Source organism: Larimichthys crocea, chromosome XIII, assembly GCF_000972845.2.
Source record: "Larimichthys crocea isolate SSNF chromosome XIII, L_crocea_2.0, whole genome shotgun sequence".
In the NCBI taxonomy this organism is placed as follows: domain Eukaryota; kingdom Metazoa; phylum Chordata; class Actinopteri; family Sciaenidae; genus Larimichthys; species Larimichthys crocea.
In genome coordinates, this window is record NC_040023.1 from 45,104,976 (window position 1) to 45,246,717 (window position 141,742).

General features: G+C 40.6%; 12 protein-coding genes across 19 annotated transcripts in view; 9 read left to right on the plus strand and 3 right to left on the minus strand.

Moving 5' to 3' along the window:
- The window catches only part of LOC104920432 (sodium-dependent neutral amino acid transporter B(0)AT1-like), a 5,005-nt gene extending 4,047 nt beyond the window's left edge, over positions 1-958 (minus strand). Inside the window, exon 1 of the mRNA XM_010732695.3 lies at positions 627-958. Within this exon, the coding sequence (XP_010730997.1) occupies positions 627-831 (205 nt within the window). The 5' untranslated portion in view covers positions 832-958. The remainder of the gene's footprint in view (positions 1-626) is intronic.
- A 7,590-nt stretch (positions 959-8,548) lies between these two features.
- fhod3a (formin homology 2 domain containing 3a) lies at positions 8,549-56,004 on the plus strand. 4 transcript variants are annotated; one of them, XM_027287357.1, is made up of 28 exons: positions 8,549-9,135; positions 14,343-14,452; positions 17,515-17,582; positions 32,960-33,027; positions 33,973-34,078; positions 37,129-37,223; positions 37,923-38,034; positions 38,198-38,292; positions 38,496-38,639; positions 38,824-39,059; positions 40,784-41,203; positions 42,236-42,295; positions 42,762-42,896; positions 43,095-43,145; positions 45,597-45,814; positions 47,064-47,366; positions 48,373-49,091; positions 49,535-49,675; positions 51,310-51,468; positions 51,568-51,750; positions 52,610-52,729; positions 53,052-53,213; positions 53,452-53,642; positions 53,771-53,975; positions 54,120-54,143; positions 54,390-54,597; positions 54,675-54,839; positions 55,101-56,004. In XM_027287357.1, exons 1-28 carry the CDS (start codon positions 8,971-8,973, stop codon positions 55,175-55,177), a joined length of 4,740 nt encoding a protein of 1,579 aa, XP_027143158.1. In that variant the 5' UTR covers positions 8,549-8,970; the 3' UTR covers positions 55,178-56,004. The 4 variants fall into 4 exon arrangements, with proteins under 4 accessions (XP_027143158.1, XP_027143159.1, XP_027143160.1 ...); XM_027287358.1 differs by lacking the exon at positions 54,120-54,143; XM_027287359.1 differs by lacking the exon at positions 40,784-41,203 and having other exon boundaries at positions 8,551-9,135.
- Positions 56,005-56,772: 768 nt separating this feature from the next.
- LOC104920431 (glutathione S-transferase A) lies at positions 56,773-58,352 on the plus strand. Its single transcript, XM_010732694.3, has 6 exons — positions 56,773-56,986; positions 57,204-57,269; positions 57,358-57,463; positions 57,554-57,672; positions 57,757-57,842; positions 57,928-58,352. The coding sequence occupies exons 1-6, from the start codon at positions 56,819-56,821 to the stop codon at positions 58,058-58,060; spliced, it is 678 nt and encodes a 225-aa protein (XP_010730996.1). The 5' UTR covers positions 56,773-56,818; the 3' UTR covers positions 58,061-58,352.
- A 373-nt stretch (positions 58,353-58,725) lies between these two features.
- LOC104920428 (glutathione S-transferase A) lies at positions 58,726-63,187 on the plus strand. The gene is made up of 6 exons (XM_010732692.3): positions 58,726-58,974; positions 60,372-60,437; positions 60,532-60,637; positions 61,215-61,333; positions 61,429-61,517; positions 61,639-63,187. The coding sequence occupies exons 1-6, from the start codon at positions 58,807-58,809 to the stop codon at positions 61,769-61,771; spliced, it is 681 nt and encodes a 226-aa protein (XP_010730994.2). The 5' UTR covers positions 58,726-58,806; the 3' UTR covers positions 61,772-63,187.
- Positions 63,188-64,695: 1,508 nt separating this feature from the next.
- Positions 64,696-67,148, plus strand: LOC104920430 (glutathione S-transferase A). The gene is made up of 6 exons (XM_019275407.1): positions 64,696-64,939; positions 65,048-65,113; positions 65,287-65,392; positions 66,224-66,342; positions 66,646-66,731; positions 66,827-67,148. Exons 1-6 carry the CDS (start codon positions 64,772-64,774, stop codon positions 66,957-66,959), a joined length of 678 nt encoding a protein of 225 aa, XP_019130952.1. The 5' UTR covers positions 64,696-64,771; the 3' UTR covers positions 66,960-67,148.
- Positions 67,149-68,019: 871 nt separating this feature from the next.
- Positions 68,020-71,262, plus strand: LOC104920427 (coagulation factor XI). The gene is made up of 9 exons (XM_010732691.3): positions 68,020-68,150; positions 68,253-68,409; positions 68,679-68,788; positions 68,878-69,040; positions 69,159-69,274; positions 69,356-69,488; positions 69,695-69,801; positions 70,528-70,687; positions 70,860-71,262. The coding sequence occupies exons 1-9, from the start codon at positions 68,090-68,092 to the stop codon at positions 70,990-70,992; spliced, it is 1,140 nt and encodes a 379-aa protein (XP_010730993.2). The 5' UTR covers positions 68,020-68,089; the 3' UTR covers positions 70,993-71,262.
- A 3,772-nt stretch (positions 71,263-75,034) lies between these two features.
- Positions 75,035-77,991, plus strand: LOC104920445 (coagulation factor XI). The gene is made up of 9 exons (XM_027287104.1): positions 75,035-75,154; positions 75,269-75,425; positions 75,893-76,002; positions 76,101-76,263; positions 76,346-76,467; positions 76,562-76,694; positions 77,081-77,187; positions 77,352-77,502; positions 77,664-77,991. The coding sequence occupies exons 1-9, from the start codon at positions 75,094-75,096 to the stop codon at positions 77,764-77,766; spliced, it is 1,107 nt and encodes a 368-aa protein (XP_027142905.1). The 5' UTR covers positions 75,035-75,093; the 3' UTR covers positions 77,767-77,991.
- A 3,080-nt stretch (positions 77,992-81,071) lies between these two features.
- Positions 81,072-84,444, plus strand: LOC113747205 (coagulation factor XI-like). The gene is made up of 9 exons (XM_027286017.1): positions 81,072-81,135; positions 81,269-81,422; positions 81,887-81,996; positions 82,095-82,257; positions 82,732-82,841; positions 82,904-83,075; positions 83,488-83,594; positions 83,733-83,883; positions 84,047-84,444. Exons 1-9 carry the CDS (start codon positions 81,075-81,077, stop codon positions 84,162-84,164), a joined length of 1,146 nt encoding a protein of 381 aa, XP_027141818.1. The 5' UTR covers positions 81,072-81,074; the 3' UTR covers positions 84,165-84,444.
- Positions 84,445-94,008: 9,564 nt separating this feature from the next.
- Positions 94,009-98,376, minus strand: heyl (hes related family bHLH transcription factor with YRPW motif like). Its single transcript, XM_010732690.3, has 5 exons — positions 97,811-98,376; positions 95,683-95,749; positions 95,509-95,592; positions 95,299-95,380; positions 94,009-95,116 (listed from the first exon to the last, which is right to left on the minus strand). Exons 1-5 carry the CDS (start codon positions 97,888-97,890, stop codon positions 94,431-94,433), a joined length of 999 nt encoding a protein of 332 aa, XP_010730992.1. The 5' UTR covers positions 97,891-98,376; the 3' UTR covers positions 94,009-94,430.
- A 12,325-nt stretch (positions 98,377-110,701) lies between these two features.
- Positions 110,702-119,063, plus strand: zbtb8b (zinc finger and BTB domain containing 8B). Of its 2 annotated transcripts, XM_027287309.1 has the most exons (13): positions 110,702-110,860; positions 111,565-111,756; positions 112,268-113,189; positions 113,356-113,534; positions 113,650-113,946; positions 115,321-115,357; positions 115,498-115,549; positions 115,848-115,982; positions 116,497-116,740; positions 116,907-117,107; positions 117,208-117,416; positions 117,511-117,607; positions 117,703-119,063. In XM_027287309.1, the coding sequence occupies exons 2-13, from the start codon at positions 111,583-111,585 to the stop codon at positions 117,817-117,819; spliced, it is 2,664 nt and encodes an 887-aa protein (XP_027143110.1). In that variant the 5' UTR covers positions 110,702-110,860; positions 111,565-111,582; the 3' UTR covers positions 117,820-119,063. The 2 variants fall into 2 exon arrangements, with proteins under 2 accessions (XP_027143110.1, XP_027143111.1); XM_027287310.1 differs by lacking the exons at positions 117,511-117,607; positions 117,703-119,063 and having other exon boundaries at positions 110,705-110,860; positions 116,907-117,120; positions 117,208-117,364.
- Positions 119,064-121,471: 2,408 nt separating this feature from the next.
- LOC104920424 (alpha-L-fucosidase 1) lies at positions 121,472-125,864 on the plus strand. Its single transcript, XM_010732688.3, has 8 exons — positions 121,472-121,890; positions 122,511-122,645; positions 123,566-123,703; positions 123,874-123,979; positions 124,059-124,259; positions 124,544-124,734; positions 125,153-125,252; positions 125,383-125,864. The coding sequence occupies exons 1-8, from the start codon at positions 121,526-121,528 to the stop codon at positions 125,515-125,517; spliced, it is 1,371 nt and encodes a 456-aa protein (XP_010730990.1). The 5' UTR covers positions 121,472-121,525; the 3' UTR covers positions 125,518-125,864.
- An 852-nt stretch (positions 125,865-126,716) lies between these two features.
- Positions 126,717-141,742, minus strand: part of dlgap3 (discs, large (Drosophila) homolog-associated protein 3) — a 128,981-nt gene continuing 113,955 nt past the window's right edge. For 3 of the 4 annotated variants that reach the window (XM_027287054.1, XM_019275464.2, XM_019275465.1), the window contains exons 4-13: positions 140,559-140,773; positions 139,090-139,192; positions 138,778-138,994; positions 136,819-137,357; positions 136,289-136,383; positions 135,137-135,356; positions 133,807-134,101; positions 133,617-133,708; positions 133,287-133,433; positions 126,717-132,586 (exon numbers count right to left, since the gene is read on the minus strand). In XM_027287054.1, coding sequence (XP_027142855.1) covers positions 132,272-132,586; positions 133,287-133,433; positions 133,617-133,708; positions 133,807-134,101; positions 135,137-135,356; positions 136,289-136,383; positions 136,819-137,357; positions 138,778-138,994; positions 139,090-139,192; positions 140,559-140,773 — 2,238 coding nt within the window. In that variant the 3' untranslated portion in view covers positions 126,717-132,271. Of the gene's footprint in view, positions 133,434-133,616; positions 133,709-133,806; positions 134,102-135,136; positions 135,357-136,288; positions 136,384-136,818; positions 137,358-138,777; positions 138,995-139,089; positions 139,193-140,558; positions 140,774-141,742 lie in introns of all 4 variants that reach the window. The other variant, XM_027287055.1, reaches the window with a different exon arrangement.

The window sequence follows — 141,742 nt, forward strand, 5'->3', positions numbered from 1 at the left end:
AATATAATACACATTATAATATCGGGAGTGATTCATTTTTATCAGTACTTTAATAAACATGAGATAAATACTCAGCTGTGGACTTCATTCACAAAATGGTTTCTATAAAGATATGGTAAACTGTAAAAGGATTGTAAATGTTTTATTATCTACACTAGGTACTACTTGAATGCTAATAAGACTCACACATTCACTTTAACAAAGTTAAAGAAAGTAAAAGAAAATAAAGTTTTTCCAACAGTTTTGTTGGAAAAAATTGCTTTTAGATATTATTGCAGTTAGTAGACTAATTTATATGGATTCATTGATTGATTTGAAACTTTTAAGGTCTAGGACAAACAGGCATTTCTGCCATTTTTATGCTAGTTAGAGAACAAAATTATCTCTGGAGAAAACTGGTGTGAAAGTAGTCTGACTGCGTGTAATAGTACAAATACTGCAAGCTATCTCAGTGCACAACACTTTGCAAAACACCCACAATTCTGTGAAAAGATGGTAATAGTTAGAAATTCAGTTTTAGCAAATAAATCCTTCTAAATATATAATGTTATGTCTTACAGTACAATCCATTGTATTAACTGAGGTTACATACAATGTTAGTTTACAAACAGAGCATCCCATCTTACCTCCTCCATGGCTCTGACACAGGTAAGGGAACCTCCAAACATTGCCAAGTCCTACACAAAAGCCCACACATGTTAGCAGATACTGGGCTTTGTTGTCCCATTTGGGTCTGTCCCCTGCCTCCTCCTTCTCCATCCTCTCCAGGTCCTCATGAGAGGGGATCCGGTCATCCAGTCCTGGGTTTGGAAACTTCAGCTTCAGCTTCATGGTGGCGTCTTATAAACTCAGGTACTGAAATTATAACTGTTGCAGTTGAGTCTCCCTTTTGCTACTTTTCTGCAAAGCGTCAATACTGTGTCCTTGCAACCACAATCTCCTCTGTGGACTGTCTCTCTCTGAGTCCTTTACTCCGACTGTGCTTCCTAGGAAGGGGCACTGAGATATTTACTGTGACCTATGGCACCTAACCTGCAGTTATCAGTAGCTCATTATAGTCTGTGTTGCATTATGTGATGTCAGCAAGTTTAAAACCTTCATGATAATGGTTAATACATCACATGAGGTGCCATCACTGACATTTAATCACTGAAAAAAATGTGTTTGTGAGAGAACTAATACAATGTGATTTGATGTAAACAAATTTGGCCTTTATTTACAGTATATTTAAAAGCACAATTTAAATAATAATAATAAAAAAAAATCAGCGTTGTGTTGGTTGTTGTCATGTTTTTAATGGCATTAAAAACATGACAACTACAGCTTTTGTGTTAGTTTGTTTGAGGTGTATGAAACGCTTCATGATCGGATACATCACATTTTCCATCCACTTATCTCAGCTATCAGGTCACACCTTTTATAGACCTTGAGAAATCAAATTGTTTTATTGCATAGAGATGTGCACACATATCATTTTATAAAAGCACATTTGGTCCATGCCCTCTAAAAACTTGAAATGTAAATGTTGGACCATGTTTTGTTTCATGTTAATGTGTACAGTAATCATCAAAAAGTCACAGACTAAGGTAAGTGTTTTTTTTCCCCACTCGTATCATGGCCTCTTCTTCTGCAGTGTAATTGTTAAGCAAGTCAGAGTGCATATAAACCTTATCAGTGTCCTCTGTAATACAATTATTAACTAAACAAAGACGTATAAAAGTGTTTTACAGAGTGGCATATGTTGGAAATGTATAGGAGTCCTATCTGGAGTTTCATTCAGGATGTACATAAAAATACTTGTGCTGTATGTGCATCACTTGGCCAGAAATATCTTATCTTGTAAAGATAGAGTCCTATCTAGTTCAGTAAGTATGTGCAGTCATATTTGTCATAGAGTAAGCAATACATTTAAGACATTGATGAAACTTTCTTTAGTTGTTTTCTTTACATTAAAATGAACAGATATCATATGTCATATTATAGATCCAGTATATACAGTATAAATGTTGATACACCATATGAATTTCAACAGATTCAGATACACAACAGATTTAATGAAACTGCAAATGGTATAATTTATTTATTTTCAATCAGCGTCTGTCCCTTTGGTGCCAGTGTCATTTCCACCCTTCAGAATAAATATGTATTGTGTATATATTATATGCTTCATTAACCCAAGTGGGCATGTGACATGGTAAAAGTGTCTGTAATCAGTCAAGCACTGTGTCAAATGATAATGTTAAAACAAAGTGAAAGGTGAAGGGGGCAGCCTGTGGTGACAAACCTAGAGAATTAGTTCCTATCTGTTTTACAGAGCTCAAAACACAGTATGTTAAACAATCTCAAGCTAAATCACTTCAACCAAACTTGTTTACAGAAAAATTAAAATGTTTTGATGATGAACAAAATCATCATTATGCCTCAAAAAAATATGTCACTGAGAAAATTCCTCAGGTGCTAAAGCCTGAATGACCTCTGACTCTGAGCCAGTACTGTTGAGGCTTTGCAGCATTTATCACAATTCCCCTTTGTGATGATCCCCTTAGCTGGTTGAAATGCATTCAGCAGCTTCATGATGTTTCTAAAAGAGGAAAATTAAGAACTGAGAGTGACTAAAAAACTGTCCACACTCTGACATTTGACATTTAGCCATGAGACTGAGTTTTGTCTTAATTAACTGAGATAGATCGATGTAATATTCCATGCACATAATCAATAAGGCAGTCATCAAACTGCTCTTCTGCCTGGAAGCCAAGATAACAGTTGTAGCATAGACACATTTATATCCATAAATAATGTAGATGATGATCCTGCATATAATTTTTGCTTGAAAACATTTAAAAAATATATATAATAGAATTTTATTCTACATTTTGGCAAAGTAAAACATTTTATTTTTTAGAGAAAAAAACACTAGAACAGAGCATGAAATAATATACGAAATATACACCTCATGGCACTTAAATCAGCTTATCTGGACTGACGAGATTAGATGTCTAACATGTTCAGCGATTACACAGAATGTACTTACTGAACTGGGTTGAAGCTGGAGAATGAGATGAGACCTCTAGTAGTCACGGGGAAGGAGTAGAACACTTGAACTCCTGCACCACCTCCAACCACCTTGATTGGTTCACCAATTCATCTAGCTCAACATCATATTGTCTTCAAATAACTGATATTCATATTTCTATTGCTCATGGTGAAATCTTTTGTCAGCGTAGTGTCAAAATTGCAAACATATTTCCCTAAAACTCAATTTAAAGGGTGGAGTTTCAATATTTTGGAATATCAGCCTTCTTTCTGAGAGCGAGAGAAGATCAATTTTATGTCCGTCTGGTAAGTAGCTGAGGTACAGACTCCTTTAGTGGCTATACCTTAGAACAGCTTCACATAGGAAGCAGGGGGAAACTAGACACTAGACATTCAGGTAGTGGGAAATCAAATTGTTTGACTGGATCATAAGAGGATCATGGCTCTATAGCAGGGGCTGTTGTAATACATGCCCACTAAGAATGAGACAGTCATTGAGGTAATACCTACAATAGATGGGGAAAACATGCTTTTTACCTGTCAGACTCAGATAGGTATTAATGGATGCTCGTAGTAGTGCAAAGCATTGACGAATTCTAACTACAACCAATGAGAACACTAATGAACGCTAACTAATCAGCGATGACTTAATTCAAAATGAGACAACAAGAAACAAAAAGACAAAAATCAATTCTGCATACGCTCATTAACTGCTGTCAAGTTTTAATCGCAGTCCAAACAACTTAATTTCCTTTGCTAAGGCGTTGGCGTTGATGGTAAACTCCAGGTACAGTGGGTGAGGATGAGCAGGATAAGAAAAGGGATCATAAAAGCACCTGGGAACACATTAAGATAAGCTTAGAAAACTGGAAGTTTAGTTACTAAGTATACATTTCCTCATCTTAACCTTTATGCATTATTCTGTATAAACTATCTTCCCTGTTCATTTCATACAGTTATTAATCTCTTCAAAACTTCAACGTCATGTGAAATTTAGGATCATAAAGGGTTGTTTGGATTCGTGCATTGACCTGAGGTAACGATAAGATGTCGACCTTGTTGATGTTCCTGAGTAATACCCACATATTGTCTGTCTGGTACTGTGATTATAGGTTACATGATTCTCTGTCGACACATTTGTGTTGTATTAAACTCAAGTAAGAACATCGGAGGAGTTTATCTTTTAACATCTAACATCACATATAAACAAAAGGAAGCAATAAGAGATATTTTTGTCTTCGTTATCATGCATGGCGCTGTGGGTGGATTAGTCTCGAGGCTGAAAGTTCAGTCTGCTATCAGGACTTTTCTAGATAGCAGGGATCTAAAATCGCTTCTCTGGAAAAATTGAAGCACACATTAAATTGTGAAACTTATGAATAATTTTAAATTCTTGAGGTAATTTTGACCATCTGGTTGGCCTGTTTGGAGTCGGGGTTATTGGCCCACATCAACTACAGATTGTTAGCCGCTTCACTGAAATTCTCAGTAGTAAGACAAGCTAAACATTAACCACTCAAGATTAATATATACTCTCTCCTGAAAAGCACTTGGACATCAGTAACACAAAAGGTGTTGGGAAATTCCACCAGCAAGTTCAAGACAAAGTCTCAGCTGACCCATAGTATTAGTAGTGTACAAATCAGTCCAGTTTATTTAATTTTATTCTATTTTCAATATTTTCTGTTATTTTAACTGTGCTATTTTATGTTGTCTTACATTCTCTTTTACTTATATCTCATTTACTTGTGTGATTTCTTTTTAAACATCTTGTATGAGCTTTGTTAGAGGTTTCATATGGTCAGTGACTGCCTCAGTGTGAGTCAGACTACAAGAAATTAACCTGAAATTTGAGACATTCACATCGCCTACTGGATGAATTGCTTGACACCTTGCACCATCCTCAGTCAAAATATATTTTTTAAAGTAAATATTAAAATACTAACATACAGTGATGGTTGTGAATGTTATATCAGTAAAAGATCTGCATGTTAGCATTTAGTACATCTATGCCCAAGTAGTCTCACAGATCTATCAGCTATCATGTCTGTGACTCTCGTCTTGTTTTAATGATTTATTTTATATTCATTTAAGTCAAGCTGAATTGTATTTATATACACAGCTTATTTATATACGCAGCTTTGTTGTGCCTTAGGGGGCTTTACAATCTGTACAACATTAATATGTCAAGTGTTGTCGAGTGTGACCTGAGCCATACGACCCATTCTCGTGACGTGAAACAAGGACAAGCCACAGACTAGCAAAAAGATCAGCAAAAAAATCACAATATGTACAAATTTTATTGACAAAAATACAACTTGAGGTGTCACCAGATAGCTAGAAACTGAACCGAGCAACCTTACATGGAAGCTCATTTTACTCTATGTATTAAAAGTAATAGAATACAATATTATCAATATTATATGTACTGTACTGGGATCTGTTGATTCTTAGACCATCCTATCAATAAACAGTTTACATTTAACCTGCTAATCTATAACTAAATGGAAAATTACAAACAACAAAACTTCCTACTTCAAAAATTTCTATGTGCAGTGGTTAAACGCATCAGTAGTTTGTTGCTTTAAAATGGACATTTTAGCTTTATACACCTCCAGGACTACACCTCTGTGAGTTAATATTTAACCTAAATCACTTTAAGAGTAGGTAGTGCTGTAAACTCATAATAATGCCTCATTGTTTTATACTGCCGCTTTGGATGATGGAGTGAGTTTGCTCAATACATATTTATCTCATATTAAGTAACACCAGAATCAGATAAGTCACACCATAATGCTGTGTCTGTAGCAAAAACACTGACACAGCATTTTGTTCATAATGTATCACAGAAGTGATACATTATGAACAAAATGCTTTTCTGGGAAATGTATTTACATAGTCAGTTTAATTTGGATTTTTTTTCAAAGAAAGAGACATTATTACAATGTATTATTTGCAAACAGTTTTACAGTATTTTCTGAAGATTTCACTGGAAGACACACTCATTTAATATTGTACTTTCCCCATCTCTTTGACGCAGTTGAGAACACATTCAGACATTGCCAAGTCCAACCCAGGTGAGCAGATATTGGCCTCCCCCCCTCATCTTCCCCAGGTCCACATTAGAGGGGATCTTTTCTCCGAGTCCAGGTTTGGGCTTTTCCAAACCTATTTTCATGGTGTCTGTGGTGTTAACCCAGTCTTCACATCAAAAATGTCAGAGAGCCTTTCTCTGTGGAGAGTTTCAATGCTACTTGGCCCTTGTTCCACTTTGGCACAGCTGATTAACAGTCTCAGTATGCAGTCCATTGTCTCTGTGACTGTGACATTGCGGGATCAGTCAGAATGACACAAACAGTGCATGTCCTTCCATGTAATATATCATGTTACAATTTAAAGCTACTGTTTTATTACATAAAGGGAAGATTCAGGAATCATTGAACCCTTAAGACCAGGACTACCGGAAAAAAGGGGAGGGTTTATTCAACTTCAAGATGGGGATTTATAGTTAGGGATTACCACATGCCTACATTAACTAAGGCTGGTAATGCATAATCATGCAGGAGAATGCTACAAAGCTAAAGATAAGAGAACATGCAGTGAGTGTTTCTTAGGGTGTGGGAAGAAATCTTTGTACTTTATTCTTTATTTTACAACTAGTTATTAACTTGTACACTGTGACAGTGATGTACACACTTTACAAGCACGTGCATCACTTAAGGGTAACATGTTTTTCCTCTAGATTTAACAGTGTTCAAAGAAGTGGATTTCTGCCCTCCAGTGGTAACAAAGAGCTAATCTTTTAAAAGAGTTCTTGTTCCCAGTCTACACTGATCAGCCATAACATTATGACAGGTGCCATTATAATGAGATAATCAGTGTTATTCACTGTACCTGTCAGTGGGTGGGATATATAGGTATGAAGTGAGCTTTTTCTCCTCAAAGTTGATGTTAGAAGCAGGAAAATGGGCAAGCATGAGGATTTGAGTGACTTTGACAGGGACCAAATTGTGATGGCTTGATGATTGGGTGAGAGCATTTCCAAAACTGCAGCTCTTTGGGATGTATATGTGTCACTTACCTGGGGAACACATGGAAGCAGGATGCACTATTGGGAAAAGGTAAGCTGGATGCAGTGCGATGCTTTGGGCAATGTTCTGCTGGGAAACCTTGGGTCCTGCCAAGCCTTGTTGCAGACCATGTACACTCTTTCTTGGCAGCAGTATTCCCTGATGGCAGCGGCCTCTTTCAGCAGGATAATGCTCCCTGCCACAAAGCAAAAATGGTGCAGACATGATTTGAGGAACATAACAATGATTTCATGGTGTTTACCAGATCTCGACCCAATAAAAGCATCTTAGGGATGTGTCCGATCCATGGAGGCCCCACCTTGCAACCTACAGGACATGAAGGATCTACTACTCACTTCTTGGTGCCAGAAACCACACCACACCTTTAGAGGTCTAGTGGAGTGCTTTAATGGGCAAAGGTTGTTTTGGCAGCAAAAATGGGGGACCTATAGAATATTAGGCGGGTGATCATAATGTTATGCTCAGTGTATATACACTAGAGGGATAAAGTTTGGAGACAGGGTCTACAACAAAAGAAAACGTCTTGGAGTATAATTATTTTGTTTTACAGTCTTGTGTCACAAAATTACTGTTTTCTAACCTCAGCGTTTCTTTTTATACATAACTTCTTGCAGCTGCATCCAAACTGAATTGAATGGATGTTTATACAGAAGTTGATAGTTCTTGTGGCAGTTGTATGTCGTACCGTACGGCAAATAAATATAAATGTACTCTTATATAGGAACTCCTGCACCTGCAGTATTTAACAATAATTTTGTACTGTCGAAAAGATAGGGCAGCACAAAGGTGCCCATAAGGTGTGAATGTGATTGTGAATAATTGTTTGTCTCTGCGTGTTCTGTGATGAGCTGGCAACTTGTCCATGGTTGTACCCTGCCTCACGCCCAAAGTCAGCTGGGATAGGCCCACCGTGACTCTGATAAGGATAAGTTAGAGATAATGGATGGATGTAGAAAAGTTTTATTTGTTTTTGTTTTGTCTAAGTTACAGTATTAGATTTTGTAGCACTGACGACCTGCATTTCAACATTTTGGCCACAAGATGTCACGATTGGTCAAGATTGTGTTTTAACTTCCAGCAAAACTCTTGACAGCAAATATTCAGTCCTGTATCAAGTATGTACTTGGAGTGTGTAAACTTTATATATCAACTTTGACCGCATTATTTAACAGTGTCACCCCTGATGATTTGTATTAAATACCCTAGTTATTATTATTATTATGATTGTTTCAAGGTATATTAAGCCTATGATGTCAAATTTTCTGTAATGTTCCACTGGCACTTTAGATCATTTCACATTTCATAGATTCTAAATATATTTCTTGTAGGATTAGAGTAGATCATTCTCATATAGGAAGCCACTACTAAGCTGAAGGCAGTGAGAGATGAGGCAGAGGGGGAAAATAGATATGGGGGGGAGGAGGGGTGGATTTACTGAGACTCAGACAGACAGACCGGCTGTCCCCAAGCTGCGCTGATCCTTCACACATCCGGCAGCACGCTGGAGTCCGCCTGCCTCCTCCAGTCCCTTATCACTGGCCACCTGCCTCTCCGAGAATAACACAGCGGCATCAAACATCAAGCAACCAAAAGCGAGGAGACGAGACAAGATACTACCCGGTTTCTTGTGCCACCTTTTCGGCTTCCAGCACTCTTCCCCTCCTCTCACCCTGGTCCTGCGGGAGTAGACAGGACTGCGCACAGGGCGCACTTGGCGACCCGGGTTTGTTGTCGTTACCACGGGAGGAGCGCACAGCGAGCAGAGCTATATAGCCGGTACTGGCTTCTCATTAAACCGGACTGACCGCCCCCCCACCCTCAGAGGAGCCACTTGCATGGATGCACCATGGCCACGTTTATCTGCAGGGTTCAGTTTTTAGATGACACCGATCCGTTTAACAGCACGAATTTTCCAGAACCGACGAGACCACCGCTGTACACCTTCAGGGAGGATATCCCACTAATCAACCAGTTAGCAGGCGTCCACCGGCTGCTCAAAGCTCCACACAAGGTAGGACCACCAGTGGTAAACAACGCATCCTCGACTTCACTTGTACATAGTGATTATAGGATTATTATAGTGATATATTCCACAATAAAGAATGATAAGATTATAAAAAAAAACTAAAAATAAAAGTTTTTCATGACTAGATTAAAACACCTATTATTGTGGACACATTGGTTTAGATCAGGGCTGCATGAGGTTGCTTAAGGCTGCTGTTTTTCACTTTAAGCCTACTGCAAATAAACTCACCATACCCACCATTCAGAGGCTATTTTGAGAACACATTGCAAGCACAACTGACAGCTCTGAGGACTGACACAGCTTAGGGTTGGAAAGGTTTCCCTCAAAGCCCACAGCAACATTAAATACGGGGCTAAAAATCTTGATTTAATCCCATGCTGGCATCCATTTGCTCTGCTGGAGTGCCATTGAGAAAGCTGCTGGATGGTCCAAGAAACCCTAAAGCAGACTGTAACCTGTGATCTCTCTGTCAAAGGGGGCGAGAAATCAGAATCTAGAAGTGAATAATCCTTTTCGCTGAATATGTTTTGCAGTCTCTTTAGCGCAGTGACAGGTGTGCAAAGGCATTAGTGCAACGAGATGTATTCTGAGTTGCCTCATTCATCTACAAGTGACAGTCATGAAGCTCTGGTGCCCAGCCTGAATCACAGATGATCAAGTGTCAAGTGTCAGATTACCATGGGTGTGTGAACAAGTGAAAGTGTCCATTCTTTGAGAATTTTGGTTGTTTAAAGCAACCCAGAAAAAAAAAAAAAAACACATTCCTTGCTGACAAGGTTGAGTCACACAGACACACCCACAGAGGCAATACAAATCGGACAGATATTGTGTGACCTTATTTTTATTCTACGTTTGTAAGCCGATATAACTCGAGCTGGAAGAATATAGATCAAATTGAAAACAAAAAGTAAGACACACAGAGAAAGAGAGTTCCACTGCTGGCACACAACGCTGACAAGCAAACCAGCGTTCAACAGCAAAGTGGTTTTCCAGACCAAGTAGATCTTTTGCTGCCCCATCTTTAAAAGCCACAAAACAAATGAAAAATGGCCCACAGCACAGGAAAGCTTATGATTACAACCTATACGCGGACAGATGGCACAGCCAGCGTTGGTGTTTGCAATTTTGTTCACATCAGGAGGAAGACTGTGCGCAATGGCAACTGGATATCGCGCTTAGATTATAGGGATGAAACTGAACTGTTGCAAATTTGCCCGTCAGACTGTCCAGATCTAAAAGTTGGTGCTTAAAAGCCTTGAATGGTATTATGTTAGTGGAAAACGGCAAAGCTAGCAAAAGTTTGACACTTTCCTGAGATATTTTTCTAGTCTTTCTTAGTTTAAGCAGCCATTGTCTTTCTTTTTTGTCTTAACCTTCTGTGCTCTTCTCTGAGAAAAGCCTACTGTGTTATTATGTTGTGATGGCAGAGCTCTGTATATGGCTGGCTGGCCTGCATGTAAAGTATAGGTCACTTGTCCCAGAATTCCTGTGGCCGAGGCCTGGATCCCTGTGACACTTTGTTCTCCTCACTTTGGCTGCTGCGGTTTTCCTGACCTCTTCCTCCATCTCCCCTTCCACCTCTCTGACCATGCACCAGCTCGTACACTCAAACACAAGCACGCATAAACACACACATACGGTCAGGCTAACTTGCCAAAGGGCTAAATCAGTGTATCACTGGTTTGTGTGCATGGCATGTGTCATTTTTAGATTCTTACAGAAGATAGCCTCATTTTCCTTTTCTAAGGAAAATATATAATAATAATATATAATAGGAAGCCTCATCAGTCAAACAGGCACAGTTTTTCAGGGGAAAAACTCCCATTCCCCTCAAAAACAACAAAGCCTAGACATCACAGCTCAACTTTTATTTCATTACCAAAGGGTTCCCATTAAAGCAACACTGGGAGATTTAATAGCCGCGTAGAACACACCCTCCTCCACGCTCTTCAAAGAGCCCGATCCTCTGTGGCTCTGATTTTGACACAAAAAAGTTCTTAAAAACTCATCGCCTAACTTACGTAAGGGCATTGTTAACTGTCGACCCGCCGTGATCGCCAGCAGGCTTGGTGTTGTTTTAACGTGGAAGTAATTACTCCCCTACACCCCTACTCTTTTTTTTTTTCTCCCCTCTGCTTCGTTCTTCTGGGAGAATTTGATTAAATGAGTGTAAAGTATACTAGCCACTAAGTGTTTCCCTGGCCCGTCCCGAAGCCTTGAGTGTGAAGAGCTTGCGGTTCCTTCTGGAGCCACCTCTTTGCCGGCTCCGTCAGCATGATGTGTTTTGTTATGTTATTACTACTATTATCCAAACGAAGTGTTTTAGGAAAGAGACACCATTTGGAGGGTGAGCTGTTAACGTATTGTGTTACAGATTGGTCCGTGGGCTTACTTCTCGCTGTCCAAGCAGTATTTGTATGATTGAGTAATGTGTGTAGATAAAGTGCAGCAGGGAGCTGCTGGTGGTGTTGGGACTCTGTCTTGGGACATGTGTTAGACAGAATGGAGGATTTTAAAAGAAAGCTTCACTCAAGAACAAGACATGCTGTCAAGAATAAGGGGAAAATCGATGAAAATCTCAATAATTTGAGCAGATTGGACAGAAGAAATGCTTTAGTCTTACTCCTACATACAAATCAGGGCAGTGGGACAAGGCATGATTAAAGCCCCAACTGTCACAGTACCCCGTCTATTTAATCAAACCTCAGTCAGTGATTTACCAGGCACGAAAAGTGTGAATAACAATAGCACCGCACTGCAGGGTGCCATAGCTGGTGAAATTTGGGTTAATCTACAAAGATGGCTCCATAAAATCTTCGCACCAGAATGCTTGTTGATGTTTTCTTCTTTTTTTTTTTCTTTTTTTTTAGCAGTGTTGGTGTGTTAGGTGCTCACCAGATGTTCTCCAGTTTAATCTTAATCTTTATAAACAGATATCTGCATATGAATGCAGAGTCTGTATGCAAGGGACAGTGTTCTGGTTTCTGTTTGTAGTCTGTTTAGTATTGATCAGTCATGTCTGAGTGAGTTTCAGTTGTAGGTAAACAGTCCGTGTGGAGAACAAGAGGCAGGCAAATGCAATCTCAGAACCTAATTCATCATCTCAATCATCAATCATCTGACGACAGTTTAGACTTTTATCTGTTTATAGAGATTAGTCTTTTCATTCTCATGTATCTAGTCACATTTCGGTCTGCAGAGACATCACAGACATCCTCTGGCTTCACTGGAAGCCCCAAAACACTGGCCATTGATCCCAGAGGCTAAATGGTCATCAGCTGATGATTCACAAGATTGCTTTTATTCAGACTTTAATTCTGAATTAAACCCGCCCCGCCTCTTTGCACCCTCATGAGGATGACATCTGTGATTATGAGTGAACTGTTTTGTCAGCTATTGTTAAGGGTTGCCGTGCAATTTGGCAGACACATTGTTATCTCTACAACTGTGCTGGCCCCTGAGTTTTCCAGCACTATCATCAGGACAAAAAAAAGTTTGTCCAATACCCATCAGTGTGTTAGCATGCAATCACGCAAAACTAAGATTGTGAATATAATAATCATTACACGTACTAAATATCAGCATGTTGGCATTGCCACTGTGAGTGTGCTGCTCTGCTAGAGTTAGAATTTAACTTAGTCAAGTAGAAGTTGATTCAAGGTCTATTTATTATTATTTTTTCTTAGCTGTCACTTTGACTCTATCTGCTCGTCTCTATTATTTTGGTGAACTAATGTTATCAAGGGATGAGGAGAGACCTATTCTTATGGTTCAGTATTCCTTGCTCTGGGCTTGGGATTGCTTAAAGGATTTATAATAAGTTAGCATAGTACTGCGAAGTTAATCGCAAAATGGATTACAGTCAGCTTCTCCTTTGCAACACTTTGGCTTTGGCAGTGCCCACCCCCCCTTTAACTCCCAGCCCCTGCAGACACGCCCACCCTTGAGCTACTGTGTGCATGCCCCCTCAGAGCAGAGTAAATATAGATAGGTTATATTTATGCTATGAGTCCATCCGACAGTTCGTCTCTCTGTTTCCGAGTGAGAAGGAGGAACAGACAGAGAGCAACAGCAAGCCTTGTGATCTGCAGAGTGTCGTCATGCAGCTAGACTGACCAGGGCCATTTGGCAGCACACCAGAGGCCGGGCAAGGGCACCATAGAGGTGCTAAATACATTTTAACTCAACTCATGGCTGATAATCCCAATCACCTATTCATACATCAGCAGCTTCAACAATAAGTCGCAAAGCTCTTGTTTGTAACAATAACGCAATGATGTATGTTACTTTTTATGAGCTGTAGCTGGGATGGCTGCTTGCACCTGCTATCTACTTGTGACTCTACTCATAAACATCAGTGCCAGGAGTGAACAGATATATTACTGTGCACCTGGTCTCAAACTCAGCAGGGTTTCCCATTACACAGCATAGTGGGTTAATTCTGACGTAGGTCGCTCTGCAGTGCTACCTTAGATCATGCAATCGCATATGGCATGGGTGCAAGATTGGTCTGTTCTTAAGAAGTGAAAAACAGATACAAAGCACACTCTGTCACTGCCCCTACCACAAACACACAGACTTAAGTGTACCGTAGCCTAATATTGAACAAAATTAAAACAATATTTAAGTGTGATTTTTCCTCACAGCTGTTATTTAAATGCACTAAAATCTCTCTTTCTCTCTGTTTCCCTCTGGTTTTGGTTTCATGTTCTGCAGCCTTTATTGCTACGTCTCTACTAGTTAATTCCTTTAACAGCTTTGTAATGCTCAAAGCAGAGTCACACTGCATACGGCTCTCTCACTTTTCATGGATCACTGTACACACTCGTGTTCAAATCCTTTCCCCCCGTAAACTGGCTTTATTTTACGGGCTCAAATTGTTTAAAAAAAAAAAAAAAAAAAAAGGGTGTGAAACACATGCAGAGACATAGTGAGGGGGGTATTAAAAAATAGCGGGCCCAGAGACCGATGTCATTCCTGTGGGTGGTTCATGTACGCACATCACAGCATGGCCAGGGAAATTTCACATGTTGCACATCATATTTTCCATTCCAAATTTAGCTATAAATGCCAATTTGAAGTTGGTAACCACTTTCATTTCAGTTGTTGCCCCCTTTGTTTTGTTCAGTGCAGCCCAATCCAGTATCAAAGACTTTTGTTTTAAGATGATTTTTTAAAATTCTTTTCCATAGCTTGATGACTGTGCGCTGCAGCTGTCCCACAATGGCACCTATCTGGATCTGGAGTCCTCTCTGGCTGAGCAAAGGGACGAGCTGGAGGGCTTTCAACAGGACGACACAGGGTGAGGCTGATTCACATTTATATCCTTTTGAAACTGTCAGAATGAACCACTCTCTCTCTTCACTGTCAAAACGTCTCTGTCCATTTGAGACAAATTGATGAGTCCCCTTGCCCCCTTCTCTCTCTCTCTCCCTTACTCACATACACAGACACACACACACACATACATATAATTTTCTGAGTTCCACCATTCTTATAAAATGGGAAGAATCACAAGCTGCTGGATATGGATTTCTTGGAAGCACAAGTTCACGGAAAGTATGAAGCGCTCTGGAAAGCGGGACAGATGTTCCCTCCCCTCCACAGCTACAGCTCGTCTCTCGCTGTGTTTTTACAATAATTCATATTCTGATCTACTTTGTGACAAAATTTCACAGTTCACAAAACTGTCAACTCGCGAAGAAACAGCATGATCACTTTATAACTGTCGTGAAGTATTTTCACTCTCTCAAATCTCTCTGTCACTCAACAACAGAAAGGGAAAATGGAAACTATAGAGCTCGGTATTTTCCCCAGAAAGACACAGTAAGCCATCTAGATCCTGACACACCTTGTGTGATTAATTTAGTTTTTGTTTAAGCCACAATTATCAAACATTTGGCATTTTCTATGTAACATGGCACCATATTACCAGGTGTACAATGATACTGAATGCGTTCTTTTAGGGTTGTTTTTCATAAAGTGAATGTAGCTTTCCTGCCTGATTATTCACAGGTATATGTCAGCAAACTGACCCTGGATCTTCCATAAATGATCAAATCACATTCGATATAACACACATTCAGATAATGTACAGTAGCATTATCAGTGTTGATTTAGTATGTTTCCAGTCTAAAGACACGAGATAAATTGAGCTACTCAGCTATCAAACGTGGGTGACAGAGTACTGTCACGTAGAGATCTGAGAAATATAACCAGGCGTCAGTTGTTAACTCGCTGTGAAATGTAACAGACAATGTGTGTCTGTGGAGAGTTGAGGTATGCTGATCTGTTTAAGAGACCGGGGGGACTGCAGCTTGATACGTGACGGCAGACTAACAGAGCCTGTTGTTCTCTGTGTCTGTCTGTGTCTGCTTGTTTCCATGTGTGCATTTATTTGTTTGTCCGTGTGTTTGGGTCTTCATGCTCTGCCTGGTGAGCCATTTGACAGATGATGGACAGGTGAATGAGGTTTTGTGTTTGTGTTTCTGAAGTGGTTGATATCTTGATGAACAGGTTGGATCGGACAGGCCTGTCTGTCATCACATCAAACATTTACCAAGGTCGTTCTGTACTGTTAGGAAATGAATCACACATTGAATACGTCTAAGTGAGCCTGTCCTCCCTCTGTTGGATGAACACTATTTATATAGTGTCAAAAATGAATAAACTAATCACACTCAATATCTCAGCCTCACGCCACATATTTTACTTGTGCTTTAAAGTTATCATTCTTTGACAGCTCTTGCAACATCTCAAGGGGAGAGTGATAGTGAATTCTGGAAGAGACTAGATGGTAGTTTTTGTTTTTAATTATTTGTAGCTTGTCTCATACATTTATGCATAGTGATTATTAACACATGGTTTATGGACACTGTTCACTTGTTATAGAAAGAGCCTTATTTTTAACTTTCTACTGACATATCTAAACTGGAAAAATGAAAATTGCCTTTCACTGAAAAAAAAAAAAAGCCCAGGGAGTTATAAAGAGCAGATTGGTGTAAAGTGATTTTCACCCAGAATTTATGTTCCCACACATCAAAAATGTGTTGTGATTCCAGCTGCGGCAGGACACTGCTCACCACAGTCAGACAGTAAACAAGGTCCAATGGTGGCGAGGACAGCTCAGAGTATGCTTTCACTTAAACAACGTGAAGAGATATTTTGAGAGGGAACTGCTATAGATTATAATGCAGAGTGGCCACAGTGTCTCCAAGCCATTTGAGTTGTTTTTGTATTATTCAAAATATATTGAAATTCAGATCTGAATGCTTAAAATAATCTAAGAAATCACATAAAGTTTGGGCTATTTGTGGCACATATGGGTGCACAGGCATTTCTTAAAAGAGGCATCATTTGATAAGAATGCCTGCCTATTATCCATTTCACTAGCATTCCTTTCACCCAAAACACCCCTTATTTCTCCTTGTAGCTATAAATGATAAATGATGAATCTTCTTTTATACTCCTACTGTATTTACACTCTCCCTGGGTCTTTGATTTGACTGTCTTTCTCACACAATACAGACTTTATCAGACAGTAAAAAAAAAAAGAAGAATTTACAAGAAAGGTTTTTATCAGCATCACAACAGATCGTGTTAACATTTTGCTCTATTTCCGAGCAAAGCTGATAACGCAGCTTAACAGAAGGATAAGAGGCCAGCTGGACCCTTGTTTGGGTGTATGTTATCCTTACTGCATGTTATGCGTAATGCATGTATTGCAGCGGTGTGTGTTATCAGGGCAGTGCTTTCCCTGTTTGGTTTGGATTCTCTCAGTTTGTTAGTGATGGGAGTCAGTGATTAGCTCGTACAGATTGCAGGATAACAAGCTGAAGTTAGGTGAGAGAGTTTGAGCCGCCCTCAAAATACCAGCGTACTACTATCTTTTACTCATACTTGTGTGTGTGTGTGTTCATTTTGTTTTCCCACTGGAAATATGCCATGTATGAATGTATGCTCAAGACAGCACAATAGTACGTGGAGTTGTTTATGTGTGTGTTGTGTCTGCTCTGACGTTTCTGCTGCCTGTCCTCCAGGCTCGGATCTTTATCAGTATAGGGGCTCAAATCCAATGCAGGCCACTGGTTGTTTGCACCATTCCCATCATACCAACTCCACAACATTATTAAAAAAACAGAAGGCTAACAAATTTATTTTCCTTAACGTACGATAATTGCACCACTTCTCAATAATAATCTTGCGAATAAATCATAAACAAGACAGATCGCTGCATCGGTGCCAAGAAAATTACACTTGATTCCAGAAAGAACATGAAACTAGTTCATTAGTTTTGACCGGAGGTGAAATCTAAAGAGTTTTTTTGAACTTGTAATAATTTTTTTTTGCTTCTTTCTCTGTCAGGTCCAGAGGAAAGAAGCACAGTGTTGTTCTGAGGACCCAGCTGACCGTCCGTGTGCACGCCTGCATCGGTGAGTGCTGTGTGACATGTTTATGTATATGTTTAACATGACTTTCCCACTGGACGCTCACACACACATGCACCGTCAGACACATCAGCAAGCCTAAGAACACACTGTACTGCAGGTTTAGGTTAAGATGGCTGTCCAGGGGTTTACATGTGGTAGGGGTCAGACCCCGAGACCTCCCACTCAGAAGCAAGATTGACTGGTGTGTCAAAAGTCGATCATGTCAGTGATTGCATTAAACATGTATGGTGGGAGGTTTTATGGTTAGGAGAGAGGAAAAGTGAAGGGAAGCTTTTTTATGCACATGTGGCTGGAAGTGTTATCACAGTAGCAGCGTGCAGCTCAGTTTTTCCCTTCTGGGGCTGGTGATGTCTTCATAGTGTGATGCCTTTTGACTCTTCTCAGTTAGTGGTGAAGAAGAAGAGGAGGAGGAGGAGAGTGAGAATCATTGAAAAATAGAGGATGGCACGAAAAGGAAAATATGAGGGGGAAAAAGACCTGAATTAGAGATTTAAACAGGAGGAAGGGAATCATGGGATATTGATCGAGTTAAGAGGGTGACACGCAACACACAGTCAACAAATCTTCTTTTCTATCACGGTACTGCATCATGTTTTTATCTTTATGTAGCACAGTTGTCAGAACTTGCCACTCATCAGCTACAGCTGCTATTTGATTTCATATTCTCAGAGATCATATTGCTTATGTAATGCTTGGTCGGCCTATGTTAATGATCTTGAAAACATGATTTTGGTGCCTCTGCTCTTTTACTTTAACATAAATCAGCCAACAGCCCAGTCATATAACAAGTGATCTACTCCTTTTACTTCTTTAGGGGTCTTTACCAGTCCGCACCTCAGTCTCTATGTATCCATTAAAACCGCCTCACTCCACTGTTTGTCTTTCCTCTGAGCCTGTGCTCCGCACTCCTCTCCTCCATGACTTGTCTGCATGGTCAACATTCTCCAACATTCTGCCAGCGATAGCGGTGCTAATTCTGGATCCTAGAGTCAGTGCTTCGGATTGGTCGAGAACGTGATGAGGTGAAAGGTCACTAGGAGTGGGACTGAAGGTGTTAAGGAGAGAGAGTGTGCACACACAAAAATAATCAGTTTCACAATTTGTGTTTTCTGTACATAGGTTACATGACATACATTTTTGTGGTGCATTAAATGAAAAAAACAAAATAGTTGGCTTTTTGCATTAGGCTAAATCTTTCTCTATCTCTATCTCTCACACATACACACAAACAGGCCTTTTTAAAGATCTTCCCATGCTTCATCTTGCTTTGAAGAAAACCAGCATCGGGCTATATTTGCTTGTCTCTTACAGCATAATTTGAAAAACAACTTTTTACCAGAACAGAACTTTTTACTAAAAAAATGCCGCATCATCACCATATGGCAGAGCATAAGAGAAACTTTTTTTCCCCTGCCAAGACTTGATGACAGAGTTTACTGACTATATTGACCGCAATCCAGATTTCATTCAGCATGGCACAGATGTTGGGTAACGACCAGATCCTCACTGGGGGTGGCACTCAGTGATGCTGCTTCATTAAACGGAGATAAAATCAGATAGTGTGAGTGTGTCCGAGTCATACTGACCATTTTCCACCCCCCTCTCAGAGTTGTTTCAATGGGTTGGTTCAGCTTTCCTCTCATCTGCCCATCTAACGCTCTCTAATCCCTTGATCTTCAAATCGCCCCAGTGGTAGTCAGCATGATATCCACTAAATGAAAAGTCTGTCACAATCAAGGATGCCAATTGCTTGCAGAATCAGGTATCTGTGACTCACAGTGTAGTTGGATTGCGTGCTATTAAATTAAACGCCTGGATGATTGCTGACTGTGACAATTATTTGTTTCACGTGACTGAAATGCAGGAAAGGATCAATTCTCTACAGTCTCCTAATCTTACTGGCTTCATCAGCTTTCAGTTTTTAATTGTCAAGGATCAGGTTTTTCATTGTATTCAGGTCAAATGTTAGGGAGATCTTTGTAATCTTCTTCAGTCACCCATTGAACTTCCCACAAGGTTGAAAAAAAAATTTATTTAACCATGAGAAACACAGCTCTCCTTAGCATTTCCTGGCACCACTGCAAACAGAAAGATCAAATTACATCCAGGCTCGCCAACTTTGGATTATGGATGCTCTGTGATGCGTGTGTGTGTGTGAGCGAGGGTGTGATAATGTGTGTGAGTTAATGAGTTTTTCTGTTGTATATGAGAAGGAGGGCACATTGGCATGGTCAGCAAAGCAGTGCCTTTGACTGCTGGTGTAAGCATTACTCTGCAGGCAATGTTCTCTGTACTGGAGAGGCCTTTGTGGCACTTTAATGATCCAGCTCTTCTCAGCACTCACTGCACAGCTCCCACCAGGTTATCGGGGTCAATTTTACAGGAATTTATGTTGTTTTTTTTATGTCCTGAGTGTCCTAAGCTTTGGGTTTGGTATAAGCCTCATCATTTTTTCCATCTACTTTTATCTCTCTGTGTCATTTGTTCTTTTGTCTCTCAATATCTCCTCGTGTCCCCTCTCTCCTCCCCTTAGTCTTGGTTGATCCTGTGGTCTTCAGTCCCATCACAGTGCCTATCAGAGCCCTCTTGTTTAAGGGGTTAATTTTAGCAGTCTCGGGTGGCAGCAGAGTTGTTGTGTAGCTGTAGCTGATGGGTGGAGGGGTGGGCAGAGTGGGGGGTGAAGGGGTTGGGGTGAAGTGGAGGTGTTATCTTTAGAAAGTGTTGACAGCACAGAAACACGTGAAGAAGGCAGCACGGCATTGAACCTTTACTCAGTAAATGGGAGAGTTACAGGAAGCAAGAGGAGCGACAAAGGGTTGATTGATGGAGAATTGGAAGGAATAATGTCGATGCGTGGTATGAGGACTGATACGAACATTATCTTTTGTTGTACAACATTATTTTCTTAAAACTGCACTAAGCAAGAATTTTATCTAATGAAACCAGGAAGCCTGTCGGTATCAGTGGTACCAGGAGGCATCAGTGCTCATTACATCCCCCAAAAGCGTCAACAATTATATCTAAAAATGTATCAGTTAGGACTTATGTGCAAAGCTGACATGTTGGCTTGAATGCAAAGTGCTCAGAGTAGCAAAGAAATCAATAACTTTCACTGCAATCAGTAATATTTTTTTTGTATAACATTTTCTCTATCAGTGCCTCACTAGAGGAAAGTTCAGAGGGTCAAGATATCATGATTCATCATCCAGAGCCAATAATAAAACTACAACCTGACTGTACTGGATTTCTAAGGTGGATACCAGTGTTGATATTTGAGAGTTCAGATCAGATTTTTTGTGGGTGCCCCCGATAACTCACCTGGTAGAACTTGTATCAAGGCTGAGTCCTTTGCTGCACATCAACCCTTTTCTCTCCCGTGTTTTTCCTGTCTCTCTCTAAATGTCTGAAAAATCTGGTGTGGGATATTTTACAGTAACAACTGTTTCTAAACCACCTCAAAACTAACAGATTTAATAAACTGGCTCAGCCAACTGCCATTTACTTTACCTCTTGACAATGCACCGTAAATTTCACTGACATCCTGTCATTAGTCCTGAAGGGTTAAATTTATTCTGACAGCGATAATAAAGATAATTAAGTTGAAGTAAAAGTTGTGGGATAAAAGTCGCTATTAATGTCTTGTACCAAAGCTTCTGTTTCCCATGTGGTCTCATTCCCCAGCCTTTCCCGAAGTAGAAAGGATATGCAGCCATTAAATACAGTTTAAGTGATCAAATCTAGAGAGCGTATGCTATCTGACAGGTAAAGCTCCCTGTAATGAGTGGTACAGCAGGTGAAACAAAAGAACCAGAGTGCAGAACAAAAGACCTTGCATGTGTTTTGGAGACTGTTCAATCCCCTTGGCACTTAGCTCTGGAATTTAGTGCTTTTTCAAAAAAAAAAAAAAAAAAAAAAAAAAAAAAATTGGCTTCTATACTGTTGAATTTCCGCGCGCCAATTATCCGTCTCTAATCACCCCCCGCAGTATTGTGAAGGAGAGGTAGAGGCTGGAGGCTGAGGTGGAGTGAAGGTTGGCTTGCTTTGATTTTCTCTGGTCTTGCTGTTACATAACACAGTTATTGCAGTTTGTCTAAAACAGAGTTGAAGATTGTGTTGGATCTCTCTGCCTATTATCCTCTCAACTCTCCCCTTTAGCAAAGGAGTCACTATTCCCAGAATACGCCTTTTCTCACACTGCTGTTTTTATGCCCCCCCTTATTGAACAGAAAATTAATAATAATAGGCCACAATACAAAAACAAGGGCTCATAGTAACTGGATTTATACACTGTAAAGAGATATTTTACACAAATCCAAATCTCTGTAAATATGAGCTTACTGACATGGTGGTCTCCTAGTGATAAAGCAGTAGTCAGTGTTCAGTGTTGCTTTACTGATGAAGGGTGCAGTGGTAGTGACAGCAGTCTGACCTTGAGTTGCTGCAGAAAAGGGAGACTGCAGCTGGTTCTAACAGCGATTTACTGTGTTGGTGTGTCCCCCGCTGTGGGAGATAAGGCCTGGTAATGGCGTGGTGAGACAGGGAGATAATGCTTGGTAATGGGTGAGCTGGGAGGGGGCAGTGGTGTATGACATCTGTGGCCGTGCAGTTGTAAAACTCTAGACACATTTTATGCTGACATGCTGCTCTCTTATATCTGTGTTAACCTTAGCCGACATGCCCTAACTACTTTTCAATCTGTCATAATTTCCTCTTCATCCTTTGTTTGTCTGCATTGTCCATCTGTCGCCATCCTAACTGGTTTCATTCAAACACCCTGCACTCCAGTTGTTTAACCCCTACATTTCTTTCTTTTCCTGGCCTGCCTGCTTCACTCTCTAAATCTATATTTACTCCGCTCAGCTTCACATACTGTTTGTGGCTCTTTGTTCTCACATACACCTGTGACTTTGGCTCTACGAGTTGTGTCTTATGATCTCTTCTTTGCATGCACGTGTGTGAGTCAACAAACATATTTTTGCTATTCTCATGAATAGTTAGCAAGGCAAGTTTAGACCCGTCACTCAATCTGTTTTTATCTGCGCATAGCCACGATATCGTCCATGTTTAAGCGTCCGTGTTTCCTTTCCACGATTTCACCGTTACCTAAAATCAGCAGTTGTGCATTCAGAATAGAGGACGCCCTTCTCTCTCTTTTCATCTGTGTTTCATAGAGAGAAAGAAGGAATGAGAAAATAGTCAAATAGTTTCCCCTCTACCCTCACCAGCAGCTGAGACCCCGAGGAGCGACTGAGAGCATTGCGCCCACATGAGTCATGCCTTAGTTACTGCTGTGGGAGATGGAGAGATGGGGTGATGAGGCATTAGGGATGGAGGTGTAGAGCAGTGGAAGTGGTGGAATAAAGCCTGTAACACACATCTATCCTGCAGCTGTTCTCCATTCCTACAGCGGTAGCACTCTCAAATTTTTAATTTTCTTGCTTTCTTACGGTTTAGTGGTTGATCATGTTAGAGAAGGAGACCCCGGTCTAAACAAAGTTATGTTCTCTGTTGCTGGGAGCCATGAGCAGACAGAAATAACAACTGCGTTTCACAATTCCATGTTAAACCTACAATGTGATTATTTATGGATTTTATGGTTTTGCTGCGTAATCCTGCTGTACGCTGCAGTTGTGCGTCTCTATTGTCACTGTGATTCGTTGCTGTGATGTGGTGGGTCCTCTCTGTATGTTACAGTGTTGTGCTTTCTGTGGATGTGGCAGGGTTTTCCCTGGGCTCCAGTTACGTTGACTAACACGAGCAGCCCAACTGTTGTGCTGTGGCACAACACGCCGCCGTTTGGGGTTTGGTCTCCCAACCCTCAATGCACTTACTGGAAGAAAGAAATATATCACTAGTGTGTGTGTGTGTGTGTGTGTGTGTGTGTGTATTTGGCCGTCTGAATGTTCTGTCTGGGCTTGTTCATATATGCAACCCAGTGTGCCTGCACAAACCTCTGACTGATCTGTTTTAATCATTTTGAAACTATTACATAATGCAATAAAACATTACAATTACCACAAGCTAAACATCCAGAACACACACTGGAGAATCTGCGGGCTTGGCATCTAATCCAGCCGTGGGGTTTTAGAGATGATGGGTTTAGGGGATGTGTGGAGAGAGAGACGGGGAGAGGGATGATTTCCAGGGAAATGGTAAATCACTTAGGGAAGGAAACACAAGGGAAAAACAAAGCAAGGAGGAAATGCACCTGCCAGACAAGAGCAACAGCAGTTGTCCAACAGCTTCACAAGTTATGTCATACCCTGAGGCTAACCTACAGGTGAGGAGAAGTGAAGAGAGAGAGAAAGTAAACCAAAGTGGGACATCTCTGCTATTTTATACTAAGTTTAACACACACTGTGGTTCTTCTATACTATAATATGGTTTTATGTTAGAGTTCCCCACTCAAGGAACACTTTGGCAGCTTCATTTAGAGAATAATTTGGCTTTAATGACAAGAACTTTGCCTTTAACCCCAGTATTTCTGTGCCATAAGCAGTGCAACATAAACAAATACTTTCCACGGTGTTAAACAGTATATATAGACACAGAGGTAGCTTACAATTTTGCACCCCACTCTGCAGTTATACTCTTTTATCTCTGTCATACTCTCTCACTCTCTCTCTCACACACACACACAAACTATCATCATTTATACAGTGTATACTCTAAGCCAACACCAACAGACAGAGTGTAGTGTAAAAAAGTGGATCTAATACAGCCTCTCTCCTCTCTGCCTGTAAATATGCTTAAGTATGTCATAACTCGCTTATACAGTAGATTTTGTCATATGTCATCATGCCAGCTGTATTAGGGTCACACAAGACACACACACACACACACACACACACACACACACACACACACACACACACACACACAAGCAAGGGAGGAGTATAATAACAGGCAAGTGTGGCATGAGTCAGAGCAAGATTTCATTCAGCTAATCCACTCAGCAAGCAGCACATATCCTCCTCTCTGTTTACTTGCTCAGGCTGCTGTTACTTTGGTTCCTACTCTGTTTGTCTTTCTCACTCTCTCTCTGTCTGTCTGCCTTTTCTCTCTTTTGACTCTCTTGTTTGTCAGGCTCCCCTTTTTTCTATATACTCAATCCAGCCAATTAATTTGGATGACTGTATTGTCATCAGAAGAGCAGTTAAGACAATTAAACCACCTATACATGATCATTTAGCTGGGCCATATTATTACATAGTATTACGTAATCCTCACTGCTTATCGTAAGGGGCACTTCCACAATTGAGAACGCATACAAAAACCTCCCTGCTTGTCTGCCGTTGCACATGCAGGGAGTCCAGTCAATTAACAATGACACGACACATAACAAGCGTGAGAAGTGAGAGTGGAAGGGTGAGACAGAAAGAGAGAGAGAGCGAGTGAGACAGAATGACAAAGGGTGAGGGGGTGGAGGGCAAGGGAGAACACTGGATGCTTGTTTCACACGTGCGCACTTTGTGGTTGGACAACACAATATTTCCCACAATCAGCATTTGTGTCTAGCTGCAGGAAATCAGGTCATACTTTACAATGCGCTATCACAGATAAAATGCAATTCGATATTTTGGGAAATATGCTTATTTGCATTCTTGGGAAGTGTTAGATGAGAAGATCGATATCACCCTCATTTCTGTGTCCTAAATATAAAGTGCTCAGCTAGCAGTTGGTTGTAACTCGCTTGTTTAATTTGTACCAAAAAACCGAGGTGTAAAAATGACTTGTTGAGGTTTCAACAGGGGTTATGTGTCGGACTATTTCTTGGGTTGGGAGCTATAATTTTCTGGAGCCCACGTCTGGTGGTGGTGGCAGAGACTTCAGGAAATATAACGTGTTATTTAGTGAGCTTAGTGAGCTGAGAGGTGCTGGAAGATGGTTTTTGTTACCTTTTGGAGAGAGCCAGGCTAGCAGTTTCCCTTTAGTTTTCAGTCTTTATGCTAAGCTTAACTAACCAGCCGCCTACATTTACCGTACAGACACAAGAGTGGTATCGAAAGAAAATCAGAAAGAATATGCTTTAACATTGTATGCCATATAAATGATAGAAAAAAATGAATCGGAAAGAGCCGCATAAGTCTTTTTAAAAATGTTTATTCATACAACATATTTAAATCTTTATGTGATTATATGAGTTGTCTCTGTCGCTGTGGATAAAGTGTAGTAACTAAGCTAGTCTGTTTGTGTGTGTGTGTGTTCCTGTGTGTGAGAATCTGGAGCAGTACTCGAGCTGCCTGTAGGGCTCGGTCCTGTCATCGCCGTGGTAACACAGTGTGCCCGGGTATATTTTTGTTTGTGTTGTGGGTAACTATTCCTGTGTGTTTGTGTGTGTGGACTAATTCAGAGGCGCTGGGGGCATATGAAGGGCGCAGGGCACGTTCTGGTCTCGTTGAGTGTGTTGGCTCGCACTGTATTTGTGAGCGTGCCTGTGTGTGTGTGCATGTGTGCATGTGTGTGTGTATTTTTATGTGTTTGCATATGTTTATGTGGCAGGAGGTTTCCTTCCTGAAGACATCTGCTTCTGAGCTTCTTCCACAGCTGATGTCCTTCATCAGGGTTCAGGGTTCAAGGTTACAGTCTGGAGATGTTTAACTGTGTGTGTGTGTGTATATGTGATGGTGTGTAGGTATGTTGCATGTCCTGTATATCAATATGTGAACTATAAAATACAGCAGCCACTTGTTTCCACAAGGGTGGATTTATGGCATTCATATAAAAGTTTGTTTTCATTCACTCCCAAGTGTTTCCATTCACAGTATGTTTGCATTTAGGCCTCTGTTGTTGTATCTGCCTGAGCATATGTGTACACGCTTGTGTGAGTATGTGTGTGTCATGGCTGAGCCTAGTGTAATCTCTAGTCTATGTCCGTAGCCATTCTTTAAATCTCATGAATCCCACAGTGAAACCTTGGAGGTCTCTGTCTCCCTTTTCTCTCTCTCTTTTCCTCCCACACAAACACACATGCACAAACACACACACACACACACACACACACACACACACACACTGAGCTCATGGGGCCTCTATCGTCATCTGTACCATCAGCAGCCTCCAGTACTCGTACTGTACGCCAAGACCAACAGACAAAAAATAGACAGTCGCAAAATAACCGAGTTGTCCTCCGCAGTCTGGCCTTTGCTGTCTGCCAACTTTTCCTTTTCACTTCACTTGACATGAGACTGAAATCATGCATTATTGTCCAAACTATATTCCATTATGACAGATTGATGGAGTATTTATTCTTTTGACTACAGATTAACACACGTGCACACAAGAAGGAAATACCACCCAACTGTACCTTTACATGATACAAAATGTAAAACCTTACTGGGAAACTTTAAAATGTCCCTCTGTGCATGTAAAAAAAAACAAATCTGCAAGTGGTGTGAACGTCCTTGTCTTCAATGATCAGCTGGAAACAAAAGAAATTCCTCACAAATGTGAAACTGCATTGGAAATAACTGGTGTTGTCTCGCTAGCTAGTTGACTTACTTTTTCCTTGACTCAATATGGGGCAGTCACAGTGCACTGCATGGCCTGAACAGAGATTTAACCTGGTATTAGGACCCAGGATTGTTACAGTATGTTTGATACCCAACCCACCTATATTTAGTATGATACCAGCACAGAGAGAGTAAAAGACTTCCTGGGATTAAATCAAGCTCTCTAGTGTGCCATTACACCTCATACTCCTCTCACTTCTTTATTTTAGATCCCACTGAAGACCTAGTTTGAAAGCCAACAGACTGATTGGCCCAGACAGCCGCATGGAGGCTTTTTTAGAGGGGTGCAATGAAATCCTCCAGAAACGCGAGTCAGCGGTTCTAACAGGGCTTAAATGCAGGACTACCAGCTGTGGCCCGTCCCTCTCACGCCTGACCCATAGACAGTTGTGCCTTCCTTGAAAAATATGACCCTCGGTCGACCTCAGTGTGTGCTTATCTGTAAATATCCTGTAACTCAATAAAGAGATGTCACACCAAAATAATTCCTTCTGAATATAGCACATACAGTAAAACAGGTTTACATTTAGGTTTGTGTTTGTGTTGGGGTTTGTGTTTGTACTGTCACTCCAGCATTTAATATTTTATTGCTGTATTTGTTTTATTCATCTGTATGGTTCAGTTTTTAATTATCTTAATTATACTCAACATTTAAGCTGTGGCTGGAAAGGGGATTAACAAAGGGAAATGATAAAGCAGATCTCTTAAGCTTACTTGCAGAGGGTGTAGGACAACATGATTGTAGCGTACGTGACATCGAGTTGTGGAAATGATTTTGGGTTTATCATCAACACCATGTCAGTGTTTTTTTGTTTTTTGTTTTTTTTATTTTGGCAACTGGGTTTAGCCTAGATGGAGTTGAGGTCGATAAAACAAGCAGTTACCTCATTCATTTACTCGTACATCTCAAGGGAAAAATATTTCCCTCTTTAGCTGCTGAGACCCCAACTTTCTCTGGAAAAATACACTGAATTTGTCTTGGAGAAAGAAATTGGTCTTTGTACTGTGAGCCAGCGTCTAGTGGTCATGAAAGCACAGCACAATGGCTTCAGTTTATGGGTCCATGATTAATTAATTGATCAATATTTCGTGCCAGTTGCATGATGATATGGAGAACTTGTTTACCACCATCTGATGAAAATTTAGCCTCAGGATAGCTTCAGGATTCTCTGTTGTAACCAGTGGATATCCGGAAAATGGATAATGGATGGATGGAGCCAACTCAAACATGATTAGTCAATACTAGTCGGACTGCAAACGGAAACCAGAAACACACTGTAATTCTGACACTAACAACATTTACACTAACCTCTTAAGCAGCCACCATTGTTGTTTTCAAGCAAACAAGCACTTCACCATGCCCGTAGCTCATATTGTAATTGGCAGTAGTTTGCTGATACACATAGCTACATAGCTTAAAGTCTGATGGAGTTCAGTTGCTTAGCAGCTTAGTGTGCAGCAGGTTTTTAAAACTTTTTTTGATAATGCTTATAGATGACTTAATGTCCCTTTGATTATTATGATTCTCTTGGTATCATTCCCTCACCTTTACACAACTGTTTCTTAATCAGGTTGCCTTTAGGAAACATCTGCTGAACTAGCAGCTTATTGTTAAGTCTGAGGATTAAGCATAGCAGTAGTTGTTTCTGCCCTTTGTTAACGCTAACAAAGCAGACTTTTTAAGACTTTTTTTATGCATTTGATGTATTGCAGCAGGACATAAACACACAGTGTGGTTTTTATTCTAATTGCTGTCGATTACGCCCAGCGTAGCCTGAGCTGGCCTGTGTGTTTTTCTGTTTGGAGATGTGTAGATGGTGCAGTAAATGTTGAGGGATTAGTCAAAGCTGAAGGGTCACAGCACTAATCTCATTATGGTAGGAAGGGAGGAGTGATCTGACCACTCCTGAATAACTTCAGTCTGGGCACTGGGGGAATCCCTGTTTCAGTGGAGAGGACTCTCTCGCACACTCATGCACACATGTTAATACACCTACAGGTGCATAATATGAAACATGCATAAGGTACAAATATTCATTCATTATATGTATACTGATGAACAATAGATATGATGCTATCTTTTCAGATCTGTAGGGTGGTGTTTAGGGTGTGATAAACCCTATGAGAATGTAAACCAAGCTTTAACAGTAACTCGACTCGAGTGTCAATGATTCCTTTGATAAAGGTCTAATTATAGAGCTAGTCCTACATACTGTGAAAGGTTATGGCGTATACATACAAAGCTTGCAAGTTTTATGTGTGCCGTTGAACACTATTAAAGGCTTATGGAACAAAAAGTTTTGATTGAATCATTTTAGATCAAAACAGAAAACTCTGCTGGCTGGAATTTCCCCCCCTCGCTTTAAGAACATTAAAACTTTAGGACGGAATATGGAGCTAAATGACTCGTTAAGGCTGACATATTGCAGTGCATGTGAGGTCATGGTGAAACAGTGTGGACAAGAACCTACGAGTCCTCCAAAACAAAACAGTAAAACTCCAAGCAAACCTATAAATGAAATGTGCCTTTCTGTCTTTTCTTCATCTGTCTGTCTGCACTCAGCAAACACAGGCACTGGCCTACACATGGGCGCGTGCACACGATCACACAAATGCATGAGCACACACACACACACACACGCGCGCGCGCTCAACGCAAGCCACAATGACACATCCCAGTGAGTGTCTTAGCTTTTCGTGTGACAATAATAAAACCTAGGGCCAGGAAAAAAAGGAGAATGACCAGCAAAAGACACGTGGAAAGCAAATCCTCCATTCAAAAGCTGTTTGAATTTGCTATGTTCGTCTTCACTTATCCCCACGTCTCCTGCCCTGTCTCCTGGACTGATGGAGGGCATCTAATTAAGATGCGTTATCTTCCTAGTTTGTGTTTTATTGTTATTTCAGTCTCCCCTGAGAGTGATGCAGTAACTGAAACAATGTTGTTAGGCCAAGCTGTTTGGCCCAGAGGTTGACGATGGGGAGTGATTTGTTTGAATTATTTCCAGCTTGAATGCACCATCACTCTCAGTGTTAAGACAGCTGGAGACCTTTATGCCAATGGGAAAATGGCCCATTGATTATTTAGCATGTCAAAGTCTGTTTACTCTGGAACAGAAGGATAATTATGTTGACAAGACTTTGTTAGCAACTATCAGGTGTACAGGGCATTGCTATGACGACATTAATGTCGGCATGTGAGACTGTTGGTCGAACTGCGGGCCGCAAAAACATCTTTAAAAGTTCAAGAAATTTACTACTGAATGTTTGAATCTGATGAAAACAAAGACATTGTTATGTTAAATGATAATTTGTGGATGATTAATTCTTAATTCTTAAATAATATGATATGATTCATGGACAGTATCCAATCCAATATCCTAAACATGTTACAATGTAGCTGTTAAGTTAACAGAGGCTTCTTATATTGTTAACAGCTCTGTCCAGCTAGGATAATAAATCAGTCATGTATGTTCCCAAACATTAGCCTGCAAATAGCAGGTCCCTAATGCAAAGATGATATTTTTATTTTATAGTCATTGCTCAGTAAACTAAATAAAAATAAAAATAAATCTTTGTAACTATTGAATTAAGATATTCAGCCCATGTTTTGTGATTTGGCCAGGGAGGTACCACACTAAATAAATGAGTTGAGTGAGTTGAATTACTTTCTTTCTTCAGTTCAGTGTGTGGTTATTTACAGTGCTCGTCCGTTGCTCTCTTTGTAAACTCTAGCTAATTATAACACAGCGTTCCCACCTTTTCACACCGGACTGCTTCACTAACAGTCCACCATTATGAATCAAGCCAAGTTTAAGGCTTATCACTGCCGCTGACATGCTCCTGATGGACAGCAGACGTTTTGGTAAAGGTTAACCTGACAGCCTCACTCATGGTCTGATGAAGAACATGAACACGTGACCGACAGAGTGAACCCTCAAGGGCCAGACGGAGTGTTGCACTGCATCATTAAGTGGCCACTTTTAGAAAGAGATTTAGAAAGAAAATGAGGAAACCAAACAGATTATTTAAATAGAAGAGACTGTTGTAATTATGTTAAATAGATACAATGAAAATGACTGTAGCTGTGGCAGTAACCTGACACAGTAGATGTGAAGTCAGTTGGCAAAACCAGCTGGACTAGCTGAGAAAAGGTTAAACTCTACATTTTACTCATCGGACAAATAGTTTGTGTATTTTTGGAAGGGGATTTCCATCTTTCTTTTGTCTGCCCTGCTTTGATTATCCAGAAGCAAGTGGCCATCTTTCTTCAAATCAGACCCTTTCTTTTCCTCCCATCTCTCAGTCCACTTCTTTCATGCTTGTGCATAAATGTTCTTTCCTCTCTTTCTCTCCGACCATATTCTTTGCTTTTTTTAGTCAGTTTGGAGTCACTTTTTCCCCCCAAACATTTACAGTTGCCTCTTGGCACTCATGATTTGGATGATTTGATTATCTCCGCTGTAGACTATCACAGATGTATTTTATGAATTCTGATCTCACAGGTCCAGCAGATGGAGAGCCATGAAGTCTTATAATTCTTCGTCTGTGTGCAGCATGATAATGATTTTGACCCTGGCCTTGGGTTAGCCTTGTCTCACTCAGCCACAGTTACCACTGAGCTCCAGACGGCAGGCATTTACCTTCCTACGCTTTTAACCAACCCCCCGTGCAGATGTACTGAAGGATTTGTCATCAACACTCAAACTCTGGATTTACACACACGGGTTACCAAACCCCCTGCTGACACTACGGCTCATGCTTACAATTGGACAGTATGGACACTTAAATAAACAACCTTTGAGCTCAATGCAGAACACTTGGGTATAATATTTCTGTTGTCTGATCACTGGTGCAGCAGTGGTGTGCACATGCAAATGCAAGTACTGTATAATATGCAAATACTTACAGGGGTAGACAAAATAAGAGTAATTATAGGTATGTAGGTATAATAAAGGGAACTTTGCACACACATATATAGTTACACAGATGCACAGTAACTTACAAAGAAGGGGAAATCGGAACTTGTGTTTTTTAACTAAAAAATGCCGATTTCAGATCAAATATCAACACCAAACTATAGCCATGACTGTGAATATAGTATAAATATGATTGAATATTGTAGCAGTATTAAAGAAGGACATGGTGACAGGTCAAGAATTTCAGTCGAGCCACATCGAGATTTAAAAAAAGGGTTAGTGTAATGTTAGAAATGGTCCTGTAATATCAATAGAAGTATATTAATGATCTCTTTGTGTTGAAGGATAGAAATAATAAGGCTAAATATCATTGTGGTGGTATAAGAGCTCATAGCCGTTAGTTCTGAGTGCTTTCCGTGTCGTGACCTGAATACCTCACCGTTGAAGCCCGGCCAGCAGCTCATTAACATTCCAATACAGCTCTAATCACCAGTGCAGTGTGTGTGTGTGTGTGTGTGTATGTGAGAGAGAAACCATGCACGTGTTGCCGTATATGAGTGAGGACGCGGTGAAAGTGTGTGATGAAGTGCCTGCCCCAGGTGATCAGTGCCGAGCGGTGTGATTGGTTCCATCGACTCCCAGCGTTCCTCTCGCATATCAAACTATTGTGCAGCTTTTGCACAGCTGAGACCCATTTTGCTCACGAGTTTTATTGATCTAGTCATGAAACACATGAGGATTGGTGAGAGATGAAAAGGTGCACGGGGCAAAGCAAAACAGACAAGCCTGTTTCAAGTCAGGTGGAAGCATTTTGTGTGCTTTGTGCTTTGAAATGCGTCTCTCGAATAAACCTTGTTACCGTTGTTACTGAATAAAAAAAAGAAAAATAACTACTTCTTTGTCTCTCTTTCTTTCTCTCCCTTTCCAGAAAGACTGTATAACTCCAATGGACGTGACTTGAGAAGAGCACTGTTCTCTCTGAAGCAGATTTTTCAGGTAACACACATATTTCACATGCAATTACTGTCAGTTTGTTGTTGCAGAATACAGTTGGTTATTGTGGCCACTGTGCGCTTCCATGATGACAGGGATCTCCATCAACGTGGCATTTCTCTCCCTGTGTGTGTATCTGTGTGGGTGTGTGTAGGTCTGTGTGTGTGTGTGTGTGTGTGTGTGTGTGTGTGTGTGTTTGTGTGAATCTTTATTTTAAGATGAGAGGAGTTAGCCACCTAAAATACCGAGGGCTTTTTCTGGAGCACACACACAAACACACACACACACAGAAGAAATAGAATACACACTTAGTTCAGCAAAGGAAACAGCAATGTGAGAAGTTTATGTTGTTTGTAAGTATCATTGTTACAAGTTGTTCACTCTTAAATCTGAGCATGGACCACAGCATGACATGATCAAATAAGTACCTGATGGCCAATAGAGTGGTGTAAAAGTTGAATGAAAACATCCATTACATCTCCTTTTCATCCCACTGCTACTTCATAAAACTTTCTGCAGCTTGGTTTCTACAAAAAAAACACAATTCCTACCAATGACGTGACTTCTCTTCAGGTTTTACCGAAATCGACTGAGCACAAGTAGGATGTAAGAACTTTAGTGCAACTGAAGGTAGCATTAGTTTAAGACTCTTTGTTCAGACAACTATCTCTTCCTTTAAGTTTAGTTTTTGTAATAAGAGATAACGTGTTTAAAGAAACAAATTGTGAAACTCGTGTTGACACGTGTGGTGTATGTTCTAGTTGGCCTGAATCACTGGGGGGGCGTTGGAAGTTTATGTAGTCGACTTTAATCCTAATCCTGCACATTACTGACACCGTGTGATAACAAAGGAGAATGCATTCGTGATGAAGGGGATTTTATGTGGTCCTGCATGTATACAGCCAGTGTTGTATGTATTAATACATCCTTCTCTCTGTTTAACTTCAGGATGACAAAGATCTGGTCCATGAGTTTGTGATGGCTGAAGGTCTGACGTGTCTTATCAAGGTGGGAGCAGAAGCTGATCAGAACTACCAGAACTACATACTCAGAGGTATAGTCTCTCTCACTCTCTAAATAAACTTTCACTTTCTAAATAAAAAAAATCCCTCACTCAAGAATATTTAAAAGATCCCAGTAGCAAATTTGCATGTCAGTTAATTTGATTAATTTATTCTAGAGTTGCATCATGTCGCCCTCATGGCACACTTCCATCCCATGTCAACTCATACTGCAAATCTTAGGGCCATTTCATGCACACCCAGAGAACAGCACGTAGCTCTGTTCTGAACCATGGCAAATTTCAGTTGCTTACAATAACCCCAGACTCCTGCACCTAAAGGACAGACAAAATATTTATGGACTTGTGTATAGGTTTTATAACCAAGATCCCTACATAGGTTAACCTAATTAGGGCTAGTTCCTAGTGGCCTACCTACCGGGTCTGATAAGACTTTAGATGGTCATGATAAGATGGTCATTTAAATGAAGTACCAAATATTTATAATGCTTATTGTATGTATGCTCAGCCAACATGAAATATTCTTTATCTTCTTAGATAAGTCGTATATCTATAAAAATATGATTGAATAGAAAAAAAAAGAGACCTAATGTAGATCATCATTAAAATAGAACAAAAAATAGTAATAAAGGTAAAAACCTGAGGATCGTTTGGCAGAAAAACCTAGCGTGTGATTTGAACGGCGAGGATTCGTACTGGGAAACACATTTTACATTTTATTTGAAAATTTAAACTGGTATACTCATTTTAGGAGAAGGTATTGAAACACATGAGTGAATGACTAGGCACGGCGGTACTTGTATCATCAAGACTATATCTGTTAGGGGATCAATCAGAAGTGTCAAATATATCTAAATATCAGCGAGCGGTTATAAAGGCCGGGCTGGTCACAGATTATGGAAGAGTACAGACTCTTCTGATGTTAAAAATGGATTGAATTTATGTCAGAAAACATTCCATCATGAAAACATGTTGGCTAAAATCAACAATGAAGAGGGAAACTTATATAGGACCTCTGGGACACTTTGAAGGTCTGGCACTGAATGTTTACTTTGGTTGTTTTTCAAAATGTTCATTTGTCACAGGCCTATAATAATTCAATAACAAAAATGACAAAAATGACATAAAAATGACAATTACGTTAATAAATAATAACATTAAAAATAGTAAATTAGGATGTGATCATAACAATATGAGATAGCATTTTTGATGCCATGCTTTCAAGTTTATTAAAAATATTGTGTTTTGTTTGTAAGATTTTTATGGATAAACCTTTACGAACATAGATACAAATTATATACACACACACATGGCCGTTCCTTTCCCGTCTTTCGTATAATTTCCACACCAAACATGTGTCATGGGTAATCATTTCATGAGCAGCATAATTATTATGGAGTGTTTTTGTTGCTTTTAATTGCTTAATGACTCGCTCTTTGCAGCCATGTGATAAATCTTACAGAGGCTCCTCTGAGCAGTTAGTGCAGTCGTAAGAGGAGCTGTCGTCCCTGAACAAAACCTCTCTTGCTAAACCCCTTCCTACTGTGAAAACACTGTAGCAAAGGGCATTTACTTCTCTTTATTTACATAATAATAATATATTTGAATGATTCATAACCATGTCTGTCAGGTTTAATAACTTGAGCGACTGTGAATAGGTGTGTGGACATGCAGCAGCTGGTATGATATAATTGTGGGAGGAGAAGCCGAAGAAGAAACACAGTGGATGTTTTGGTACAATAAGTCATCACTATAGTGATTGCTGTAAAAGTTGATATAACTGTAAGCGTGGACGTAAATATTTTTAAAAGCCCACAGAGTGACAGAGAATTAGACACTTTCTTGAACAACAGGTCTGGGGAATGTGATTGTTTTGCATTTGGCCATGTCATACTAACCTTTCAGGGGCTCATGAAGCTCATCATTCTCTCAAACAATATCCAATGTTCACTGTTTCTAAATCACATGATTCTATAAATACTTTGTAATCATAGCTGGGAGTTCTTAAATCACCTGAAAACTTTGATTTAATACAATATTTCTCGATAACAATAACCAGTCAAAGTACAGTTAGTTTACAGTCAGTTTCAAGACAATTCAATGCGACTCGTGGTTTGGGTGTTAATGCACTTAGCACTGTGCTTTGATGTACAGAAACAGATGGTAGCTACAACAGGGACATTATGTTGCTTTATTGGTTTAATTATAACTTAAAAAAGGGAACACATGGAAATGAAAGTGAAACTAATAAGCTCTAATGAGTGCTACCTAATTATCACCCATGATAGAAATTTCCAGATTCTTTATGTGCATACCGCATAATATAAAGTAATGAATTACATGTAATGGACTTCTTTTAAAAGTTAAATATTTGTGCTTCATATAGTAGCAGTCAAAACTCATCAGTGTCATCTAGAGTGCTTTTCCAACAGTCTTAAAGGAGTTCCCATAAATGTTGAGCACTCGTTGGCTGCTTTTCACTCTGAGGTCCAACTTATCTCAGACCTTATTTGGGTTTATATCGGGTCATCTAATGCAGCACCCTGTCACTCTCCTCCTTGATCAGATAGGAATACATAAGATGGAGGTGTGTTTTGGGTCATGCTCAGACCAGATGGGATTGCATGTCTCTGCAGAATACTATCTTAGCCATACACCATCATACCATCTTCTTCCATGCTTCATGGTGGGAACCACAAATGCAGATGCCATCCCTTCACCTTCTCTGCATCTCACAAACAGATGGTGGTTCAAACCAAAAACTCAAATATTGACTCATCATACAGCCAGTCAGTTCCATCATAGTGTCTGATGTTATTTGTGACTACACTTATAGACACATTCAAAGTTCATAGTGTTTTCCAGATTAACCTCAATATCTTAAAGTAATGATGGACTATTGTTGAGTGTTTTTTGCCATAATATGGATTACTACAGTAGTTAAATAGCTTAATAGTAAAAGGAAACCCTGAATTTCGAATGGCTGTTCCCTTATAGCTACTGTAGGTGTTCTTGGTTTGTTTGTAGTAAGTGTTAAATCGTCTTTCTATAATTGTTCTGTCTTTCTCCTCTCCCTCTCTCAGCTCTGGGGCAGATCATGCTGTATGTAGATGGGATGAATGGTGTCATCGGGCACGTTGAGACAATCCAGTGGCTGTACACTCTTGTTGGCTCAAAGGTATAGCCGAGAATATGTATAAAACTCAACATACACACAGGCAGGCTGTCATTAGTTCTGTGCTAACCATTCATTGTTTGGTCAGCATTATTTTTAGCTTTTATATCCTGAAACACACACACAAACACATCTGCTACTGATTGTATTCTGTGTCCTGACCTAAGGGTGGTGTCTTTTAATGGTTTTGCGGTATCTTCATTATTTTTTAAAGGTGCACTTCTTGCTTTGCACTGAAAGTAGCAGTCTTAATCCAAGTGCCTAAAGCCCAACATTGTTTTTTTTTCTTTTGTTTTTTAATTAGATTTATTTATTATTTCATAGGACTTCCTATAGCACATATACAACAAATACACCTGTCGTTAAACTTGTAGGGAATTGCACTAAGCCATCTGAACAAAACCACACATTAGGTGGTATACAATGTACAGGGTCTGACAGTGGTAACCTATAGTTAGAAAATAAAGACAACATATTATTCAAACACATACACATACACACAAATATACAAATAAGGTCTATATGTTTTTTCTTGGTCATTGGTACATAATACATTTTTTTTGAGGATTTAAAGATACATCATTTTTGCACAGAGAAACAAAAAATATTAGATCTCCACCACAATATATCCAATGTTTGTATTGTTCCCTGCCTCTGTGTGAGTTTATAACTCTATTATCTCCTCTTCTCTCTTCTCTCTAGTTCCGCCTGGTAGTGAAAACAGCTCTAAAGCTGTTGCTAGTGTTTGTGGAGTACTCCGAGTCCAACACCCCACTGCTGATAGAAGCCATCACCACTGTGGACACCAAGAGAGGTATAAATAACTTAACACGACAACAGCCGCTTAGAAAAATGTCCTCATTAGCCTGTGCTATTTACTGTAATTGTTTGGTGTCTTGCACAGGCTGATAAGGGGTTGGTTGGGTAGAGAGTGACAAAGTAATTTATGTTTTTATTTGTAATGGACTGATTTCCAGGTTGCAAGCCATGGTCCAATACTATGGAGATCTTACATGAGAAGGATGGAGTGGACACAGAGCTGCTCGTCTATGCCATGACCCTCATCAATAAGGTGTCGAAGTCTGTAGTGTCTATGCACTGAATGTTTATATACTCTTTATCGTTAAGTTTTAGCATTAAATACTGAATACAGGAATATGTAACTCTGATAGGACCACAGGTACTTTTCTCACCTCATTCCTTATTCATTTCAATTTTGACTAATTCAACCAAAGTGAAATTACTGAATATACAATCTGACTTTTCTTTTTGCAGACGCTTGCAGCACTGCCTGATCAGGATTCATTCTACGATATGGTGGACGGTCTGGAGGAACAGGGCATAGAAACAGTGTCCCAAAGACACCTGGGGCGGAAAGGCACTGATCTGGACTTGGTTGAACAGCTCAACATTTATGAGGTTGGAAAGTCAAAAGACCACAAGGAAAATACTGCAGTCTCTTATTAAAGAGCTATTAAGTGCTACTTAAACCCAATAAATATGACTCATGCAGTATTTATAGTACATTTGCTTAATACTGAAATTCTCTGTGTGAAGCACCCATCACCGCTACCACTTCACACCCAATCAACTTTTCCCCCAGACGACCCTACGGCATGAAGACGGTGACGATGACAGCCAGCCTCCACCAGTTGGACGTCGGGACCGCCGACGAGTCAGCCTCGGGGGCGGGGACAAAAAGCGCGGCCTGGAGAGGAGGCGGAGCCGCAGGGCATCTCTTGGCCGTTCCGGTCATGCCTCCCCCTGCAGCCCTGCATCCCCACAGAGAGCCGGCTTCCAGCCTTTCAGTGGACAAAGAACAGAGGACACGAGCGAGAGGTGAGAAAAGGGGGATGAGATGGAAGAGTATCATCACGGAGCTTCTTCTTGTCAGATCACTCCAGGGATGCTCATGTGTTAACTGAGCTCAAGAGTGAAGTTCTGACTGTCTTGTCCCAACACTTTCTGCTCCAGAGCACTGTCAGGTTTCCTTCCATCCATGTAAGTTCAAAGGTCTCAGAAAAAAAGGTCATGTGCTGACCTCTGTGGCCTTCTGCCTATGTTTTCCTGCCACTGCTCCTCACCTCCAAGCTGTAAGCTACTGGTGTGTCTCCTGTCACATGAAGCACTCTGAGTGGTGTTCTGTCGTGAAACACTGGTGCCAGCTTACACTAAAAGAAATATAAAAGCTGTAAAAGCTTGTAATTCTAATGCAAGCGTGGTTAAAACAACACAGGCTTATTTCAGTGCTCTGTGTGTGTATACACAAAAAAAGGGGAATTTGGAACCGGTTGTAGCTGTTTACCTCAGGTAAATATTTCCTCTCATCCATGTAAGTCTTGTACTCCCTTCACGTACCTCCTCCCTTATGTCCCATGCTTCGGCTAGTGTTGGTGGTGCTTATGCGTACTAGAGCATTTGTATCCTGAAACAGAAGTAAAAAAAATATACGTGATTGTGTGAGAAATCCATTAGCATATGGTTTATTGAAAGTCGCTCATGTCAGAGACTGCATCTTGATTCACATTATGCGTGCGCACACAGAAAAACAGACACCACTTTTACTACCCATTCGTCACACGCACATGGCTCTGGTCTTGTGGAACAACACCTGGCAACGCACACCGACTCGACTGCAACAAGGCTCATCTGGTTTCAGTAGTTTGGTGACACTGATCTCAAGTCAGTTGTTCGGTTCTCCTCTCAGCATTCCTTTCCCTCTTCCTTGTCATCATATTTTGTCTCCGTGTGCATGTACAACCTATCTGGAGGCATGGAGTGTGTAATGAGAAACATTCATTCTCCCTCTCTCCTACTTCATTTCTGTCTTTTCTCTTGTCTTACCCCTTCACGTCCTTCTGTCTGATGAATGTCATGTCCCTGTTTGTCGTCTTTGAGCGTCATAAATGCTTGTGTGGTGTGGCTGTGCAGCTGTAAACATTATTCAAACACATCAATCTCTTCTAATCTTCCATCTCTTTACTTCTCTGTTGTGGTGATTTCCATTTGCATGCTATTCATATGTATCGCATCATCTATCTCTCCCTCAATCCTTTCCCCTTTAAACTGTTCCACCCATACACCCCATTCATTCATTCACCCACCACCCCACCCTACCCCGCTACCTCCACAGAGAGGAGGAGTGTGAGGATGTGATAGAGGAGGAAGAGGAGGAGGAGGAGCAAGAGGAGGAGGAGGAGGAGGAGGAGGAAGAGGAAGAGGAAGAAGAGACTCCAGTGACTGAGTCTGATTCGGATGAGCAGGAGGGGGCTGACACAGTGTCTAAACAAACTCCCCCCAGGTATTTTAGGATATGGTGGTAACGTGGAAATGAAATAATATCCTTATATGTGTAGAGGGTCTATATATAACAGAGCTATTAAATGTCTCTTTTGTCACTGTTTTTGGTTGCATATATGGTTGGTCTGATCTCCTTGTGGCCTGTGTACAAGTTAATATCACTGCAATACTCTCTAGCACCCAAACACCTGGTACCACTACTTCTTCTTTGAGCACTTGTGCTTTCATCCATTTATTCCTCTCAATCGTTCCTCTCTTTCTAGCCCGGCTAGACATCCTTCATCCACAGTTCACCGAACAACCCTCCAGTCCATCACCATCACTTCCAGAAAGGAGAACATAAAAGAGGAGGAGCATAGGAATCGGACCGAACCACCTTCAGCACTCCCCCTCCGCTCCCCCTCCACCCCCACCTCCTCTCTTCCCATCTCCTCCCCTCTCAGCCCTCCAGCTGAAACCTCTCTTCTGGCCTCCCTACTGGCCAGGAAGAGGTCCATTGTCAGCGTCCCGGCTACAAAGGAGGTCGTTCCGCCATTGCGCGGCAGCTCCCGTCCCTCTCCCGACCGCCTGCCCTACCTGCCCCACTCGCCCTTCCACCTCTTCTCCTACGACCTCCATGAGGAGCCGTCACCTCCGGCTCCAGCCAAACCCAGTGAGGAGTCCCCCAAAACGACATCTCCCAGGTCAGACGGACTACAGAACTCAATCTGCAATGAGTTCAAGAAGCACAGAAAGCTTTCCTTGCATCTCCTCAGCGTTGTTGCACTTTTCCATTTTCAGTTTCCACCTTTTGTTTCTGGCTTTCTTCCTGACACCAGCTTGGATCTCTTTGCATCACTTTTGTTTTTCATCACCTCCACCTTTTCACCAGTTCCTTTCACTTCTGTGACTGCGCGCACGGCTTCACACCTTCAGTCTGTCAGCACTCTTCTTATCACCTCTTGTTCCTTCACATCCTTTTTTTCCTAAATTCTGTCAATTCGCAGATAGTCCACACTTGTTTGCAATCCTCACTTTATTTTCCCAGTGCCACAGCTTCTTCCTTCTTCTTTTCAAGAACAGTGCCGGTGCAGTAGTGTTTTCGCAGATGCTTTTTTCACTTGTATATCTGTCTTCTTGCTTCTTAACTTGATCCTTTTAATAGAACATTTTGCATACCTCATCCTTTCTTTCTCCCTTCACTGTTCACTTTGATCTTGTAAGTACATACTGTTGTTGTGTTTGATTTTTCTCTCCGGTCTTTCCATTTGACCTACATGTCGCTTGTTATGAAGCAGACATTGATTTCTACATATTGACTTATAATTACCAGTAATATTCCTAAAATATGCTTAAACAACTCCTATACAATCATTAATGTTTCACCTCTGGTACCAGTAGCTTAAAAAAGAAATTGCTGCCTGCTATTCTAACGCTGGCTAAATGACTAGTCAAGGTACATTTGTTTGAGCAAAGGGTCTTTACAGATTCACAGGGGACCTTTAAGTGAGGGGAGACACCTTGCCTGGAATTTTCCAGAAACATATGAGAACAAACACCACAGCAGTTACTAATAAATGTCACTCTAGTGCTGCACCAACAGCTCTACTCTGATGAAACAAGGTGTCACATTCGTTTCTTGCCACTGACGAGTTAGTCAGCAGGGTGTCGTGTAATGGGGGTGACTGTGGAGGTCACTCATTGTCGCCCGTTTTCTCACCCCTTCTCTCACCCAGGAATGGAGGTGTCATGTCCTATTCCTCTCACAGCACCCCAAGTACGCCTACCAGCTCCAGGTGAGAGGAGTCTGTGCCAACACGTGCCTGCACGCGTACAAGAATCCTGAAAAATACACACTTATGCACTGTGAACGCGTTTGCATGAACGAACGTGGACGCATATGTGTAAAAAGTATGGACTGTGTAGCTCCGTTGTGCATTTGTGGTGATGACATACTGAAGTGAATGTGATCTCAGCTCTCTAAGCTGCTCCTATTTCCTCCATGGAGAATAGTCATTAAGACATAATTTATGGCCTGTTTCATAACTACCTACAAATGAAATATATTGAAGGGAGCATTGTGTCGTGCTATGTTCATGAACAGTGTAGAAGAAAAATGCCTGTGAAGAGAGGTTTAATATTGCACTGTGCTGAAGAGGGTTTTACAAACCCAAATGGTATTTGAGGATCAAAGCATCACACGGACTGTGCAGGAGTGTAATCAAACTATTTTTTTTCCTTCTCACTCTGTCTCTCCTCCAGGCCTGCTTTAGGAGGTCTTCTGTCCTCCTCTTACCGACAACACCAGGAATCTCTGGCAGCCGAACGTGAGCGCCGCCGTGTGGAGAGAGAGGAGAGGCTGCAGAGGATAGAGAGAGAGGAGAGGAACAAGCACAGGTGACAGACCCCGGACTTTGTTTGGGAAATAAGTTTGAATAGAAAATTACAGAAAAAGATATAAATATTAAGGACTCATAAGAGACAGAAACCTGAAAGAGCAAAGGCAGATGTATCTATCCCTAACCCTGCAGACGATTATACCGGTGTAGGATTTGATTAATATGTTTTAAAAGACTCTGTTTATGTCTCTCACAGTCGCGACTATGTGGATAAAATGGAAGAGGCCAGGCTTGCGCGGGAGGAGAGGTAAGTGTGCACACTAAATCAAAACAACACACACTCACAGGAACAGCTGAGCCTGCAGGGAATATGTTTCAGCCTGTGGTTTGGGAAGCACGGTAATAGTGTAATTGTTTTCAGGTTAAAAAGGTGCCCTTTGCTGCCAGAGGCTGGGGGGATACTGAACCAATTTTCTTCGCTCTGTCTGCCTGTTTTCTTCTTTCTTGAGGAGCTGTATCTTAACTGCCGCGATCTGCCAAGAGCTAGATTGTTTTGGCTGCACGCTGTGAGAAAATCAGATTCCAGGATTCGTAAGGCTGTTCACACCGAACGCCCGTGCACATACGCAGACACTGTTTACTCAGGCACGTGTACGTTCAAACACACACACAAGAATAATTTTCACGAGGCTAATAAATGCATGTGTGTGTGTGTGCAAATGAGCATCACAGGGAGCAAGACGTTTACTCAGGAGGCTATGTGAGGTCACGATCATGTTCAGGACAGATCATACTTGATGCAGCCATATATTAGTAAAGACTTCTTCTCCTCCCTTTTCTTCTTCTTTTTCTTCTACTGAGAGTCTCTGTACTGTGCCAAGTGCTTTTCCTGTAGACTCAGACCTCTTTCACCCTCAATTTAAAACAGTGTCAGTACAATAACACGCTGTGTCAGAGAGCCAGACCGAAAAGAAATAGAAGTAGACAGAGTAAAAGAAAGAAAAACTTAAGAGCAGTTAATTCAAACAACAGATGGAGTAAACAAGACACATAACACTGAAGCTAGGGAGGGTGATGACCACATGGGAGATGTATTCTCAGTGGAGGCTGATGTATTTATGATGTTTTTGGGCGTCATGGTTGGGAGGGAAACATTAGTTTTGTTACCCCAGCTCACCTCCCTGAGGGACAGATCTGTCTGACAAGATACAGTACTGTAACACCTGGACAAAAAGGAAATAAATTATGATGGCCTGTGAATGGTGTGTACACACTGGAGTTAAGCCTAAAACAAAGATCCCTGAATCTTGTAGCAAAGATTTTTGGTCTCTGATCACATTTTTCCCTCTCCTGTAACTTTGGCTCCACTCCTCATTTCTCCTTTGTGTTGCAAAAGGGCTTATTAGCACACCAAAATAAGATGGTGAACATGGGAAACATTAAGTATAGCCTCAAAGAGCTTGGTCTTGGTCCTAAATATTAAATACATTGTGACAATCCATGTTATGTTATCACCATCCATGGTATCTCTAAACATATCTTTAATACAATGACAGTATCAGGTCAATATTTGATTATACATATGCGTATTGGTTGAGTACAGCTAAACAAATACAGTAAACACCTTATCAAAGATGATTTATGGACACGAACACTGCTTACATTGGTAGTCTGGTGTGTTTTGCAAACTATCACTCAACGCCTTTTATGTCTTAAGTGTGTAAGGACATACAACATATTGAGGGTGCAAACACAGTTGGCTCCCTCGCTCCATTTTAGCCTGAAACACACACACACACACACAAACACACACACATATATTGGTATCCGATTTCCCCAGACCTCTGAAGTGGCCTGATGCTTAAGAAATCTGAACAGAAGCTCCACACATTCATGGTACGGTGGGAAAGAAGGAGGGGTGAGAGAAAGAAAAAGAGAGAGAGAGGGTTGATTCAGTGCCACAGGTCTCTGTTCTGGCCAGCAGGTCGTATGGTGAAGTTTGGTAGCGGGAGAAAAGGATGATTGCACCTTTTTTTCCCTGTTAAAGGGTTTTTCCTCACTTCAATCGAGGGTCTAAGCACAGAGAGTGTCACTCCCTGTACAGATTGTAAAGCCCCCAGAGGCAAATCTACTTTGTGACTTTGGGCTATACAAATAAAATTTAATTTGATTGGATTGGATTTGAAAGGAAAAAGACAGAAGAGGAGAGCTGATCGAGGCACATCTTGAACAGGTTTACACTGATTCACTTCTGATGTTTGGCCTTTCAGAGGCCAAACTAACATTAACTTCTCCCTATCTCTTCCATTCTTCTCTCCTGTCGTTTTCCATTCCTCCGCAACCCCTCCGCCCTAACACCGTCTCTTCTTCTCTAAATTCCCTCTGGTTGCATATTCATATTTGGACTGCTGGTGTTCGCTGAGCACTTGAGTAGACAGAACAGGAAAGGAGAGCAGGATGGTGAAACTCTTAGCTGCAGGATTTGAGTGATGAATGCTTTGTGGGCGATTAATGGGGTGAGGTAGACGAGTGAGGTGGGCTTATAGTGTGAAGGGGTGACATGGTAACTGTAGAGGAGAAAGCACTGAGGACTAGTCTGAGTGTTTTTAAGGTAAGCATGGTAGCTTAGGTAATTTTAAGACCAACACTGAGTGCAGAACTACAGAGAAAGTCGAGACAGAAGGTGCACTGTCTCTGACTCTGTTTTTGCCTCTTTTCTCCCCTGACCCTCCCCCTCTTCTCCTTCCCTCCCCTTCAGGTATAAGAACGTGGAGCGTGTGGCGGCGGAGGAGTACGAGCGGGACCGCGTCCGGGTGTCAAGGGCTCGCCCTGACCTCAACCTGACCTTCGAACCCTCAGAGGCCTGGCCCTCATCCTCACGCAGCAGCACCCCGTCCTCCTTCGCCTCCCAGGAAGACGCAGAGGCTGACCTCGAAGCCGAGACCCCCACTACCCCCAACACGCCCTCTGAGACTGGTAGGAAAACTGAAAATATTGTTTGATAGAGTGGCTGTCATATAGTATTGGCTAACCAAATGGTGTCTGATGAGATGTAAGAAGTCTTTTTAACAGCATGCTGTAAGTAGTTCTGGCAAACACTAGTATAAAACAGCAGGAAACGGTGAGCAGACTTGGTCACCACCTCCTTCCTTTTCCTTTATTTCCTGTAATATTTAAAACTTTATATATATATATATATATATATATATATATAATGGGGTTTACAACAATGTCGGACTCTGCTAACAAAGACAGTTTCTATGCAGGGAGGTAATTACTAAATGTAAACACACTGAATGGCTAGTTGACATGAATAGGATTAAAAACCTGATTATTATAAGTTTAACATTGTCTGTGTTTAGGTTCTCTTTGTTTGGAGCACTTGTATGACTTTGATTTCTGCTGGTTAACACTTTGGTGACTTAATAATTAAAAGCAGAAGGTTGTCAGTTCAATTCCCAACAGTGTGCACCCCCCAAAGCAATCATTCTTAACCTTAAATAGTTTCAGTTTTCAGCCTGTCATTTAAATTAGCATGCAGGCATGAGCCAAAGAAGGAGAGGCGAGACAGATTTTGGAAAATACTGAGCGAGAGGAGGGGAACACCATCAGAGGGGCATAAAGAAAAAAACACAGAGAGAGAGAGAGAGAGAGGATATGGGTGAAATGGTCAAATGAGATTTTTTGAAAGACCTTTTTGAAAGTGTGATGCAAAAACATCTTGTGTGAGAAAACAGCCTTGTTTTGGAGCTGAGTGCATGCGCAGCCATGCGCTGAGGTGCTCGAGCTCAAACGGGCCTCACAGTGTCATGTTATTCTAACCCTGCCTGCCTCACTGCATGCACTGTACTGTTGAGTTAGGTGTTTTGACGTAAACAGGAACTTAATTCTCTATTTCCTGTTCATATCCTGGTCCTGTAACAACTTGGCTTTCTGTACCTGCCACATCATTTACTTTAGTGTGTGGGCGTGTGTTTTTGTTTTTCTTCTTAGGGTGTGTGTAAGTGTGTGTGTTGATACACGGGTATCCCACGGACAGTCTCAACAGAGACGCCTTTAAAGTCAAACATAGCCGTGTCACACGTTTTGAACAGTATGTCACTGCAGATAAGTCACACACCTTACAGTATGTTTCTGTGTGAATGATTGCAGCGAGTCAAATCAAGACATGAGAGACAGGAAACCATTTTACAGATTAAAGTAACACAGATTCTTCTCGTGACAGGAGAGGCTGATGACTCCTGTGCCAGTGTAGAAACGGAGGAAAAAGAGGCCACTGCTGAAGAGGAGGAAGAACAGAAAGAGGAAGAAGTGCAGGAGGAAGTGGCAACAGAAAAGGAGGAGGAAGGCGAGGAGTGTGAGCAGGAACCGGAGAAGGAGAAAGAAGAGGCGGAGGAGGACAGTGGCATCCTGAGCGACAAGGAACGACAGAATGAGGAAGTGAACGAGAAGGACAACTGCTCGGCCTCCAGCATCTCCTCCGCCAGCAGCACTCTAGAGAGAGAGGAGAGGGGAAGCAACGAGAATGGTAGGTTGTTTATGTGCTGCATTGTGAACTAGTGCTCAAGTTATATTAACAAATCTAGTTATTATAAGTTTATTTATCTCTTGAAAGGATTGAAATGATCAGCTGTATTAGGACTGATTCAATTATTATTTAAAATGAAAATATTCTCAGCTAATATGGTATCAAAAAGAAAAAAATAAGATATTACAGTTGTTGTTGTTGACATGGATATGATGCAATGTATTTGGTATACATGCTGCATGTTGACTGGATAATTTAACTCTTTCTAGGAGGCCAAAATCTTCTAGGAGACCAAAACAAGCCTAAACATAGTACATAAAAGTAAAAAATAGGGGTGAAAGTTTGCCTACATGCAGTGCAGAGAGGAATTACTCCAGCTTTAGAGTTGGGGCGCTGTGTGTTGGACCATAAAAGAAAAAAAAAGTTTTGTAAGAATGATAGAGGAAAAAAGTAAACGATGATTCTTAATGGTAAAGCTCCAAAAACACCAAATATTACAGTTACCATCGTACAGCTCAGTAGCATTTTTATTCCTTCAGTTCCTTCCTGCCTCCTAAATGCCACTTCTTTTAAACTCTGCGCCCTCGGTTTGCATTGCAGGTTTTCTGTTAAAAAGTAGCTCTAGAGCCCCCTGCTCGCTCACTTTGTAGTGTGCATCCCATGTTCAAAGGCTAAGTCCTTGCTCCAACAACCCGATTTGACCTGGGGTGCTGTGTGTTGTCCTGTCTCCCTCTCCCTGCTTTCCTGTCTCTTTGGCTCTCCTGTCAAATAAAGACATAGATGTGCAAAGGAATAAAAAAGAAAGCCCACCAACATGGTTATTTTTCTGATTTAAACTGAGTAAACTGAACCCCATTTGTAAAATCGACGGAGCACACTTTGATGTATGCAGTTGAGATGATACTCTTTTGTTCAGAACAAAACTCTACTCCTTGACAATACCTGGTGGTATGCGGAGTGCACTTTTTCCTAAATCCCTCTTTTCTCTCCGCAACTTCTTTCTCAGGCTTTAAGGAGGAAGAGGTGAACGAGCAGTGCAGCAAACTCCTCAACAGCAAGCTATTCATGCTGGACATGCTGTATTCCCAGAACAAGAAACCCAGTGATGAGGAGGAAGAGGAGGAGGAGGAGGAAGAAGAGGATGCAGAGAAGGAGAAAGAGAAAGAAAAGGAAGAGGGAGAGGACAAAGAAACCCAGGAGGATGCTGAGAGGCAGCTGAGTGTTGAACAGGAGAGCGACAACAGGGCCGACAAATCCGCGCACCGTGGGACCATCCGACCGTTAGCTGAGCGGTTTGGAGAATTGCTCAAGGACCTTGTTTCGCCCCACGCTCACCTGGAGTGCCCAGCCAATGAGCCCCCTCCACCCCCACCCCCACCCAAAAAGGAATCCGACACGATCTGGGACCAGCTCCTGGCCAGCCCTCGAGAGCTGCGCATTGGAGACATCAACTTCACCGACCTGACAGAGGATGATGACAAGAACATTCTGGATGCTGTTTTGATGGGAGGATGCGGGGACCTCCCACCCCCGCCGCCTCCTCCTCCACTCTTCATCCACCGCTTCCCTCCTCCCCCTCCCATGCTAGGCAGCTGCCCCCCGCCACCTCCCTTGATCGGGTTTATGAGGCCTCCTCCTCCCCCTGCATCAATTCCAGTGCCTCCTCCCCCGGAGCCACCTCTATTCAACAAGAAAAAGAAGACAATCAGGCTCTTCTGGAGCGAGGTCAGTCAAGATACAACAACCAAGACCAACAAACACAAATAGTTGTATCACTGTTTTTGTCCCACAACTTTGCTTTGCCATAATTTATTTTTTAATTACAAGGACTAACCTTACTATATTGACCACGAGACCATGGCAGGCCAAGCAGACATACTATAACTTTTATGGAATTAAGAAATTAAGTCCCTTTTTTGTTTGTCAGAATAATTGACCCATGTTGATGGTTGGGCAGGCATTCCTGCAGACACAGTGCTTATTAGCCAGTCACAATTAAGGAGTACTCAGAAACAGAATGAGCCACTATACCCACATTGTTTCCTTTGTTGCTATTATCTGTGGTTATTTGTGTGCAGAGTCTCTCGTTTACTCTCGTTTATGGTAGGAAATGGCAGTCTAACACTTTTCTACCTAATGCAGCCCATTTTTGTTCCATTTGTGATCAGGTGCGCCCGACAGACTCTCAGTACAAGGACTACAAGCGGAGCGGAGATTCGCTCTGGTCCAAATTGGAACCAGTGAAGTTGGACACAGCCAAACTGGAACACCTGTTTGAGTCGAAATCAAAGGAAATACCAGTTACAAAGGTAAATAGACAGCGATCAGGGTTCAGAGAGGTCTGGGAGATTTGGGTTTGTAGCCTCATTGTATGAACTAACCGTTTATATTTATATTTATATTAACCACTATGGTAAATCACACTGGTGGTGGACTGACCAGTTACTCACCAGATGTTTTTGTCATTGGTTCGGAGAAAGACAGCCATGTTTATTCTTTACATCAGAATATGAGATTGGATGTCATTCCTAATCCACCACGTTATGTATGTAATATTAGCTCCTCATGTAAACTACAGAAGTATGACACACGTCTATATATGATATGCTTCAGTGGCTGGTGCTTTATCACAAACACCTTGCCTCTGCCGCCCATAGGTTTGGTGTCCATTATCTCCAGCACTTTGAAAGTTGAAGTTTTAAGGGTTAAACAAAGTCACATGTGTGTGCTGATGCTGATCAAACAGGGGCATTTTGAATCATTTGTAATTCTCACAAAGCCTCTAAATAAGAAAAATATGGTCTGCTAAGATGGGGCCTCTCACACTTTGAATTCCTGAGCCGCTGCTTCAAAAGCGTGACTGTTTTAAGCCTAAAATCAGTTAGTAACTCACCTAAGATCGGCTTCTAGTCTAATGTGACAGCGCGATGGTGGTCTGCAGCTATATTATCGAAGCAGCTCAAGCAAAGCTGTCAGTTGATGACAATGAATCCATGATTTAGAGGACCACCAGAATATTAAAGCCATCAAAGGTCACAGCAAACTTGACTGATATTACTTTGTTATTACTTTGGCTGACTCAGACTGTTGTAGGGTGATGCTAAGCAGCCAACAGCTGCCTGTTATTTATGCATCTACGCTTGCAACAGACTCTTCCCTCCTGTAGGTGAATTCTGTAGAATGTAAAGTATGTGTTGTATTTATTATAAAGATTAGAGATTGCAAGGTTTAAACCAATTTCACACACTTTTGATCTCTCGCAAGTTGTTCCCCTGTCTGACTGATTGATTTGCTTTACATATACATCAATATTTTTACTTTACATTAACACAATGGTTAAAAAACTGAACTAGATTTTTTGGTTTAATATTTAATTCTTTGCCTTAAGCTTGATTTTTACCTCAACAATTGTGCTGGTGTTTTAAAATATTGAATTTTACTGTTAAATATATATATTTTTATTGCTAAAAATATGCTTCAAAAGTGAAGTTAATCTCACATATCATAAGAGCATAAATTGTAACAACTCAGTAGTGGTAGAGTTGTACTATAGTGTAAGTCTTCCACGTGCCATATGGCGAGTGTATAACTTCCTAGTGGTAGTAACCAGGTCTTAGCACCTACTCTGACTTCTATTCCTTTAATAGCTTTTAATGGCCTTAAGCACTGGTGAGGTCATGTGCTCACATACAGTGACAGTATGTCTGCAGACATGCAAACACCCCCATAAACACACATACTGTACAGACGCAACCTGTAGTGGTATTTCCTGTTCCTACCAACCATTTAGTTCCCACAGCTGCTGTCAACATAACCTGAGTGATGATCTCCTGATCCTTACAAGCCCATAAAGCAGACCACACAGAGTAAAGAGAGAGAGAGAGAGAGAGAGAGAGAGAGAGAGAGACCCAGTAGTGATCCTCTTTGTATATTTGTGTACTAGAAAACAGCAGCGGACGGCAAGCGCCAGGAGATCATCGTTTTGGATTCCAAGAGAAGTAACGCCATCAACATCGGCCTTACGGTGCTGCCTCCTCCTCGCACTATCAAGACGGCCATCCTTAACTTTGACGAGTACGCGCTCAACAAGGAGGGCATCGAGGTGAGAGATAACAACAGTGGTGAAAAGAAAACAAGTGATGTACATGACTTAAACTGACACCTGTCAATCTCTTATCCTTATCACTGCCCTCCCCTTCAGAAAATCCTGACCATGATCCCCACAGAGGAAGAGAAGCAGAAGATCCAGGAGGCCCAGCTGGCCAACCCCGATGTCCCACTGGGCTCAGCAGAGCAGTTCCTCCTCACTCTGTCCTCCATCAGTGAGCTCTCCGCCAGACTCCAGCTCTGGGCCTTCAAGATGGACTACGAAGCAACTGAGAAGGTCTGTATAAACATGAGGCAGCGCTAATATGATTAGATAAAACTACAAGAATTTAGAAGATACTTTTCATAAGAATGTAGGAGAGGGAATGCCGAACCAAAACCATTATCAAACACACATTTAAAAGCGAGTGAATGTGGTTTTATTAAAGTAGAAACAGACATACTGTTACTAACACACGAGGCCAAATGAACTCCGCACCATTATGGTTTGGGTCAGTGTGCACAGCATGTGTGTGTGTGTGTATGTGTCTTGTACCCGTGTTGGTATCAACATCCCTTTTAGTACAAAAAAACATCCGCAAAACATCAACATAGTTACATCATAACATCATAACCAAATATGCACGCTTATTAGCGGCACCTCATCTTCTTCTAGCACACCATGTTTTACTCGAGTGAAGAATGCATCCAGGAGAAGAAGTTCAAAGTCAAAACCCAGAGAATGAAAAACATGCCGCCCCTCCCTCCCTGTCCTGTAAATTTTACGGGTTTCCGCAGGTTGTCTTTCATCTATATCCACGAAAGGCACGATTCCTGACCACAGAACACTGTTACTGACTTGACTCTGTGGGACAGTTTGGTAGTTGGGGGCAACATACCATACGAGCACACAAACACATGCACACAAGAGAAACATGCTGCACAAAAACAAGTAATCAGAAGCACGTTTGATAGCAGAGGCAGCAACCTTTTTCATGACCTCAGACAGACGCAGATGATCTGTGGTGGGAGATGAGGTGCACCTGTTCACCACTTATATAACTGTGGACTCATGAAACACATGTTTCTGGGTGTCTTAATTGACTCAACTAATGATGTGTCTGTATACACGCTTGTGTGTGTTTTCCTCCTACCAGGAAGTAGCAGAGCCGCTGCAGGATTTGAAGGAGGGTATGGAGCAGCTGGAGAAGAACAAAACTCTACGCTACATCCTCTCCACGCTGCTCGCTATCGGAAACTTCCTCAACGGCACCAATGTGAGTTGTAACCAGTACAGATTCTCATCATCGTAGTGGGACATAATGACAAGCTTGTTTTGTTTGGAATAATTGCAGAGATGGTGATTTTAATGGAATGTGGATTTTCTAAGCCTGTAATTTCTAGATTAAAAATTACACCACATATTAGCTTCTATAGTTTGAGTACGGATGTGCCTCATAATACTCCTCCAAATAGCTCAAATCATCATTTCTTTCTTCTAAATAACTTTAAGTGAATTTTTGTGAGCACAGGAAAGCAGAAAAGGAAACACACAAACCATTTTTTTTTTCTAAGTAATCTTTGTGTCCATGTGTCCAGGCTAAAGGTTTTGAGATGACGTATTTGGAGAAGGTTCCAGAGGTGAAGGACACGGTTCATAAGCAGTCCCTGCTGCATCACGCCTGCTCTGTTGTGGTGGAGAACTTCCCTCAGAGCACCGACCTCTACTCCGAGATTGGAGCCATCACACGATCTGCAAAAGTACGCTGCGCCCTCTGCAAGCTCGTATAAATACTATTTTGCATCCCTATGCTGTAAATCCTATCCAAGCTGGTTCAACTTAAAAACACAACTTCCTGGGGTGTCGATTAGCTCAGTTGGTAGAGCATGTACAAAGGCTCAGTCCTTGCCCCAGCAGCCCAGGGTTTGAATCCAACCTGCGGCCCTTTGCTGTATGTCATAAATATGTGTGTTACAGCAATATATTCTCTTCCGTCAGGTGGATTTCGACCAGCTGCAGGAGAACCTGTGTCAGATGGAGCGGCGCTGCAAAGCCTCATGGGACCACCTGAAGGTGATAGCCAAGCATGAAATGAAGCCCCAGCTGAAGCAGAAGATGTCTGACTTCCTCAAAGACTGTGCTGAGAGGATTATCATCCTCAAGATTGTTCACCGCAGGATCATCAACAGGTGTTCTGAACTGATTCTTTGGCCATGTTTACCCAATTTCTCTTTCTAACTAGTCAGTATAAGTAAAAGTAGAACCAAAAAAGAGAGTATACACAATGAAATGACATGAAAGTTGGACATTCTCCCAGGTTCCATTCGTTCCTGTTATTCCTCGGTCATCCGGCCTACAGCGTGAGAGAGATCAGCGTCCACAGGTTCAGCAAAATCCTCAGTGAGTTTGCGCTGGAATACCGAACCACCCGAGACCGCGTGCTGCAGCAGAAGCAGAAACGCGCCGACCATCGCGAACGCAACAAGACCCGAGGAAAGATGATCATGGACGTCAATGCTCCTGTGAGCGTCTTACACACAGAGAATACACAAAGAAACCATTTCGACTCTACTTTCTTGTTCCTCTCTTTCCAAATCTAGTGTTGCATTTCCCCCTCCATTTTCTTTGAGCTAGTCTTTGACTTTCACTCTTTCTTTCCTTTGTAGTCTGATGATGAAGAAGAGAGTGAGGTATCAATGTGTGCTCACTGTCTGCATGTGTGTGCGTTTGCATGGAACCACTAACCCTGACTTTACCTCAAAGTTTTTCTTTTCAAATATTTTTTAACATCTTATTGGATGAGTCTATAAAGTGAGCAGGCATTGTAATCTGTACAAGTTGGATTTTTTTGCTTGGTGTTTCAACTTTGGCATATTTGAGTCAAAGCCTAAAATACAAGCTGCCAAACTCTTATTGTTATTCTCTTTCCCCTTCAGTGTGTTCGGCATGGCTCCAGTAGCAACAGCAGTGCCCCTAGTGGCAGCCAGGAGCCTGAGCAGCCTCAGGGTCTGGGCCACTCTGAGGATGCTGCGGAGCATGAACACATGAAAGCTGTGCTGAGAACCAGCCTCAGTGGTGGCGACAAGGAGGCCAGCGGAGTGCCAGGGCTTCGGACACGCACAAGATCCCGGCCTGGGCGGGGAGGTGAGGATGATAGAGAAGTTGCTTATAGGGTCACACAGGGAAGCCAACAGTAACGTCATTCTGCCCAATTTGTTCAGGTCGCACTATGCAGGCATGGACGCCACCCGTGGAAGACGCTCAGATCTGTGGAGATGACGCTGCAGACGAGATCATGGAGCGTATAGTGAGGTCGGCCACTCAGGGTCCAGGAACCAGAGCACAGCCCCGAGAGAGGAGGAGGTCCAGGGCCAACCGCAAGTCATGTATGACCTGAATACGCCATCCAATCCATACCTAATACTGATTTTAAGATGGTTTTTGCATATGTTGTGTGATAAAGTATATTCAAAACTGTCAGTATGTATACTTTAGCATAAAAGGTGGGCATTATTGGCTGAATTAAGGGCTGAATTAAAGACACTATCAGTTGCATTATGGGAAATGTAGTATCTGGTGTTTTTGATGCCAACAACACAACAAGAAGCTGTAACACGTTGTACTATGATACTCTTCTCTTCTTGCAGTGAGGCGGACTCTAAAGAACGGTCTGACCCCAGAAGAAGCTCTTGCTTTAGGACTAACCGACTCTCCAGAAACATAAATGTTATCATCCCACCTCCCTCATTGCCGCGGAAACACAGCTACAATCATCAAAGCGACATCTCTGTCAGCCGCCTATCCTCGCCACGTTTTACAGAGTTGTATTCCACCTGTCACAAACCCTTTTTTCAGTTTTTGCCAGCTGCTAATTTTGCCTGATGTGTCTGAGTGATGAAGCTACAGCCATGATAGTGTTTTTTTAATTGCAACGCGAAGAAATAGTGAAAGTGAATCAATCAAATAAGAAAAGAAAAGTTTGATTCAGTGATGCTGCACTCACACACTACGTTTTGTTTTCCATTTGTCTAAATATATATTTGAAATGTTACATTAGTCCAAAGGGATACTTTTTGCTTGTGAGTTTCTGCAGCTGTGATATCACTATGTTTTCATTTATTTAAGCTGTGAATTTCGGTCGTAGAGATTAAAAGGATAAAGAGGATGTTTAATTTCTTCTCTTATCCAGTTTCAAAGAATCCCAAGAGCTCAGCACAAACAAAGAGGCTCACTGAGAGTGATGTAATGTTTGCTTCTGCAGCCACACGTTTGACAAGTGACGAGTGTAGTTGTGTTTAGTAGGAAGGTGAAAGGTTTTCAATCGGGTGTGTGCCTTTCATGTGACAGGGACAATTGTACCTTTAAGATATCTTTCTGTCTTGTTTCATGCACCTCCTACTTCACAGATAACTCACAAATGTCACATTCACAGGCGTAGTTATATTGAGTACGAGCGCCGATTGCAATGAATTCACTTTTTTATTTTATTTCGGCAGAATTGTTCTCAGTATTTATTTGAAGAGCTCGGACATCTTGCACCTTACTCAACATTAATAGTTTCTTATGCTGAAATGAACGACACAGAAAAAAAGGAAGTTTTTATCTCAGAGGAACTGTTTGTAAAGTGTAAAAAGACAAACGGATAAAGACATTTTTTAAAATTTTAATCTATTTTGAAGGACATGCAGAGAATTCTGCATAAAATGTGTAAATGCCCTTTTCAGCTGCCAGGTACTGTAGACCTACAGTGTGCATGTTTAGTGCAGTTCATGTGATGTATTATTTTTGTAATTTCTGTAGAAACTTGTATTATAGTCTGAGAGAAAGGATAGAAAGAGGCTGTTCTGTGAATTGTAATAAAAGAAATGAAAGATGTGGTCATAGCTGAAATGAATATTGCTCCGTGCTGAGAGAGGGGAGCAGTATTTGGACAATTGCTTTGAACTTTTGTGGTCACATTTTACTTTGTATGAACTTGAACCGGTTGTGGAAAATGTAAGACCCAGCTGAACCATCTGCTCCTCTCACAATACAACAAAAACCTGGGGAATATCACTGCATAAATATCATGTAGTGAGTAGAACGGGAAGCCATGGTTACATACACTTTCACTTGAAATGCTGTGTATACACATTCTGCAATAAAAAAAACAACAAAAATCACTGAGCATATGTCATTCTTCTTCACTGCATTAATTTCCGACCCTTTATCAGACACTAGAACGCATAGGCGTGCCTCTGCTGACCTTTGGAGTAATGAAGTGCCATAAACAACACAACTGCTGCTCACTTTTGTTTTGCAGTTCCCTGTTTCGCCTTAACATTTTGTTTCATTAACTTCGCGTCTGTCTGTACTGCCCGTGTCCATGGCCAAGTCAATGAGTCTTCTGTGGGGGGCTGGATCACCTCCCTGCTGGAGAGTTATGATCACTTTGGAAGAAAAGAAGCTGCAAGGCTACAAACACAAGCTGCTCTCTTTTGAGAAAGGAGAGCACAAATCACAGGACGTTTTGGAGATTAACCCGAGAGGACAGGTCGGTGTAGCATGCAACACAGGAAAAAACACTATTCATATTCATTGTGTGTATTGAAGTTCAGTCTAGTTAGCTGCTAGAGTAAAATAATATCAACTACCTCCGTTGCTATGGATGGAAGTTTCATTCATTTTGTTCATCTTTGTTCCATGATGTCAAATTAAAAGTATTCATTAATATTCATCAAAAACTTAATAATGTCATTTAATTCTGCCAGCTTCCTGCCTTCAAACATGGAGACAACATACTGAATGAGTCGAGTGCAGCATGTTTATACCTGGAGGTAAAGTGTAAGAGCTGAATGAAACACACTGCCTATTCTCCTTATTTCAATGATTTAAAAAAAAACATTTTCCACTATCCTGTGACAGAATCAGTTCAAGTCTCAGGGCATCAAGCTGATCCCTGACAGCCCTGCAGAACAAGCGCTCATGTACCAACGCATGATGGAGGGTCTCACCCTCACTGATAAACTCAGTAAGACACACACTCATATGAATACAGAGGGAAGAGAAATTAAATGAACAACAGCATTGTGGTGATATTCACACTGATGATCTGTCTTAGATTCAGTCATCTACTATGACTTGTTGGTCCCTGAAGAGGAGAGACATGATTCTGCTGTGAAGAGAAACAGGGAAGGCCTTGCCACTGAGCTCAACCTCTGGGAGGGTTACCTGCAGAAGGTAGTGTATGACCACACATGTGCACAGGCATGTGGAGACACTATGCTGACGGTTGTGTTTCTTTCATTTGATTTCTGCATCAAGGTGGCTGCAGGATCGTACCTGGCAGGTGGTTTCTCCTTGGCTGATGTGATCGTCTTTCCAAATATTGCTTATGCTTTTCGTTTTGGGTGAGTGACTAAGTTCGATGCTTGATGGAGGGATGATTGCACTGTTATTTTTCAGTCACATCATAACCTTGTTACTTCTCTTTAGGTTGTCTGCTGGGCGTTACCCTAAACTTGCCAAATATTACAGCCTGTTGAAGGACAGACCCAGCATTAAAGCCAGCAGACCACCACACTGGCTGGCCAGCCCACAGGGTTATGACATCCTGAAGGATCTCTGAAACACACTAACATTGCCTCTACCATGTTATTGTATATGTGTAAGTTAGTTTAACAGTAAAAATAATGAATTTATACACCAACCAGCCACTGCATTAGGTACATCCATCATTTTTCGGTTTTGTTGATACTGTCATTTATTTAGCACCTTTAAAAAACAGAGTTTACAAAGTGCTTTACAGAGCAGAGGACCCAAAAGAAGGCCACACAGGTTGAGACGTAAAACATAACAGATTCAATGCCACAGAAACAGACAGTACAATAAAAGAAAGATTATAAAAATAAGATTAAAAAAAAGACAATAAAATATAAAGACATGAAAGGATTAAAAAGTAAATAATAAAAAATAGAAAACATAACAAAACAGCATGTCTGTAAAAAAAAAATGAGCTCACTGAAGTAAATATAATAGTTAATATAATATCTCTCTGACACTGAAACACATTGTAAGCTTCGTAAAAGTAAAATATATGGCAGTGTACCTAATGAAGTGGCTGGTTGGTGTGTGTTATATTATTGTAAAATAATTATTTTTTAACTCACTTTTAAATAAATTTATGTGGTAAAGCTGCGTTAAAGAGAAATGATTTGAAACACCATATACTATGACTTCCTCCTCGCCACTAGGTGGCTGTACACGCTTTTATTACAGCTCGAGATCAGCATGAACTGTGGAAGAGAAATAAATCCTATTACTACTTGTCGCTTCAGTAGTAGTGGTGGTGGTGAGGCTGTCATATCTAAAATTATGGCCCAGGACATGACTCTGCTGTGGGGCTCCGGCTCTCCTCCCTGCTGGAGGGTGATGATCGCTCTGGAGGAGAAAAACCTGCAGGGATACAACCAGAAACTGCTGTCCTTTGAGAAAATGGAGCACAAGTCTCAAGAAGTGATAGATATAAATCCCAGGGGACAGGTATGGTGTAGCCTTAGCGTAATCCACTAACATAATATAGACATTTCCCTCCCCCTACATAACATTGTGCATAAAAACCGCACCAGCTCCTGCAGACGCACCCTACAGTCCCACCATTTTTAGTAAGGCAACGCCAAACTCCATTCAAAATTCCTCTATGTAATGTTTGCCAGCTTTACAACTAAAAAGTTGACGTGCTGAAACATATCTGAAGGCTGTAGACGAGTCACATGGGTGTGCGTTTTAATTCGGCTTACATTAAGTTCACCAAGCACACCTTATTTCAGGGGAAAATAATCGTTTCTTAGACACAAACGTACTCGTGATGGGAAGTCCGGCTCTTTTCAAAGATTCAACTCTTTTGACTCGGCTCCCGAATGACTCTTTATTTAATATCGCCCAAAACCTTCTATTTTAGGCTAAATGAGCTATTATGAATAGTTTGTGTGTCGTTAAGCAATTTTTTATTTAGGTTTTCAGAAAATGCATTTTATTCGTTACCAAAAAAATTCTCCAATCTAACGATCAAATGTCAGTTTTCACTCATTTCTTCACATGACACCCTCGCAATTAAATCCAACTTCCCCCGTCACTCTGACACTATGTGTACCTGGCCTGTACCACTACACTTGCCGTCTGCCTTCCTTCTTTCACATAATGGTATGATCGTAGTCTGTCCTTGCACGTGATAGTCCGCATGGTGTGCCCTTCAAAATAAAGTCCTGCCCCTACCTGCATGGATTCTCAGCAGAGCTATGCAGGAGTGGCTGAAGATCCGGCTCTCCCCGACAGGAGTCTGCTCTTATCATTAATAACAAAGAATCGGTTCTTAGAGCCGGCTCGTTCGTGAATGACACATCAATAAAAAGCACCACAGAGGGCAGTAAGGAAAGGGTGATGAGGCAGGAGGTGTACTGTCAGCATGAGGAAGCTTTTTCATTATTTATTAGACGGATGTTATCAGAATACAAGATAAGGTTTAACTGATTGGATTTGAAATGTGTTCTGGTGCATGCCTCATTCATCTTGTATGATTCAGGCCTATGTGTTATACTGTGATACGTGTGCCACCGTTACTATGCAGTAAATATTTGCACATGCCATGCTACATTGGAAAACAATGCAGTTTGTATCTAACTGCGATGTTTTGTTAAAACCACATTATGGTGAGTCTGAGTTTTTGTTGCCCAAGAGTCCCTGTGTGATGCAGCTCAGCAGGTTGTCTTAATTGGCTCCCAGTGGCATTACCATAGAGCTTTTTTCACAGCATGAATTCAACACTTCAATAATTTCATGTCAAAATGAACCGCTGTGAAAAAGGTCTATTAGGTGAGTATATATGGCGATAGCAGTTAATAGTTTGTCTTGCTCACATTATAATTTATTTTATTTTCAAGCTTCCCTCTTTCAAACATGGAGACGTCATCGTGAATGAATCCTATGCTGCCTGTTTTTACCTGGAGGTCAGTGAGCCTGCACATCTACTAAAAAATATACCACTTCCCAACAAATAATTTTGCACATACTAAGAAATGCAACGTGTCTTTTCTCTCTCAGAGTCAGTTTAAGTCCCAGGGAAACAAGCTGATCCCAGACAGCCCGGCAGAACAAGCACTGATGTACCAACGCATGTTTGAGGGACTCACCTTCTACGAAAAACTAAGTAATTAAAATCTCAGCAGTCAGGTCAACACCTTTTAGAGCTACAGAATAAGCGGCCCTCATGATGTATGTTTGTTTATAACTGTATTTTTTTCTACTCTAGTAAAGAATGCACAGTTTAAACTGTTGGAGTCATAATGGCATGTTTCACGTGACGTTGCATCCATAGACAGTATAAAGAATGCATGAGTTGTTTTGAAGCTCAGACTGTGGTAGCTCTGGTTGCTGCCATCTCGGAAGTCTTACCTCTGCCGCCTCTGCCTAATCCAAAAAATGAGGAAAGACGTGGATGCTGGGTGGAGCTGAGGCGAGCTGAATGAAGCCTGAATGCTCAAACAAGCCACCTGTAACAGCAACCACCCAACAATGTTAAACAGTTTTTTTTTAAAAACCTACAACTATATATTTGTTACTTGTTTTTTATAAGATATGAATGGGGCAATAAGAAAAATGTAGCACAATGCAGTTTACATATACAATAAATTATTGATGCTACACTTGTGCCAAGGAAATAATACACCAGGTAAAGCCACTATGCTCTGAATATATTAACATGTGATATGTGTGTTTGGTTTTAGATGCTGTTATCTACTATAACTGGTTTGTCCCTGAAGGAGAGAGGCATGACTCAGCACTGAATCGAAACAGGGAAGCTCTGGTCACTGAACTAAAGCTCTGGGAGGGTTACCTGCAGAAGGTAGAGCATATGCACAGTAAAAACACACAAAGCAATATATAAAATATAATAAGATATATTCAAATATGCTGTATTTGTCACCTCATTCTTTCAAGCTGGGCTCGGGCTCTCACCTGGCAGGACCATCCTTCTCTCTAGTGGATGTCACTGTTTTTCCAACTGTTGCTACTCTCTTCAGATTTGGGTAAGTGGAAGAAGGCTGTTGCATTTTCCTTTTGCCGCACTACGTAGTAAAATAAAGTGATGATCTCTAGATCTATGGCTTGATACTGCAGTTTGAATGTCTCCTGCATTTTGTTCTATAGGTTGTCTGCTGAAAAGTACCCTAAACTGGGAGAGTATTACGCTCTGTTGAAGGAGCGGCCCAGTGTCAAAGCCAGCTGGCCTCCTCACTGGCTGGAGAACCCTAAAGGACAAGACACACTCAAAGACATGTGAGATTCTCGCATGTTTTACAGTCACATCTGCCTGTAATGTTTTGGTTTCTACAAAAATGCAGTTGTTTAACGTAGTTTCAGCTCACATTTTGTCCAATAGATACAGCTCTATTTTTCTGACACTGAAAAAGAAAGTAAGTGTTGATGTTCAGAGTATGTTCTAAATATATTACTGTTAGAATGGCAGAGAGTCTTTTTGTTGTTGTTGTTGTTGTCAAACTAACCTTTAGATGGAGTATAATCTTTGACAGAAATCATTTAATAAACACAAGCTATGTTTAACTGTGCAGCATGTCATGTTTGCAAGGTAACAGGCATCGCATTGTGATAGTGTTGACAGTTGACAGTGTTCATCTGTTTGTTGCCCAGATACATTATCTGTATTACCTGTTGACTAATACTAATACATGTACAAGTTATAGCAGTTTTTAATGCCTGTTGAGTCTTCCTCTGAAGTCAGTTATTTCAGATGAATATGGTTCAATGTATCCTCAATAACCTCAAATACAGCTAATGTCATTTGAAACCGGCATGTCTGCTCTACAGTTACTGTAGATGTCACTGCTGAAGGGGTAAAAAAAAAAAAAGTCTGAGTGCAAGAGATTTGTTGAAGTTTGGACTATCGATTTCTGTTTTAGAGCTTGTGTAGAAGGCCACATAAAAGGTAAACATGACTTAAATGTCAGTATTCAGATCAAGTTCAACACTGATTTTCAGTCTCCCAGCTATACAAAAAAAGTAGGTGGTGTCTTTGAGGCCATAACCTGAGAGTTTTCTGGTTTGAATGGTGGTGCCCAAACCAGTTTGCTCTGTGCAAAGGTAAATGAAATACCCTGTGTAATCATGAGTTTGCATAAATAAGCTTTCCTCAGCTTTTTTGATTCTATATCACATCCTGTGCATGATTTTGTGTAAAATGCACAGCTTCTTTTAGACACAAGAGAAATTCACTGTATGTTGGACTTTATCCCTTCGAAAAAGTAAACAGACCTGTTGCATCTGCCATGCAGACACATTTATGTGCTTTAGGAGGTTGGGTTCAGATCGTGCACGCAAATAAGAGAGCGGTCCCAGTTCTACTGAGTAGAGCAACACTTAAGTGACTTCTGGTTCCTCTTTTTGGCCCTTTTATTTGACAATACCTCTTGGATGCTGTGGATTTGGGGCTCCCCTTCGGATAATGATTAAAGGGCAGATTTGAAATAAGTATAAAGTAGAAACCAGACCTCTCATCTCTCTGATTAAACTTTTAAGACTCACGTGTCATTAAATGAAAACACTGGAAATATATAGAGCCACAGATCTTGCTCTCTATGACTGTGACATTAAATTAATGCTAAAAGCTGATTATTACATGACCAAATGTATAATGTTCTAAAATAAAAGCCAAATAGTGGACAAATATATCAGAATGTGACTTTATTTTGGAAACAAAAGATCTAAACAAAAAAATTATATCTATGCATTGAAATATGTATCTGTAGCCGATGTGTCTCCAAGATCTTCATCTTTGCTGCAGGGCCTCTACATTAAAAAGGAAAAAGAACTACAGCCTCAGCTTCATTCATTCAACCTTTATTTATACAGAAGTGATCCAGTGGGAGCAGTCCTGTTTTCCATGGCCACCCTCTGTACACAAAGCATGTGTGGTCATCAAACTAACATATTAGATATTTATTAAAAAAGTTCCAAGTCATGCATGTAGAGCAGAACCTGTAACGTTTGTAGAAAAACCAGTTGTACTGTAGCAATGCTGTTCATCCTTCCAAGACATGCAAAATGTTTGTCATGCTAGTCAAGCAAAATGAAGCTGATAAGCCAACGTACGCCCACTTGCAGCCCTCACACTCAACAAGAAAACAGACTGCATACCATTTCTGAATGAAGATGACAAGATATGAATATTTGGAAAGTCATGGGTGCACTGTGTCAAAAACATTACAGTTATAGCCAGAAGCTCTACATGAAACTTCTCAGAAACCTAAAATAATACTGGTCAGTAGCTGAATGTATTGTTGAAAAAAAAAAAGTTTCAGCAAAAGCATGTGATTTATTTTCTTCATCAAGCTGACCAAAATAAAAAAAGACAGTGATTGCACACTTCATCTAATGAATGACAGAACTGTGCTGTGCTGAGTTCAAAGACTGACTCAGAGAAAGAGGAACAAAGAGACTGTGAGTTGAATGCATGAATAGAGGGTGCCACTTTAAATGTCTCTCAAATATAATGTGATTTAGATCAGTGGTGTGTTTTACATTCAGAAGATTATTTGATTGTCTCATTTGAATGTGTGTGACAGAAACCGGTTTTATTGTGTGTGCGTGCAGGGGTGTGTGGAAAGTGCTGAGTCACTGTGAGTTTTCAACAGTCAAGTCTCAGGATGCCATGAACAGGCGACAGGAAAACTGCACAATCACTGCAGGAATAGTTTCAATCAGATAGCATGGGTTTACACAGATTTCTATCATCTAAGCAATGTTTGCTGGAATGCTACAGTAATACACACTACCACAGCAGAAGCCTAGCAAGAAGACAGTTTTGTTACTGCAACAGGACTGATTGTCTTGTTGTTCATTTCACATCATATTTTTATCTACTTTTATTGTTTTATTTAATGTATAGTTCTAAATTGTTCACTGTTATAATTCAAAAGCCCCTATTAGAGCACAGGATTGTGCTATTTTAGTTAATGTTTTCATATTAATCATATATAATGTTCCTGTGTGCGTATGGGATCAAAGAGTATTAATGCAAAGCAAGATAAGTCACTCCCCCTTACGTCTTACAAGCTGCACTGAGCTGTGTTAAGTGTGTGTGTGTGTGTGTGTGTGTGTGTGTGTGTGTGTGTGTGTCACGGAAATGGGAGGGTACTATTCCAGTTGCAATGATCACAGTGGGTTGGAGGTTGTTATATAACCACCAGATTCCAGCTTCGCTTTTCACACCTTCCACCTTTCACAACTTCCACTGTTGCCGGTTGTAGAAGTTCACTCTCAAACAATGGCCAAGGACATGACTCTGCTGTGGGGCTCCGGCTCTCCTCCCTGCTGGAGGGTGATGATCGCTCTGGAGGAGAAGAACCTGCAGGGATACAACCAGAAACTGCTGTCCTTTGAGAAAATGGAGCACAAGTCAAAGGAAGTCATGGAAATGAATCCCAGGGGACAGGTAAGTTAACACCTCATTACCTAGAAATAATAGAAATCTTCCATAGTGTCAGAATGCTTTTTCCTTACACATGCACAAAGTTTTTATTCAAATCTATCTTTCTTAAAGCTCCCTGCCTTCAAACATGGAGACAGAGTCCTGAATGAGTCCTACGCTGCCTGCATGTACCTTGAGGTAAGAACTTGGCCAAGCTACTGCACTTGGCCCTAGTTAAAGTTTTATGCTGCCATATGCCACCAAGGAGTTAATAATTAGGAGGGCTCTTTGTGTCTTGAACAATGCCGACACCGCAGAGGGAAAGACACCGGAGCTGTTTACAATTGTTCTTTTCATGTCTCCAACAACAGAGCCAGTTCAAGTCTCAGGGAAACAAGCTGATCCCTGACTGCCCCGCTGAACAGGCACTGATGTACCAGCGCATGTTTGAGGGTCTTACATTCAACGAGAAAATGGGTATGTAACCCTGACAACGGTTTAGTTTAGCTTTTCCACCATTGTTTTTTCAAAACAAGTCACCCCTGATGATCTTGTAAATCCTGCATATCAATATTAATAAATAGTTATTATTATTATTAAAGCAGGCTACTAAGGCTATTTCTCAGTAATACATGCACTTTATGACTTAGCTGATGTTGTTGCCATTTAGTCTCTCTTTTGGGACTTGTGGAACATCTTGTGGAGACTTCATGCTTCAGTCAATCTCCTTAGAGGGAACGCCACATCAACTGCTCGCCTCTCCCAAGAGAGCTGAGTTGTTCAAAACACACGGCATGCACTAATGAGCTGTGCATTCACATTATAAAGCCATCATCCATTAAGTCTATATGGTGGACAGACAGTGATGATGAGAGGTCATATGTTAATCCCACAAAGGATCACATGCCACGAGAAGATTGCATGCAAAGCTCAAGTCATGAGGGTACTTTCAATTCATTGCACAAAAAAAATAAATCACTGGGTTAAAGTTGACCCAGTTTGGGGCCAATACTAGGTTAAGGTGGTTACTGTAAGTGGTTTTCTAGCCACTGGTACTGGGTGAAATAGTGTGTATAATCAACTTGTGTATTTATAAAGTGAACATAGTATTTTCTACAAACTTTATTTGAGCCACTTTTAATGTCTTCACTGATGCTGACACCCTTAAATGCTGAGGAAATGAAAGCAATTAGTCAGCACAATTTAGGAGTGGAGGTTGCACAATGTGGTTAGATTTTATTGGTGTCTCTCGTACTTTTTTATTATCTCAGCCATCACAACTAAAAACCTGTTCTTACATTTTTCCAGCAAGTGTTATCTACTACAACTGGAAGGTCCCGGAGGGAGAGAGGCATGACTCTGCTGTGAAGAGGAACAGAGAAGTTCTGAGTGCTGAAGTCAAGCTTTGGGAGGGATACCTGGAGAAGGTAAAGCTGAAGATAAAATACTATCACTGCATGACAAAAAAGAAAAAGGACAAAAACTACAGAGCTGCAAAGGGAGACAGTTAACTGAAACGGATAAACACATAAACAGTCGGCAAATGTATTTTAGTTAAGCTACTGTATAACCATTAATCTCAGCTGATATTTAAGTACATTATGTAAATGTCAAGGGGGAAAGTAATAAATGAATGCAGCTCTGTCTAGTAGGTGTCATGAGAATCCTGTGATCTGTCAGATTCCTTTCCAGCACATGACTGTGGCCTCAACTCTTGTTTTGTCTTCTAGAGATCAGGCTGTTTCCTGGCAGGAAAGAACTTTTCACTGGCTGATGTGGTCGTTTATCCAAGCATCTCTTATCTCTTCCGTTTTGGGTATGTCTGCTTTAACTTCCTTGACAAAATGAATGCATTGATTGCCACGCGGCGAAACATTTGTAATTTTACACCAACTTTTCTCCATTCTATAGGTTATGTGAAGAGCGTTACCCTAAAATGGCAGCTTACTATAACTGCCTTAAGGACAGACCCAGCATCAAAGCCACCTGGCCCCCTACCTGGCTGGAGAACCCACAGGGACAAGACCTGCTGAAAGACATCTGAGATGCTGACACACTAGAAGTGTTCATGTTGTGTAATATGTAACCTCAACTTCAGTTGGCAGCATTTAAGAAATATGCATTTACTTTTCTGTAGTTGTTTTCTAGCAGAATTTGTTTGTGATTTAAACCGCAGATTATATTACATTGTGTGGTGTAAACAAAAGCAATAAAAAAATGACTTTCATCTTCACATGCTTTATTCATTTCAAGTTCCGTATCCACAGAGACTTCTCTAAGCCCATTTTTGACTGGAAGGATGTTTTACAGAGCTCTATCTTTAAGCTTTAATCAGCATGACAGCACACCTGACTCATCACTAAAAATATCCGCCATTTCCACATTGTCACAGCTTGAAAATCTAGAACATGTAAACAAATACAAAGTCCACTGGAAGTCAACTAAAGTCACACGTCTGAACTTACAGTCTCTTTTTCAGCAGATATCTTAATCACTACAAGCCTAAACTATGTGCGCTGTTTATTCAGTTTGGGAAACTCCACGATCTCCATACGCTTTGATGGGACGAGAGAATTTCTCCATTGCTAGGTCGTTACTAAGGCCTAGGCTACTTGCTGGAGTAGTGAACTGGGTTCCATTACACATAGGAGTCTACTGCTGTGACTGATTGTTTTCCAGGTATTAGTCAGACTCTGTGTATCTACATAAAAATGGAGATCAGAACAGAAAACGTGTGGCCTAAGGCACACCTGTGCAATAATCATGCTGTCTAATCAGCATCTTGATATGCCACACCTGTGAGGTGGGATGGATTATCTCGGCAAAAACAGAAGTGCTCACTATCAGATTTAGACAGATTTGTGAACAATATTTAAGAGAAATGGTTATTTTGTGTATATAGAAAATGTTTTAGATCTGTGTGTTCATCTCATGAAAAATCGGAGCAAAAACAAAAGTGTTGCATTTACATTATTGTTCAGTGTATTTACAATTTTTTAGTTAAACCCTCCTCCAGACAAATATTGACACTCTTATCTTATTGCACAATAAGGTAAATGTACAAGGGTCAATGCGAGCCAATCGGATGATGTGAATGGATATATATTCTGTGATTCTTAAAGCGTCCTAGCAGAACCACCGTTCGCTTTGCAGATTATCATCAAAACTGAGAAGATGGGAACATATTTGATTTTGGTGGTTCTGCTCTCTATCTACAGCAGCTCCTTTAGTGAAGGTAAACACAACATTATAATGTATATTGTGCCTACCTATGTGCGACCAGATGTTGAATTATTTAAATGTGTGTGTTTCTTTTCCTATTTTTTTTTTTTTTCAGGATGTAATCGAGAGCTTCTGGTAAATGTGGATTTTCCAGGAACAGACATAACATCGCTCTATTCTCCTGATGCTGACCACTGTCAGCAGCTTTGTACCGACCACCCCTCCTGCCTCTTCTTTACTTTTATTCGGGCTGACTGGACTAGAGATAATAGGTACTAAAGTTTTTATAATCCAGAGTTACCAGAGGTCAAGAGGATGCAACATGTAAATCATTGTGTAAATGAAAAAATAAATCAAAGCACAGAGTATTTTTCTTCATTGCAAACATGCAGTTATAATCTCTTTTACGGTCTTTCATTTTAAGACTGCTGCCTTAACTTATTATCTCATTTTCATGGGTACTTACTAATTGTTTTTCACTGCAACAGGGATGACCCCAGTTAAATACACACACATCCCTCCCATCTTCCCTTCTCTGCAGGCACTTCTACTGCTACCTGAAGAACACTGCCTCTGGACAACCCAATGTTCGGACTCAACTTCTTGGTGTTACCTCTGGCTTTTCTCTCAAACCCTGCAGCCCACAACCACGTAGGCTCACAAATATTTAAAACCATAAAAACCACCACAAGAAGGTAATGCATTGCCACACTCTCATTTACTCTCTGTCTTTCTGCCAGAGCGTTGCCTGTCTCAGGTGTACCAGAAATTGGACTTCTTTGGGCAAGACTACAGAACCTTGTTTACAGCAGACTATGAGGAGTGTCAAAGAGCTTGCACACAGGACCCTGCCTGTCGGTTCTTTACTTTTGTTAATGAGAACTATACACTAGAAAAAATCAGGTAAAACTAGATACAAATTTCCATGAGAACAGTGTTTGTGGAGCAATATCGAGTTCACAAACTTGCTTATTGGCCTGCAGTTTTTCCTGACTGTGTAGTTATTTCTGTTCTGTTTTAGGTACAAGTGCCACCTTAAATTCAGCTGGACGGTACCAAGGACTAGGGTCGTAGCCACAGCTGGTTTAGTGTCTGGATTCGCCCACAAAACACTAGTAACTCAACACTTTAACACAGGTACACAGTCTAAGCAAACACCATAACATTCAGCAGGTTGTTGTGCATGCTTTCATATTGTATTATCCATGTTTTGTACAGCATGTGAGGGCAAGCTGTTTCCAGACACTGACATCCAGGGAAGCAGCTATGAGACACTGACAGCTGCCTCTCCTGGACACTGTCAGACATTGTGCTCTGATCATCCACTCTGCACCTACTTCACTTATGTCAGGTAGTGTGTGTTAAACAGTGGCAAAAAACAACAACGCAAAGACAATACAATGAAGAATTATAAAGTTATATTAGCTTAGTTTATTGTTCCAGCACCTGACAGGATCCTATCTGTTCTGATGTGCTTAAATATTTGGGTCTCATTTTCAGTCAAACCTGTTCTCTACTTTATCTCAAAATTACAAGGTTTATTACTTTTTTCTGCAGTAATGACTTCACTTGTTACCTGAAGAAGAATCCAGATGAAATTGTAACCAAACCTAAACAAGGATATACATCTGGGTTACCTGCACGGTTCTGTCAGTTGGATAATGGTACGTATCACTAATCAACATTAAAACTGTGATAATGGACATGTCTTCAGTAGACCATCACAAACTTTAGAGCTACAGGAATTATTTTGGCTGGCTGAATTGATTGACTCAGTAACTTAATGTTGTATTTTGCCCTGGTCTTTTTAACCATGCCAAGAACATGGTTGTATGGATTGCAGCACTAGTCTGATTTTACTTATAGTGAAATCTCTCAACATATACTGGATGAATTAGCATTATATTTTCTACAGATTTTTATGGTTCCCAGGTGATGTATGCTAATGACTTTGGTGATCACCTGACTTTTGAGTTGAGTGAAATGTCTCAACAGCTACTGAAAGGATTGCCATGAAATTTAGTACACACATTCATATTGCCCACAGGATGAAGTGTACTTTTCATGGCTGAGTTAGTATGGATGTAATCTCTTAAGTCTTGTTGAGCAATATGAATATTTAGGACCAAATAAATAGGAGTTTTCTTGTAATGTTTCATCTGTCTGCATTTATGAAAAGGCAACTTTAACTTTAAACTTAAATGGCAACATTATTCAATCAATGATTAAGAAACAAAGATAAAAAAAAAACTGTAATTTTATAACACTGCATGTACAGAAACCTGACAGTTATTTTAAATCGCATATTAAAACGACTGGAATTTATCTTTCTAGTTTATTGTTAATGAAGTATTTACCAATCAGAAGAAGTTTAACCCTGTTCCTAACAGAATGGCTTAAGGAGGCTCATGAAGGGATAGATTTCCCAGGTTCTGACATTCGCTATGAGCTGATGGATGATGCAGAGACATGTCAGACGACCTGTACTCAGGATGCTAACTGCCAGTTCTACACCTATGTCACGAAAAACTTCCATAGCTCTGTTCACTGGTACAGTATTCTCTTTACGTTCACGCAAACTGTATAAATATTATCCATATTTTTATATAAACATTGTATCAGAAACTTTGACTTGATCATCACTTATGTAGACCCAATTTAGAATTTGATGACAACTGTATTTACGTGTCTAATCAAAGATGTTGTTGATGTTATGTTCTAGGCGTCGCTGCTACCTCAAGCGTGCCATCACCATACCTGCTCCTTCTAAAGTTACCAAACTGGCCAATGCTGTGTCTGGATTCTCCCTCAAAAATGTACAGAGTGCTTTACCCAGCACCAGTCATATTGTCTAATCCAGTAAATGATTTAGCAGTGTGGAGTTTGTTAATATGAGAGATGTCATTCTGGCCTCTCCACCCTTCAATTTTCTCTTTCAGCTTGTTGCACCACATCTAACTTTTATTTTGTTGAGTGTCTGAGATTGTATGTCAAGCAACAGCTTTACATGCGCTCTCAGACACTCACAATTCCCTCCTCTTCCTCGCTTTAATACTTTAACATAAGTGCTTGATTCTCTTACTGTTTACAAAAACAATAAAAAAGCTTTCAACCTGTTTTATTAATTTGAAAGTCTCATTCACACAGCCAACTTTTACCAGGAATATGTTCTAGAGAGCTACAGTATGCATGATGAGAGCAATGATTAAAAACAGATGTACTTCTACACAAATACATCCTATTACAGGTATCAATTTAATATAAGGTAAATTCCTAGATACAGTTCGTAATCATGCAATTGATGAAAGGTCAATGTCCATAGTTTGAATCATTTCAAAGTCATAATATTTATAGTTTTCAGTCATAATTTGTATCTAACAATAACTAGTAGTTATTAAAATAATTAGTATAAGAACATGTGATGTTTTACATAGTAAGTGAAATAAAATGCAACATTTTTACAAGATTAGGACAGTTTAGTTCATTTTTTATTTTTTTAAGCAGACCTGGCAGCACCTGTATAATAACCTATGCATGTATGTAAATGGGAAATAAGGTGCTTCAACTTGAGATAATATTTAGTCGTACCATATAACAGGCAAGTGCACGCACTGATTTCTTTCTGGATTATGTACAAATTGCACCATTTTTTAAATGTTGGATCCTTTTTCTCAGGATTACAGATTAGGATATCCTTCAAGATATTAGCAATGAATCAACAAGCCTCGTCTGTCTGTGCTGTGTGTGAGTGACGTTACACAGTGTAGATCGAGGCTTGCCTCCAGGGCTGGAGCAACGTGTAACTATATGTGCAACACTTACATCTAGTGGTTATAATGGGTACTGCATGCCGGATTCAAACTACTGGAGAGAGTCGTCTCCTTCCACGCAGACTCAGAGCTCAAACGGTAGTTGCCTGATTGCAGACAATACACGAGTGAAAACGAGTGCAATATCAACTTCTACGATAGTCTTGCTCACATTCTATGTTGCAAAATAAATGACAAATAAACACCATTAATAACAATCTAGTTATTGTGTATTGGGCAACTTTAAGCAATTCATTTAGAGCTGAAGTGGAAAAGTAGCTGTGACCTGATCAATCTTCTCTAATGGACTCCAGGGAAACAGCGGCATCTGGCGGTAAGAGCCGAGTAGGTACCACTGTTTACTGATGATTATGTGGTGTTATTTTGATATTTTATTTAACACATTGTATTTGTTGTGGTGTTGTAGGTAGTGTTTATGGAAACTTTATAAGAGAAAAAAATAGATTAAATTTATAAGGGGAAAAGTCACCACTACCTGGCCAGTCTTCCCTGCTGACACTTTGTTCCAATCCCTTCTGAGAAAAGCGTCCACCTCCTGTAATTCGATCCGGATTGGTCCCAATTTTGTTACTTTACAAGATACACTGTGGGTCAGAATCTCTCTCACAAAATAATGTTATGGCATCCTGTTACGACCATATGAAAGGGTATGAAAGAAGTAACATAAAAAACAGATTTTAAAGGTTATTAAACTAAAGTATTTTATTAAATGAAAGTTTTAGATCGTTTTTAACAAAAGGAGGTGAGGCCAAAGGGAACTAAGGGCGAGCGAGTGCTGTTAAACAAACAAACCAATATAACAAAAAGAGAACTCTAAACAGAGCCTATATTATCTAACTAGAAAATCAAAACGAGAAAGAAAAACCTCACTAACTACGCTACTAGCAGATAACAATCAAAAACAGCACCTCTAAACTAATGGGGCTAATAGAAATATACTCTAGTGTGATCAGTGTATATATATCTAAACTAATCCCTGCCCAGTCCCAACAATTCAATACACTAACCTCCACAGTTACGAATACCAACAAACGAGGCAAGATAGATATTTTTTGGGTTTACAAGAGGAAACTGTGTGTAAATCTGCTGAAAAAACAGATCTCATTGTTAAATGCAAAGAATCTAATGTAATCTCTGTTGTCTCCAAATTTGTTTCATATCTGGCGACCCTCAGTGTCAACATGGGCGTTGATCACACAGGCCAAAAGATCACCTTCCAGATCATTGGACCTGACTGTTAAAAAAATCTTCTCTGTCATCTCAAAAACTCTTGTCAAGAACAAGACACTACATGCTCTACCTGCCTGCAACTATTTAAATTACACCAGTTATCAGTTGTTTATTGTCTGTTTATATTATAAAGCATTAAAGACTCTGTTGCTCTTATTTTGTAGGGCCTTCCAACAGGGCCTCCGTGTGACAGAACATGTGTCAAGTGTATTTGCTATTTTAATTTTATTCAAATAGGTTGACTGAGTCTTCTTTGGCAGTAAGAGAAGTCATGCTCAGCCACCTGTGGCTTATATCATGTTACACCGCTAAGCTCTGAGAAACTGGATCCGTAGGAGGTGTGGTAAGTTTAAGTAAATTAACTTTGCAAACTTGTTCTCACAACTCTCTAACCTTTCTCTCACCAATTCTAATCTGGCCTTTCTATTCTTGATGAATATTAATGGTTTGTACTTTGTGTTGAATCCTCTGTATTTGGTCTGGTAAAGTCTTCTCTTTATGGTAGACTTAGAGAATGGTATGTCTACCTCCTGGTGTGTTCTTGGCTTGATGTTGTTAGGGGTTTTTCTTTACCATGGAAAGGATCCTGTGATCATCCACCACTGCTTTCTTCTGTGGATGTCCAGGCCTTTTTGCAGACCTCATGAGTGTTTTCTTCTTTCTTTACCAAACAGTTGAATTGGCTACTCCTAATGTTCCTGATCTCTAAACGATCTAATGGATTTTCTTTTCTTCCTTTGACCACATGTTGTGGGTTCATAGCAACAGCTTGCAGATGCGAATGTCACACCTGGAATCAACTCCGGACCTTTCACCTGCTTCATTGATGAAGAAATAACAAAGGAATAGCTCACAGCTATCCTCTTGAAAAAGAGGGAGCTACACGTTAAAGATCTGTAATTCCTAAACCTTTTATCCAATTTGGATGTTAATACCCTCAAATTAAAGCTGAGATACTGCACTTTAAGCCCATATGTATTCACTATTCACTATTCACTATTATTTAACCAAAACTTGAATATATTTTGGTAAACAGCCAGCGTGTCTCAGTGTGCAAATATATATGGACATAGCTGTATATGATACATGATGAGATTCAGAGGCTCCTGAACACTTTCCTCCCTCCTGACCTGATCATTGATGAGCAATTTCTCCACAACAGAGGGCACTTCATTACATTAGTCACCAGTGCACAACCAACAATAAATAAAATTTAATTAAATTAAATGAAAAGTATTAAAGAAAAGTATTCGCATATGATCATAAAAGAAAAGAAAAGAAATCTATGAGTTCCTACTTTATTGTTAATGCAATAAAATAAGTAATAATAATAGTTAAAAAGTAATAATAATATTACAATAACAACAATTATAGCAAATAAGGTAATGAATAGTCCCTAAGGTGCTTTTCCTGAGCATCTCAGTCCTGGCCTGGCATCTGCTGTCCATATTATTTACTTCTTGTCTCTTCTCTCTTCTATATTTGTTAATGGTGTGTGCTCACCACTCTGATTACTTTATTTAGTTTGTTTTATGTGTGTCTGTTGGAAAGCACTTGCTTTTCAAGTGCTATGTAAATGAAATAAACTTGAAACTTCCACGCTAAGACCAGTTACCCAGTACAAATTACATCTCTAGGTTTGTTCAGGCAGAAAACATTGCCAAGTTTTGCCATGAGTTGTTTCTATAACCTACTGTAGTGTTTCTCTCTGATCTCATCTACTGATCTTTCTGATGACACAAGTTAATAAAACATACACCAAAGCTTTAGATATGCAAATCATTTAGAAGTATAAATGTGTGAGCTGCGATACAGTCTTTCAGGCAATTCCTGCAGTTGCTGAAGCATCTCCTTGACTGCAGTTGTGACTGAAGAATCTCACTAGCTTCAAGACCGATGGCAACTCTTCTCACTTTAGTGGGGCTGCTCTGCTTCTGTGGTCTCTCTCTAAGCAACGGTAATACATACACTGTTTTTCTTACACAATGTAACCACATATGTAAGTGCTTGTTTAGAAAAAATATTTATTTGTTAAAATAAGTATGTTTATGTGCCTTTTTTATTTCATCAGGATGTAAACGGGAACTTCTGGTGAATGTAGATTTTCCAGGACAGGACATAACACGTCTCTTCTCTCCTGACACCAAGCACTGTCAGCAACTGTGCACCCAGCACTCCTCCTGTCGCTTCTTCAGTTTTATCCGGTCTGACTGGACCAAAGATAAGAGGTACAAAACCAACAGTACAGACTGACTGAGGGGTGATGTTTTTAATTTAAAAAAGATTTTAAAAACATACATAATAATAACAATGATAATAATAATAATAATAATAATAATAATAATAATAATAATAATACGTTAAATTAATCTGAGCAAAACACCTTTGTATGTACTTCATTATTGAATCAAGTAATTCTGTCAAAAAAGTTTGAGGTAATTTAAAAATAAAAATAAATATTCTGAGAAAGTTCAATTATAATTATGACCTTTCATGTTCTATATCTATAAAAAATGTGTCAGACATTTTGCTCAGTTAATTAATTTTATAGTAATACATTAATTAACATCATTTAGCAGTGCTGGACAAACTACTTAGATCTTTTACTCAAGTAAAAGAAGCAATCCCATAGTGGAGAAATACTTAAATGTTCTTGAAAATACAAGTATTTGAATCAAATGTCTCTCTCCACCAGCCAATTCTTCTGCCACCTCAAAGGCAGCCACACTGGACAGCCTAAAGTTCAGAAACATGTAGTGGGAATCACCTCTGGCTTTTCTCTCAAATCGTGTCACCCAGACCCACGTAGGTGTAAAACTATTATAAACCACCATGATAACTATTAATACTTCATGATATATGGTGCAACTCTCCTTAACTGTGTTGACCTGTCTTTCTACCAGTGCCTTGTCTGCCTCATGTGTACCATGACGTGGACTTCTACGGGGCAGACTTCAGAAGCTTGTTCACAGCAGACTATGAGGAGTGTCAGAGAGCCTGCACAAGTGATCCTACCTGTCAGTTCTTTACTTTTCTCACACATACCTTTCCAGCTTCAAAGTACAGGTAAATGAAGTGACAATTTTACATTGCATGTAATTGTATGTACATTGTATGTAAAGCATGTTTTTTTTCTGTCTGTGTTTAGGTATAAGTGCCACCTTAAATTCAGCTCTACCGTGCCTGGGTCACCTGTAATAGTTCGAACTGGTCCTGTAATATCTGGATTCTCTCACAGTATAGGAGACATATCTAAAAAATGTAGCACAGGTAATAAAACACTCTAAACAAAGGTTGTAGCATCAGTAGTAGTAGCATCCTGCAGACTGTTGTGTGCGTTCTCTAATTGTACTGTTTTATACAGCATGTGAGGGCAAGCTGTTTCCAAACACTGACATCACAATGCACAGCATCAATGTTCCACTTGCTGCCTCTCCTGAACACTGTCAGGCATTGTGCTCTGCTCATCCACTCTGCACCTCCTTTACATACGTCAGGTACATCATCATGTTGTAATCACTATATACTTTTATATGTACTGAAATTATTATTTTATATTAGTATAACTGTATACCTTTTGGAATACAGTTAGAGTGAACAAATGATTCTTGAAGTTTTTTTTCCTTTTATTTGGTAAACAGTTGAAGGTTTTCTATCTATCTATCTGCTATGAGATAATACAATACAAGACTAAAATGTGGGATAATAAAATCTGGATATTAAATTTTTCTTTGCCTTTTGGCTGACAGTATATTAACTATCCAATGTTGCCATATTGGGACATGAATATCGTACTATTCAGAAACAAGTGATTTTCCTGACTTTGTATTACTTTACATTTATACCTGCATTTCCTTGTCTTATTGTTTTCATGATTTTTCAGCGCTGATTTTAAATGTCACATGAAGGGCAGTACACAAGAATTAATCACCCGACCTAGAAAGGGATTCACATCTGGGTTACCTGTGCGCTTCTGTCATCTGCATAACAGTATGTAATGTATACCAAATCTCTCTGGTCAAAAACATTAAAATCATGCAACAAATATATGTAATTATCTATGTAATATCTAATATCTATGTAATTGTTCTGTATATATTTCACATTGATTGTAATTTGACAGCATTTAATCCTGTGCCCCTCTCTGCTAATAGAATGGCTGAAGAAAATTTATGCAGGAATAAATTTCCCGCATAACGACATTCGACATTTCCAGTCGTACAACTTTGGGACATGCCAGAAAACCTGTACCGCGGATCCCAACTGCCAGTTCTTCAGCTATGTAACTGACAAGTCCCCTGCCAGGTACAGTACGCCATATGATCCAGTATCCAGAAACCATGTAATATGAAACCTAATCCTCAATCAGATGTTATTGTAGCCCCACAAGACATGTATTTCTGTACTTTACATAAAATCCCTCATGGTACATCACTGAGGATGCTGTTGTTGATTTTGTTTTCTAGGCGCCTCTGCTTCCTTAAGCGTGTTATCACCATGCCTGCTCCTCCGAGAATTACCAAATTGGCCAATGCTGTGTCTGGATTCTCCCTGAAGAACTGTCACTAAAAAGTCATTGTTTGAATCCAAAAATTCAATAAACAGATACTGAGATAAATGCATAAACACACATAATCCATCCAATCAACATCAACACAATTAACCTATAATTAACATATAATCATTGTAATCAATATCAATGTAATTCACATATAATCATTGTAATCAATATCAATATAATTCACACATAATCAATGCAATCAATATGAGTGTAATCAATATATAATCCAATAAATGATTGAGCAGCAAGCCGTTTGTGTAAATGACTTTATTTTCATGTAACACAGAAGTGCCTTCTTCTCACTTTGCCAAACACTTTTTGTCTCATTACAGCCACTGTTCTTCGATATTGAATCATCCTCTTTTGGATGTAATATAATTTGTGTAATATGTGATCATTTGTTACTTTGCATTATGAATTGTATGTTTTAGATTAGAAGATAATTTTGTTTATGCTGTAAACAAACAAGCAACAAAACAAACTTTCAGTTTTGCCCTGATTTATTATCCACAAATCTCATCCTGTAGCACACTTACATGAAGAATGTTTTATAGATCTTAATGCATGATGCATAATGAGAGTAATGATTATAAACATGAATGTGAGTTCACACCAAGATACTGTGTGGTATGTGTAAAAAGTAATCTCTAAAAGCAAGTTTGGCCTTTTGACCCTGAACTTTAATTACATTTTAGCTGATGGGAAAGTACGTTTGTTTCCGCATTTCTTTCTTTACTTCCTGCACTGTCTCATGAGATATGATATAGGCAACAGCATAAAGATAGGTTGCGTGAGTATGAATCCTCCTTGGCAGTCAGAGAAGTCATGTTTAGCCTGTGGCTTATATCCTGTTGGACAACTAAACTAACAGAAACTATGCAGAATAACAACTTCACCATGTTGATCGACAGGTAGATGCCTATGCTGCAAGGTCATTATTGTGTCAGCTGAAGTAATATAATTGGAACCAGTGTACAGCTGTAATATCATTTACTTCCTTGTTACCTTAGATTCTTCAAAATGTTCTAATTGTGTGTGCTCAACTCACAGCAGTCCCTGTGGTGGCTAGGTCTGACCAAACAGATTAAACAGAGAGTGGAAAACTGCGCCACCTGTGCACGTGAGGCTCACAATGCACCAGAGCCGCTGCTGACAACTCAGTTGCCAGACAGGCCATGGCAACGTGTGGCAGAGGATCTGTTCCAGTGGGACGATGCAATATACCTTGTGGTTGTTGACTACTATTCACGCTATATCGAAGTGGCTAACCTTACCTCTACCAACACAGCCCATGTCACAGGAAAGCTGAAATACATTTTTTCCCGTCATGGGGTCCCAGAGACCGTTATCACAGACAACGGCCCCCAATTCTTTGCAGTGGAGTTTGCGGCCTTTGCCAGAGACTATGACTTCACACATACAACCAGCAGCCCCCGCTACCCTCAAAGTAACAGGGAGGCCGAGAGGGCGGTGAGGACGGTGAAGTCTCTCCTGAAAAAGGGGGCCACACAAGGCTCTTATGGCTTATAGGGCCACTCCCTTGTCACACGGCTCGTCCCCGGCACAGCTGCTAATGAGGCGTAACATCAGGACACCCCTGCCTGTCAGTCAAAAGAAACTACAACCTGGATGGCCGGACCTCCAGGCTTTTCAAAGGAAGGATCAGGACTTAAAAGAAGAACAGGCCTCTTGGTTCAACAAAAGACACAACACAAAGACAAGACAAGAGCTTGGACCAGGGCAAAAGGTCTGGGTGAAGAACACAAGGAAACAGGGACTGTCAGTGGTCTAGCTGAGACACCCAGGTCTTACAACATAGACCTGTCCTCAGGAAGTCCCAGGAGAAACTGGTCTCACATCAGGGTCATTCCAGAGACTCCGAGTAAGAGTAGACCGCACCGGACCATAAGACCACCAAGAAGACTAGATTTGTAAACTAGTTAGAAAGCTGTGGTTTGCTTCACGGGGCAGAATAAACCCTGTACAGCTTAGGGACCCGGGTAGTCTACCCCGACCCCTAGATAAGGAAGCTATGTTCCATGTTTGTTCCTATACAAGGTGTAACCAGGATATATCTGTTCACAGGAGATGTTATGTGCTGCTGAAAAAAAAAAAAAAAAAACTGAGAAAAAGAAAAGTAATGCTGGGTACTTATGATTAATTCTTAGGTTGTATGTTTACTGTTCAAGTTTATTTACAAAGATGGTAAAAACAAAAGAAGTTATTTTGAATGTCTGACAGCTAACTAAAGAGGGGAGATGTAGTGGAAGCAGATGTGTACCTGTTGGGTAGGGAACATATAGAGGGACGGACAGGATATATATGTATGTAAGATGTGGGAATGAAAGGTTGTCAATAAAGAAGTTGCAGACCAAGTGATGTCTCCCGTCTGGACCTATACACAGACTGCTTGAACACAGCATGTTACAGTATGTTTTAGATTAGAAGATAATTTTGTTTGTGCTGTAAACAAACAAAACAAACTTTCAGTTTTGCCCTGATTTATTATCCACAAATCTCATCCTGTAGCACACTTACATGAAGAATGTTTTATAGATCTTAATGCATGATGCATGATGAGAGTAATGATTATAAACATGAACGTGAGTTCACACCAAGATACTGTGTGGTATGTATAAAAAGTAATCTCTAAAAACAAGTTTGGCCTTTTGACCCTGAACTTTAATTACATTTTAGCTGAAGGGAAAGTACGTTTGTTTCTGCATTTCTTTCTTTACTTCCTGCACTGTCTCATGAGAGTCTCTGAGAAACTATGCAGAATAACAACTTCACCATGTTGATCGACAGGTAGATGCCTATGCTGCATACACTGTCCATTCTTTATACTGTCAGTGATCCGGAACCGTCTCCCTGAACACAGAAAAGGTCATTATTGTGTCAGCTGAAGTAATATAATTGGAACCAGTGTACAGCTGTAATATCATTTACTTCCTTGTTATCTTAGATTCTTCTAAATTTTCTAATTGTGTGTGCTCAACTCTCTGATCTCTGATCATCTCTCTGACTTTCTTTAGTTTGTTCCGTGTGTCTGTCGGTATGAAACACTTTAGTGCAAAACCTGTTTTTCAGGTGAGATATAGATACATTTGAAACTTGAAACTTGCAGTTGGTATTTATTGAGAAGGTTCTTTTTCCGGTAACACTACACAATTAGTAAAACGTACATCAATCATGTAAATAAATAGTAAGTATAAATGTGTGAGCTGCGATACAGTCTTTCAGACAGTTCCTGCAGTTGCTGAAGCGTCTCTTTGACTGCAGTTGTGACTGAAGAATCTCGCCGACTTGAAGACCGATGGCAACTCTTCTCACTTTAGTGGGGCTGCTCTTCCTCTGTGGTCTCTCTCTAAGCAACGGTAATACATACACTATTTTTCTTACACAATGTAACCACATATGTAAGTGTTTTTTTTTAATCATTTATTTTACCAAAGAAATGTCTAGAAAAATCTATTTAACTATGCATATGTGCCTTTTTTATTTCTTCAGGATGTAGACGGGAACTTCTGGTGAATGTAGATTTTCCAGGACAGGACATAACAATTCTCTTCTCTCCTGATGCCGAGCACTGTCAGCAACTGTGCACCCAGCACTCCTCCTGTCGCTTCTTCAGTTTTATCCGGCCTGACTCGACCAGAACTAGGTACAAAACCAACAATAGAGACTTATTAATGGGTGATGTTTTTAATTAAAAATGATTTCACAAAACAATGAAAATAAATCTCGAACAAAATCCTATCCTATTCTGAGCTTTTCATATGCCGCTTTAGTGTAAATACTATAAATATACATACAAATAAAGATATATAGTATATAAATATAAAGATAATGCAATATAATGACCTACTTTACACTACAGTAAATCTAATTTTCCTACAATGTTAAATTAGATTTGGTACTTTTTATGTTTTATAAAAACTGTTTTCATTGAAGATATTTTGTATATTTCACTTGTTAATTTACAGTAAACATTAATTATCATCATTTAGCCGTATTGGAGAAAGTACTCATAGGTTTTTACTTAAGTAAAAGTAGCAATGTTGGTATTGGTTGGTATATAAGTAAAAAAAAAAACAAGTATTTGAATCAAATGTCTCTCTCCACCAGCAATTTCTACTGCTACCTCAAATCCAGCTCCTCTGGACAGCCCAATGTTCAGAAAGCCATACTGGGAATCACCTCTGGCTATTCGCTCAAACCCTGCTACCCAGACCCACGTAGGCATAAAACTATTATAAACCACTATGACAAATATTAGTAATTAATCATATATGGTGAAACTCTAGTTAACTGTGTTGACCTGTCTTTCTACCAGTGCCTTGTCTGCCTCATGTGTACCATGACGTGGACTTCCCGGGGGCAGACTTCAGAACCTTGTTCACAGCAGACTATGAGGAGTGTCAGAAAGCCTGCACAAGTGATCCTGCCTGTCAGTTCTTTGCTTTTCTCACACATACCTTTCCAGATCCAAAAGTCAGGTAAATTAAATTTATATTTTATATTTAGTCCGCATGATACTTTTTTTATTTGATTTTTTCAAACAAAGGCCTGGAGAGAGATGGAATATCACTGGTTGAAACAAACCTCAGTGTTTTTGACTAATTTTAGAGAGACACACGTGAAAAGGAAAAAAAAAACAAAGATGCACACCATTAAGCTGCCCAGTGCTACAGATGTCTCCAAACTGCACCTGAGCAGCTTCGGTTCATCATTTTGGTAGTGGTGCCTTGCACTCAGACAGGGCAGTGTTCAGCGTGTCTTCTGATAAGGAAATCAAGCTGGCAACCCCAGTGTCCTCACTATTTATTTGTCTTTATCCACTAAGATTTAATTCAACCAGTGAGAAGATTTTTTTATTTTTGGCCTTTTTAAGCTTTATTTTTGATAGAAACAGCTCCTTTGACATTCAGTTTGACATTCTGTAATGATGTTATTTTTCTGTCTGTGTTTAGGTATAAGTGCTACCTTAAAGTCAGATTTTTCACACTTGGAATAACTCGACATGGTTCTGTAATATCTGGATTCTCTCATAGAGTACATACAACTCAAAACTTTAACACAGGTAATGAAACACTGCAATGACACAACAAAGGTTGTAGCATCAGTAGTAGTAGCATCCTGCAGACTGTTGTGTGCGTTCTCTAATTGTACTGTTTTATACAGCATGTGAGGGCAAGCTGTTTCCAAACACTGACATCACAATGCACAGCATCAATGTTCCGCTTGCTGCCTCTCCTGAACACTGTCAGGCATTGTGCTCTGCTCATCCACTCTGCGCCTCCTTTACATACGTCAGGTACGTCATTATGTTGTCATTGGTTTTGTGCAAAGGAACAGCTGCGGTGACAATAAGAATAACTATATACTTTTATATGTCCTGAAATTATTCTTTTATATATTAGTATAACTATATACCTTTTAGTATATTGTTAGTTTTTTCCTTTTTATTTGGTAAACAGTTGAAAGTTTTCTATCTATCTATCTGCTATGAGATAATACAATACAAGACTAAAATGTGGGATAATAAAATCTGGATATAAAATTTTTCTTTGCCTTTTGGCTGACAGTATATTAACTATCCAATGTTGCCATATTGGGACATGACTATCATACTATTCAGAAACAAGTGAATTTTTGGCTTTTTTGACTTTGTATTAATTTACATTTATACCTGCATTTACTTGTATTTTGTTTTCATGATTTTTCAGTGCCGATTTTAAGTGTCACATGAAGGGCAGTACACAAGAAATGATCACGAGAGCTGTCAATGGATTCACATCTGGGTTACCAGCACGCTTCTGTCAGCTGGATAACAGTATGTAACGTATACCAAATCTCTTTGGAATTATGCAAATAGATACAAATATGTATCCATGTAATTGTTCTGTATATATTTCACATTGATTGTAATTTGACCAGCAGCATTTAATCCTGTGCCCCTCTCTGCTAACAGAATGGCTGAAGAAAAATTATGCAGGAATAAATTTCCCGCATAACGACATTCGCTCTTTCGTGGTGGATAACGTTGAGACATGCCAGAGAACCTGTACTGAGGATCCCAACTGCCAGTTCTTTAGCTACGTCGCTAACAAGCCCCCTGCCAGGTACAGTACGCCATATGACCCAGTATCCAGAAACCATGTAATATGAAACCTAATCCTCAATCAGATGTTATTGTAGCCCCATAAGACACATGTATTTCTGTACTTTACATAAAATCCCTCATGGTACATCACTGAGGATGCTGTTGTTGATTTTGTTTTCTAGGAACCTCTGCTATCTTAAGCGTGTCATCACCATGCCTGCTCCTCCGAGAATTATCAAATTGGCCAATATTGTGTCTGGATTCTCCCTGAAGAACTGTCACTATAAAGTCATTGTTTGAATCCAAAAATTCAATAAACAGACACTGAGATAAATGCATAAACACACATAATCCATCCAATCAACATCAACACAATTAACCTATAATTAACATATAATCATTGTAATCGATATCAATGTAATTCACATGTAATCATTGCAATCAATATCAATGTAATTCACACATAATCAATGCAATCAATATGAGTGTAATCAATATATAATCCAATAAATGATTCAGCAGCAAGCCGTTTGTGTAAATGACTTTATTTTCATGTAACACACAAATGCCTTCTTCTCACTTTGCCAAACACTTTTTGTCTCATTACAGCCACCGTTCTTCGATATTGAATCATCCTCTTTTGGATGTAATATAATTTGTGCAATATTTGTTGCTTTGCATTGTGTAAAACACATGTTGTATGTTTTACATAAAAGTATGCACTTGTGACTGTTAGTTTTCTAACATATTTTATTTACGACTTAAGATGCAGATTATTCAGTTTGTGCTGTAAACAAAAGCAACAGAACTAATTTTCAGTTTTGTGTTGATTTATTATCCACAAATCTCTCCTGTAGCACACTTACATGGAGAATAGATCTCTGCATCATGGGAGTAATGATTATTAACATGAATGTGGGTTCACATCAAGATACATATGTATCAAAAGAAATCTCTAAAAACAACTTTGACCTTTGACCTTTTTAGTTACATTTTAGCTGAAGGTAAAGTACGTTTGTTTCTGTGTTTCTTTTTTGCTTATTGCACTTGTGTAGTTTTGACAGCAGAGGTCACTCAACTATATTCTGTGCTGGCCCAAGAGCCCTATGTAGTACCAGACTTCCTAAATAATCTACAACTTACCCTGAAACAATGCAGTACCTAGCAACACAGATCTGACTTCACAGTCAATGTTACCTCAAAAAACTGCAGGACGTTCAAGATAATTCAATGGGACATCAACTCCCAATAGCTATTGTGTGAGTGCTTCCATATTTCCTGCGGGAGCTCTCACACAATAGCTATCTTTACACATACTGTATATAAAAAGTGTTAAGCGCTTTGTGTTAGATTAAAACAAATCTTTGGCCACACCTTTTAAACAGATTATCCAACCTGCAGGGTTGCTTTAAAGTGCCCATAGTAAAAATAAGACGCCGAGACGAGCCTGTTCAGTAGCCACACTGGACGACAGGCATCAAGACTGAGATACTGAGTGCTCATATACTATACTCATATATATTACCTCCCAATGAGCCAATGCTTTAGTTTCCTTTAGTTTTGTGTGTCTGCAAGTAAGGCAAAAGGTGGAGAGGAATAACAAGGACAAGAAGTTGTTCTTTGTGAACTGGATAGATCTGGTAAGACGGAGACATTACACACAAGCTTCAAGAACTTTCCACACATGACACTGTTTGTTTCTTTTATTTATTTCTGCATATTCCTGATGTCACAATGGTGCATTTAATAGTTAATGCTTAATTCATGCTTTAAAGATTATAAGTACAATTTAGAATGTGTTTTGTTGTACTCAAACAGTCAGAGTGATGATGACGAGCAGGGCTTTGCAACAGCATGTTTACACCAGTAGGTGGCAGGAACAGACAGTTGTATCAGCTCAAAAGATGATGGTCATATTTTAGATGAATTATCGCTAAATGCAGAAAATAATGAATTGACGTTTACAGTTTGTAACAGTCTCCTTACTTTTTTGTGCATGAAGCACAATCACTCCCACAATGTATCATTTGATATAACATATTAATATGATTAACTGAAACAAGTTTCTTGTTTTAAATGTGGTTGTTCATGGTCACATGGCCATAATGAAACCCCACAACAGCATTCTTTTTTAATTAACCTTTATTAAGGCAGGTATGTCTTATGAGACATGACAAAGACTACAGCATAAAGAGCTACTGTATAAACAAAGCGATTCTAAATTTGAACAGAGTGACAAAAACTGTAATAATACATTTGTAAAGATTTTCAAATCTGTTTCTCATACCTTGCAAAAAAAGGTAGCGAATATAGAGTGCCATCAATTTAAACAAATCTGTAAAAGAATATATTAAAATATCACTTTCCTCCATGCCCTTGGCCTCCTTTGAATTGTAGTTTATTATTGGTACTTAATGTTATGAAACGGAAGGTGAGATCAAAATTATTCTGTCATAGTGCTCATTACCAGCTATTTACTGTCTATTGTCTTATTCTAGGGTATTAATAACTCTGTTGCTGTTATTTTGTAGTGCCTGCTAGAAGAACTACCATGTGTAAAGTGTATTTGTTACTGGAATCTTGTTCAGATACATTGACTGAGCATGAATCCTCCTTGGCAGTCAGAGAAGTCATGTTCAGCCGCCTGTGGCTTATATCCTGTTGAACCAAGCTCTAGGAAACTCAACTGGATCATTTAAAGGTGTGGTTACCCAATTGGTGCATTCAGGTTCAAGTGGATTGACTTTGCAAACTCACCAAAAATTTCGCGTGAAGTCTTTTCGTATTTGTTGAATGCTGACCTCAGTACACCCGCCTCTTTCTTCACCACGCACTTCTACTTCTACCTTAAGTCCACTAACTCTGGACAGCCCTTCAATCCAATGTCACCTCTGGCTTTTCCCTCAAACCCTGCAACCAAGACTAGCATAGGTGCACAATCATTTAAAAATATTGTGAAAACCATTCATTATATAACATTTATTTGGCAGTCTGCTTTGTCCAGAGAATATCAAATGCACATTAATTCTCTGTATGAACAAGAACTATGTTATACAATCATCTATCAATCATCCTCACACCCTGGGAGAGGACTGGTCTTCCTCTGTTATCTACGCCTTTGATAAAAGGTCAGAGGGTGGTTGACTGAGTGTTGGCTGGTTTAGGGGTGATAGACAGTAGGAGCCCTGCCAGGGTCAGAAAAGGGGGAAAGCAGGAAGAAACAATGGCTTGGGCCTGAGGCACCACCATAGATTGCTGTCATGGGTGCAATCTGTGTGACTGTGATGGACTGTGATGATGGAGGTTGGAGGAGCTGAGGTGACAAAAAAGATACGATGCTGAGGGAGCTTATGTGATTTCACGACCGTAAAAAAAAAAAAAAAAAAAAGTATATATATATAACACCAGCCTTATCCTTTAATTGCGTGTCTGTCTGTTAGGCTGTTTTTCTGCCAGTAGCTGTTGGGGTTGCAAGAATGTGGACTTCCCAGGGGCAGACTACCAATTCCTATTCATAGCTGAAGTGGCAAAGTCAGGCAGGAAGGGCAGGAGAAGAGAAAATAAGAAAGAAAAGCTGCACCACTGCGCCACAGTGGGGTACTAGTGCTCCAAAAGTGGTGCTGCATTTATAAGGACACAGTTCCTCTTTGAGATTAAATTGCTTTATTATTTGACTCATATTTAATATTTAATTTTATATAACTATGGTGCCGCTGTCATTCCCACTCTGTACCTCATACACCTGTTCTTGCATGTAACACTGGGCTTCAGGTACGATCTTCCACAAGTACATAACACTTTACAACACTAAGACACAAAGAATCAACCAGTTATGCTTTGTCGGCAGAATGATTTTTAAATTTAAGGTAGAAACCAGGTGGAAACCTGTTTCTGTGTTTTGCTACACTGGGAATGATTTTAAAAAGACTGGCGCTCCTGGGCACTTTAGTGAGATATAGAACAGGCGCTTTAGGAGGTTTCTCTTGAATAACTTCCAGTTGCAATCTCTGTTTATTTATTCAGGAGGGGTTTTACAACACTCTGCTGCACACTCACACCAGTTACCCAGTACAAATAACATTGTTTGTTCAGACAGAATACCATGCCAAGTTTCGCCTTCGGGTTATTACTATATCCTAGTCTTTGTTTGTATACTTATGATGTAGATACATAAAACATCCATTAAAGCTTGAAATTTTCCTTTGAAATATACAAATATATGCCATTGACTTTGGGTGTCACTGCTATCTGAAGTGCCACACACACACGTACACACATCCTTCTGTCTGCTTCCAGCAATCACCAGATCTCCCCCAGCAGCTTGCTCTTGCCGTGCTCTGGCACCAGGATGCCAAAATCTCTTGGCACCAATACGTATACGTTTCTCTTACTTGCTTCTCGTTTCAGTTCAAGGTCTTGCCCCGACTTCTTCATGCATTTTACTTGTTTGGCATGTTTTCTGTCTACTACTCTTGTCAATTCTTCATAATCAGCCTCTTGCAGTGAGATCTATGAGCACTTAATACAATGATGGACAGTTAGTCTTCCCAAGTGGCTCATCGGTAAATTTGTTCAGATCTCAAAGATCTCACATCCGCTCTATCTTGCCTCAAGTACCTGGAGGCTTTGGGGGTCTGTTGGATTCCCCACCAAATCTTTCCTACAGTGGAGCAACAGCTCACTCAATCTTTAAATAAATAATGTCTTGTCGATGGTGTGGGCCTTGCTCTAGTGAAAGTTCGGTCAGGATATTTTTCTTCTGCATGCTAGGCCTTTAGTCAATTTGTCTTCCACCTGGCCATTCACTCCTTTCACGCATGCTTTCTGGGGCTTTCCATTATTCAGTCATGTTATCAGCTGTTCTCATCTTTACATAGTAGTTAAAGCTTATGTCTACCTAGTTGTTCTTGTTTTAGCTATATTTGTGTCTATATCTGTATGTACATTGAGAGCAAAGTGATACTGGAGTTTCGTTGCTTCTATGTGTACACATGCCCAGCCAATAAATCTGATTCTAATTCTGATTATTAGTCTATAATCTTGAGACTTTTCTATTGTTTAAAATCTCTGTCTCCATTGTTAGTACAATTATGCTGCTGTCATTAACTGCAGTTGTAATCTCACTGGCTTCAAAACTGAGAAGATGGCAACACTTTGCATTTTAGTGGGCCTGCTCTGCATCTCTGGTCCCTCTCGAAGCCATGGTAATACATACCACACTTTTTTTTGACCACATATTTTAACACTTACCCACTTAGAGAAACCTATTTAAGCTGTGGTATATATACACACGGGAGATCTACTCCCAATGCCAAGCACTGTCAGCAACTGTACATCCATCACTCCTCCTGTCTCTTCTTCTCTTTTCTTCAGCCTGACTGGACCAAAGATAACAGGTATGAAACAAACCATAGAAACTGATTGAGGGGTGATGTATTTAATTAAAATAATTAAAATAAATCTAAATCCTACCTGCTAAAAGGTTTGTGTTTGAGTATTTTCTGATCACTTTCATTCATTCAAGAGTTTTATAATCCTAAATTGGGCTCAAAAAGTGTTTGTGTTATACTAGATAATGCATGAAATTAATCAGAGCATCACAACAATATTCAATATTGAAATCTCCTTGATATAATATAATTTGTGTAATATGCAATCATTTATTACATTGCACTATTGGTTGCATGTTTTACATAAAAGTATGCACTTGCCCTGTTACAGTGGTTGTTCATTTTTTAACATAATCTTTTGTTTGTGACTTTTGCAATTATTGACTATTAACAAAAGCAACAAAACAAACTTTATATTTTTTCCCTGATTTATTATCCACAAAACTCTCCCGTAGCAGCAAGTGTTTTACAACAACACTCACACCAGTACAAATAACGTTGTTTGTTCAGACAGAGAACCATGCCAAGTTTCACCTTCTGGTTATTACTATATCCTAGTTTTCGTTTGTATATTTAACATCCATTAAATTGTGGCATTTTCCCTCAAGCTGAAATATACAAATATATGCCATTGAATTTAGGTGCCACTGCTATCTGTTGTCACACACACACACACACACACACACACACACACACACACACACACACACACACACACACACACACACACACTATTTTCTTGTATGTCTTACGTTCATGCTTCCTGCACTTGTGTAGTTTTGACAGCAGAGGTCAATAAAATGCATGTTGTGACACCCAAGTGCCCTTTGCTTTGGTCCTATATTATGTGTGGTCCATGTGTTTGGGTGTGTTAATTTATTATGTTAATTGTGTTTTACACTGACAATATGCATATGCACTTCATTCATCCGTGATACTATCTTTCACACCTCATTGGGTTTTTATGACGTATTAATACATTTCAGTTTATTTATTGCTTAGTTTGGCCTTCTTTGTTGTGATAATATTGTATAAACCAATCACAAAGTTTAGGACCTCTTTTATCTTTTAAGCTATCCTGCAAGCAAAAGTTGTAACCTCACTGCTATACAGTCTGCCAACATGTTTGAGCAGGTGTATATCAGTACTGACATTAAAAGCTCTTTTCCTTGTCCACAATAAAGTGCAAGGCGAAGGCCATTTTTGTGCCTGACCCAGCAGTGTTGACTCCAACAACTTGGCTAAAATCTGGATTTAAAAAGCAAAAGAGTACTTACGTTTCATGTAAAGCACAGTTCCTGGTGGACTCCAGGCACATCTGAACCCAGTTGTGTGTGCCAGCGAGTTGTAATGGATGTAGTGGACTTTGTATATATTATACATTATGCTTTAAGTCCAGACTTCTCTGCATTTTGGCTTCGTACACGATCGCTTATGATGCAGCACAGATTCTTTTAAATGCATGAAAATACATTGCACTTTACTTGGCACCAAAAATGTAACTTTATGATGATCATGCATTATAATGATGCATCAAAATGTACTTCACTTTACTTATCCCATACAATGATAACTTGTGATAGTGCATGGACTGTTACAGCATACTATGAGTCCTTACTTACCCAAACAGTTAATATTGTGTGTCAGCTGTACAGATGTTGGTTGTAAGCAAGCTAGCAATAGATGCATCCACCATGTGTGTGGCAATGTGCCTATGTGTTTGTGTTCAATTTAGCTCTGAATTGTTTTCCGAACTTGCCTGAAACTCCATTCCTCTCTGTTAATGACTGGAAGAGGTGAGTTACCCCTCAGCAGTGTGAAAGCTGTGAAAGAAATGTCAGACACTAAAGCTAAAAACCCTTATGCTGGGGTCATATGTTACAATGGACACTGTAATAGAGTCATAAATTCTTGTGGTGGCCGAGAGACATAACAGACTACAACTTGCTCCTGGACCAGTCATCGCTTGACATCTTTAATGGTGTACTGGGAAGGAGCTGTTATGAAGAACACTGTAAACAAATAGTAATGATCTGTCATGATACTGGCTGTCATGCGTTTGGAAAAGCCTAATAGCACTTCATGGAATTGTTGTGGAGGACAAAAAAAAAAGTCAATGCTGTGCCAGTTCTTGTCCACTACAAGACTACATGAAACAAAATGATCAATCAGCTAGGCTAAAAACATTGCAACATTGCAGGCCACATTTTGGCCTTAGTTGTGGCTCAAACCCTATAGAAAGGTTTGTTGTAATCTTGAATGTTTGAATGAAAATAACGTAGCCGTGACACACCTTCGGAATCTGGATGAGTCTGTTTCTAGTCACCTGGCGAATATTAATTATGCTTTTAGCTCTGTTTTGGTCTCACCATCTACCAGCTGTTGACGGAATTATTATTATCATTATCATTATTGGGGGCTAAATCCTTTTGTTTGTCTTTGTTTGTCTGCCATTTGCCCACTTTGTACATAACCTATTTCCAAAGTTATTTTAAAAATATGTCTTAGTGCATCCTTTAAATGTGTGCCAGAGGACCTGTACTGAGGATCCCAATCACTAATTCTACACTTAAAGGTAAAGGAGTATTTCAATGCAGGTATGGAATACAATATTCATTACTACATTTTCACTAGTGTGTGAGTGCATGAATCGTTGTGTTTTCATTGTCTTAAAGTGAGCCCTTTATATCTACAGTGAGAGCGGGTCCTCGCCATGTTGAACCACCATTTTTCCACAGTAGCCCTGAGCAGACAAACCAAACTCTGATCTGGATATGTTCTTTTGCTTTTTATGTGAATTTCACAGCCAGAGTTTTTCCTACATGCTTGGAAGGAGATGGTGAGGCGCGGAAGAGTGTTTGTTTGTTTGCAATCTGCAAATTCACCTCTAGGTGCCACTAAATCCTACACACTGGACCTTTCAGTCACTGAGAGTATCTTTAAAGGCTGCCAACAGGTACATCCGTGCCTTATGCATGCATGCAAACATGCACCCAGAAACCTAGAGAAAAGAAGCTACATTAGGTGACGATGCGTATTGCTAATACACCACCAGAGACGACTGGAGACTTCCTGGTTTTAGACACATTCTTTCTGTCCCACTTCTGCCTCCTCCCCACATACTGAACCTTCTCTTTTCCTCATTCAGCTCGAACCACAACGTTGGTCTATTCCGTACACCCTTGCCCCACATACACACTCCTCACAAACACACACGCACTTCCCTCCCTTTTTTTCTCGGTCCCTTCCCTTCTTCCTCTCTTCTCCCTCCAGCCTCCCCTCCCCCGTGGGAAACCTAGTGCAGTGTGACTGTGGTTGTCCTTCCTGGAAGCTGTGGTGGTGACTCTGGCTCCTCCACTCAGAGGCTAGAATAGTGCCAGCCAGCCTGTGTGTGTGTCTGTGTTTGTGTGTTGTCTGTGTTTGTGTGTTGTCTGAGTGCCTGTGTGTGTGTGCGTGTGTGTGTGTGTGTGTGTGTGTGTGTGTGTGTGTGTGTGTGTGTACGCATGCACCCTCCACAAACATTCCACCACCATACCGTCCGTCCGACCGCCGGCCGGCCTCGCACGAGAGCCACGCCGCCACCGCGGTTCAGTCCTGACGCCAGCCCAGAAGACTCGCATTACACACACACACACACACACACAAGATGTGTGTGCACACAACACCACATAAACAAAACACTCAGCAAGGCACAAACACACACACACACACACACACACACACACACACACACACACACACACATATAGGGCAGAGAGCACATGAGACTGGCTTAAGCACACACTAGCACACTCACTCGAATAAACAATATGCACTTTGCGGAACACACACATTTTTGGACCGCAGACCACAGACATTGCATCCTGAAGTAGATCAAAGCGTTCTCCAGCAATAAACACACACAAGGCTCTTCTCTGCTCTCTCATCCCCGCGGAGCCGTTTTGGTGAAGCACGGCACAATTATGCTGATCTTCTTGAGAAACAACTCGTTGCAACTGTCATTCATCATTGTCCAAGAGGGGGGTTTGTGCACCCTCTACATGCTGGCCGACTCTCTGTGATTCACACTTTTTCTCTTCCTGTCCTTTTAAACCTTCACAGTCCTTCTCATCTCCCCATAACCCTGTCTCCTGCCTCCCTCCCACCCTGTTATTGAACGTCTACGCCAAATCAGTCACCCAACCACAACCCTTCAGATCTTTTTCTTTGTTTTCCCCTCTCTCTGTCTCTCCATCCTCCCTCTCACCCTTGTCTTTACTGTCTGTCCATTGTTGAGGAGACAGTGGCGCAGACAAACAGGGAGAGGAGATATCCGCTGGTGTACCACAAGATTGGAGAGAAAGAGTGGCAGAGAGACAGCAGAGGAGAGGAAGATACATAGACTGATATGAGGGTAAAGTTAATTACAGGGGGCTACCAATTAGAGGGCAAAGTGATGGGTCTGTTTGCCTCGCCGCGGCATCCCAAAAAACATCACCAGCTCCCACCATGTTTATCCTCTGCAGCCACAAGACCACAGCTCCCATCAGCCATCATTGCAGACAGCTTAGATACCAAGGGGGTTACGGCTGGGGAACATGCAAGCAGTGTTTGCAGACATGGCTAATATGGTTAAGTGGCTTAACATTTAGTTTTTCGACCATTCCTTTTCCATTCGTATTGACGGCACATAATGTACAGCTACCAGTGCATGATGCCATTTGCTTATACAGTCAGAGAAAAAACACGCATGAACATGAAAAAGGTAAAGGCACTTAGTCTTTATAGAGATTTTTATCAAACATTCTTCAAAAATTGGAAAATTTAATCAAATGTATAAATGTTTTAGAAAAAAAACAAACAAATATCACAGTTAAAGGTCAGTAAAAACTCAACATCACTCTGTTGAGCATTGTATATGTGTATGGCTCTGTTGGACATGTGTATGCATGTATTTGTCAAGCAAGATCATTGATTTATTGAAATCTCCAATTCTTTCACATTCCTTCATTATTCCATTATCTATGATTGCTTGTGATTATCTGAAACTTCACCCACAGTCTGTTATGGCTTTTAGAGTCCCTCAGAAGGTTCAATACTTCTTTCTCCAAAGGTATCATATTTGCTACATGGTGCACATGGGAGATCCATGTCCACTGTACAGAGTTCATTTGGAAAACAAAATCAGAGTTGACCCTCAAAATGCTCCGATCTCTGTACCCCACCCCTGGGCCGACTTGGCTGATCCGCTCAAGCCCCTGCGCTGGGTTGCTGGAGACCCCAGAGGTGCGAAGGGTCTGAAAGAGACTTGCAGTGGGGCAGAAGATGATGAAGTAGAAGAGGAAGAGGAGGTAGAAGGAGAGGAAGAGGAAGGGGTGAGAAGAGGGAGAGGCGAAGCCCTGGTGGCGCTGTGAGGGGATGGCTGGGTCGGTCTGGAGGGGGCGAGGGTTGGGGATGCTGCTAGGGAGGGCATCCTGTGGACGGTGGCCAGAGCTGTAGGCGTGAGGAGCGGTGGTGCGCCCTGCTGGCACCCGGCCATGGGGGCGAGGCGGAGGGAGGCGGGTGTTGGGTAACTCCCCAGCAGAGCCAGATCCCTTCGCCCACTAGGGAAAGGAGGCGAGGTGGAGGCCTGTGAGGTGGGGGAGATCTGAGGGAAGGAAGCCCACGGCCAAGGAGGAAAGGGAAGAGCGGAGGCTGGGGGCGACTGTAGGAGGAGAGGGTCTAGCTCACTTGCGCAATGGGAAAGGTGGGAGACCAGGCGGGCTCCTATAGGGTCCGGGGACTCCCCTTCAAGGGAACTGAGGTACCGCACAACCTCCCCAACACACTCCCTAAAGCCCAGGGTTCTGTAGTCGACTGCCAGGGCCCTTGCATCAAAGTAACCTGAGAGGGAAAAACAGAGTTTAGTCATACACTGAATAATAGTAATGGAATGCAGAAAACACTTACTGAGTATGCTGTATTGTATCTCTTGTCCAAAAAGAAGGACAATAAATGATTCAATAAAAGCTAGAAATTACTTCTTTTTTTTTTTTTGCAAGAAACAACAAACTCAGAAGTCTCACCTTTTCCTCCCATGGCATGCAGGAGTTTGAGGTGGTCCACAGTCATCTGTAGGATCTCTGCTTTCTCCAACTTAGATGAACCCTGAAAGAAAAATGAGCAACATCTTACTCACTTAGTTGCATCAGATTTCATAAAGCTAGTAAGGTGGTTTAAATTGATAAGGGGGGGAAAAAATTTAATGATAGTGGTTTTAATTTGAGAGTGCTTACCTGTTTCTCAAAAGCACTGGGCACCAACCTCCTGAGCTCTGACAGACTGTGGTTGATCCGGTCTCTGCGTCTCTTCTCTATGATCTACACAACAAGAAGTGCAGAGAGACAGTCAGGGACAACCAAAAACAACACGACTAGAAAGATTAAGATCCAAGGCTATAATCCACTCACCCCTCTTCTCTTCTTTCGGGCCAGAATTTGCGAGGCACTGCCAGGAGACATGGACCCGGTGACTGGGCTGCACCATGGAGACAGAGACAGAGAAAGAGAGAGAGAGAGAGAGAGAGAGAAACAGGGAGATGGGGGGATGGCATTGGCACAGAGTGAAACATGGTGACTTTGATTCTCCTGCATATTGTTATTATTACCCTCCTTAATATGACACAGAGGCAGGATGGCACATCAGCTCCCTTCAATCTAATTTGTTTTTTGGGCACAGAACTGCATAGGAGTGCCCGGGAGAGGAGGGAAGACGAGATTGTTTTGGGTTTAATGCGTTTCTGGACATTAGTCTCAGTGAAATGACATGCTGTTCTCCTTTCCATCTGAGCGAAAGCACTTTTAGAAAGATGATTATATAGCCTCGGGGCGATGCTTTCGCTCGCATGGGGCTCCAACATGCAGCATGGGATCTAAACTCCTCTTGAGTACAGTCACTCAATATGGATTGTGTTTGTTTGTGAACTCTCATCTTACAGGCCTAAAAGAGCCTGACAGCTTGGAGTTCCCTTCAAACCTCCCCACCAGAGACTTATTGAGTTTCTATTAGATTTTGACATGAAGGCTGCCAATTTAGCTGTGTGTTTTTGTTTAGGTTTATGTTTGATGGGGCTGACTTGAAAAGGCAGCACTGTCTTCTGTTTGCGTGTCACATGGCAATTTGATTTATCCAAACCGTCTTTAGTGTTACTGGCTTGCTCAGTGCTTGTGATGTAACCAGGATCGCTGTGAATGTATTTTTGTTTGCTGTGGATGCGTTTATACAAATACACTGTAATGAATATTCTTTTTAATCCACATTTCTGTAATTCCAACTGAGGAATGACATATTCTTCTCAAAAATAAAAATGGTATAAAGATTTGACTGCAGTGTTAGTAGAGATTTTACAGTGAACACTGAAACGTGTTAAATATAATAGACTGCTGGTAAAAAGCTTGGCATTGAAGGCCACATTTGTAGTTAAAGCTTTGAAGGATTTTGTTATTTCAAATAAAACATTTTTGTTCCCTGCATAAAGCTATAAAAATTGCATTGTATTCCTTCTATAACTGCATATGTTTAACTATATACATATGGACTAAACAAACTATGAATTTATATGATATAAAGTTTCCTGTGTATAAGACAATAGAATAAAGTTCAAAATAATTATTTAATTTAATTTGATAAACTTTTAACCGTTCAAAAAAATCTGTATTTCTGAAAGTGAATTATATCTTGCGAATAAAGCAAAATGCTTGCATGTCATTTATTGCGGTATAATAAAATAATTCCATTGTATTCACTCACGGCATGCATCAGATATTCAAACGAATGCTACATGTTTGTTGTGGTCGCTCCCTGTTGCTTCATTGTTAACGTGACAGTTCAGTTTCTTTCTGTTTTATGTGACATCAACGAGTTCCTTAGCTGGAAAGAATTAGAAATGTAATATTGCTACATCACAGTAATGTGCAATTATATAATTAAACCAAAAATATTTGATGATTAAATTATAAATCTTGACTCACAAGACTTTTGTTTAATAAATTTGATCTGAAGAAATTTATATTACATTTATTTATTTTCAAATGACACACTGTCAGAAAATTCGGCTCCTGACTTCATCCCCTGTCTTCATGCGTCAGACGTGACAGGCCTTACATCCTTTTTAACGTACACTTATTTTAAGACATGTCATGTGTACAGTGATATTACAAACATGCTTACATAGTTTACAAAAGCAGCAAATGTGACACGGTTTCATTGCATTGGGAAATGCAATAAACATACTGTATATTTCAGTGGATACAGGAGATTTGGTGCCAGAGGCCTGAAGTTAAACACCGACAGCTCAGATTATTTTTGAAGGTGTGTTAAATTACTTGAACGTGTCAAAAATAATTAAAGGTTTGAGCTGAATGCAGAAAAGAGGAATTACTAACTAGTAACTAAACTTTTCAACTAAACAAAAACTTTTCCTGACGTCTTTCAGCGCAGCAAATGTGTCTTTAGCTACTAATTGCAGACATACACTAGCTTTAAAGTGTGACTGGAGGTCATGTGTTACAAGCTCAGGTATGGCTGGTGGATGCTCACCAAAAGCTGTCTTCTTGTCCCACGTCAATAAACTCGTCTGTGTCCGAGTCTGGTGAGCTGTAGTCATGAGGTCTCTTCATGTCTTCGCCGCTTCCTCACTGGCTGGACTGACGAATGGATAGATAGACGATGGACTGGGTGGATTTGGGTGATGTTGTCGGATGCTCTCTCTGCTGCGTGAAGGCAACACACTGACGACCGTGTCCCCTCTAGACGAGGCTCTCACCCTGTGTGCCCCTCACTCTGTTTCTCTTCGCTGTTACTTATAAAAGCCTTGTTGTCCTTAGTTACTTCTTGTCACTTGTGTTTGTTTTGTTGGTTCTTCATGTGTCTTCTGTCCTTTCCTCTGTGAGTCAGCAGTGCCACTTGATCGACCCCCAAGGGCCCATGGCAACTAAGAAAATTCACAAGCTGCTTTAGTCTTTTACTCTATCACTGGCATCCAATCATAGTCTCTCACTCTCTGTCTCTCTCTCTCTCTGTTATTTCCCTCTTGGCTCCCTCTCTCTGTCACAGCCACCCAATGACAAAATAGGACTTTGGCAGTTGGGGCAGGGTTGCCAGTTTTGGCTCCCCCGCCTCTTCTCCCTGTCCCTCCTCCCTCCCTTTAATCTGGCCTTCCCCAGCTTGTCACCCTGTCCCCCCTCCCCAACCCTCCTCGGCCCCATCTTTCCACCCCTCATATTCGGTCAATTAGCCTCCAATCTCATCCTGCTCTCTTTCCTTCCTTCTTTCTATCCTCCTTTCATTCTCTTTCTGCTCCTTTAATTATACTGCTTTGTAGAACAATGGCAGCAGGAGGGAGGGAAGACGAGAAGTGAGGACTGTGGGAATGATGGACTGTGAAAACACTCAATCATCTACAGGGGAGTGTGTGACAGTGCATGAAGCTTGACTCTCACACAATCACACAGGTGACTGGGAGAATGGAGTACTGAACTGCTTTTTGTGAGTGTGAGAGAGAAAACACTACTGCAGTGATTAAAAAAAAAAAGAACCCATGATGTCAAGGCAGCTCTCATTGATCAGCTTATGTAGAGATAAATAAGAATATTGTGCATATCCTTTCCCTTTATTCTTAAATAAGATTTAATATTGTTTTAATACTGCTGATTATAAAATCATTTATACCAGTAGCTTAATTCAGACATACTATCAGATGAGCTGAAGTACCCCTTCATCAACACAACCCGCCACGCCCCAAATACATTCTTATGAATTTACTGTGTTTTTTAACACTATTGAAGTGGTTTTTGCTACAATATTATTATTATTATTATTATTATTATTATTATTAGTAGTAGTAGTAGTAGTAGTAGTAGTAGTAGTAGAAGTAGTAGTAGTATACTATTTGAACTGTTTATCCATTACTTTTGAACAGTCTATGCAATAATCGTTACTTAAGCAACATCACGTGAGGGCTGGACCAGCATGGTTGCGATTTGGTCGCCAAAGTTAATCACAGTGTGCCGATATTCAGTAGAACATCACCAACCTGTGTGATATCGCTTTGATACAACAGTTCTATATGCACCATTTATTATTATATAAAAGAAATAAGTGACAATAGATTATGATTTGTTTGTGTATTTAATCATCCAGGTTCCTTCCGACAAGTAAAACGATTTTTGTGGAAATATGTTGGTCTTTACGGTGCAAAGTTTGTTACAATTTAAGATAACGGCCGTTATTGATGGTAAAACACCTGTGAAGTGGAGTGATAAATGTAGTTAAAAGTCCCAGCACTGTTGTGCTTTGTATCAGCGCTCACAGGATGCCTCTTCAATCAAATGACTTAGTCGGACCGAACTGTTCTATGTGTTTAGCTAACTTAACAGTTACTTTTAACTAGCAACTGTTTATCCATTAATTACATCAACTGGTTATGCGTTACCTTTGGTGTTACCATTTTAGCTGTTAATGCATTACTTTTAACTATTTCAACTGTTTATTCATTATGTTTATAGCTGGCTAACTAACACAAATACTCTGGGTTTGATTCACAGAATTATACCATGAGGATTTACCAACTTTTTTTTTGTTGTTGTTTCTTTGTGAAAATATAAAACACGTGTATTTTTCTCTGAAATCATGACAGCAAAAAAATAAATAAAAAATCCTCAAGAAATCTGACATGTGTGTGTGCCAGTGTGTACAGAGATGAGGGCAGGTACAGAGAGGTCAAGAGACAAATCAGCCCAGTGAGTGTCTGAACATCTGGGCTCTTCACCGGACAAGATAGCGGTCTCTGTATGCTCTCTCTCTTACACATACACACAGAGGCACTCAAACACACGGTTCCTTGGGGCACTTAGCGCTCGGGTTCCGCTGCCACCGTGGGAAGATTACTAGTACAGATTGCCATGGAAACATGAAGCCCAGGCGCCCGTTGTTAGGAGCGATGCCTGACTGACCCAGCAGTGTGTGCATATGTGTGTGAAAGACGGAGAGAGGCCAAGTGGCATGCCCCCTTTCACACAATGCCCAGCTGAGTGTGTCTCTTCCTGCCTGGCAGACTGGAAGGGTGTGTTAGTTTAAACATACTACAATGCAAGAGTGCGAGATCTTTGTGTATGTTTTTTTTTTCTGAACAAGTAAAGTGTCTTTTCTGTAGCCTACTTAGTTTGATCCTTAGAGTTGCGACAAGCTCTCTGTAAACAAAATATATATTTTTTTTATTTATTTCTCTCGCTCCAGATGTTTCCTTTTCTCTGTCTCTTTTAAGATGATGTGCTTTTCAACAGCCTTGTTTTTCTGTTTATCTCACTTGCATTCGATGTAACGGAGCCCTGCCTGTCTGCATTTTATCATATCATACGTGTAAAATAATAAACTAACTTAAAACATGTGCATGTGCGTGTGTTTGTAATACCCAAGTGTCAGTAATCAGTGTGACCATCACCAGGGGGGATTACAGTGTGGTGAGTATGAGTCAGGACCAACAGACAAAAAGAGAAATCCCTCTCTCTCTCTCTCTGTCTCTCTCTCTCTCTCCCACCCTTTCTCCAAACAAGCCCCCCGTCTACATATCCTTTCATTACCAATCATTCCTTAATTCAGATCTGGATCTAATTTCAGCATCAGAAAACAGGGAAGAAAGAGTCTGAAAGAAAAGAGACATCTATGAAGTCAGGCTTCAGTATCTCCTCTGTTGTTATTTTTATCACCCACTCGCCCCTCGCTTCAAAGAATAACTTTCTTCTCTTTATCATCAGTCTTTTTTCTTTTTCTTCTTTTTTTTTTTTTTTTTTAGATGAAATCACCCTGGTTTCACTCATTGTTTTTGGCTGGCCACATATCCCAGTTGTTCCAGGATGAGGCAAGTTGCATGAAAAACATGCACGAAGTGGAAAGTAATTAAGAAGATGAATGAATAAATAAGTTAATTATGAAAATGGTTTCATGGTGGGGGTGTGTGTGAAGGGAGGGTGATGGAGAGAAACATAAGAAAGAAAAGAGAGAGAGAGCTGGCACTGGATGGTGGGATGGAATTCTGGGAGATTTCTGGCGATCTTGGTCGGCCACTTCAAGTCCTCTCCCTCCCATCCCTCCAAACCACAACAAGGCAACGTCCCTTATTGAAATTAACAAGCTCATACTTTTACAATTTGCACACACACGCACACATGCGCAACTGGAATATGAACGTGTGAACACTCAGGGACACACACACACACACACACACACACACACACACACACACATGGGCCATGAATCGATTCATACAAGCACACCCACACACACACACACACACACACACACACGCACATGCAACTCCTTCACACGAATGTGGACAGTGCATACCCACAATTTATAAGGCACAAACACTCAGCTGCAATTATTGTTTCTGATGCATGACTATTGCTATTGTTTGAAAGTCTGTGAGATGGAACCAGCTCAGCAGGATATTTTGTTTGTGACTTTTTTTCCCCTGAATTCACGTCAAACTGAATAACTGATCAGATATGTCTCACTGCATGGTTTACTTTGATTATTTGCACTCTGTTTTTCGGCAGCAGAAAAACATCTCACAGCAACGTTTTTTTTCCCCTTCTGAAATGTAGACACGTCAGTGTAAAAAAAAAAAACACTCAAAAGATTTTAACCTGTTGAAAGAGAAACTCATAATAAACCAGTAAACATCAAAAAAGATCATAAAAGGCCAGTATCTGCATATTCATCTGTGAAGACGCTGAAGATGTTTTATTTATAGAAACATAATGTGATTTATGCATCATGCAGAGACAAGCTGGTAAAATAGTTGAAAGTACTTATTTATGTCTCCAGACCATAAAACATTTTTGGAAGAATTTCTTAAAACTGAATTTAGAATATTTTCAGTTATTTACAAGCATACATAGCACAAAGATGAGCCTATTTACATGTATACTTGCACAAATAGTGAAACAATATTTTTTACAACATAGAATTGCTATAGAACAATTTTTGACTTTTTATTTGTGGCATGGTAGCAAAAGTAAATTTCATGTACTTTTGCTACTATGGTAGCTCTACATAAAATTAATAATCAAATATCTGGCTGGTTTTATGCTGAAAAAAAAGGTTGCCTGTGGGATAAAGGTAGTTTAAAATATTCTAAAGAAAGACAAAAACTGATACACAGACCTTCGCAAAAATGAACCTGGAAAGGTTAAAAGGGGCCCTGTGGAGTTTTCTTGTAAACAAACAAAAGTTCTGTTTACACGCTTGTTAGACCTCAAGGTCTCACAAATGTGTCAAGTGTATTTCCTGCCTCATTAAACATTTGCAAAACTGACTTTTATAAGTGTTTTAAAGGCAAGGCAAGTTTATTTCAAAAGCATCTTTAAACAAAGGCAGGTCAAAGTGATTTACATAATATAGAAAAATAAATTAATTAGAGGTATAAAACATATGATAAGAAAAAATCTGGATAAAAAAAATTAAACAAAATGGAAGGTAAAACAAAACAAGCTGAAATGCATCATAACCTCTGTTTACGCATGTTTGACACTTTTCATAAAACAAGAAGAACACCTTTGTTGCATTTTCCCCCCTTTTTTTGTATTAGATGTTTTCTCAACGCAAAACATATCAAACGTTTTCTGTTTTGAGATAAATTGTTTTCACTGGGCAGTTACAATGTACGACTAAAGAACATATATACAAATGTTTAATACGAAAACACAAACCATCAAGCTGAAATCAAGCTTATGGCAATGCAAGTGGAAATACTAAAATGAGAAAGCCTAGATGGTGAGCCATTTAATTATCAAAAATCCATTCAAAATCCATTTTTTGTAGTTTGTGTGTTTGTTTTTGTAACATACTTAATAACACTGGTGTATGTGTATAATAAAACAAGGTACCCAAAAGTGACTCTTTAGATGTAATCAAATAGCATTTGTCAAAATTAAATGTTAGTTCACTGTCTAGAGCCCCTACAGAGGATATATGAAGGGCCAATTGTGGTCAAAGGAACCCTGCATGGTGCCCTGCTGTATGCAAGTGCTATTGACATACGCCCAAAAAAATAGGGTTGATTTCTTTCTGGTATGAGGCTTTCATAGTAGTCAGCCGGTGGCTGGGCGCTCAGTTGCTGGGGTCAAGATTGGATTGGCATGGGAACTGGCACCAGAGTAGCTTGGCACTGTCCAGGCTGGACCCATGAGGGAATTATCTGCCCTTCAGACACAGAAGGAATGCTTGGGACCTGTGGCACTGCCTGTCTGGCCATCTCCATGATTCACTTGGAATAACCTGGATATACGAGGCATTCCTTGGAACGCCAGGTTTGTTCCTATAGGGCGCTTCCAAAGACCCGCATTGTGTTTTTAATGAGCTGTTTGAGCTGATATGAGGTGTGAATAAACCTCCAGAGAAATGGGGTTAGACACAGTCAGTATATATGTTTGAGATAGTGGCTGCCTGTGATTTGAGGTGTCAAGAGGGCAGCAGGGCTGCAGTGATGGGTCATGCTGTCTGTCAGAGAGTGAGAGACATAGAGAGCGAACAGAGAGAGAGAGAGAGAGAAAGAGAGAGAGAGTCCTCCCTCCTCATCCGGCTCCCCTACACACAGATAAATAAAGAGGCTAAAAGCCAAAGAGAAGAAGCAGAAAGGAACTTTTGTGGCTTCTGAGTGGGGTCCCTTTCATGGCGGTTCCCACAGTACTAGGCCCGTGATGACATTCACCATGTTTCACACACACACACACACACACACACGCTGATGGGCCCTGTGACTGCGGTGACTTTCGCTGGTGCCGGGCCCCAGACGGGACGGCGAGGGCCCCGAGAGCCACAGGCAGCCATTGTGCTGTCGCCGCGGAAACCAGCCTCTTTATGTCAGACATGTTTTTCTGTTTGTTTTCTTTTTTATGTCTTTAATGTGGGCAGGGGGGAATGTTTCCCCTCTCATCTCCTCCCCTCCCTCCTCACTGCTCTGCGTTATTTCCCCCCAATAGCTATCATCCTCCTCCCTCCCTCCCTCCCTCCAATCCATCCACATTTGTTTCTCCTCTTTTCCTCCCTCCTCCTCTTCCACTCCTTTCCTCCCTTATTTTGTCTCCCCCCTTTTTTTTCCCCCTGGAGATCATCATTTGTAAAGCTCTTTGCTTGGACAGCCCATATCTTTGTCGTGGTGTTGCGGCCTCCCTCTCACTCAGCCCCTTTTTTATCTATACTTCATGAGGTTTTGGCACAAACTGGCACTTTTTCTTCCTGCGCTTAAAAAAACAACAACAATGTGCACAACTCTAAAACAACAAAACCTATCCCCCAAAAGACTATTGCCTTTCCCACGCTAAGCCAATTTTCTTCACAAGATTAAACAAACTCCCAATAAAAAAAAATGAAACAAAGGGGGAGGGGTGGTGAAAAGAGAGAAAAAAAAAAAATCTGGTTATGATTCCAGTCTCCAAAAAAGCGAAGAGAGGATGCCCCAAAATCGTCCAATGAGAAAAACAAACCTGAAAAAAAAAAAGCCAACTGTTACTATTTTTAAGTGCTTAAAGAATGTTGTTCGGTGCCATGACTCAAAGGCACGCCGGCCCTCGTCCGTAATCAGTTCATTCTGACTACACTCCTCCGCCACATCACACACAGGACACAATCTTTTATGAGCCACAGAGAAAGAGGAGGAGGAAAAAGGGGAAAGTGAAAAATGAAAGAGTTCAGGGCTAATCCACTGCGTCCCCTCAGCCACGCATGCGACTGTGAATGATTTGAATGACTGGAAGGGAGGCGGGGTGGTGGGGGGTTAAAACTCAGCTAATATTAGCCACCGTAAAACTAGTTTTGCTCAAGCGTTTTTGACTTGGAAGCTGACTATCATTCATGTTTATGGAGGAGACTATTTTTTATTGCATGGAGTCATGTGATTCTTAATTCTTCTATTAGCTTTCTATTTTCTTTTTTAGGCATTAAGTGTTGTGAAAAGAAACATGTTCATGACGAGGACATATTCAAAACATATGCATCCGCTTGAAATTCAGAAAATTCTTGATTAACTGGCCACAAGGTTGGTTCAGAAGAGCTCTCACAGAATCATAAGCCTAGGAAATTGTGTTCCATCCCTGTTTTTACACATTGCTCTCTGACAGCCTCTCACCTTAAATCCCTCTTATAACTTTACACCTCAGATTACGGCCTTATCGGCTGACACCTCGTCCTGACGGCAGCTCAGAAGAGCAGTCATAAGCCCCTAAAAACCAGCATAAAAACTTGCCGCCACCGCACTGCTGGGTCATTTTTAGCATTCCCAGAAAGGGATTAAAGTGAGTGTGCAGTGAAAAGAAAGGAAATATGAGGGTAATGATGAACAGAATTTTAATGTCCTGAGGGGTACCAATTTTAATGGTCTAAATACATTTATAATTTAAAAAGACTAGAACTGAAATCATTGATTTACTGGATTCTGTCTGAGTTTTATTTTTACTGTCGCCAAACTAAGTCTGCGTTGTTCATTAAAACTAATGGATTGAATCAGCTGATCTACAAACATGCATAGTCTATACTGTGTACTGGAGTGAAAAAGTCCTTTCTTGAATAAGTATCCCAGTGATTCTCATTCCTTTTCGTCTGACACACCCCCACTGCCCTGTCAGATGAGCACACACACACCACCTGTTAAGTTCCAAATATGTTCATATGAATGGATGATAGACTGGATGTAATTTAACACTATCAATTCTATTTAAAAAAATGGTCAGTGCTCCTTTTTGTTTTTGTCGGTGTGGAGGTTACTTTGGTCAAGTTCACAACTTGGAGTGGAAGTAGTACAGTTACTTTAAGCTAAGCTAAGAATTACTATAATTATTTCAATAGATTATCCATTACTTTTAGCAAACTATTTGAACTGCCTATATGATGATTTTAAGCAACAGACTGTGTTCCAGCAGACTTTGAGGTCACCGGTTATTGTAAATTTACTAAAGATTAGCATCACACCAATTTGTAATCCTATTTGGATGTCTTTTAAAATCTTCAACGCAAGTATGTGGATATATGTTTTAAATTAAATCACAAGCAGTTGGGTTTAGTTGATTTAATGAGTTTTTCCGCTGGCAACTAAAGAAGTAGCCCTGGGGTACAAGAACCACTGGTGGGAATTCACAGATGTATCAGACTGTATGTGATGCTAATTGGGTGCACTGAATGCCATGAGACAACTTCCCAGGCCACAACTTTGTACATTTTCTTTTATGTAAACACAATGCTGTCATTTTTTTTTTTTTTTTTTTTACATCAAACAATCACAAGACAATGCCATGACAAAGCTTGACTTACAGCACAGAGATAAATGGATGTAGACTGACACGAAAGCTTCAGAAAAGTACACACAATTCCAGAAAAGTACACACAACAGATGTTCATGCAAAACCGACTTGCTGAAAGGCATACTTGTGTAGTGGACTAATTCTATACACTCTGCACGTAGCTCATGCACAAACACACGCTGTCTTTCTCAGACATGAAACCTTGCTTGAGGTCAATGCTCGAGGACGACTAGCTAACTGTATATAGTACAGGATGCTTTGATCTTTGGTTTTGGCTGTGGCAAAGCCAGCCAGTCAGCGCTGAGGCCCTGCGCTACCGGAAGCTTGTGGTCTGGGACGGCTCCATTTACTACTCTGTTCTAGTGCTAAATATACAATAATAAAAAGGCTGGCAGATTTATTTCGGACTGTTATATATTTCCTCCCCAGCGAGGGAAGAAAGGAGAGCAAGAGACAGACGTCTCCAGATCACCGAAGAACATTAAGTGATAATTACAGAGAGAGAGAGAGAGAAAGACAGAAAGAGAGGGACGAGGTTTCCCCCTCTCGCTTTTCTCTTCCTCTTCCTTTGCCACCACAGAGGAGAGTGGCGTCTCCAAACTAAAGAGGGGCGCCCGCTGTATTAGACTCCCAATGATTGCCTATGATTGCATTATCTGATCCCATGAGGGATAAAAGGACAGCAACACACACACACACACACACACACACACACACACACACACACACACACACACACACACCACATGCCTGTATTTCATTGCTCAATGTTCACTGCCTCCTCAGAAGTCAAACATGGCTTTTTTTGAACACATCTTTAGACTTGTAGCCATAAAAGAAAATATGATTCAAATTCAAACATCGTCTTTATCTGTTTCAAGTCAGTTTTCTGAAACACACACACGCACACACTTACACACACTCATACTCCCCTATGTACTCGACTTCACCACCAGTCCACCGCACTCCTCTCAAAGCTCTTTGATCCCCGGTCGAGGGTCCTCTCCGCGGTGCCTCTGTCTGAATTCCAGAGATTCTGGGATAATTCAAACGTTTCACGGCACATACTTGGTCCCCCCAGGAGACAGCGGCGGAGATGGAAAATGCCACCACGGTCTCTCTCCCTCCATTGTCCCTACTCTTTAATCAGGCCCTCTCTGTGGCTCGCGCTGCCACCGTGGTGTGTTGTCTCAGCCTGGGAAAATGCCGGCCTAAGTGGCTGTTATGTGCTGAGGCGCAGACCACAGGGACCCAGAGGGTGCTGCTGGAGCCCTCTGTGCCAGCCGTGGGTCTCACAGTGGCTAACACACACAATGAGTGAGGTCCCAAATCTGGATGCAGACTTACATAACAGCCATCACTACATCTATTTACTTTTCTTCGATCAGTAAATCATACGCCATCATAATCATAGGCGTAAGCCAAAACCCAATCATAAATCATGAATATTATTCGTTCCTAAGGGTTTGCCGGGTGTAAACTAGCATTAAACTGCCACACAGATAGGGCATTATTGTACAAACTCCAGCGTGATTGCTTGGCTGTGAAACGTCTGTGGAGAGGGAGTTTCCTGCACTTATGTCAACAAAAGACCAAAACAAAGGCCTTGTGTTTCCTTGAGTCAGAGCAAGAAGGTCAGCAACCAGAGCCACCTCCGAGTTCACCCCATTTCAGCTTCGCATTGGGACAGACTCATGTTAGGGCTGGGCAGCTCGGTCAGCCGACGGTTGGCCTGTCTTCAGCCGGACGCAATGCTCCATCAGGTCAAGTTTACAAGGACTGAGTCAAACCCCGCTGGTTTATACAAGTTTATATTTAGTGCTTATAAGCATGAATAGAGTTTTTATGAGGTGCCATAAATTTCATTTTCAAAAGAGGGTGAGTATGGAGGCTCATGTACGCCTATCCTGCGGTTTCCACAGGCCACCACGAAGCCTTTGTATTCGCCCTGTTTGCCATGGGAAAATATCTGAAACAAATAAGTCGCTTGGTCGGCACCCATCAGTGTAAAAACACTTCTAAGAGCTGTGGATTGTGCTGAGAGGGTGTGGCGCAGTGCCTAAGGAACTACTTGTTTACTCTTGCTATGTCCGAAAAAAAAAAAAAAGGAATTATTTTCTCTCCGAAATGGAAGGCAAATAAACAAGTATTCTTGAGCAGACAACGTGGGCAGGCGCAAGCCGCCTGTGGTTGTTCAGCGGCATGCCGGACTTGGTATGAGAAGGAGTGTGACACTTGGAGGTTCTTCCCCACAACATCATCACCATCATCATTGTCATCATCACTATCAGTTTGTGCAATGGAGAAAAGCAGACATAACTTGAAATAAATAGACGTTAAAGTGAAAAAAATTATTTTACTGTTAGACCCACATAATTACCAGTTTAGAAGTTTTTTGTTTTTTTCAGGTTAATACAGATGGAAATATGCAGCTCTGGCTGGCGCCATGTTTGTTGTCCTGCAATCTAAATATCAGCAAAGACCTGGATCTGAGGTGGGCCGAATAACACCTGGGTGCTCAAACAGGCCACCTGCAATGACACCTACTTGTCAGTCAAAGTGGCCATGCTGTAAATTATGCGTAACTTGAAGCCTTAATATAATTTGAACAGGTGAGTGAGGTGTCTGCACAAAGATGCATAGTTACATACTAATGTTAGTATTATTATATTCATATAGTTTATATCAAGATAGTTATTTTGGTCGTCAGCTGTTCTTTTGAACCATCCTGACTTTGAGGTTATTTGGAAAGGGGTATCAAAAAACCATCAGGTTGGCACCGTTGACAGGAGAGATGATATTTATGATGTAGCAGGGGAAAGATCAGGTCAAAGGTTAAGGCCATATGTTGGGGTATCCTGGAAAAAGGGCCTATCTTCTTCCTTTTTCCCTCTGACACGAGTTATAGGATATTGTTAATTTTGTTTGCATGTCTTGGAAGCATGATCTCCATTGTATAAAAGGGCTTGTCCTGCATAGATCAGAAGAGTCTTATCATTCGGCTGGGGGCTCTCCAAGTAACGTTTTACTTGTTACAATATTGAACTTATTGTAATAAATTTGTTATGCAGCTAAGACAGTGTCGGCGGAGTTTCTCTTTAAACATCTTCAACTGCATCACCATTGAATATACGACATGAGTTCAAAAGAAATCAGATTAATTACAGTTATCGTGAACAGAGAATTAGCTATAGAGACCAAAACGTTTGTTTGTGACACTGATGTTGGACATTTTAACATGGGGGAACTGCAGTTTTTGGCACTTTCGCATAGACTGCACAGCGTTTAAAGTCTATTTTATTTAATTTAATTTGTGTCATTGTGTGTCTTTTAATTACCAACAGAGCTACAGTTGCCCCACATATCATGAGTATCCATTGGAGTATGAAACAGGACTAACCACATTATACTGCAGCAAATGATAAACACCACAAAAAGGAAACATGTTTATTTGATACTAAAAACTTTATGAGTTAGAGCTCTATGTTCAATTGTATTCCAAACTGCAATTACTCAATTATGTGTATAGTTTTGTTTGTTATGTACCATGTATCATGAATTCAAACACATAGATGGCAAAAAAGAAAAAAAAAACATCCATTATCTGTAAGCACTTATCCTCATCGTGGTCACAGAGGGGCTGGAGCCTATGCCAGCTGACTTTGGGCGAGAGGCGAGGTCAAGTCAGCAGTTCATCACAGGGCACATAGAGACAAACAACCATCCACACTCACATTCACACCTACGGGCAATTTAGAGTCACCAATTAACCTATTAAAATGAATGTCTTTGGACTATGGGAGGAAGCCGGAGTACATTGGGAGGACCCATGCAGACACAATGAGAACATGTTACTAGAAACTCCATGAATGTGTTTCAGATCATAGACAAAATATTGTATGGTAGGTTAGTTTAAACAATACAATCTACAGGCAATATCTGCACCTTGCTAAAAAAGCACTTTGACAGGTCAAACACGTCCCTTATTTTATGATAATGCCTGAAGTTACACTGTCATATTACATGCAGACCAAATCTAGATCTAATAACTTGATCTGTCTGAGTCTGTCCCCCCTTGTCTCAGGTTTTATGTTCACTAATGAGGGGTTGTAAACAAAAGTGAGGCCGCACAGGCCACGCCTCCGCCGCTCACCGATTGGTTACCCGAAAAACGTCAACAAGGCTGAAAGCGGAAGTTGTTAGCTGATGGACACGGGGAGAATGAACCTGGCTAATGTCTGTCTTTGTGTTATGAGAGAGACTTTTGCCACCGTTCAGTCTCGTAATTATACAGGTGAGGTCGCGATGTGTGTCATTTTATCTCTGTGTGTGTGTGTGTGTGTCGCCGTGCATCGGAACGTGCAGTCGGTGTTGTTAGGATACCGTTGCGATAGCAACACAAGTTAGCATGTGAGCAAACACAAAGCGGTGTTTGACAGCTGCCTTGTGTTTTGATTTCCTCCTGCAGACGTGTGTCTGTTTGGTTTGTCGTTTTTTATGTTATAACGTGATGGAAAATCCCAGTCTGTGTCAGCTCATGAAGTTAGTTGAAGCTTCTTTCCCTGTAACCCACTGTGCCTGACTTTAATAATTTAATCTGTATATGCCAGCAAAGTGGAGAAATCTGCCTCTTGCACTAAAATCAAACGAGATCATAAAGTGTCTAGTTCATTTTAAATCAAAAGCAAAAAAAAAAAAAAAAAAGTCCAATATAAACCTGTTGTGGGACAATCTTATTTTTAACAATATGTTATACTAATGACTAAAATTGTTGTGTATTTGTGTGTAATCGTGTTTCCTATGTTTCTATGATCATTTTATTATAAAATATGATACAAATAAACTGTGTCATCGTGTGTCTAAATATGAATGAAGATTGAAGCTGTAACAAAAACAATTGTTTGACATAGAAAAATGGGTACAAGCTGTACCTGAAGCATTGTTTCAGTTGTTTCCAAACCAAGGGTTTGCCTTTCTCTCTTCCCTTTTACTGAAAAGGCTCACTGAGGTGCAGACATGGAAGTGCCCTGCTACTTGCCCAAACTGCTGTTTGAGCTCAACGAGCAACGTAAGCGGGACTTCTTCTGTGACTGCAGCATCCTTGTCGAAGGCCGTGTCTTCAAAGCCCATCGTAATGTGTTGTTTGCTGGGAGCGGCTATTTCCGGGCTCTTCTGGTTCACTATCTGCAGGTGAGCAAAGATCATTTAAGTGCTTCTTTTCTACTAGGAGAAGTGGCCAGCTGTCAGGCATGGCTTCACAGGAAACAAATGTAATAATTGAGCTAAGATAATGTATTGTAAAGCAGATTACTTTCTGTGAAAGCAGTGAGGAATATAGTAAATAAAACATACTCTCACCAATGGGGTGTATGGAGGGAGCTGAGCTGATTCTTCTCTGTGTTTGCAGGCCACATTTTGCTGATCTTGTCAAAGTAGGGCATCCAGTTTGTTGTTAAAGTGCATCCTTTAATTTTTTTTCAGAAATTACAGATCTGTTAAAGCAAAAACCATTGCACTGCTACTCCTTCTAAATATTATTACTACTAGAAAACATTTGGAGTAACAAAGTTAACACTTAAAAATAATGAAAAGGGTAAATAGGATTTGGCTCACAGTCTCGTTCCATGAACAGCAGAATTAGCATTTTCAATTAAATGAAGATCTACATTGTCTTATACTTCTCCTATATATTTATTTTCAGGATAGCGGACAGCGTTACAGCACAGCATCATTGGACATTGTAACAGCCGATGCCTTCTCTATTATCCTGGACTTCCTGTACTCTGGACGCCTGGCCCTAAACAGAAGCAATGTGATTGAGGTGATGTCGGCAGCCAGCTACCTGCAGATGACTGATCTGGTAAACTTCTGTAAGGGATACATCCGTTCGTCTTTGGAAATATGCAACAAGGAGAAGGAAAGGAGCACAGAGAAGGAGAACCAGGCACAGGATGGAGGGATAGGTCCTGCAGACAGCGGCACTCCTGCTGCGACAATCTCTAGTGGTGGAGCAGCTGTGGAGCCTCATTCACTGGTTGCAGAGGCAGATAGAGGATCGGATTTAGGTCCAGAGTCTGTGACCTCAGGGCAGGGCAGAACCCCTTTGTCTATGCCGGTCGCCGCAACTCCTGGCACCAGCAGGGACGTGGACAGCGACTATCATTCCAGGGAGGAATTTGGATCAGGGAGTGAAGGACAGAAGGGGCACATGGATCAGTCTAATCTCTCATCCTCTTCATCGTCTGCTTTGACCCCGGAGTTAGTGAACCCCAAGATAGAGTACGATCCCGATGAGGAGCTTATGGAATCTCCTGACACCAAAGACCTGGCTTCATATACTGGGCCCTCTCTCCATAACCCTCATCATAGCAGACTACTTCCCCCAAGTCCATCTCCATCCAACGAGCGCTGTCCTTTGGGATACGGCCCTTCTTTTAATGCTAGGCAGCTGATGGAGATATTAGGTAGAGGTGATGGCGCCAGTCCTCTGGGGGACAGAGTAGGGCAGCGCTTTAACCAAGGACTAGGTAGTAGCACAGGAGGAGGCAGAATGGATGAAGGTTTAGGATTTGTGGGATCATCCATCATGGAGATCCAGTCTGATTGGCTTGGGGAGGACACAGGTAATTTAAGATAAGCTCTTGCATATTGCCTAGTGTGACATATGTTTCTCTGTAGGCTTCAAATAGCAATTTAAAACTAATATGTTGAATTCAGTGCTTTCTAAAGTGGTGCAGTGCTGTTATGTTGAGGAAAATCTAAACAGTCAGCCTCTTTCTCCCCCTACAGGTGATGGTTTGGTGGTGCCAGTGAAACTTCACAAGTGCCCATTCTGTCCATACACTGCCAAGCAGAAGGGAATCATGAAGAGACACATCCGTTGCCACACAGGAGAGAGGCCCTTCCCTTGCCCCATGTGTGGCAAGAGGTTCACAAGACAGGAGCATCTTCGCAGCCATGCCCTCAGCGTAAGAACTCTAAGAACGAGGGTTTTGTACATTGTTGTGCCATCTAGCCTAGTTTTGATATGTAGTGAAGTATAATGTGAGTGTTTCTCTCTCACTGTGTTGACCACATTGATAGGTCCACAGGCACTACTGGCCAGTGTCATGTAAGAGCTGCAGGCGAACCTTTACTGGATCCAGTGTTTCACCAGGACTCAGGCGCTTCGGCATTTGTGACAGTTGCAACTGTGTCACCACCACTCATGATGATTCTGCCCCCGTTCACCATGCCAGTCAACCAGAACCCATGGAACGTTCCGATGGTGGTACGGATTGGTCAAGCTTTATGGACGACGTAGATGAGGTGGAGGTTGGCAGAGTGGAGGACTTAGTAGAGAAACAGATGCTTGAAAGACAGCTGGCTGTCTGCACTGATGTAGGTCACACACTTTGAGTCTGTAGCCTGCTGTGTTTGAGTCAGTGATGCGCGGGACCATGTTTGATCGACCTGCACCGACCGACGTTTTAAACTAACCCACCCAAACTCGGAACCGCAGCAAATAATTGTGAAATATTGTACCCAACCCGCTTCCTGACCCGCATTTTAAAAAGTAGTCTATACTTTCTCTACCTCCTGTAGAGCTTGTGGCATCTTCACGCCAGTTTTTCAGCCAATAAAGTCTATGTATTTCACAGACTACATAAATTACAAAACTTTACTGGGCATCTTTATTTCAAACGACCCAACCGACCACGACCCGAATATCATTAAAAATATTGTTTGGTGACCCGCTCAATTTGGATCAACCCGCGCATCACTGGTTTGAGTTAACTGTGGCCATACTGTTACTGATGTTAAATTATAACTGTAAGATAATGTTATCTTTGACCGTTTACAGACTTCAGTGATTTCCCTGGAGGAGTAGTATCAGAAAAGTGGTCTTTTATTTCCTGCACATGTCTTTGCATGGTTGATAACAAGAGACAATATGGACTTCAAAGTTGGAGTTTTCTGGATTATTCCTAACTTTACAGAGGGTAGACAAAATAGGCCATTTCATAACATTATGTCCAAAAATATTACAGTTAACAGATAGTATGAGCTCTGTGCTTGTAATGGGGCCATTGTGGGTGTTGTTGCAATAAATGTGTAATTGTGGACTTAATTTCCTTTTATCACATTTAATAATATATGGGCTTTTCTACCTGCAGAGACTTTCTAATCTGCACATGCATGTATGTACTTTTCCCTGCTACTCCCATCAGGTGAGCAAACTGCAGAGTTGGGATACAAAAAAAGGCCCAATTAGTGCCATCTAGTGGTTGAACCTGATAGCAGAGAACAAGAAATCAGTCAGTATTCACTGAAATCCCAAGCTTTGTATGAATTGACTACCTTACAGCATATAAAGAGCTTAAAGCTATTAGGATTTAAATGCTTTTTGTTTGCCTTTAATTGGAATTGCACAAAATCAGAAAATACTGAGTCAAATGTAAGTGGGATGAGCATCCCTCTTAAGTAAGAACTGTATCACCAGAGATTGACTCTACAGTTTGCCCTTCCCACATCAGCACTCTGAATTTCAGGGGAATTTCAGGCGTAATGCAAACATTACTGACCAATAGAGGTAAAGTCACGCAATGCGCCTGACTGTATATATATATCTAACAAGAGCTTCTTAGTACTATACTCTTACTCACTCAGCAATCATGCCACTTCAAATGCGACTGACATGCATTACACCTTTGAGTTGTCTGATTTCCCTACTTGTGTGGGGATGTGCTGGATGCACACCACGCTACTCGGCAGACTGGACCAGTCTGGACAAGAGACCCCTGCCCGATTGGTATGACGAAGCAAAGCTCGGGATTTTCATTCAATGGGGGGTCTACTCAGTCCCTGCTTCCGGGAAAAACGCTGAGTGGATCTGGGAGCGGCAGGGGAAAAATTCTAATTACCAAGATTATGTGTCCAATTTTACCGCAGAATCTTTCGACCCAAAAAGTTGGGCAGAGCTATTCCAAGCTTCTGGAGCCAGGTAAGACAAATTGATTTCTTTCTGCCATAACAAGGTGTTCACCTAGTGCTATAAAATGTGCCCAAACCAGATGTATTTGAATTGGTTCTGACTGCAGCAAATCTTTTGTTCACTACAGCAATACCTGCAGGCTTCAATTATATTCTTGCTTGCATGCAGAGCATAATGATCAGAATACAACAATCTAATATTATTCAACAACATATAATTATCAGATCTTAAAAGCCGTTTGTAATAGAATACCTAATTACTTGTTACAGAAATGTGTAAAGGCATTAATGCTTACATGCTTTTTCAGGTATGTTGTATTCACAGCCAAACACCATGATGGATTCACAAACTGGCCTTCAGCACAATCTCGGAACTGGAGCTCAGTGGATGTAGGCCCACACAGAGACCTGGTGGGAGACATGGCTTCAGCTGTCAGAAACAGGTGAGTAGATGAGAATGCTGCATCTACATTCATTAAAATATGCCTTTTTTTAAAAACTAATCCCTAATGACAAAGCTGTAGAGCAAAATAAGTGAGGGAAGTTAAAAAGTAACAATAAGATGATGTAAATAATGGCTGATTCATATAGGAAAATCTTTCAGGGGTCAGGGTCATCTGTACAGCAGCAGCCAATGGTCGGATATAACAAACCAAAAAACAAAAACAATATTGGCATTAATTCTAACTAAATCAGTCAGGTTAATAATTAATAAATTAATAAATATCTGCATTTGAATACAGAATCTGTAGGCGAGGGACCAAGATTCATTTCATGGATCTACAACCAAGTCCAGATACTCCAGATTTAACTCTTTTCAGAGAAAGCTGGTCTGTTTTCCAGATATCTGCTGGCTACACTGGAAGCCAAAAAACATTGGCTGTTGCCAATATTGCCAAGATTGGGTTTGCAATAGTTGACATAAAGACTAAAGTGTGTATATTTCTCTGCCAACAGGTCAATGCACTTTGGTGTCGGCTACTCTCAGTTGGAATGGTTCAACCCAGATTACCTGTCAGACAAAGACTCTGGATTCAAATCTCAGAAATTTGTTGATGAAAAGGTTATTCCACAGCTAAGGGACCTTGTTATTCGGTATAAACCTGAACTGATCTGGGGTAATGGTTACTGGGAGGCACCAGATACCTACTGGAAATCCAAGGATTTTCTGGCCTGGCTCTACAATTCCAGTCCAGTCAAGGTGAGAGAGAGTTTATAACAACAGGATTCAATACAGCAAGTATTTAATCACTGTCTGTTGACATAATGTGGACCTATCCTCACACAGAAGCATCATTTTATGAAATGTGAGAAAATAACATTAGTAGTTTTTTTTCCTGTAGATAACAATTTGTGTGTTTCTTCAGGATGAGGTGGTTACCAATGACGGGTGGGGTAAAGACACCAGTTGCAAACATGGTGACTTCTACACCTGTAAAGTTGATTACATGCCTGATAAACTTGTAAATCACAAATGGGAGAGATGCCAGAGTATTGACAAGATTTCTTGGGGCTACCGGAAAGACATGCAAGCAAGCGAGGTCATGGACCTATCATCCATCATAAATGTGAGAAGTCACAGTAGGTCATTGCCAGCTGATGTATGTCCAGCAATTTGTGATCAAACATTTGATTATTCAGCGTTAATGTAACACTCTCTGTCCTCAGAACTTGGTGAGTGTGGTGGCGTTGGGAGGTAACTACTTGCTGACCATTGGGCCAGATGCAAATGGCAAGATTCATCCGCTGTTTGAGGAAAGGCTGAAGGGACTTGGTGGCTGGTTGAAGACTAATGGCGAGGCCATCTATGGTTCCAGACCTTGGAAGGTTCAGAAAGAGGACTGCAAAGGGAACTGCAAGGGGAAATGCACTGTCTGGTGAGAGAGCAACATCTTGTGATTTTGTTGTTATTGTAAAATAACACAAAGCCTGTAGTAGTTTGACTCTAGTCACTGTTCTCTCTTATTAAAGGTACACTTCCAAGGATGATGCAGTTTATGCCATAATTGTTGGCTCGACGTGCACCCGATTGGAGCTCACAGAACCAAAAAGGACTAAGGACACAAAGGTAAGCCTCACACCTTTATGCTTATGAACTTAAATTCCAATTACTCTCACTTGTTTCAATCATAAACTCTACACACTGCTCTTTTATATCCACAGGTTACACTTGTGGGCAAATGTATTGAAATTAAACCGGATGATAAATCAACTGACCTGATAATTCCTTTGCCTGATAATTCCAATGCCTGGTGTCTGAAATTGGAGGGAGTAGAGTAACATCAGAATAATGTAACAAAATCTAAATGAAGTCGTTACACTGAGTTACAATGAGGTCTTCTTTTTTGGGTCAAGGGTCTGTTATACTTTACTTCCTAAGTGTGATCAAGTAATTAATATGATTCAGGGTTCTCACCAGGATTTTATTTTAGAGTAATGGGGTAAGGCGAGGGAGCGTAGCGACCGAGCGGGGGGATGGGTCCCGACCCCCCTTCCTTGATGCGAAAATTTTGAAAAATTGTGCCCAAAATGGGCCATATTTGAGGTACCTGGAGGGAATAAATTGCATTTTTTATGTTGTATATACTTAGTGGAAAATTGTTACATCTTTGGATCTTGGCAGTGTGTTACCTGCAAAGGGTGTTGTCAAAAGATATGTAAACTCAGACACAAACAATAGAGATAATACACGTTTTCAAGCGTGATGGAAAGCATGTATAACTGGTGCACTTACATTTCTGACCATGAAGAAAGAACGAATGTCTCTTTTTTTGCGAGGGGGTCCGTCATTCATTGTTATAATTATGACATTCACCGAAGTCCAGCTCAAAGTCCAGCTCAAAAGAAAGCTATCACTGGGAATCGAGCGGGAGTTCAGTTGTCGTTTTTTTCCCTCTCTCTCTCTCGGGGAACTGATTTCCAGGCATCTGTCTCCTAGCAACCTAAAATCAACAGCGCAGAGTACGCATGTGTAGGTTCATCAAACGTCGGCTACACCATTGTAGGAAGACAGCACCAAGCAAACGTCAGCTGATTTTGACACCTTGAAAACTGCTGAAGTGCGCAGGAAAAAAAAAAACTTTTGACGATGGTGACGAAAACTGAAAACAGCCGTTACGCTATATTAAAAATAACGTAACGGGGGGAAATTGCCGTTGCGGTCTGAAATTTTAGCGTAGCGGGCCGCAACCATATAAAGCGCTGGCGAGAATTCTGTGATTTATTGTGCAAAATGATATTAAGGCTGTCAAAGCTCAGAGTAACACTTAGAAAGCTCCACAAATTAGGGTGAAATGTCATATATAATCTATATCTTTTAAAATTAATAATTTAAGCATTGGTGGATGGATATCTCTCCTTTTAAGAGTAGTCGTGTGTATACAGGACATTTGCTTGTGGGTGTTATTGTGCTCTTGCTTGTTCACTTGAACCATATGACTAAAGCTGACAAAAATGGATCATGTTTCTTCAACTTTTCACATCACCTCATTTAAAAAAATAAAACGCATTAATGAAAACTCTGAAAAAACTGTTTCTGTTTTTGTTTGTTTTGATTGATTTGAAATATGCATATTTACAGGATTGCCTTCTGTCTAAAAACACCCAACAAATCACTTTTCTTTTTTTTTTTTTTTTACTGCGGGTCCCTGAGAGAGTTAGAATAACCTTTCATTGAAACATCCTGTAATTATTATGGCCATATTTAAAATTTATTTTTATTTATTTTTTGTATAGGAGGGCACCTAAGGCGATGAAGTGGGGGCATTTGTTATTTGCTTTATTCAGTTCCTGTTCTACATATTTCAGTACAGTAGGTGGCGGTATACACCTAAAAGTTGGTATCAGCCAATTTAATTAAAAAAAAAAAAAAAGAGCGAATAAATAATAATTCATCGGTGGTCTGCAGAGTTCATGCACAAAAGTCTCTTGGACTGAAGGGTGGCACATGGGGAAGTTGCGAGATTTAAGTGACTTTGAGCGGGGTATGATAGTGGGAGCCCGACGCGCTGGCTGCAGCATCTCGGAAACAGTGAACCTGTTGGGGTTTTCAAAAACCGCAGTGTCTCGAGTTTACCGGGAGTGGTGTGAGAAACAGAAAACCTCCAGTCACCGGGGGTCCTGTGGAAGAAAACGACTCGTCGATGACAGCGGCGAGAAGAGGATGGAGAGGGTGGTGGAGGCTAACAACCACGCTACGATGGTGCAGATCCAGGCTCTGTACAACAGCGGCGGGCAGGAGAAGCCCATCTCACTCAGGACCACCCGGAGGACCTTGAAGCGGCTCGGTTACAGCTGCAGGGCTCAGCGGCGGGACACACTGGTCCTGGCCGGACTGGACGCTCTTGCTGTGTACGCATCCTGTCCAGAACAGCTTGAGACCTGCACGGACTTGGTGTCTAACAACGAGGCTGACTCTGACCCAAGAAGTCAGACCTCCACGGACCTTGTGTGCAGCCCCGAGAAAGACCTGGACACGCCGGTGTTGTGGCCTTAAGACCTGGATACCTTGTTCCCAGCCGTGGTCCTATTAACTCCAAAGAAAGTTGCCTACTTAACGAACAATATGTACACACAGAACTTATAATTGATTGTATCAATGAAACATTAATGAATGAAATAATATAATTAAAGGGTACGGGAGAAATATAAATAAAGCAAACATATTAAAAACAAACCTGTGTATAGATATGTACCAAATTATACAAGTCTTTGGTTTTCTTTGTATTCAAAAAGTTTTATTCTATTTTCTTTTTCAAACCTACTTTATGTAATCAGTTGTTTCTGTCAAAACAGTTAAAAATGTCTGTATCCTGCAGTCATTTTCTCAGTCTTTCCAGAATATTATTCTCTAATTACAGTCGCAAAACATTTTTCTAATACGAAATCAACAATGAATATGTTCTCTAAGTTCTCTAAGCAGTGTATTTATTAGGATACGATTGATTTGATTCACTTGTTACAACAGCAGTGTGGATAAGAAAATACCCATAAACAATAGTATTACAGTAGTATGCACGTTGGATCATTTTACAGAAATAATTGTGCACGTGCATGGTACTAAGATATGTATCTATAAATATAATTAGCACAGGAAAAAGTAATTGCTTGGCCTATAAAGTTTGTGTAAAACCTGATGACCCATGTTATCCCAGCATGATTTAACAATGTTCACAGAACAGATGGCGCCCATAAATGTTCACTAAGGTTTAGGTCAGGTGACTGAAGGAAAGTCCATGACAGTCATGACTCCTTGGTCATCAAGTGGTTCCTCCTGCTATGAATCCCTTTGTGCAAAGATGCAAACCAGACGTCTCTGAAGAATGAAGGGCTGCTGCTGTTTTGGTCACGGTGCACATGTTCAACTCCAGAGATGGCAAAACAACCCTTGATTTGGATATTCTCCCCACCATGATTCACTGTGGGTTTGATACACTGTTGTGTCATTGTCTCTCCTATTTGTCTCCTTACATACAGACTTCTGTTAATGTCATGAATCTCAAACTTGGATTCATCTGTAAATAGAACTTTTTTTTATTTATAAGTGTTTGGCCTCGTCTCCCTTTCCTGAGAAGTGGATTAAAAACAGCAACTCATCCTCTGAGACCACTAAAGAGACAGTTTTTTCCTTTTCTTAAACAGCACTTTTTACTACACTGTCCCCTCAAATCCTTGAAAACAGACACGATCTGACACTGAGAATGATCCTCTTTGCTTAACTATAACTATAACTATAACTATAACTATAACTAAACAATCTGACTTCTGACACTTTCACTTACACCCTGAATCCACAAACTTTCTATTAATACAAAGCCTTTATTGCTGTAGTCACACAGTCTATGTCCTGTGCAATGTTTTTTTTGTGAAATAAAGTTATATCTTTAAAAAAAAAAAAGACAGTCACGTGATACTTCATGTGATTGCAGTCATATGACGGGGAAACGTTTCACCTGCTGGTTCATAACCACAGTGAAATTTCATTGTTATGCATTTGAGAAGGAGGACGCAGCCCATCATGTTGGCCGCGTTCGTCTTAGCCATTGCTTTGGTTTCTCAAACGGTGGCTCGGTACACTCCGGACTGGGGGAGTTTGGACGCCAGACCGCTGCCTTCATGGTACGACGAGGCAAAAGTCGGGATTTTTGTCCACTGGGGTGTGTTTTCCGTCCCCGCGTTTGACAGTGAGTGGTTCTGGTGGTACTGGCGGGGCGAGCATGATCCAAAGTGTCTCGCCTTTATGTTAAAGAACTACCCGCCCGGGTTCAGCTACCCGGAGTTTGCTCCCCAGTTTCACGCTGAGTTCTTCAACCCGGGGGATTGGGCAGATATATTCAAGGCTTCTGGTGCCAAGTAAGTGTTTTTTTTTTTTTTTTTTTTTTTTTTTTTTTTTTTTTTTTTTTTTTTAACAAGCTAAATGTTGCTAACAAAAAAAGATTATCTTCCGGGTCTAGAACTGGTTTTTGTTTAAACAGTGTTTCGGATTAACCAGCGACCGTGTTAACTCGTGACCGTCAGCCGAATGCTTCCGTTGTTGTCGTAAAGACAAGAGGAGACGTCAGATAACACACGAGTTTTTAGACATTGTAGGTTTAATAAAAACAAAAACAAATACACATTATCCTGTTTTTTACATGCTTTTTGTTATTTACGTACTTATTTTTGTCTGTTTTATCTAGTGCCTCTTATTCATTTTATTTTTATTGTTTTCTATCTTTCTTTTATCTACTTGATGTTTTGTTGTGTTTCTATATTGTTATTCATTGTGTTCTATCGTATTGTGCAGCACTTTGGAAACCCTGTGTTTGCTAAAATCGTGCTATATAAATAAAGTGGATTGGATTGGATTGTTTTCAACACCTGTCAGCAACAGACGCGTTTGGTTGGCTGACGGTCACCAGTTAACATGGTCGCACGTTGAACCAAAACACCTGCATCTTGCTCATGTCCTGTATTATTATTTTTACCTGCAGATATGTCGTCCTGACTTCCAAACACCACGAAGGATTCACTAACTGGCCGTCTCCATACTCCTGGAACTGGAACTCAGTTGATAATGGTCCTCACAGGGACCTAGTGGGAGACCTGGGAGAAGCTGTGCGCAACAGGTGGGCCATCAAATGTTTCTCTATGGAGCTCAGGGAAAGCTGGCATTAGTATACCAAGAATGTGATGAATTAAAAAGTGTTGTGCAACTGTTCATGTTGATCAACGGCTTCCCGCTTAGTTAATAAATGGCCTTTTGTGTGTAATCAATCCTATTTTGCAGTAAACATGCTGTTGGGTTAAATGTATTTCTTTCTACCGTGTGTTTCTTGTTAAACTATACATCTACCTCCAGTGCACTAACTTGGACAGAAAGGAAGCATACCACGTGTTCCAGGCGGCATAGAGCACACAGGCATCCTAACCCAGCTTAACAGGGAAGCAGAACTGGGCATTTTTCAGGTTTATTTATCATATGAAAAAAAAAAACCAGGAAGAGGAACCAGTCCGTTCAGAAGTAAAATACAGTACTGTAAAAAATGTAGCTAAAATTTAATTATTATTTTTTTTAAATTGGGTTTTTTAAGCTACATTTTTTAGTATTTTTTTGAAAAAATTTAAATTGAAAATATACTAACTTTAGAATGAGAAAACTGTAAATTTGGGTATAATACAAAATCAAATAATATTAAAAAGAGTGAGACATTTTGACCAATCTGTTATATCGGCATGGCTACCAACTTTTTTGAGTGAATTATGTATCGGCTGTGACGTGACAGATTCACATTAATTACAGTTTTCTTAAAATAGTCTGTTCATGTAGTCAGAGCAAGTTGCAGACTCAGCTTTTAGTGCCATAACAGTCACAGTCAATACTTAACAGTCGTGTATATATATGGCAATAGATCAGAACTTGGTATCAGCACATTCTGTGAGTTAAGGTATCACTCTTCAAAAATAGGATTGGTGCTTCAGTTACTTTACTAGTTGTATGGATTCTGATTGTCTTCAGTGACAAATTTTGTTTCATTTCCTTGTTTAGATCTTTAGTTTATGGACTCTACCACTCCTTGTATGAGTGGTTCCACCCACTCTACCTGTCTGACAAGAAGAATGGATACAAAACACAGCAGTATGTGATGCATAAGGTGCTACCAGAGCTTTATAACATGGTTGTCAGGTCTGTAGCACTTTAATTACTCCATCAGCTCATTTCAATTTAGACATATTTATTGCACTATGTAATAAAGTCAGACTTAGTTATATTGACATGCGTCTTTATGAAGTAAAAGCACATGTCAATACAACCTTATGGCACTAATGAAACCTTTTTATCTTGTTGTTTTGCAGGTATAGACCTGAGTTGATCTGGTCTGACGGGGACTGGGAAGCACCTGACACCTACTGGAACTCTACCGCTTTCCTGGCCTGGCTCTACAATGACAGCCCTGTCAAAGTAAGTGATGAAAGGTAACAATCGGCTATGAAATGTTTCTGCATGGTTGCATGTACTTACCAGACCTTCCTTTTCTTAGGATACCATTGTTACCAATGACAGATGGGGCGATGGCTGTTACTGTAAACATGGTGGCTACTATAACTGTAAAGACAGATACAGTCCAGGCGAGCTGCCTAAGCACAAGTGGGAGAAGTGCCAGAGTTTGGACAAGCATTCCTGGGGTTACAGACGAGACATGAAGATCAGTGAAGTAATGGATTTACCCTCTGTCATAGAGGTGAGGATATGTGATAGTATGATTTTAGCTAGCTATCTAGACTTTCTGATTTTGGCTCTAATACATACAGAATATGGATAATTTCTGCTGTTGCACACAGCTGTCATGGACCCATTTTTAAGTGTTACTTAATTTGTGCCTGTGGTATTTGCCACTGGGATAAGTCTACTCTAATGAGGAAGTTAAAGATTCATGTGATTCAAAAGAAGCTCTGGGTTAAACAAAAATGTGTATAAGAATAACTGTGATCATCTCTGACTGGTTGTCCTCTTGCTTCATTACAGGATCTGGTTTATACTGTGGCTCTAGGAGGTAACTACCTTCTGAATGTGGGTCCCACAGCCGATGGGATGATCCCTGCGATATTTGAGGAGAGGCTCAGAGGTGTTGGAGCCTGGCTAGAGATCAACGGGGAGGCCATCTATGCCTCCAGACCCTGGAGGATCCAGAATGAGAACACCACTATACCAATCTGGTAAGAAGGGGAGGGAAAGCTGAAACACAAGAGGCACTCTGTGATCTTGTCATTCTTGGCATATATAATTGGAAGTACAATATCCTGATAAGGCAGAGGTGGGCTTGAAACAGTTTTAAGTTTGAATTTGGTTTTCCAAATCTGCTGTGAAGGAGCGTCTGAGAGTTAAATGCAGAAAAATCTTTGCTAGAATCAATAACTGAGAAGCATTTTTTTTCCTGTTGTCAGTGTTTTGCATTTTATTAAAAAGTGATGGTAGACATACAATCAGGAAATGCAAGAAATAACATGCAACTAAGATCCCTTGCTGGAGTTGAACAGGGATGCTTTGTTATTTTTGTAAGGTGCTTAACCTCACAGTTGCTGGAATCCTTAAAATTGAGATCATTGATGCAAGTTATCATCTCGATTTCTCTAGGTATACATCTAAAGGAGCAAACGTCTATGCCATCATCACAGCCAAGCCCCCTAAGCCCACAGTGCAACTGTTGGTACCTAAGACGTCAGCAACCACTAAGGTAAATGGACAATATTGTCTGTTGTTTTTATAGATTATTAAAAACTCAACAGTAAAGCCTTGACAGCCTTGAAGTGTGACTACTGAACCACAGAAGAGATATAAATCCCTGATTTTTGTCCCATGTCCAGGTGACTTTGTTGGGGAATCCAAAGCCCTTACCCTGGTCTCCAGTCTACCCCAAAGCTGGCCTTGTTGTCCTTTTGCCTGATCTGCCGTACTCCCCTGGTCAAGCCTGGACACTGAAACTGGAAGATGTCCATTGAGCTTTATATCCCCAAAGTGTTCAACCTCTAAGCTGGAATGTTTGAGGTTCATCTCAGGGTTTCATTGTGTTTTTAGGATAAGGGAAAACTTATGCACTATGGGGTGGAGGACACAGCACTTGTGTAACTATTTTTGCCTAAATGAAAGAATGAAAAAAACCTTCCATGATTACTTTGTAGCTGAATGATTATGAATGGAAAAAAGAATCTGCTGTTATTCTTGTAAATCTTTCCTGACATTTCTTAAGTGGTTTGTGTGAAAACTAGTAGCTTATATACAAAACACTTTTTCATTTTTTTACTTGTATATTTTAAATTGTTGAATAAAAGATTATTTTAAACATTCAGTGTGTGTCTTTTTGTTTGTTTGATGTGGGAAAATGTGACAAAAGTTATTTTAAAATAATGTTCATGGTGAAAAAAAAATGAATCCCTTTTAAAGCAAGGTCAAAACTCCTGAGCTTTGGTGGTAACCTGTTTATCATACCATATACATACATATCATGAGTGAGTGCCAGTGCTAAATTGTTCTCTGTCCTCTCATTTAACCTGCTTGGTATTTGCATTGCAAATTCCTCCTTGTGGAGAGAGGCAAATCAACCAAAAGGAACACGGAAATAATGTACATCTACTCGATAGTGATATCAGAGTTGGATGAGAAAATTGATACCTCTCCCGTCTGTCATACATAAAGCTTCAGTCATACATACATATTTTATGTAGTTTGACTTGGTACATTTTTATAAATTATTATTTATTATATATGGAGGCTATGTGCTGAACTATTTCTTAGGCACAGCAGTACTCCCTGCTGGTCACCTTCTAGTTCGGCTCATAATGGCTGTAAAATGTACTATATCTAACTCCTCGCCAGATAGCAATAGCAGTTAGACAGTTTTTCAAAAACTTTTGCTTTAAAGTCATTTGAAGTGGGTGAGGCTGAGGGAAATGGTGTTATTTCCATGGCTGAGCAGAGTTTTTGATAAACTCTTCTTGAACAAAAATGAATAATTCTTTACAAACTTTAATTGTTGCTCATTTAGTCAAGAATAGTTAATATAACTGAGAAATACTTAAGTTCTGAAGTTTTCTGGGATTCAACAGAGTCAGAAACTCATTACAAAAGAAAGACAAAGGAGACTTTTAACTCGCTAAAATAGCTTTATAATAATCATATTAATAGTAATAATATTAGCCATTAGAAAATGTTTTGACAACGTTGACAGTGTTACATTCTGTGTTGGGGTAAACCACGTCACAGTGTGCCATCTCTCTGGGCTTCAGCGCTATCAGACGTGCTCCTTTGACACATCCAGATCCATGAAACATACAAGATCAATAAATAAATTTGTATGTACAAAATGAGAACCACAACACAACAAACAGAATCATGATTTACACTTCACTGCCTCAGTGCCCTCCACCACCATCCAGCACATATTCAGACTGCATCTCCCATTCACTGTGGTGTTCTCATGCATCTTGTGTACCTACTGGTGGCATTATGAAACAAACTTCATATTTAATGGCATCACTATTGCTATATGCTCCAGTCAATTGTTTTCATAGGAGGAAAAAAAAACAACAAAAGCATTTAATGTTAGTATGTACAATATGCTGTCTTGGCACTGAATCAAACGTATAAAACAAGAGAACGCAAGAATAAAGCTGAGCTTAAAGACAGAATAGCTCGCTGTATCAAACCCGTCTGATTGAAAATCATGGTGTTCAGTGAGAAATACAAGAAAGTGATGAAAGAGGAGGAGCGAGTAGAGAATGAGGGGCTATTTAGCTTTTGCTACATTATAGAGTAGAATACAGAGAGAGCAGGGTCTGTATCAGTTTGATGTCTATGTTGTTTTCCTTCTCTGGCAGAACTAAGAGTTCAGAGTGGAATAAATGCATATGGAGAAAGAAAGTCTTACATTTGGATCTTCCATTTAGTCCATCTGTTCAACGCTTACTTTCCTCTTTTGATGATCTCTCACTCCTCATTGGAGTGTCCATCATTGATCCCAGAGAAAAATGTCTTCCCAGAGTTAATGTCAGTTTGCTTTTCTTCTACTCCATCTTCTTAATAGCAGCGATTTAAGACTTGTCACCATAGATTAAACTATTTTTATTTTTATTTTATTGTACACAAGACTCGCTCTTGAATACAGAACAATGTTTACCCATAGCTATAGTTGACAACACCATTTATAATCATGACAGTGATGGCAATAATGAATCCTTTTAATGACAATAATCATACTAATAATAATCATATTGTAATAACAATATATTTAATATTGAGAAGAGCAATGTCCATTGGCAACAGTTATTTACAATTTTTTTTGTAAACGTGAGGGTGGCAGGGTATTATTTTTCTGTTAATTACACAGTAATTGCTCAATTGTCTCTGACCCACATGGTTACCTGTGTGTGTACTGTAAAGCAACATAACAGTGTAAATACATGCACGCACACATGCGCACACACACACACACACACACACACACGCAATCACACCTCAGTGCTAAAGGCACATTGGAGTTTCAGTTAATCATCTTTTGGGGTTTGAGCTGCTCTGGAGATGAAGGGAAGTAAAACCTCGGAGAGGAGAAGCAAAAAAAAAAGTTTTAAGGAAGTTGCTATCTGTGGTTTTTCAGAAAAATCTATTTCATGTATTTACATTTTGTAATTCTTAGTGTCCTGCCGTGGACTAAAATTGCCTACCTATGCACAAAAGATTAAGTGATATCAGCCTCACTGTTTACTGCTCTCCTAATGCTGTCAGAGCTATATTAAGTTACTCCTAACCCAACATTTCCTACTGCTGCCAGTAGCTTTCTACTGCTAACACACAGGATTGACTGGTTGATTGGTTATTGTTCATTGAAATTGAACTGAAATATTGCAGACAGAAATGAAACAAGAAGTGGCAGCCACAGCTCATAGTTCTAGTTTCTTAAACAGAAAAACTAGTTTCTCACGCCGAGGTTTAACTAGTGACTTTGTCCTTTCCTCCAGAGCAGCTCTACCTCTCCGAAATGTCTGCATAACTAAAACTCAAATCTGCTGCTACAGCATCCCCCCTGCAGATGTACAGTATACAGCACACACACGTTGGCTACAATTGAGCTCTTGCCTCAACCACGACTTCTTTCAGTACTGTTTTTCCAGTCTCAGAAAAATGGCTACTAGAGAATCTGGGCTCAAAGGAGTTCTCCTTTCATTCAGAGAATATGGACAACATTCCTGCGGGACTGATCCGGTCCTGTATTTTCAGGGTCCGTCGGCTGTGTGGTGTTAAGAGAATCCCCTGAGGACAGAGGCCTGGGTCGGGGTTGGAGACACTGCTGCTAGAAACTGAGGTACTCAGAGTTGACTTGTCCGTCTGGCTGTCCACGAGGAGTTTTTGCACTTCTAGAAAGAGGTGAAAGGGTTCGTATAGAGTCCGTCTCTTGTGGTGGTGAGTGCTTGGATTATGTTTGTACAACTATACACCCAGGTGCTATTTTTAGCTGAGGCTCCTGTATTCACACTGTAAGGATATCAGACAGATGGATGGGTAAAATATGCAACAAAAAGCATGGAAATCATACCACCAAAAATGTGTTTGCAATGGACCTGTTTCAAGGCAAGGTGGCTGGCTAACACCTCAACATGTGATCAAAAGTATGGCGGAGAGAGTCAGCGAGAATTGAAGAAGTAGTAGTTGCTACGGTGGATAAATATCCCACAAAGCCTCTTTTGATTCCTGGTGTCCCCCCAAGGCTGACTCATAATGGAAAGACCTTGCCATCCCTCTGCATGTAGGTTCGAGGATTGTGAGGGTGGAGTCAAGAGGCCTTCACAGTGGAGTAATAGTATAAAAGCAGGTCTTTGTGCTTTATTTGATGAGGACGAGGGGATAAAAAGGCCTCTCTGCAACCCACCTTGCTGCAGATGGATTAAACATGATGTCTGAGGGGCAGCTTGTTTCACATGGAGGCTGTTAGACTGATCTGCTGAGATTCACATCAAAACGCTGATTGCTTTTTCAAGGTTGCCAGTATCATTGTCCTCCAAGGATATACTCTTTGTACAAAGAAGTGACTCATTGAAATAACTGCACTGTAAAATCTTGTCAATGTTTTTTTTTTTCTTTTCTCACAAAAAGGTTTAGAAGCTACAAAATTTCGCTTTCCTTTTCATCAGTCAAAAATGAGATTCTGCTAAATCTTTTCAAATGAGGTTGACATAAAACATGCAGTATTAACATCAACAAAATCTGCCAGTCTTACGTGTATATTGCAAGTGAGAGTGAGGGAGACAAAGAATGGCATGTCAGTACAATAAAAACATTTTCTTCAACAATATTCTCTGGAGATTTTATACTTTTCTATTTACATATCTTTCTATATATACTGTAAACTGTGTTCAAAGGAAACCTCCACATATAGCTGGTTAGGCACATGTAGTTGGTTCTAAAGAGGAAATACAGGGAGAGGATACAGCAGTATATGTCGTTAGAACCACAGACAGATATAAAGTAGGCCTAATGAGGATCATACTTGGCAATTAACACTCTTGCCAGTTATATACCCTGTGAACCTGACCCAGCACTCACAAACTGAAGATAATAGTCATTTGAAATTCTTTTTCACATGTACTGAGTCTGGATATGCCACACAGCTGTAGTATCACACAATGCTATAATCTATCATAATAATACTGTAGTATTTCACATTTGATATATGCTTTTTGTACATATACTGTACTCAATAGTCTCTACTAATCTAGAAATGTAGATTATATTATAAAATATACATCTCCCATTAAAATATCCCATTTTGTCAACACTTTCCATCCAAATAGAAAAGAAAGGAGAAAAAAAAGAAAACAGGTCATGCTAAAAGATTCTTACATTTTGTGTTTTTTCGTCTTTAAAATGGCGGATTTGGATTTTTTTAGTCTTCACTGGGCTTCATCACACGTCCCTTATGACACACAGCCCTTCATATTCAAACTACACACACACGCATACAGACCTACACGCACCATCCATACAAAATACTTAAATATCTGTTCTGATAAATGAGAAGCCTTTAAAATCATGCTACACTTTGTTCAGTGGAAACATCAGATAGTATGATTTCAAGAAGTAAATAATGAGGAAGGGAAAGAAACAGAACAGTATAATTCCATTCATAGCAAGTGTTACTTAATCTCAGCATCAGTACCAAACATCATTTCACAACTGATGGTTTTCCTCTCTTTGATGACTCTTTGGGGTTTGGATGGAGCTACGTTGAAAATGACTCCTTTTGTTTTCTTTCAATCAGAGAAATCATTCCCTCTCTCATCACTGGCGTGTGAAATTGAAAGGATTGTACCTCAAGTCAGGGAGCGGATTCTGCTGAAGACTTTGGCAGAGCTCTCTCTCTCTCCCTCTTTTACTTTGTGATTCACTGCTCTATCTTCTCAATTATGCAAACGTATCATGGGAAAGTCCACTCTGAATATATCAGGAGAAGAGAAGAGAAGAGAAGAAAACACATTGTGTGTTGAGGGAGAGAAATGTAGAAAAAAAAAGTAATAAAGAAACAGATCTTCTTTCATGGCTGTTTCATCAGGGCATCTGTTAATTCCTGACTGAGGCGGAGAGAACTCTCTACAGACCACTGTTGTTGGTTTGGGTCCTCTTTTAACCACTTGGTGGTGCTATAGTCTCACAGTGAAATGGGGGCCTTCTCAGTCGAGTCCTGAAAAGCCACCAAAATATATTCCCCCGAAATATTCCCCACCCCTGAACACTTGAAACTTCACAGAGATGACAAAAAAAAAGAAAAAAACTCTCAGTTTTTTTTTTTGTCTGTGATACTCTCTCTAGCTGTCAAGGCTGTGATGCTACACTGCAAAAACTCCTTTTGGCAAACGTAAGTGTGCACACTATGTACAAATAGCACTTGCACATTCAAACAGCCTCACTGCTGAATGCTGAGGGTAGTCGATGGGATACATGGGATATGAGGAATGAAGAAAAGTGGCAGAAAATTGTTATATTGTCTCTGACTGGGTGCCTGGGTGGACAGATGGCACCTGGGTGAGCCAGCTGCAGTTGACTGACTATGCTTGGAGAATGTTCTTTGGGGAATGCCAACTATATGACTTTAAGGGCATTTAAACTGATGGTGAGAAATAAATTCATGTTTATTCATCCATACTGGTAGCATCAGTGAAGAGTGTGGATATATATTAGTTGATTCTGTTGCAGATGGCATTCAGGAGATGGCAACATGGGATCCAGATTCTGTCATCTCCACACACAGAGGTTTTGTGCCTGTTAAGCCCTTTATTTTCAGTGATGGAGAAGTGCTAGGTGAACACGCACAGGCATGCTACTACTGCGTGAATCTCTGCCAACTACGGTTATAAAAGTGGACTGTTTCTTGTCTGTTCTCAGCCAAAAAGAAATCCAGAGAATTCTTTAAAAAAGTCTTTAACTCATATCTGCTAGCTACCATTTCAGGTCTAGGCCTCTGTGTCAATAAAATGTCCAATTTTGAAGAACTAAAAAAGCTATCATTGCTTGTTTAAAGAGCATGAGAAGTGAATTTGTAGTTGTGGTAAGTGAAGTAATGGCAATGCTGATGGGAGGGTAGGGAGTAAATAGCAATGACCCACAGAAGATCCAAAACTGGGCCCAGAAAAAGACTGAGATTGGTCCACGGGTCAGCTTCACAGGGGTGAGAGTAAGTGAGGAGGTGGGTGAGAGACACCTCAGTGTTCAAAGTCGAGTCTGGGCTTCTGGGATGTAGATCTCGATGCTGTCAGCACTCTCTGTGGCCGAGTTCTGCCTGAAGGAGGCAGCACGCTTGGTTTGCAGCAGCCTCCTTCTTGCTTCTGTCCTCTGACGGTCCCCGAGGTCCAGGGACTTCTCCCTGATGGGTAGGGTATGTCCACCCAGACGAGGCACCACCAGGCCCCCCAACCCACCTCCTCCACTTCCAGCACCCCCATCCCCACTGCTATCGGCCCGAAGGCTGCCACTCACCCCGCCTGCTGGCTTCTTTGGCAAAGGAGGAGGAAGCTTCTTATCCTCCTAGCCCGGCAATGGTGAAACGAAGATATAAGATGAAAACGGACAGTGGATTTATCGTGTCGGGTGGTGAAAACAATGGTTTTGTATGGTTTTACAAAAGGGATCCCATGCAAAAATGTGAAAATATTGGGAGGAACAAAAAGATGATAAACCAAGGAGCAAAACCACCAACAAAAAAGGTAAAATCCAAGTCAGGAAGAATCATGGGCCGAGACATTATGACAAACAAATAACCAAAATCCAAAAAAAAAAAAAAAAAGTATCAAAAAGTATCTCAGCATGCATTGGCAACGGGTGACATAAAAGGAAATGAAATGGGAGAAGAAAAGGCAACAACAAAGATAATGTAAAAAGAAAAGAAGAAAAGAGAAACAATTGTTAGTTTGTTATCAAGAATAATGTAGTTGATCAGTGAGTAGCCTAACCATTATAGACAACAATGTAACAGACAAGCACATTCTTCTGCCTCATGAACTGCAGTAAATGTGAAAATGCTGATATGCATTTAGATTTTTAGCAGTTTAAGACTCCACCATCTTGTGGGCAGCTCAGCTCAGTTCCTCTTCCTGTTCTGTATTTTCACAGCCTGCAAAGGCTTGGAGGGCACGACCATCTGTGCTACTCTTCTGCACACTGCCATCTTAGCTCTGGGGGAGTGCTGTAGGGAAACGAGAGCTGTTCGGACCCCTGGGCTTCTCACCTTCTTTTCAGGTGGAAGCCTCCAACTAGAATCCTTGAGTCTCTGGAGATCCTGAAACTTGACCCTGACGTCCTCTATGTTGAGCTGGAGCAGGTCCCAGAAGCCTGCCAGGTCCTGAGAGGTGGGCTGGGGGTACGCTGATGGGTCCTTGGTGACAAATATAGCAAGAGTTTGTGAAAGAGATGAACAAAATTACATTAGACCAGTTTCTGCTGTAGTGTTTTGCAGCCAACCTAATTTTGCCTTTAGCAGCAGTGAATCTCGATAGTGAATCATGCACCGTATCTAATGTGTGTTGTCATGATTTTGCATGCAATCACACATACTCACCACACTTTGTTGGCAGAGGCGGAAGAACTGCTGGACTTTCTGAGACATGAGCATCTGGGCGCTGACAACTGCATTTCGAATCAACTCAAGAACTAGGGAGGAAACAGCACATAAGTAGTTTTTAGAAATCCAAGAATTATTCATCGTTTATCTTTAATTCTGATCCTTTTGATCCTCATCCCAAACTCACTCTCTTCAGGCAGTTCGTTCTCCTCTGCCTCTCTCTCCATGTTCTGGCACCATCCCTCCATCCTTTCCACCTCCGTCTGCAGGAGGCGTAAGAAGAACTCTCCATCTCTAATGCAGGGTGAGGCTCGGCCAGAGTCAGGCAGGCTCCGTGGGCCCTCCAGGGATGGTGTCCCCGCCCAAGCTCTTTCAGAGGTGATGGGCAAGGGGGAGTGAGAACGTGGAGGCAAATGAGGGTGCTGATGGGGCCTTGGATCTGCTGGGCAGGGCTCAGTGGTATAGCCACTCTGGATAAAGTCCTGGGATCACATGAGAAAGAAAACGGTTGTCCACATGGATGGTAATTTGAAAAAAGTTTACTGTTCTTAAATGCTTGGAGATTTATTCTAGACAGTTTTACACTTTTACAATCTGTGATATATTTTCCTTCTATAACGAAACATTTTTTGTCTCTCTCTTTTTGGGACAAGTTTAAATGAATAGTTTAACATTTTTGGGAAAACTGCATTATTTGCTTTCTTGCCAGGAATCAGAGGATACGATTGACACCACTCTTAAATTACTCTGTTATATATGAAGCTACATCCAGCAGTATTGCAGTATTGTAATACTGCATAGCATAAAGACTGGAAACCAGGAGAAATAGCTGGAATGTCTGTGTCCAAAGGTAAAAAAAATAAAAAATCAGCTGATGAAGACTTCTAAAGCTCACTAATTGTACATTGTATCTCATTAAATTTCTTCCTTCCTGTTCTCTTTTCCTGTCTCTTTCCTGTAAAATTCAAAATGCCAAAATAGCTGTCTCCCCGTGTTTCCAGTCTCTGTGCCAAGCCGAGCTAGAGCTAATTGTCTCCTACCTGTATATTCATTAACAGGCTAGATATGTGAGTGGTGTCGATTTTCTCATCTCTCAGCATGATGTCAGCAAAATGTCAACTATTCTATTCCAAGACACTCATGCGCATGCAAGGGGAATGCACATGTTGACACATGAGCATGTGGTTATTGCCATACACATTTTAACCCAAGGTTCACGCTTTTCCACTGATTTACAGTTGATGGCAGCAATGATGTCAAGAAATATGCCTAACAAGACAATGCTGGCTAGTGAATGCTAGTGTATAGATGGTATCCCTAGGTTTGCAAAACTTGTTGTGAGAGTTGAATATGTTTGTGTTTCAATATATTCTTGTCTCACCAAGTTTGAAGCACATCTGCAGTAATAGGGTTACGGTTACAGTTATAAAGGAGACTAGAAAAAAAAAATCATGGTTTGGCTTAAATAATAAGTTAATGTAGAGTTTTGGGACACTAAGACATTATTTCAAACCCACCTCTCTGTAGGCCCATTGTCCCTGTGTGTGGACCGTGCGGTGGCACTCTGTGTACTGGCTAGCTGACTCTGGCTCTGACGAGTGCCTTTGGAAGGAACAGCCAAACTGGAGACTCTTGTCCTGTGTTGGCACGGCGATGCTGAGCCCTGGGAAGCCCTCGGGGTCTAGGTCGGCCTGCACGCTCGCTGTCACGCTGTTGGAGCGCTTAAAACGAGCCCGCCTTCAACACAGAGAATCACAGCAGGCCCAGGGCCATTCAGTCACACAACTATCACATGCAAAAGACTTTATCAAATCATATTTTTCCCTATAGTAACTCCACTTTCCTATTGGAGCAGGGATGCTGTCCCTGCAGTCACTGCTACTCACATGGTTGCGATAAGCCCTGCTAGATCCTCTGGCATATGACGCACCAGTGTGTGCAAATGTCATGGCAATGGACTCAGTGACGAGTGTTTACTTTATTACAAGTTTGTACCCCACCTCCCCTCATCCTTCTTTGCTGTCTAATGAGGTGTGAGGTGTGACTCAGATTTCCGTTCTCGCACTCCTGTTTTTCTCCACCCGATGTCACACTGTCACCCTTGATGATTGCAGGAGGTGAGGGGACATTGTTAACAGGTGCATGATCACACACTGCTTCGGGGTCCGGGATTATGTGATGTTATGACTGCTCTCATGCATGCGCGTGATTCTGACCTGTAAGCGATGCTGGATATAATTAGGAGAAAGGCTGCATCACGTGTGAAAGTCATGTTGAGTGTATGATTTGCAGTAGTCATGGTTACAGTTGGAAAAACAAGACATTCTTGGAACAAAGTGTTACCGAGTTCAAGCTGTGATGTCTGATGAAATGTAAATGAAATAATAGGATCTAGCCTAGAAATCAACCATAGGTGGCTGCACTGTTGGGTGCCCAGGAGATGAAGGCTCTTTCAAAATTTATATTAAAATTATTCACATAAATTACTCTGCAAAGACCAAAAGCTCTTGATGGAGCCACATATTTTAGGGCCAAGATAAATTAGAAAATAAACAAACACACATTTTAGTTTTGAAGTTTGTGTCCATAATTCAGACAAGTTAAATGTCAGGCGAAATAAACAAGTTGAGAAGAGATTTTGAAGATAAATACTTTTATTTTCATTTTACCTTTTGTCATCTTCCACTTGGACTCCTATGGAATGGACCTCAGTGAGAGCTTTGGCATCTGCATCTGAGTCCGACAGAGTCTCTGAGCTGTCCACCTGAAATAGAAGAAGCCATGAAGCACCACAAAATGTGTGGAAAAACACAACATGACACACAACTGGAATTAAAGGAATAGAATACTTTGGGGAAATATGATCTACAGTGTACATTACTGTTGTGTGTGTGTGTGTGTGTGCCCTGCTCCTGATTGCAAAGAAATGGTCGTACTAAGCTTCGCAAATTGAATCCTGACTCTGTTTTCTGTTTCTTTAACATGTACATTATGCAAATGGGATTGATTAGTGTTGAGATGATGAGTAAACCGATCTTTCAGTTGAGGTTGAAAATTTGCAATTATGGTAATTATGGAATTGTTTAAGTCATTTTTAAAATGCCACTCTATTTCTGATTTGAGTTTTTCAGATGTGATGATTTGCTGCTTTTGTCTGTTTTTGTTTCTTTATTTGTTAATTGAACACTAATTTTCTCACCTGCACAGCTATGGATGGCCTCCACTTTCTTCCACCACGTCCTTCGTCCTGCCCCCCAGCTTTATTCAGCACTATGCTGTTTTGAGGCAGGGAGATTGACTTCCCCAGGCTCCCCCCGACCCTGCTGTCCCTCTCCCTGGCTGGCCTTGTTGGCCCCTCCAGCAGACTGTCAGCAGAGCTGCTGTGTTTGGCCCTCACCCCAACACCCGGACCTCCTCCGTAGGGCACCAGCTCTCGCGAACCCCTGACCCCATCTAGGCTCTCTGCCGAGTTACTGTGCTGTCGGGAACGTCCAGGGCCCGTGGCGGTGTAATAGCCTCCTCTGGAAGAGCGACCTGAGGGGCCATCAGTGCTGCCCAGGTCCACAGAGTTGCTGTGCTGCTTTGGGCGCCCAGGGCCTGAGGTTGAGGCCAACTGTCCGCTGTTCTGGAAGTAGGCATCCTGGGTGGACTCGGTGCTGCTCTGGGCCCGCACTGAGAGTGAAGACTTGGACATGCGAGGTGGGAGTGGGGGAGGAGCACCTTTACGGTAAGGAAAGACTGAAGTGGCAGAAGAGCGGGAGAAAGGAAGACAGAGGCAGAGTGGGATGTTAAAAGCAACATGGGTACTATATCAACAGGGAGCAGGGGTATCGAATACTTACAAAAGGGACAGACTGGAAGGAGAAGGTTAAAGGAAGGCAAAGTGTGAAATTTGTTGACGTGAAAGGGAGTGAACCAAGACAGAGAAAAAGAGAAAAAACAACAAAATCATTAATAAAATAATGCCAATGCAAGATGTGACAGAAAGATTTATGACACCAACTCAAAAGCACTGCTTCTTTAAAAAAAAAAAAAAAAAAAAAAAACAGCTTGTGGTCTGACATTGAGAGGTGGAAGTGAAGACAGACATAACAAAATTGACAAAAAAACACAACAACTCTTCCCTTGAGCTAACTTAACTCTGCTTCTTAAGAAGATAGAACAATTTCCTGAGAGAAATATTAAAATGAGACGTGCAGATTCTGTCTCTTCCTCCTTCCTCACAGCTTTGTTCAAACATGCATGCACGAGTTTATTTTCAGTGAATAAAGGATCAAACTTTAATGCTTTTTTTTTCTAAGCATCTTCATCACGAGCCAGCTTGTCACAGTTTACAAAGATCCTAACCATGAAGCTCTATAAGCTCCAGTATGGGAGCATGTGTGTATGTAAGTGTGAAGTGTGTGTGTGTTTCGTGTCTTTGAATTTGTGTACCGTGCGTGTGTGTTTGTGGTTGATGCATATATACTTCACAGTGGCTTTAATAAGTATCAGAGGGGGATTTGCTGGTCTAAGCTTAGAAATTGGAGTCCTGTAAGGCACTCGAGTGGCTCCGCAGTGTGCTGTACAAACACACATAAGCAAATATAAGCACTCACACAAACGCGCACACACACACTCTATGAAAAATTACTGCTGATGTACTGCATGTTAGGCTTGAGTAAGAGCGTGATTGGAAAGATAAAACAAAAAATGATTAGAAAAAAAGCAACGCAATGTTTTCAAACTAAGAGGAGTGATACAGAGCCTGTGAAACCTGTGATCATACGGGGGAGGGTGATGGAAGAGATGAGAGACAGAGATGACAGAGAACAAAGAGCATTCACAATAAAGCATGCCTATGCTTATAACATGCACACGTATACACAAACACAAAGAAAGTGCCGTGGAGGAGCAGGGGGCTCGGCTGAATGTGAGATAACAGAAATCGGAAGGAGCAGAGAGGAAAATAAGGTTAAAAATGAAAAATGAAAAATGGATGCGGCTGTGCGATGAGAGGTTTGTGGATGTTCACACAAGCTAAATAAAATTCCTTTTCCCACTTACTGTCCTACTGTGTCTTCCACCAGGATGCCAACACATACATAAAAGGACATCCTTCCAACTCTCACATAAACACCACAGACGTTTTGGTACACCAAACTACACACACACTCACCGGCCCCGCTCTTGATGCTTCCCTGGGGGCCCGACATGGAGAAGACTGAGAGGCAGTCATCGTCCTGGGAACAGCCAGCCTGGATGGCGCGGACGTAGCTGTGGCTACGAGTGCGGAACACACCTGGAAGATCCAGGGCCTCTACGGCTTGAGACTCCACCTCCCCGAACATGGTCTCACACACCGCCTCAAACTGACGGTTCAGCGTGTCTCCCAGCTGAAAGATGAGAGGGAGGGTGAGTGAGACACATTGCTGTAGTCAGGTAGACTCCAAATATGTAATTCACGCAAATAAACGATATTACTTGTTACCTGTGAGCTGGTCAGAGAACGGGTGTAACTACGAGAGCGGGTGTGGGTTTTGGGTGTAGTTCGGCTGTTGGGGTAGGAGTCTGTACACTGCTTACATGAGTACCTGAGTGAAACAAGTTATACACATTCAACTTTACTGGTTACTGTAGCAACTGCAGTGTGTGATAATATTTTATTCTAGATATAAAATCTTCAGCTGTGCTATTTTTTGTGAAACATTTGAGTGAATATATTTTTTATTATGCAGAAGTGCAGTTAAATCTGAAACTCAGTCCAATGGTAAATTATAAGTTCCTAAAGTGGGCACCTATATAATGGCATCCACTACTGTATACTATACGGGATACAAATGCCACTATTTCTTTTTATATAATGCTAATTGGACTGCACTGGTGTAATAAATAGGTTGGATTTGTTCACATTTGTACTAGAGTTGGGCAATGATTAAACATTATCACTTAATGTGTCTCTATATCATGTTGACATCATGTGACAAGATCCTATTCGCAAGATACTGTGGTTGATCATCTCTGAATGGGCTGATGATTTGAATTTGACTGAAATTTGTCAAGAAACATCTTCAAGGGGAACTCCACAATAACTCAGCTTGTGAACAGTTACATAAAATCCTCTGGGACTCTGGAGGGAGCTTTCTGAAGTCAGAGAAAGAATTTATGGAAAATGAAGGATTTTGTTTCCCAATAAAATAAAACATACATGTTTCAATTAAAGTGGTGAAAATGATTTTCAGTTACACCATTACATTGTCTATATAGTCTACCTTAGTTTCAACTAATGACCTTTTTGACACCAAAAATGAAAGAATATTAAGAGATGTGTATTTCAGAATTTCTTGATAGATATAATATATATAATAGAGTATATGATATATATTATATTATAAAAGAAAAGAATAATATTGCTCTTCTGGTCTTGCATTTTTAGCTACCTTTAAATATATGTTATACATAATATATATATATATATATATATATACAAGCAATATAATAGAGGCCACAAATGGTTTTCAGTGCTGGAAGTATTATTCAGATCCTTTACTGAAGTAATACTAGGCTACAAAATATGCATTATGTGCATACACATGTTCTGCATTCAAAATAAAATAATTCAAGCATTATCAACAAAAAATTACTGAAAAGTATCCAATATTACTTGAAATACTTAATACTCGTGTGTCTTAATCTTCAGCTATGCATTGTAGCATCACTGTGAGGTCAGAAAAACAGCAAGGCATTTTTCAGCTATTTTAAATGGTTGATTTTATAAGTAGGATAATTTCCTCACTGGACAGGAAGGGGATGAAAAATTCTAATCTGAAAAGTAGCAAAAGCTGTCAGAGAAGATTTGGCTCTGAAATGTAGTGGAGCAGAACTAGTAGGTAGTACTTTAGTAAATGTATTTCATCACATTCCACTGCTCATGTAAACATTTCCTTTGTGACATATGACCTTTGATCCATGCTGATAGATCTTCTAAAGGCATCCCTCTGGGCGATCAGGGTGGACTTAGGCGAGGCTTTTGGGCTGGCGTCTGAGTCAGCACTATCATCATCACCCATGGCCTTGATGTAGCTGCCGCTCCGCATGCGGCGGCATGGAATCTCCCCTCCGCTGTCGGGTGTAACGCCACCGCCATATCCTCCTCCCCAGTCTTCTGACGGGACCTGAGGCGCATTCACGTAGTCATATGTGAGTATAAAAGTGACAACTACAGTGTACAACCATGTTGATTTGCACATGGTCGAAGTCGGTTTTAGTAAGATTTTCTATAGATGGGTTAACATGAGTTAAAAGTAAGTCTGCATTATTCTACACCAACTTTTTAAGGGAGAAAACATTTAATCACAATGTGAATAGATTAGTATTGAGATATTGAAGATGGCTGTGCTGCACTGTTGGCAGCTTCTTCTCAATATCAGTGATTCAAGTCAAAAGACTTTCTCAAAACAGAAATATATTTCACCAGTGAAAGATATTTCACACCTCGAACAGAAGGATAGTGATGAATCAGACACACAGTCATGGCACACGTGCACCCGGTGTGAAGCCAACACACCAGCTCAGATAGCTAGCATGCTCATGCACACAATGAGAACACACACACACACACACACACCTACACATACGCACACACATGCACATATGCATACATAAGAAATAATGTTAAAGAAAGAGCGAAAGGGACAAAGGGACTTACAGAAAGAGAGAAACTCTGACAGCTGGAGAAACACTGACACAGAGAAGGAAAAACAGCGTAAGCCAGGAGCAGACAGACAGAGAGCGAATAAAGCGATATACAAAAAGACAGATAGACAAGCAGAGTGGACAGACGGACTAAATGCAGGTAGACAGACAAGAAAGGTGACAAAGAGAGACAGACGAGGAACAGAGAAGCTGAGATTTGAGCGGGCGGAAAGTAGGAAGACAGACGAAGGGACAAATGAGAGTGATGATAAACCCAAACGAGAAACTCACACACAGGAACACAATCAAGACAAAACACTAAGGAGGAAAATGACACAGAGAAATGATAAGGAGCAATGAAAGCAAAATATATATTGACAGGTTCCCACTGTGGCCATTATGTAAAATGAATTACTTTTCATTACTCAGAATTCTTTCAATGCTCTTTG

Bases quoted from the DNA above. Each gene is read 5' to 3' on its own strand.
- zbtb8b (XM_027287309.1), top strand. From the start codon at position 111,583: ATGGAAGTGCCCTGCTACTTGCCCAAACTGCTGTTTGAGCTCAACGAG. The intron at 111,757-112,267 runs GTGAGCAAAGAT...ATTTATTTTCAG, and splicing joins TTCTGGTTCACTATCTGCAG to GATAGCGGACAGCGTTACAG. The intron at 113,947-115,320 runs GTAGGTCACACA...GCTACTCGGCAG, and splicing joins AGCTGGCTGTCTGCACTGAT to ACTGGACCAGTCTGGACAAG.
- LOC113747205 (XM_027286017.1), top strand. From the start codon at position 81,075: ATGGCAACTCTTCTCACTTTAGTGGGGCTGCTCTTCCTCTGTGGTCTC. The intron at 81,136-81,268 runs GTAATACATACA...TTATTTCTTCAG, and splicing joins TGGTCTCTCTCTAAGCAACG to GATGTAGACGGGAACTTCTG. The intron at 83,076-83,487 runs GTACGTCATTAT...ATGATTTTTCAG, and splicing joins GCCTCCTTTACATACGTCAG to TGCCGATTTTAAGTGTCACA.
- LOC104920427 (XM_010732691.3), top strand. From the start codon at position 68,090: ATGGGAACATATTTGATTTTGGTGGTTCTGCTCTCTATCTACAGCAGC. The intron at 68,151-68,252 runs GTAAACACAACA...TTTTTTTTTCAG, and splicing joins CAGCAGCTCCTTTAGTGAAG to GATGTAATCGAGAGCTTCTG. The intron at 68,789-68,877 runs GTAGGCTCACAA...TCTTTCTGCCAG, and splicing joins ACCCTGCAGCCCACAACCAC to AGCGTTGCCTGTCTCAGGTG.
- LOC104920431 (XM_010732694.3), top strand. From the start codon at position 56,819: ATGGCCAAGTCAATGAGTCTTCTGTGGGGGGCTGGATCACCTCCCTGC. The intron at 57,673-57,756 runs GTAGTGTATGAC...TTCTGCATCAAG, and splicing joins GGGAGGGTTACCTGCAGAAG to GTGGCTGCAGGATCGTACCT. The intron at 57,843-57,927 runs GTGAGTGACTAA...ACTTCTCTTTAG, and splicing joins GCTTATGCTTTTCGTTTTGG to GTTGTCTGCTGGGCGTTACC.
- heyl (XM_010732690.3), bottom strand. From the start codon at position 97,890: ATGAAGAGACCTCATGACTACAGCTCACCAGACTCGGACACAGACGAG. The intron at 95,750-97,810 runs GTGAGCATCCAC...TCCATGGTGCAG, and splicing joins GGACAAGAAGACAGCTTTTG to CCCAGTCACCGGGTCCATGT. The intron at 95,593-95,682 runs GTGAGTGGATTA...CTTGTTGTGTAG, and splicing joins CCCGAAAGAAGAGAAGAGGG to ATCATAGAGAAGAGACGCAG.
- LOC104920424 (XM_010732688.3), top strand. From the start codon at position 121,526: ATGCATTTGAGAAGGAGGACGCAGCCCATCATGTTGGCCGCGTTCGTC. The intron at 122,646-123,565 runs GTGGGCCATCAA...TTCCTTGTTTAG, and splicing joins GGAGAAGCTGTGCGCAACAG to ATCTTTAGTTTATGGACTCT. The intron at 124,260-124,543 runs GTGAGGATATGT...GCTTCATTACAG, and splicing joins ATTTACCCTCTGTCATAGAG to GATCTGGTTTATACTGTGGC.
- LOC104920428 (XM_010732692.3), top strand. From the start codon at position 58,807: ATGGCCCAGGACATGACTCTGCTGTGGGGCTCCGGCTCTCCTCCCTGC. The intron at 58,975-60,371 runs GTATGGTGTAGC...TTTATTTTCAAG, and splicing joins ATATAAATCCCAGGGGACAG to CTTCCCTCTTTCAAACATGG. The intron at 60,438-60,531 runs GTCAGTGAGCCT...TTTCTCTCTCAG, and splicing joins CTGCCTGTTTTTACCTGGAG to AGTCAGTTTAAGTCCCAGGG.
- LOC104920430 (XM_019275407.1), top strand. From the start codon at position 64,772: ATGGCCAAGGACATGACTCTGCTGTGGGGCTCCGGCTCTCCTCCCTGC. The intron at 65,114-65,286 runs GTAAGAACTTGG...CTCCAACAACAG, and splicing joins CTGCCTGCATGTACCTTGAG to AGCCAGTTCAAGTCTCAGGG. The intron at 66,732-66,826 runs GTATGTCTGCTT...TCCATTCTATAG, and splicing joins TCTTATCTCTTCCGTTTTGG to GTTATGTGAAGAGCGTTACC.
- fhod3a (XM_027287357.1), top strand. From the start codon at position 8,971: ATGGCCACGTTTATCTGCAGGGTTCAGTTTTTAGATGACACCGATCCG. The intron at 39,060-40,783 runs GTGAGAAAAGGG...CTCTCTTTCTAG, and splicing joins ACAGAGGACACGAGCGAGAG to CCCGGCTAGACATCCTTCAT. The intron at 53,976-54,119 runs GTGAGCGTCTTA...TTTCCTTTGTAG, and splicing joins TCATGGACGTCAATGCTCCT to TCTGATGATGAAGAAGAGAG.
- LOC104920445 (XM_027287104.1), top strand. From the start codon at position 75,094: ATGGCAACTCTTCTCACTTTAGTGGGGCTGCTCTGCTTCTGTGGTCTC. The intron at 75,155-75,268 runs GTAATACATACA...TTATTTCATCAG, and splicing joins TGGTCTCTCTCTAAGCAACG to GATGTAAACGGGAACTTCTG. The intron at 76,695-77,080 runs GTACATCATCAT...ATGATTTTTCAG, and splicing joins ACCTCCTTTACATACGTCAG to CGCTGATTTTAAATGTCACA.